Below are 144,179 nucleotides of genomic sequence, written 5' to 3'. Positions count from 1 at the left end.
GTCTGGACTTTGACCACTATTGAATACCTCAATTCTTTTATTTATTCATTTTTTTTTAGCTATTGTGCTTTAGATTTGCTGGTATTCTTTTAATCATTGACTTATTGCACAAGGACCAAGGCATCTCATCTTTGGATGTTATGCCTTCTTCTGTAGTAAGCAGGGAGCGAGGAACACTGTCACATGCCACAGAGTGCTGCAGCTATTAGCACTGTTATCTCACAGCAGAAAGGTTCTGGGTTGAACCTTTATGTGGCTTTTCCGATGGTGCTCCCTGTATCTGTGTGAGTTTATATGGGTGCTGTGATGTTTTTCTATAGTTCAAAGACATCAGTCCATATGTAGAAATTGATAAATGTGGCTTGTAGTGAAAAGAAAATATTATCTAGGCAAAGTAGAAAGGTTTGTTTACACCTTATGACCACTGAGACCCAGGTGACTAGGGGCAGATACATTTATTGCATCCAACTCCACTAGCACCCAGCAGGATTTGTCCCTGCAGGAGATAATTGTTTGAGCCTTCAGTTTGTTGGAAATCTTGTATAAAACTGTACAGCATGAATTCCACTGTGTTAAGTGGAGGCATGACTCTGAATAGATAATGCCCTGAAAAAATGTCCATGCCCAAGAAGTCAAGTCCAAATTAACACTGCATAAAATTCCCAGTAAAAGCGTGAGGCAAGCTTATAACCACAAGGCTAAAACAATCCTAACTAAGACAGGTATAGTTCAAAGTTTATTCATGAAATGTATAGTTCAAAAACCAAGCATGCAAATTTCATGTTTGTGCTGAAATTGGACAAATACTGATTTTCAACAGTGCTTTTCAGAGACACAGTCCATGCCAACACATCCTTACATATTGTGTAAAAACATAAGAGCATTAATAATGCAATTTAATAAATTATGAATAACTGATAATAGCAGTATTGCTTGCCCTACAATTGCTTTGCAGAGTCCTTAACAAGATATACAATTAATACTGCATTCACATTGTGGTTTGTTCTTTCTAATATACTTTATTTATTTATAACCTTCATAAACTAGTGTAAAGAAGAGCATGGTCCTGGCACTGAGCCTTCTGAAAAATGTAGTCCTTCATTAGCTGCTTTTTTGATATGAAAAGTCAAAAATGCTTTTAGGAAAAGGGGTCAGTACAGAAAGCTGATAAAATGTTATTTCAAAAACCATGTGTTCAGCCACATTTAATCCACTTGCCTCCAAAACAGTTCAGTTCACATGGGTTATAGGGTGGAAGGCAGGTCAATTTCATGTTTCTGAGGCTGTTCCAGAGGGGTCTTTTGGAGCACAGTGGAAGTGCCCGGGAAAGCTATTACCACCTACTGTTTGCCACCTACCTACATTTAAGAGTAAAATCTACATGAATGTCAGAACCTGGGGTAAAAATCTGTGTTGTAACAAGGTGATAAATATTACTTATATAGGGAGTGTTTTTAACATTATAGTTCTCTGTAATATCAATTCTTAACTAGAGCAGTGAGCTTGACAAAAGTTGCGATAATCAGATTCATGCAGTCTATCTTAAGTTCCACAGATATTTGGAGGACTAGCGAGTGATATTTTGGAAAAACACTCAACTCTGATAATGGTTTTGAGAGCCCACTGTGTATCATTAGTACTGATTTGCATCAAGAGTGCTCAAACACCAGAAGAAAAACACCCCATATTATTTATTTATTTATTTTTGTTCTGGTTTTCATCATGAACACATCCATTGAGCTAAAACATTAGCCCGTTCAGGCACTTGAGCAAAGAGAAGAATAAAGAATGGATGTCTGGACTCACTCACAAATTTCACGTGCTTTGCACAAGACAGGACAAACAGAGTGCAGCACTTCACCTTTGTCAGCATTTTCTTTTGTTGTGTGTTCAACCATTGTTTTATATGTACAAAAAACAGAGAGGCTGCCTATTGCTTTATTTTAACTGCATGCTGACAGGGCTTTTGCATGTGCATCCTCTTGGGACAGAGCTCTCCAGCTAGGTGGTGTTTTACAGACTTTGCAACTGAACAGCTCTAAACCCCAGGGGCTCTCAAGCAGACACAAATCTCTCTGACATCGTTTGTTTCCTTTTTACATACAGTATAGGATACACGCATTTGGAAACTTGACCGATATCTCATAATGCATCTTGGATTTTAAGCAGTAATTATTTTGAAAATCACAACATTATTCTGCCTGTCATACTGATTTAAATGTTCAGATTGTTGGTTTCCGTTACACAAATTAGACACTGCTTGAAAATGACATGCTGCATTTGCACAGCTTTTGGCTCCCTTGGGTTTACATTAGTTCAGTTTGTATGTCACACAGTCTTCCAATTCCTGCTGCAAATCCAGCACAAAATACTTGATCACAGTGCAGCCAGCACAGTAATATGGGAATTTGTGTCATGATTTCAGCAGGAAAGAGAGATAGATTAATGTGGAAAAAATCATGCTGGAAGCACGGGAGAGTACACCGCTGAGTGCTCTTTATGTACTCAGTGCCATGCTTAGTTCAGTGGCATTCTTAATGTCACCACTAGCTTCCTGAAAGAGTTTTAACACAGACGTGCACAGGACTACTGAAACAGCGTTTCGTGAAATATTGTGTTTGAAATATTTCAAGCCCACTTGTAGGTAAAATACACAGCAAATTCAAAAGTGTTAAATGTTTTGGTGTTAATAGTCTTCTTGCAAAAGTAGAGTTAATTTTACTCTAAGTAGAGTCACATTCTTTTAATGTAGCTCTGAGGTGTAAAATGATAGTAGTTAAAATCGAGTGTTAAAAATGAGTGTTTCTATGTCAAATCTGGAGGTGTTACAATGGAAACATTAACTCTTGACCTCTTAACTCTGAACTCCTACAGGGGCTATGACACCAATAGAGTAAATTCACAGACTCCGCCCCCAGCACGGCTCCAATCGAAGCTGAAGTGAAGCCGTTTCAGAACATTTTGCTCTACATATTTGAGTTGTTTGCCATGCTTGGTAAGTCATGTTTTCAAAGATTGTTTCAATTATTATTATTAGCTTTTACTTCTGTGGCTCTTTGGAGTTGAGACAAAGCTGTGTGAAAGGCATTAGCCATGTTGCTCGGTGATAGCATAACATTCTGTTTTAGCTAGCTGAAAGGTATTGTTTGCGGGCAAATACCACAGCCTTGAAAAAAAAGCTTGCATGTGAATTTTCAGTCAAACTTTTGGTCAAATACACCTAAAACAATGTCTAGAATGTGAAATGTTGGTATAATGGTGCTACTTGAAGCCTGAAAACGATCGCCCAAAAAAAACCAAAAACGAGCAAACAGCAGTAGCTGACGTCCTGACTGGATTCTACGTTAGCATAGATCCCTCCAGAGTTTTGTGCACACGGTTTAGGTAAAAATGAAAAAGGTTGAGGTTTTACATTTAGTTCAGTATTACCTGTTGCCTGTGTCCTTGTCTTTTGGGAAAATACTTAACACAAGTAATGGCTCAAAGAGGATTCCTTTTTTTTTTTTTTTACTGTGCTGCAATTGTTTACTGGATTATTTGTGCCATTAATTAGTGTCAACTAATTTTTATTCAATCTCCGCACAGGATATGCTTGTGAAGATGGAATATGGGGGAGAGCAGAAGTGCGTTGAAGTTCCACAAAGTGATGAATGAAGGACATGCATATTGTATTGAAGAAATAAGTGATGAGAATGCTGTTATTTGCATTTACCAGCTCACCTATGTCAGACCTTTTAATAAACACAATTCTAATGAAAGTGAGAACATGTACACTGTTACATCTTTCAGAAAATGTTTTGAAATTGTGGCGCACAGTTCAGAATAAATGTTTTTCAAAAACCATTGCATCTTTTTAGCAAATGTTTATTTCCAAAAGAAATTTCTAGAAGTTCAGAACAGTAAAATTCCCGCTTTTTGGAATGAATTAGAAGATAACTCTTATGTAGTTAAACTAAAATACTCTTTGAGAGTTAATATATAAACTCTTAACACCAAGTGTTAAATTATCAACTCCAGACAGATTTGGTGTTTAACACTGAATCAGAGTTAACGTACCAACTCTCCAAAAAGAGTTAAATTAACACTCTCTGGTGTGGACCCATATAGACACTTTAATAGTGTTGAAATCAAATCCGACAGTGTTAATTTGGACATGCTGGATTTGCTGTGTACCATTCTCTCATGTTTTCTTTCAATCTCCTTATCTTGGATCGCTTTCCATATGCATGGCGTCGTATCATGCTGTTTGGCTGCCACTGTATAAACATAGCCTATGATCTGCAACACAGCTGTAATGCTTTAGAGGAAAACATGTTTTGGAAAATAGTGAATGCAAAGGTTTTATTTTACACTGAACACCAAATAGAAAACAGGCTTCAGACTTCCGCTTCCCGATAAAAGTATCTTGCAGGATGTATTAAATCATTCTTTCGTTAAATGGTTCACCAAAACATTTTATGAGGAAAAGTGAATGACATGCAGGTTTACAAGACAAGACTTGGAAAAAAAATCCATGACATTTTAAGTAAAACTGACATATCAGACGGGGACCCCGAGAATAACAAGCGCCACTGTTCCTTTTTAAAATCTACAGGTCAACAACTTAGAGTTAGAGTTATACATTAGAGCGATCCTGAATCTCTTTTTATTTTAAATTATGTTCAGTATTCCTTTTCTTCAACTGCTACATAGCAGCCTTGTAGCAAATACTATGAATAGTGCAGACAAATGTTTTACAGTTAATGCAAAAATTAAGAAGCCTTCATGGCAGCTATTCATAGCTGACAAATAAGCGTTCAATGATGATAATAATAACAGTACATATAAAATTAGTTTTAATGAATATAAATTTAACATATCAATACACACTGCTTGTAACCAGAAAAATAAAATATTCAAAAATATTGATCATAAGTTTCATTTAAAAGCTGATTTGTGTAATGTTGTGTAATGTGTCTACTACAATATGTGTGTACATATGTTATACTCACCATAATAATTACACATAGATTTACAGCAATTTCATTACATTTGTTTAACATTAATTTAGTCCACTCCACAGTGGACAGCATTTTAAAAAAATACTTGAATAATAAATGAAATGAAATAGAAACAAATTTACCTTATTACCCTTACTAAATTTCCTTTCACATTGTACCTTTATTTTTGACAATGAATTTCTTGACAATGAATACTAGAGATGCATCGATTGCCCAGCCAGTGCCCTGACTGGTAACTGGCCACTCAGCCTCACATATGATCCAGCTCTTTTCATGCATGTAACCAAATACCCAGTATCATTGCTACTATCAGACCAAGCAGCTGGAAAATGAGCTGATCAGAGGTAACCTATTATTAGATTAGCTCGGGTCAGCTCATTTTAATTTGTTGAAATATAATGCTAAAACTAAAAGCTATGGTAGACTTTTAGCTTTTTTTTTCTTTGCTTGTTTAGTTCCAATCATAAACAATGACAATGTTCCCGCACCAATTGTAACCATTATTTGTTTTTCAACCATATGGTAAAAAATGGTAAATGGCCTGTATTTGTAAAGCGCTTTTCTAGTCCCTAAGGACCCCAAAGCGCTTTACACAACCAGTCATCCACCCATTCACACACACATTCACACACTGGTGATGGCAAGCTATAGTGTAGCCACAGCCACCCTGGGGCGCACTGGCAGAGGCGAGGCTGCCGGACACTGGCGCCACCGGGCCCTCTGACCACCACCAGTAGGCAATGGCTCATTATCTCCATTATAGTCTGGAGATAATGAGCATCTCCAGACTATGCACAAATAATTTAGAAGTGAGAACTAAATGATCCATTAGATAATCTGGCCTGAACACCTGATCTACACACATCTAAAAAGGGAATTGCAGATGAGAAAAACAACAATGAAGTTTTTACCTGGGAATTCAAGACTACAAACTCGTCACATTTAGCAGATAATAAAGTCACTGATTGGTAAGGTTAACTAGCCCAATAGCTAGAGGTTACTTTGAACTGAGAATTGTCAGTTGCTAATTAGTGTACTGGAATTGTCTACTGACACAAGTGCATTGAATTCTTTTTCATGTGTTAATTGCCCTTTTGGTTTTAATAATAACAGCTTTCTCACGTTCTACTGTGCTTTAAGTGGTTAACAGATTTAAAGCATCAAGACGTCTTTCATAGACGGACTAAAACCCAGAGTTATTTATTTGGCTCACTGCATTTCTTTTTCCAAATTTGCCCGGAAAACATCCGATAAGTGACCTGTGAATGCATCTTTGCTAATTCACTATGAGTAGAATGTGTGGTCAAAGATGGACATTACAAAGATGCACACACCACTGCTCTTTTATTCTGCTTGATCTTTCACAATTTCCACCCTGGTTGCTAATTATGCAAAGTGACCCATTTCATCAAGATGATTGTGTAGCACATATGAAGTGAACTCAGTTATGTTGAAGAGAGAAATTGAAAGCAGTAACTATGACAGCTATAAAAACACCACTAACCAATATGTTTCAGCAATGGATGTGTCATTTTTATTTTAATATTGATGTTAACATTCTCTTATACTGCTCTTCAGTACATTTAAATGATCATCCAACCACAGTCCCTCATTTGCATACTGTGTGAGAGGCGTTTGAGTGGCTTTTCTTTGTCAGATGCTAAAATGCTGTTGCCTTCAGATCGATTTCATCATTAAGTCGTCCTGTATTAAGTGGACGACCTTGATGAAGTATGATGTTTCGTATACTAGAAAAGCAAAATGAATTACTTCTTCAATTTAGGCCTTTCCAACATTTCTCCATTATAAGATGCACAATAACAACACAGCAAATAAGCGCAGACGCGCTGTCAGAGCTTTCATTTTCTTGTCATCTCGGAACCCCTGCAGGGAGCTTCAGGAGGAGATGCAGCAATTAATGACTTTTTTGGTCATTTAGACGAGGATGCAGCTGAATTTATGTTGCTCGGTGGGATGACAAGTGTGTCTCCGTGTGCCATAGTTACTTTAGCCCATTACTTGTGATATGAGAAAATAAAGTGTAATACCACAGTGACAGCAAAGCCCAGTATTATATGTCACAGTCAGTTTAAATTTGGCTGCAGGCTGGGCTTTGACAGAGCGTTGTGTAAGTCGACTGTAACACTTTTGATCCAGGTGGTTGCAGCACAAGCAACTCAGCACATTTACTCAATTCCCACTGTAATAATCTACATGTACTGGTGCTTAACTTATATGTTTGTGCTTTGTGTCATCGTTTTTAATATTATTTGAAAGGGATATACAGCCCTAAAAAAATGAATGTTAGAACGGTTGCAAACATATCCAGCTGGTAAAAAGACAAATGACAATTGCTTTATAGATGTTTCTTGTTGCTTGATGCTCTTCCTAGTGAAAAGCATCCACCACCAAATAAAACTTAGTAGAGCTAGTAGCTAGCGTGTCAGTGCTAATCCTGATGTCAATGCTAGCTAGCTAGCTACTAAGAGTCTTTTCAAGCACTGCACATAAAACCACACTCTGCATATGTTTGGGGCATTGTTCTGTGCTTATGTGTTAAATTTTACATGACATATAAACTTACTACAGGTGTAACAACACTATGATATCCCCCAAGGGAGACATTTTTTGGGCCCTTAGCATCACTTTCTCTCTCCTTCTCTCTTGCTCTCATAGACAAACACACACACACACACACACACACACACACACACACACACACACACACACACACACACACACACACACACACACACACACACACACACAGTGAGTGCAAAAAATAACAGCACATAGCAATAATCACATAACATAATTCCAGCTTTTGATCAGCACCATGGACAACAGCCACAGTCAGAGGTCTGGGAAATTGACACATTTATCTATGCTATAAATTCACACTATCTTCTTCAACTAGGCTACCACAAGCCCAAACCATATTTAGCTTTGCTAAAGTAACATAAAGACAACTATAAGGTCTATAAGTATGGCACAAAAGAGAGAAGCCGGTTAACCACAGGTCCTAACATACTGACTGGACAGGGTCAGTGTATAACAAGCACACTCATTTATAGAATTCATTATTCAACAGATGTTTCCAGTGGACCAGCTTCTATATATATCACACACCCATATTACACAACGAGTGCATATAAGTGGCAACAATGTTTCAATCCTAAAACCCTCAAGTTACCCACATGTCAGAACTTCATCACTGACCACACTGCTCAAATCTAAAGTCCTGGTTGTATCCTCATCCTGCTCTCCTCTTTGCTTCCTATTCTGTGCACCGCTTCTGACTTTGCTCACTAAACATAATTTAAAATGCTGACAACTACTCTATAAGACAGTCGCAGAAGAACAAATTGTTTCATAGGTGAGATTAACAAGACCCCGTGCATTTTGCACAGATGACACGGAGCAAGGTAATAAAGTTCAAATACAATATATTATCCAGCACGACGCTACACCATCAAAGGTTTTCAGGTAAGCAACATATTTTTAATCAATGGGGTGTAAAAACCACTAAGTAAATATTTGAAGCTAAAATTCAATTCATAAGGAAAATGAATATGGCCTAAAACATGATAGGCTTTGGTTCACTTAAACATATAGTGGTACTCTTACAATATGTCCGATACTATAACACTGTGAATATAGGCATCCAATGTAATGTAGAGGAGGGTCTCCTTTAATAATCACGTTGAATGGTCTCCACTTACCTCTGTGTCCCTGGCCCCGTTAGACATTACACCTTTGGAATTTACTATTATTAGTCACAAGTTGTAAACAGTAAAACAATTACAGTAAAATTTTAAAATGTCATCATATTCAATCAGTCCACAACTTACATTACACAACTAAGTATGCAGTTTGCATACTATGCCACAGGAAAGTTTATGAATGGAAGGATGTGAATTCTGATAGACACAATTAGTCAAGCAGCTAAAGGCCACGAGACACATTTATCTATGCTCACAACTTAAGAGTTTTTTCATGCATTAAACATTTTCAATTAACTTTGTTTTTTAAGAACACTTCTTATGTTAAGGCTACATTCACACATACATGGATATTTTTGAAATTGGAACACCCCACTTTTGTTTTGAAAAATGTCTTGGTCCACATGAAAATGGAAAAAAAACCCAAAAAACAAGGAGCATGCCAAGTTAAAAGGTACAGATATATAACCAATACAATATTGACCTTTAGCCTACGAAGATAAACCAAGGCATACACCTTTTACCTTGCAAGACAAACTCTTTATTTTCCTTATCCACATCTAAATATGGAAATAGTTTCAGAAAATCTTCATCCTTGGAGGACTTTTTCTAAAGCTCCGTTTTCAGTGACCTAAAAAACACAGTTTAAATGTGAACGAAAGACCAAGATGCACAGAAAAAGCTATGTATCCGTGCACATGTGGACAAGCCCTGAGTCACCATTATTACTAACTCTGAAGTGGCACCTTGTCAAGTGCATTTAAGCTGTGATACTGTATGTTCACATACTAAATGTTGAATAAATGTGCTCACTACCTACACATAGTGACTTGAATGTTTGAGTAGCTCAAATTGTTTTGCTAGTTTATTTAGAAAACGTTGGCAGGAGAGACAATGATTTAAGAAAAAAAAGTAAAGCATGACCATAAAATCAAAAATTAAGCTCATTACAGATAATTAGGTTTACAAAACCTGATGTACAGAATAATCAAATCAAATCAAATCAAATCAAATCACTTTTTATTGTCACATCACATGTGCAGGTACATTGGTACAGCACATGTGAGTGAAATTCTTGTGTGCGAGCTTCACAAGCAACAGAGTTGTGCAGAATATAAAATAAACCAGAATATCACTGAAGACTGGAGAGTTGATGTCTTTAAATTTAGAGCATTTAACTAAATCGTGATAATGAAGAATATCCCGCCCTGACTGCTGCTCCTCCAATGTCCTGCCAGTAATGGCCAGCAACGTGTATACGAAAGCATCGAGAACACCTGAAGGAGCCAGCAAAGAGACATGAGCTGAGGAAGTAAGATGACAGATGTCTTTTTGATCAAGTAGGTAATCTGACAGCAATAGATAATTCAAGTCTGATAATTCACTTTGTTTCATATGTATGTACTCTTGGTGATCAATAGCAGTATATCCATCAAGGTACTTGCTATTTGAGGAAAAAAGATGAGCTGAAGATGAGCGTGAAATAGTTCCAGTTTACACACTACAGATTAATCCTACCTACATGTAGAACTATTTAACATGGGTGCAGAAGAACTGTAGGTTGATCCAAAATAACCTTTAAATGTAATGTTGAGAAGTCGCCTGTTTTTCTGATGATTTTTTTTTATGTTATTGAAATTATATGAGTTTTAATATAAGTGTTGGCTGTCAAACAGGGTATCAGACAAGTAAAATACCATTAGCAATACCATTTTTACAATTTGCTCTCTTGTGTCTTTTTTTCTTCTTCAAACCTATTCCCGTATTTGGTACTCTGAGTTAAACATGTACAGCACTTGAAAGTGGAAGATAAAACACAGTGTTGTGTGAAGGGGTCTCCTCTGCACCAGTTAAACATAACAGATCTATTGCTCCGGATTGTAAATAAAAGAAATACTCAGATGGGAATTTGCTCAGATACTGCAATTAGAGCAGTGTGAACTTCAAATCAGAAAATAAATGGAAAAGTGAGAGGTTTAAAACTACACATTTCAAAACACTACACTCTGTACAGTAATTAGACCCCGGAGGACCAATTCTGAGGTTACACAAAGGCCTTGTTAATCTTTTTGTGCAAGGTAATCATAATAAAAATGATAAACTATTCTTACACATCACCTAATTAAAAATGTTGTACACTTTGTTTCATATGTATGTACTCTTGGTGATCAATAGCAGTATATCCATCAAGGTACAGTAGACCAGTACATCTTCTATATTACTGCTCATGCAGCACATATCCATCCATCCATCCATGTCAATCACCTACTCCACTCAAACCTCAGTTGTTAACAAGACCTCAAGATATTTGATCTAATCCCCATCTCCGTTCTCAGGGTGGCTACCTGGGCCTGGCCACAGTCTTTGTCCTATTCCTCCTCTTCCTTCATCTACATCCTCGCCTTTACACACAGCTGCAGACAACTCTGGTGAATGATGGAGGTCAAAAATTCACCACCCTTTGCCCCTTGGCTGCACCTAGAGAATCTGCCAATAAAAGTTGAAAACAGAATAGTGAGGGTTAGGCAAGTCACGTGTTCACCAGGAAAGAGTTATTTCTAAGTAAGCTCTCAGTATGACCTATGAACAGTGGACCTGATGCGCCATACTGCAACCCAGAAGGACAGAAGGATGTACACCCTTGAGATGATAAAGGTGGTCCAATGCTTCACAGCTAGGTGAAACACAAGACTGTTTTCTGGTCCTGCTGTTTTTAAAAAAGCAGACCAGAACCTCGGCCCCAGGGAACCTCGGCCCCAGTTTGCCAAGTCAGAAGCACTGGACGGCTGGTTGACATATCTCTGTCAATCCGGATGCTAGTTGACAGATGCACATCAACCAAAATAGCTTCACAGAGCCCTGAGGAACTCTGAGAGAATCTCATAAATTTCCTGGACCCAGTAACACAACACAAATTAGAATGAAGGGTAAATTTAACTGGGAAAGAATAAGATAAAATATATAAATTAAAGTTGAAAATAAAATAACTGTACAACAAAATACACAATATAGAACTAAATAAGAATGTATGAAGAAATATAAATAAATATATACGCAATAACAGCAGCTGTACAAGTATTAACTGGAAATGAAGAATGTAGTGACCAGTGTTGTGTAATCCACATTATGTCTTGTGCAGTGCAAATATGCTTAAAGTGATTTAAGTGATGAAGTGAAAACAATGTCCAGAATGTCCAGTGTGTGTGTAAGAACTATATGTGTGGGTCAGTACTGTGTGGTGGTGTGATTGAGAGACCGTATCGCCTGCAGGAAGAAGCTCCTCCTCAGTCTCTCTGTGTTGGTCTTCAGGGAGCGGAATCGCTTTCCTGACCTCAACAGAGAGAACAGTCTGTTGTTGGGATGGCTGAGGTCCTTCACGATCTTCCTGGCCTTGGTCCAGCACCGCCTGTTGTAGATTGAGTGCAGGTCAGGGAGCTCGGAGCGGATGGTGCGCTCAACTGACCGCACAACCCTCTGTAGAGTTCCTGAGCACCTTGGAGGGCAGTTGGAAGTCTCTCAAGCGTCTGAGGTGGTAGAGACGCTGTCGGGCCTTTTTCACCACGGTGTTGATGTGACAGGACCATGACAGGTCCTGCGTGATGTGAACTCCGAGGTATTTGAAGCTGTCCACTCTCTCCACTGGGCACTCGTTGATGACAGGGGTCTGGTAGTTCCTCTCCTGCTTAGTGCTGAAGTCCACTATCAGCTCCTTTGTCTTACTGACGTTTAGAAGGAGGTTGTTCCTCTGGCACCAGTTCTCCAGATTCCTAATCTCCTTCAGGTAGGCCGTCTCGTTGTTATCAGAGATCAGGCCCACCACGACGGTGTCGTCAGCAAACTTGATGATGGTGGTGGAGCTGGTAGTGGCCACACAGTCATATGTGTACAAAGAGTACAGCAGGGGGCTCAGAACACACCCCTGGGGGGCTCCAGTGCTGAGAGTGGTGGAGGCTGAGACATGTCCGCCCATCCTTACTGCCTGTGGTCTGCCAGTTAGGAAGTTGGAGATCCACTGACACATAGATGAGCTGAGTCCCAGATGCTCCAGCTTGGTGGTGAGTGTGGAGGGAATTTTGGTATTAAATGCAGAGCTGTAGTCTATGAAGAGCATTTTAACATAATTCCCCCTTCTAGTGTCCAAGTGAGTGAGTGATGTGTGGAGGAGATGAGAGATGGCATCGTCTGTAGAACGATTTGGACGGTAAGCGAACTGTAGTGGGTCCAGTGTGTCTGGTAGTGAAGAAATGATGAAGTCTCTGACCAGGCGTTCAAAACACTTCATCACTACTGAGGTGAGGGCTACAGGGCGATAGTCATTGAGAGAAGCAGGGTGGGGTTTCTTCGGGACAGGAACAATGATGGACTCTTTGAAGCATGTGGGGCTCACCGACTGAGATAAAGAGATGTTGAATATCTCAGTGAACACAGGAGCTAGCTGGTATGCGATGTCTCTGAGGATATGACCTGGGATGCCGTCTGGTCCTGCTGCTTTCCTGGTGTTCACTCTTTTGAAGGCTCTCCTTACTTCATGCTCGGAGATGACGAGGACGTTTCCGGTGCTGGCAGTATCTTCCTGTCTGCAGCCGTTAGCGCCGCTAGCACTAGCATTGTTGGAGTCCTTAGCTGCAGCCTCGAAGTGAGCATAGAAAGTATTCAGCTCATCTGCCAGAGTCACGGCCGCGTTTGTCATACCGGTTGTTGGTGCTTTATAGTCCGTTATTGTCCTTAGTCCCCGCCACAGGCTCCTAGAGTCACTCTGTTGGAGTTGTGACTCTAGTTTCCTCCCGTAGCGCTGCTTCGCCTCTTTCACCGCCCTCCGCACGTTATATGACGCGGCTTTGTACAGGTCCATGTCCCCCGTCGTGAGTCCCGTGTTGTAGGCAGCGGTGCGGGATCTCAGAGCGTCGCGGATGGTTTTATCCACCCAAGTTAAAATAAAAATAAACAAGTATGGGTATCCGAGTAAATGGAACTGTATGGGAGAATAACATTTTAAAGGCAGATTAAAAAGAGGTGTACCCATTTTAGTTATTTGACTGTGCTGCACCGTGCCCTAAGATAGCTGGGATAGGCTCCAGCAGGGGGCAATTTTAGCCCATTTTTGGGTTTGTTCCAGCTCGCCTCTCCCCTACTCTGGCTCTAGCGCCGTTGCTGCCAGAGCGCTGGTGGCTGAGACCCAGCGGAGCGGAGGTGTTAGTGCGTGGCTTAAAACAGGACATATTAACTGCATTTAACCTTCAGTTACTCTTTATATAGTTAGGTAGGAGTCAGACCATGTTTCTTTTTAGCTGATAAACATTACACCAGGTAACCTGCAGTATTGGAAACGTGTTTTCCAACGTTTGCTACCCTACAATCCGTCCTACTCTGTAGTAAAATCAGTGACATTTGACCGTCCAGTTGCTCCCATTGAAATTTATATAGCCTATTTAAAATCTAAAACTTAAAATTGTCCGTAGCCTAAAGTTGTTACCACTGTCCTGTTTGAAATGGAATGAGAGAAGCTGGTTATTTTGTCATATGTGCCGGAGCCAGGAGCCACATTCAGGCAAAAGTGTAAGAACAAATGATCCGTCAATAAAGGATAATGTTGGATCAGTGTTTCAATATTTATATCTTTTATTAGATGTACATGTGGTTTGGTTATTTACCTTTTGGTTGAAAATAGACTGAGAGAGGATTTCTTTTTATTAGTGATCTTAATAATATTTTTCTTCATATTAATGTAATTTTTTCATCTAATTGAATACAATCTATTTGTGTATGATTGTCAGTCCAAAGAGGGAGAGAAGAAAGAGGGGAACGTAAGGAGAAAGTGTAAGGTCAGGAAGAAACAGGTAAGAAAACAGGCAGGGAACAGTGACAGGCAAAACGAACTGTTAAACTGCTTGAGAGAGTTGACCACCAAAAAGTGATAGACAGATTTGCCAACTTCAAGGTGAGGCCACATAGGTTAAAATAAAAGAAATAAATCTGCAGAGCCATAGTAGTATCTGCAGTAAAGATAGTTTCATACATTGTACCACAGGCAAAGTTGCCTCCATTTTTATAATTTTATTATCAATATTTTGTACATTTCAATGACTCTCTTTTTAGAGTGTATGTTGTGTATTTTTTGTGTATTGAGTGTATTGTATTATACATACCCATTAAAAGTGAATCTCTGTCCAAAAAATGCACTCAGTTTACTTTTTACTCACTATGATCATCATTAATCATTTTCCCCCAGTAATTAAGGTTAGGATATGAATTTTTTTTTTTATTCCAATCCATTCTTCTTTTGCAGCATTTAAATAACCTTTATCTGATTTGATGGTTTTGTCAAAGACTTTTAAAAAAAGTGTTTTGCTTTTCTTTCACAAATGTGGGGATTAAATTGTGTTAAAATGTACAAAACAATGATGTCATGTTTTGTGACGAGGACCCAGGCACAGAGAGACTTGATGAATTTAAGAATCTTTTGATTTAAAATAGAAATTTGCTGACCTGCATAGAGATGGTGAAATTTTGATGACTGATAATGGAGATGAAGACTACAGACGATGAGGACAGGGAGGAACAGGGGTTTAAATGCACCAAGGAGACAGTCAGAGGGAACTTGGGACAACTGGAGACATTTAAGGATGCAGGGACTGACAGAGACAGGGAAGAAGTCTCATCGTGACGAGTAAAGTTTATCTTGCCTGGCTGGGCAACTCTCTGGGTGCTCAGCACCCCCAAAGATCTGATCGCCCCTGGGCTCCAGCACCCCCCGTGACTCTGAAAAGGATAAACGGAAGTGGATAGATGAATATTTAGAGAAAGTAGCAGCACACCAAGGACATGAGAAAAAAAACCCCTGAAATAAATGTTTTTAAACAGCTAAGATGTTTTTCCCACTAACTTATTAAGATGTCACTGATCAATTGATATTATCCATCAGTTTCCATGACAGCTAACAGAACATCTGCTTAAAAGAAACAACACATACAAGGTCACTCCAATTACAAATAGTTTGATCTGGCTAAGACAAATACAAATCATGTTAGATTATTATTATTATTATCAAAGTGATTTTTAGTTTTTGGTAGATGACCAGGCCCATCTGGTAAGAACTATATCTTTTGGTAAATGTTTAACAGACCCACGTTTTAACTATGCTGAAAATTATTCAAAGACAATAGCAGACAGTGTTGAAAACTTTATTTATACCTAACTCACCTCCCTCTGTCTCTTTCCGGCTCTTCCTTTATCACAGTCTAGTTTCTCTGTAACGCTGCTGGCTGTAATGTGAACTGTCAGTGAAAAATAGAAAATTGTTGAAGGCCATTACTTCCAAGTCATTAGTTAAAGGTGGGTGGGCTGTGCAGTCTTATGAAATAATATGCGCAGCTCTTCAAGTCATTCTCCTTGCCATGGAATGGGTCACTGCAGCACAATTGTGAGTGATGGCCTTACAAGACAACTGTACTCTAATCTGAATCAGTATGAATGGGAAAGAGAGAGGGCACTTGTAGTGGGTCCAAAATATTATAGTAAATTTTCATTTGTTGCATATAAAAAAAATGAGTTTAAGTGCCTGTTATTCCTATTTTACAATAAGTTAGACCTCAGTGTGTGCCACAAAAAAAAAGTATATGAATCTGTGCTGCTGTATTGCTAAAAAATTCCAATCTTTTTCCATTTGTTCTTACTTTACTGGAACGTGGATTGTTAGCAGTGAAACATTTAGAAATTACTGACCAAATTATGATTATTTTTATTATTTTTTAACCAGAGCAGAAGAGCTGATTGCATCAAAAAATCTTTAGCATGCAAATTTTGCAGGTTTTTTTATTTTAAATCAAAGACCTGCATGTCGAGTTATTGTAATCTTATTGTGCTCTTGTGTTTATTCTCGTGGTGACTTGGCTCATTGTCCACAAGATTGCATGCATTAGCATCAAGTTCACAGGTTTGATAACCACCAAATTAGTGTCACCTGAACTCTATTAACCCCATTCAGTGTGATAGCCTTGCTGGGTGACAGTTGGTATAGGAGTGCTGTTGATGGACCACAGTAAAACACTAAAATCTTAAATGTTTAATGTAAGCTGACCATGAAACTGTGAGGCTAAATAATATTCCTTCTGACTGTGTGCTCCTTTTCAGTTGTAGTTATTCATGCTGGAGGGCCAAGAGGTCCCATGATTGTATGAAATTATGAACCCTGAGGGTCAATTAAACTGTCATTTTGTTGATACTGTACTATAGCAGGAAACTGAACTGCAGTTTCATTTGTATAACACATCTTAAGGATACGCTCATTCATTTTATCCAAGTTTAATTTAATCCATTCAGAGTTTCATTTTATATATTTATGCTTTCTTTTTATGTGTTCATGTTTTACTTTATATTATACAACCTCTGCTTAAAGAAGTGTCTGCATGTTCAAGGATATAAAAAAGCTGTGGTTATCAAGGTACCATAAGCAAAAAAAACAAAAAAAACCAAAAAAAAAACACGCAGCTGTAATTGATTGATGTCTAATCCACTAATGAGTTGTTTAACGTGACCTGTCAAGCGTGCTTCTGCTGTTGGTGTCTTTCACAATATTTTTGGTAGAGTTCTCTGATAAATATTATCATCACCTGTGTGATACAGAGCATCCAGGAAGTTTGTGCTGCAGTTTTAGTGGGTGACGTGACATATATGTGTGTTTGTGCACTGTGCACATGCAGTTTATAGATACAACTTGTTGACCAAGCCAAGCTTGCTAGTGTCCTAAGCCCCCCCCCCCCCAAAACAAAAGAAAAATCTCACACCCATATGGGGACCAATCCCGTGGAGGGGAAAGCCAGGTGATCTAAAATCAGAGATGGAGATAAGGCTGGAGAAACAGATTACATTATGAGGTCCTTCTAAAATCATTCTAGTAGTTGATCACATGATCAGCTGCTAATAGCTCCCACTGTGGTTACATAATCTCAAAAAACAAGAAGTAGCTCAGCCATGCTTACACATATGCATGCCATTTATGCACTCTGGTACTTAAAAAAAAGCCCTCCGCTCCTGTTTTCAGTATTGGGTATAACACAGCGGAATACTGCAATTATTTATTTTTTGTGGCAGGTACCATAACCTGTTTTTTTGTGAAATTCAGGTTGTTTACTAATCTTTTATTATTAAAACGTTGCAGCATTTCCTTGTTCCTGTCAGAAATTGTGATGTTTCTGTTAAGACGGAGAGTTTTTCAGAGTTCATCCGATGCTAGTGCTCCAAAACTTTAATTGCTAGCTTTTTGTGTTATCAGTCCAAGGAAATATGAAAAAAAAGAGTGCAATAGTATGAGACTGGACAAAATGGGAGAGTTCTAAGGTGAAAACCACTACTGACCAAAAACAACACAAAGAGTCATTTCATATTTGCCAAGACTTATTGGGGGTCACAGAAAACATGATCCCCCTAATAAATTTGAAAATACAAACAAATGTTTTGAAAGGTCCTGTTACATCTGACATAAAACTAACATGAAAAGAACATCATACCAACAGTCAAACAGAGTGATTGTCAGTGGAAGCTTTGCTCCGTCAGGATCTGGATGATTTGCTGGAATTGATGGAACCTTGAATTCTACTGTCTATCAGAAAATCCTGAAGGAGAATATCCAACTAATTTGTACCCTGAAGCTCTAACCTTCTTGTGTTATTCAGCACAACAATACCAAAAATAAATACCAACAAGTCCTCCCTGAATGCTTTAAAAAGAACCATTCAGAGTGGAGTGGTAGAGTGGAAGTACAAAGAAGAGTGGGCCAAAATTCTTCCACAGCGATGTGAAAGACTCATGGCCAGTTATCACAAATGCTTGATTGCAGTTCTGGGTGCCAAAGGTGTCACAACCAGTTATTAGGTTTCAGAGCCAGGTAGGTTTTGTCAAGCATAAAAAAAAAAATTGATGATTTGAAAATTGTATTTGTGAAAAAAAATTCAAAGAAATCAAGAAGGGAGCATTTACCGTTTCACAATGGTGTGCGTGTACAGCAAGCTATACAAACTCTGGAGAAGCAGTTTCCATCCAAACTCCTGGGTGCAGATAACCAACATGCACATGCTCAATATAATGTTTTAATTTCTGGTAACACAAAACTATTTGAATGTTGTATCTCTCCAGATAACATTTAAAATGTTTTAGATAAAGTAAAACTGTATGTAATAGGTTATGTTTAAAAGTGTGTTTCCACTGTGGCACTAACTATAGTTTAATAGATAAACATTTACACATCTTCTCACAACCCCCACCTTAACAACACCATGTTACATAAAGAGAAACTTAATATGAGTGCTCATCTAATGTGAATATGATTACATAATACAGACTGCAGTCAGAAACCCTGAGACAGCCAAAATGCACAACTACAATCAAAGGCTACGTAGAAGTTGTATACCACATTGAGCAACAAGAGACTGAATTGTTTGGACAATCTGAAGGAATATTGCTGCCTTTTGTAGAGTTATACATTGTGTGTTCCATAAAGTTTACACAACTCAACAAATTAAGAGAAATCATAAATATTCAGTGTCATCTTGTCTGAACAAATGCTAAACAAAAACACTTTAAGTCACCACAGCAGGATGCAAATCCTCCCCTCCCCAAAGTATTCATTTAAAGATCATAAATTCAGCATTTAGTCAGACGAAAGCAGCCAGCCAGTGGCTCACGCTGTGCATTGTGGTAGGGGGGTGAAGACTGCACAGCGACAGCTTGTCGTTGTTTTTTTCCTGCCTAATTGTGGTTTACTAACTGATATGTAGAACAGACATCTCTTGCTCAGCCCTGCTCTTGTTTTTCGAGGAGATAAAGCAGAGCTGTAAATGCAGCTCTATAAATCAATTGATGGTGGCAAAAAGCTGCTCAGTGTCTCTTAATGGGAAAAAGAAATAAGTGATTTTGAGGTAACGTAATATTAAGAGCCGTATGAAGAAACATGTTCACTTAAAGCAACCATTCTGTTCTCTATACAGCCATTTATAGTTTGGACAGCAGGCTGTGTGATCTGAAGACATGGCACCCAACCTCATGTGCTGTCAATATATTTCACTTGGGATTTCTGTGAAGGTTTTTATTATTATTAACAGCTAACAAGAATGCTATAAAATGTGGAAGGCTATAGAGCTCCAAGGCTTCAGATCTTCCTGGGTCCCCCTCAGGCAAAACAGAATGAAAGTCTGCATAGGCAAGCCAGTGTATGATCGCGGCAGTTTAAGGAACTGTCATCTATGTGATGATTAATCAGACAGGTTTAGCAGGTCTTTGAATATGATCGAGAAGGAGCAAAACACGGCGGTAACAAATGCCAGCCTGCCTTTCCCCATCAGGCAGTGTGTTAAACTGTTTACAGTGAAAAATGCTAAAGGTTTATTTGAGGATGTTTATCTGAGTATGAATTCAACGCTTTAATGAGGTTTATACCGAACCGTCATGTGACAGAGGAACAGAGAAGGATGCAGGCTTGGGCCCTGGGGTTTTACTTCCTTTTGTCATCTCTGTTCCTCTGATCTCTGAAGTCTGTGCCTGCAGAGCTTCCACCTTGTGTTTCGTCTTTGTGGCATTTTCAGCAAGAGGACTGATGGGTGAAGGATTGAATGTAATAATTGGAGCTTTTAGCTTATTTGCAGTAAAAACCTTCATACATGGCCCAATTCAAGACTGATTAGAATAAGTTGTTTCTAAGGCTCACACTTGAAGAAACAATTTCGTGCCTATTGTGAGGAGGTGAGGGGGGTGGGAGTGTGGGTGTGTGCGTGTGTGTGGGGGGCGGGGGTATTCTTCAAACGCTGTTGCTGAATATGTCAGTATTTGAAAGTTAGCACAGCAGTATTCACTTGGAGAGGGAAATAATTGGCTGCACTGTGCAAAAGCGTACATGTCAGTCTTCCTTGGTGCAGCCGTGGATTTGAAAATGCCTGTGAACTGTGCCTATTTCAACACGGACTTTGTTTAGATGCAGGTGTACTCAATATACAATGAATCTCTTAATGAAAATCTACAACCAGAGAGCAACTTTTCCATCGTTTTTCCTCAGTGGAACTTTCCTTTTAATCGTTACTTGATTTTGTTTATGCGTGCAACTGCTAATACTTGCCCAGCGCTGAGACTTCCATTAGTGCCATTTACATTTCTATGATGATAATTTGCCATGATTTAATGCCCATATGAGGACATTAAAGGATAATGTCAAAAGAGATGCTGATATGGGGAATGACAGGTTGCAGTATTTTGATCCCAGATGGTAAATCACCCTTTGCTGACTTGTCTCACTCACTTCCTCTGATGTTTTTTCACGCTTCCTTGGTGCTTCTCACTGTAGGGGAGAAAAGAAGGGGAATAGCTGATAACATTTTTTATTAATTTTTTTTGCTTTATGCAAAAGCAGAACGAAAACTGTATGAGAGTGAATGTGGACATTCTGTGTGAGCCGCTGGCTCCTGTTTTCCTTTAGAAGAGACAAAAGACAAATGCTTTTGAAGCATACATTAGTTTTGAAAAATGAAACTTTTCTCATTCTTATTATATCAACCTGAAATATGAATTCAACCAGCCTTTTCCTTCTCAGTGGCAAACTGTCACCGGATACCATTTTTAATATCCACCTACACATTAATAATACAAATTACAATCACCGCGGGTATTGAAGCATAAATGAAGATATGGCCCCCATAGGTTTCACTGAAAGCAGAATTTATTATTTTTCAACATAGTTCCAATTGCTCCTCAATGGCACTTTCTCACCTAAAAGTGCACGGTGACTTTCCACAGCTTGTCATACTGTCATATAGGGAAAGTACTCACAGCAGCAGCAGCAGGACAGGAAGACACTAATAAGGTGACAAAATACAGAGCCAAGCATTTTCTAGTGTGAAAATGCTGCCACCATGATTTCTTGTGGAAAAGAAAATTAATATGCCGCACTATTCCAATCCTGAATCTTATCTGTCCCCTCAGAATTTTTCAATAGTTATTGCAAACTAAATTGTTGGATTTCTCCGGGCTTTTTAGCGACAACAACAACAAAAAAAAGTCAATGTGATATGCTCTCTATTTGCAGCTAATGCATAATGATTGGGAAAAAATGCAAGCGCAGTAATATTCATCTTGTTTTGACCAATGGCTTTTTCAGTGGTTTATTTCTGAGAAGCGAATGCTCAGCCGTACGGAAAACTGTGTGCTCATTGTGCTAATGAACCTGTTTTCAGTGGCACCCATAACTGTCACTTTGATTCACAGCTGTCTCTAGCTTGGCACAGAAAATAAACATTCTATACAAAGAAAGGCATAAGAGAGAACTTCTCTAAAGGGCTATATGAAACACCTGTGCAGCCCACTTCACCATCCATTAGATATAAACTACTCTCAGATGGCCTATTCTCAATTGGACAAGATCATTAGTTTTGCTTGAGCCCCTATCACTACATAGACTTAACCGTTACCTCACAAGGGACTCCCACCTGCAGTCGCGTACATTGCTTCTTGTTTCCTGTAGCCTCCTTCGCTTTTTACATTTCTTCCCCCTTTCATCAAACTTTCATCCTTTACCTCTCTTTTTAAAGCATTCTCTTCATTTCCACTATATATCCTGTCATCTCTTACCAAAAACCGACTAATTTGTCTTTCAGTTTCCTCATCCTCATCTTTGTTGTCCTATTTTTTTTCTATGTACAGCTTTCTGCTCTACTCAATCCCCTTTCTCCTCCCCTCATCCTGAATTCACTCTATTTGTTCCCCGCTCCATCATCTCTGCCTCACTGTTTCCTACCTCCCCCCTGTTCCCTTTTCAACCCATCCACTATTTTCTCCTGTCCTCTCCGCCTTGCTAAACAGAGTCCCACATTATCCCCCTCCTGCTTCTATCAGGGGTAGCTAGCCTGTCAGCCCCAAGCCTTAGTTAATCACTCAGGCAGTCGGGCAGCACGCTGCTAGCTCCCTGGACACTAATAGCAAGACAAGCAGAGAGCAAAAGAAGGGAGGGGGGTTGGGCAGACTCATTAGGAATACAGGTATTTAAGGAAATGGTCCATTTCGAATCAAAAGATAATTTGTCTTTTGCTCAAGCAAAGGCTTTTTTTTTGTCATACAGACTGGAGTTATATTAGGTTAGATACAAATGTGTTGTGCTGCTGGCTATGCTGAGTCTGGCTGTTGACATTATCAATTTTAGGCTTGATAAATACTTCCTGTGTTTAGATGGCATATTTTATTCCCAAAAGAGAGGCTGGGTTTGCTACCCGAAAGCGTTTTTTTTGTGCTGACTCCATGTTGCTGCCGGACCGACGGGGCAGGACTCGATAAAGTTGAAATATGACCTCCATTTGCACAATGACATTGCTTCAAATAGAAAAAGGTTGCTGTCAGGTCTCTGAGCTGATCAATGCCTTTCAACAAATCCCTCATCGCCCATTTTGTGTTTGCATGGCCAAATCAATATGAGTACAAATAAAAAATTCATACCCACCAGGCAAATTAAACTAAGAGGTGGATGATAATACTTTAAATGAAATAAGACGAGGTCTACACGATGATATCTCGTCTCACCTTTGATAGATATGTTCCTCAGTTTCAAAGTTTGAAGCCATAACAAAGGATGCATTAAATAAAATCTCGAAGTAAAACACAGCTAGAATCTTTCTATCAAATTTGCAAGGCCATTTATTGGTCATCTTGCATAAATCTTATTCATTTAAAACTGTAATGTGTGCATGAGCTTTATTTCCATTAACTTTTAGCCATAAATTGATGCAAAGTACTCTGTGTTGCACCATTTGCATTTTAAATCACTGTTTGCAACACATGTCAATTAAGACAAGCAAAACACAGTAAAAATGAAGAGCCCAGCATGTGATGCGGAGCAGTGGAGGAAAAGCAATGTGTCATTTGGTGGTCTTAGTTCTAAAATCATGAAAAGAATTTATTCTGTACCAAAAAAGTAACTGCTAAATTGAAAAATAACAACGCCAATCTATTCGGTAAGGCCAAAGAAAAAGCCCTTGCTGAGATTAAGAATGAGAAAAAATGAAATTGTCAAACTACAAAAGACAAGTAAAAGGAAAACTAGTTCATACAAATAAAAGCCAACCATTATTCTCAATCCCACCTATGGCAATGCCACTAACAATAACACACACACACACTCATACACACACACAAAGAAATATATATTAAAAGGTGTGCTATGAGGGAGGGAGAGGAGGAGTGGAGAGTGAAGGACAAAACTGCTGCTCTACTGCCACCCCAAATGCATAAAAAGTGAAGACGAAGGCTGTGAACTGTTCATTTCCCCAGCTTTTTTATATATATACACTTGCCATACACGCTACACCTGTTCAGCTGCTCATTAACACAAATATCTAAACATCCAAGGCAGCAACCTAATGTATTTAGAGATGTAGACATGGTCAAAAAGACCTGTGGAAGATAAGATAAGACAACCTTTATTAGTCCCATATGTGGAAAATTTGTGGGAAGTTCAAACTAAGCATCAGAATGGCCAGCAAAAAAAAATTTAGTGACTTTGAACCTGACGTGGTTGTTGGTGGCAGACGGTGAGGTCGGAGTATTTCAGAAACTGCTGATCTGTTGGCGTTTTCCCACACAACCATCTCTAGGGTCTATAGCAAATGGTCTGAAAAAGAGAAAATATCGAGTGAGCAGCAGTTTTGTGGGTGAAACTGCCGTGTTGATGTCAGAAGTCAGAGGAGAATGACGAGACAGCACTGAGCCCCATAGCAAGGCAACAGTAACTCAAATCACCAAGAGCATCCGTGAATGTGCAACACATCAAACTCTGAAGCAGCTAAGCTGCAGTAGTAGAAGAGCAGTACTGGGTGCACCTTCTGACAGCCAAGAACAGGAAACCGAGGCTATAATTTTCACAGACTCGCCAAAATTGGACAATAAAAGATTGAATAAAATATTGCCTGGTCTGATGAGTCTTAATTTCTGCTGTGACATTCAGATTGCAGTGTCAGAATTTGGTGTAAACAACATGAAAGTATGAATCCATTTCCTGCCATTTATTATCAATTCAGGCTGCTGCTGGTGGTGATGGTGCAGTAGTGTGGGGGATGTTTTCTTGGCATAATTAAGGTTTCTTATTACTGACTGACTATCACTTAAATGCCACAGCCTACCTGGATATTGCTGCTGATCATGTCCATCCTTCTTCTGACGACTAATTGCGGCAGGACGACCCATCATGTCACGAAACTCTAATCATGTCACATGTGTTTATTGAATATGATAGCGAGTTCACTGTACTCGCATGACATCCACAGTCACCACATCTCAATTGATGCAAACTACTCTACATTTCACTATTTGCATTTTAAATCGCTGTTTGCAACACAAGTTATTATACATACAGCAATTAAGAGAAGCAAAAACAGCAGGAGTGAAGAACACAACATGTGATGCAGTGGAGGAAAGAAAGTCTGAGATCATGAACAGAAAGTGTATATAAATATAATGTATGCAATGCATAATTAGTGTAGTGTATATAGTATGATGTACATAACATATATAATGTTAATGTGAACCAAGCCAGTTTTGACCTCCAATTTCCTCATGACCCAAGAAAGTCAGGGTTTGTTACAATATACGCATTGTAGTAGGCCACTGGTAAGTTACTCAAAGTAAGTTTTTATATCATGACTTAATATTAAACTTTTATTTTTTTTTAAAACTGCCATAAAAATGAAAAACACCATGCAGAGCCATACCACAATATTATGTGTGCAATGTGGAGATCAGCAAGCTCACCCAGAAAAGGACTCTTCATATGCTAGAGCCCTGAAAGCATTGATGCCTGAAGAACTTTTTAAACACAAGGGTCCAGTGCATACCTGTCAGCAGATAGAAAGCAGAGTGTTATATTGGGACATGATGTCCTGTTGTGGTCCCCACTCCACACATGCATTGGTGACCTAATGATGACATCTTTACAGTAACTGACTCAATAAAATCATTGGAGACAAAGAGAATGTTTTGGCAGTATTCTGGTGGGCGCTGTCAGGCTGTATAGTCCCGCTCTCAGCGTGTATAAATTCACACACTGAATAAAAACACTTCTCAAAAATTAAAACTATACTTGTTGCTTTGCTCAGGTGTTCTTGTTATTATGTCCAGCCTATTTACTCTTAAATAGATTAGTCCATTGCAAATTAACAAACAAAGACTTGCTTAAAAAAAAACAAACAAACAAAAAAAACCCCACTGGTACAGTGAGTGCAGAGGAAGTGGACCTGTCACTGTGCTGACATCCTTGCTATTAGAGGAACATTCTCAGGTGCAGTGGCTGGCAGTCTCAAGTGTTTACTGGGGAGCATCATTAGCCTGGCATCTCACAGCCTTAAAATGTCATATATCCACAGTAATGAACTGTGAGAGCACGCACTATTCCCAAACTTCCCCCTCTACAGCACCCACATTAATCCAAATGCTCAAACTCTGTAACTTGAGTCCCTCCACTCATTAACAGTGGCAGATATCAAGATAGGAATAATGAGGAAGTGCCCGCAAGTCAGGACATATATTAAAGAAATAGAAAGTGCAGGAGAGAGAGACAGACAGAGAGAGGGAGAGAAAGAGAAGGAGAGAAAATCCTGTCACAAATGGGAAAATACCCTGGAGAAATGGCCCAGGCTTGGATGACAAACAGCATGTATTCATATTGTTTGGTGATGGTGACAGCGTCTTCTTCCAATACCAGAAACATAATCATAAGAATGTATACAACCCATGTGTACGTCTAGCAAAATGCACAGTTTTAACAATGTTCATAACATTCAGCTGTGGATACAGCAGCATTTCTCGCCCTGGTATTATAGAGAAAAACACATTTATTAAAAACAAATCTAGAAAAAAAGCATTTCCCATTTCCCAGTATGGTGTGGTAGAATAATACTGCTTATGCTATATGTGAGAATTAAGGAGAACAGATACACACATACAATAGATAGAATTTCACCACTGCAGTACTTCTACATTTGAGCTCATTTTTATTTATTTGTATTTATTTTATAAGTGCAGTTCTATTAAGAATGTAACTGTAGTTGCCAAGGACACAAAGCCAGTGCAGCAATGTGTGCACATGAATATAATTTCTAACGTCAAGACGAGAAACTGCAAATAGGTTTTGGGTCTATACCAGAGAATGAAATGTAATGTACATTTTAGCTATTTTCTTTAAGAGCTAATTGTGCTATTATGTGTATAGTTTAAACCTAAGATTCAGTAATTACAGAAATTTTACAGAAATGCAGTTTTATGTTCCTGATCATGAACTGTTGCTATTTTTGACCATTCACGTTTAGTTTAATGGAAGTAATATGATAATTTATTTCTCTTATCTTCTATCTAATTAAGAATTTCCTGTTTTATTTCACATCACTTCTGTTTTTTTGTTTCTGTAGGGGTTTTTTGCCACTCCTGTGTTGAGCCAATTAACCTTCCAGCACTGTGCAAACCTTGCTTACATTGTCTTCACATATCCAGTTGAGCAATCCAGTTCAACTCCACTCCAGCACTCTTTTGTCAGTGACACCTGCATTAAAACAAGGATTACAGACTTTTATCCCGATTTCTGTCTGATTTCTATATGTTACGTGTTGTACAATTTCTAAATATGTATTCTGCATGTCATCATTGAAGAACGAGATTCTGAAATCAAATTTTTATTTTAGAAAATTCTGCAAATTAACAAAGAAGCTTAAACTTCTTCATGCGTAGACACCAAGTCATACAGCTATTTGTTGTAGTGTAATTTTAGCCATATTTTTCATCTATTGTATAAACATATTTTTTGTTGTCCAAGAACATCAGGACTAAGGTAAACAAAGCATGTTTTAAAATATTTATTTTTAGGATTTTAGCATAGTTCATCACCTTGTTTTACCAAAAAGTAAAAAAAAAAAACAAAAAAGAAAAACAATTTGTCCTTTTTCATGTTCTAGATATTCCCTTTTGATAATCCGGTCTTTAAGACTGACGTCATTAGCCAAATGCCAGGCCTAAACTGCGCTGCAGGTCCTTACATCAAACGAACACTGCAGCATCACTGAGAGTTAAAAACTATCTAAATTCTTTCATCTGTAATAAAATGATCAGCGTTGCTGCTTTACCAGGTGTAACTATTAAGTTTAACATCCAGGCATCCATGAAAAGAGAATTTATGAAATTTAACAGAGTTAGAAGTTAGCAGCAGTTAGCTCGCTAGTTCCCACGTGTTCTGACAACAAATTAACATGTACAGCTCTGCTATCACTTCTGACATAAATGAAGACAGAAAATTAAACAGTAGTGACGTTTGTAGGGTTACTGAAGTTTGGCTAGCTGTTATACAATGATGTGCTACATGATCACTAGCAACACAGCTATGTTAGCATGACATAAACAGTGAAGCTGAAGGACGAACGCTTTTTCCATTCGATAAAAGTTAGCGTGAGGGTTCCCAGTGGTTAGGGACAAATGCAATCGCATGGCAGGATGCTTTAAATGGACCAAACTTCAGTCAGGAGAACAACTGAGATAATCCATCCTCAATACAAGGTTAGTCATTAATATACTGCTGCATGGGCTGGGCTGTAGTTATGGTGTAAGGTTTTGAAAACTGAGCTTTAAAATGATTAGCAGTAATAAAAACCAAGAGAGGCCGGCAGTGATCACTGACTGTTTTTAGGGGCTTGTTGAGATTAAATAGAACAAGATACAAAGCATTAAAACGTGTTAAAAACACAACAGTCTTATTAACAGTAGCACCCCCAGGCTTCTACCTTTCTACCTTTAAAACCCGGAGAGCAGCCAAATGGCTGGTAGGCTTTTAGCTAAGCTTTAGCTTCAGCCAAGTGGAAGCTAAATTGGCTAGTCATTCATATGTATATTAGGTTGTTACCTGGGAATTCTGGAGGGAGGGGAGTGGGGGTTTGAGTGGATTGAGGAATTTCCCTGCGAATCTTGCCCAAAATAGTTTGGGCCCGGAGCGGGGTTCATTACGTCGTCACTTAAAGACCAGATACTGAAAAAATATGGTACTATGGTTGGTTGGTTGTTACCTGGAAGCATTTGTTTCTGTGTAGTGTACATGTAGTTTACAGGTGTGTAAACTACAGACCTCTGCTATATTCAATAGAGATTTTTTGGTAAACCCAAGAACTAAAGAAATATATATACGATATATATTTAATAACTGTGTTGTGTGAGTGTTGTGGCTCTTTTATTAACACTGACACCACTGGAATGTTTTAGATGGTTATATTTAATGGCTCCATACGCACTATGGACACATTCAAAAACTGTATAGCGAAGCAAAAGCAAAGTGTTACCATAGTCTAACATCTTTAACTGTAGCTTAGTTTCTTCTCTCTAATTCACATGTTTTGGATCTTATATTATAAGTCTTTCTAAATAAGGTCATTACTTATACTCTAGTAGTAAACTTCTAATGTGTTCACTCTAATACTAAAATAACTGTTTGCAAAATCATTTGTGGAATGCAGCTTTCAGTCAGTTAATATATGTAGGCTGTAGTTTATACACTTCAGAGCAAGAAAACTCCCAAAACAACTTGTGAATCCTTTTCATAGCATGAATTTCAAAGAACAGGGAATATTTCAATCTTACCCAAAACACACCTTTTTGGTAGCATGATATGGTACCAATTTGAATTTTTAGGAACTTTCATGTGAAATATGAAACTCATAAATATGACTGTATTTTCTTAATCACAATCAATGTTTAATAATTTCATCATCAGCACTTTATCATAATGTTACTTAAATTATTTTTGCCAAGTTCATATTATTATTTTATTTATTACCTTGTTACATGCACTAATATTTAATTAATATTAATCAAATGAACATTACTCTGGCAGACCACTAGGGGACTCAAGTCACACCCAGAGGGAAGGGAAGTGGGAGGAGTAATGTTTTATGGGTTCTAGGAGATGTTTTGGCCTTGTGAAACCAGTTGAGTGAAGCTGAGATTAAAGTTGGAGTAAAATGTGGTAAGCTCTCACGTCGTCCTTACATACCTCCACAATACTGACTTTTTGCATTTGTTATTAATTCTTTTTTTTAAATCTCTTTAACCAGTTTTTGATGATTGCTGTGTTATTTTTCCAAACTGTGATGTACAGTAAACAGCTTCCAGTTTCTCATTATTCAAAAGTGACATTTCCTACTTTCCCATCTTGTAATATAAAAGACATTGATGGAAAATTAATGATAATAAAAATACATTAGAATACAAAAAGTAGTAGAAAACAAAAATATGTTGCTTTATCTACAACATTTTTTTTCTCCAAGAGTCTAAATTTGTCTAAATGTAAAGAGTCCAAAAGAATCTAGGCAGCCAGTTCGACCACACATCAATGCCGATGTATTTAATGCCTTCATGAATAATTGTCTCTGAATTTCAAAGTGTCATCAGTTCCACGGGCTAGTTCTTATTACACATCCATCCATCACCGGAGGAGATTATATCAATATGAAAACTTATGAAACCAATTAATATGCAGGTATTGACTGAATATTGTTTTTAGTTTTGCAGCTTCACAGTATATTGCAGCTCACTACAGTTATCCAGATCACATTTCGTGCTGCTCATTGTTTGACAGACATGAACGTCAAATTGCAAATTGACTCAAACAATAATAATGTATACTTCATTGATCCCCGTGGGGAAATTCCTCTCTGCATTTAACCCATTCACTTAGTGAAGCAGTGGGCAGCCATTGGGCACCAGAGGAGCAGTGTGTAGGGACGGTACTTTGAACAGGGGCACTTCAGGGTAGACGTTCAGTGGATTCGAACCTCCGACCTTCCGATCATGGAGCCGCCACTCTACCTGCTGAGCTACCCCCAAATAGTCTTCTATGTGAAATAAATGTAACAATACTGAGTTAAACTTCACTTGTTTTATTGTTACCTATTACAGAACTTTCAATCCTTTTTTGACTAATAACTGTACTCTAAGTTTGCCCTGTCTAGGTGTATCCGAATCATGAGAAGAAAAAGTAGCCTTTTTGAACAATCAGTTGAAGACTCTGAATAGTTTTAAAAAAAAAAAAGATTCATTAATTTTATGCATTAAGCCATTAATTGCATGTATCTAAATGATGGGAATTTGAGAACAGATGGCAAAACTAACAACAGACTACTGATTACAAGTTAAGGAAAAAAGTACTAATTGGTACATATAATTATACTGTCCAATTTTGAGTGACTGGAGGGAATAAATACAATGTATCGAGCATTACCCTGCCATCCTTACTATTACTTGCTGAATTTCAGTACTAAATCACAGACTTGTGTGAAACTTTGATGGTGAAACACTGTTTTGTTTATAGGAAGTGAAGTGCAAGTTATCCATGATTCAGCAGGAAATGAATGAGCTCTATTCAGGTATTACCAATGCATGAGAGAGCCCATTGTTCAGTAGAGTAACGATAAATGTAATTATACCTGTGAAATCAGTAAGTGCAACTTAGTTTGAATAGGAACAGTGGGACAAAGCAATTTGCATTATTTGGTTCATTTTGTGGGAGGTGTGCGTGTGTTGGGGGTGAGGGGCTAGGTCTAGTAAGTCAGGCTGGGTTTAGATCAAATAGAGGTCTGATCGTTCAGCATTTAAGTTAGAGCAGTCTTTAAATATGTGGGTTTGAGAATTGAGCTGGTACGAATCCAGGTAACTGGCACAATCCTACCCTGGGGCAAGATATTCATCCAACTGTTTCAGTGGTGATGTACTTCCAGGTTCCTGGAAATCAAGCTGGGAGGCTTGCCATCTGCTGGAAGAGTCGATGGTTGAACCTTCTTCGCTGGATCTTCTCCCGTTAAAATAAAAGACCTGACCTGCATTTAAAGATATAGCCCCCATTCTGCTTTGTCTTCTATTTGATCTAATCTTTCTCTTTTGTTGTGCTGTATTATATTCAATTGTAACATTAAAATCAGTTACTGCTCAGTGTAAATACAAATGCGGTACTTTTTAACTTAGCTACTAATTCCTCAAATTCCTTTATTGCATATTACATACTTGGCATATTGACAAAATAGACATGAGACATTAAAAACGATTTTTAATGAAGCACTTAAGGACATGCAAGATCTTCATATCCATCTCTTTTTGTTAGTAAATGCAAATGTGCTTCTTTAGCTGTTTCATCAGATAAACACAATAATTTTAAAATGATTAATTTGACATTACTTGACTATATTATACAATTTTATTAAATACTGCTTCAGAAAAAAAGAATCCCATCTTTAAAATAGAAAAAGGCCATGCAGTGCAACACATCGTCGCATGGAGTCTATCAGATTGTCAATTGTGGCCTGTGGAATGTTGGTCCACTCCACTTCAATGGCTGTGCGAGGTTGTTGGATATTCGTGGGAACTGGTACACGCTGTCGTATACGCCGGTCAAGCACATCCCGAACATGCTCAATGGGTGACATGTCCGGTGAGTATGCTGGCCATGCAAGAACTGGGACATTCTCAGCTGCCATCTGCCCTGAACAATGTGAACCATGATTCATCCGTGAAGCGCACACCTCTCCAACGTGCCAGACGCCATCGAATGTGAGCATTTGCCCACACAAGTCTGTTACGGCAACGAGCTGGAGTCAGGTCAAGACCCCGATGAGGACGACGGGCATGCAGTTGAGCGTCCCTGAGACGGTTTCTGACAGTTTGTGCAGAAATTGTTTGGTTGTGCAAACCAATTGTTCCAGCAGCTGTCTGGGTGGCTGGTCTCAGACGATCTTGGAGGTGAACCTTCTGGATGTGGAGGTCCTGGGCTGGTGTGGTTACACGAGGTCTGCGGTTGTGAGCCCGGTTGGATGTGCTGCCATATTCTCTGAAACGCCTGTGGAGACGGCTTATGGTTGAGAAATGAACATTCAATGTACGGGCGACAGATCTGGTTGACATTCCTGCTGTCAGCATGCCAATTGCACGCTCCCTCATTGCTTGTGGCATCTGTGGCATTTTGCTGTGAGACAAAACTGCACATTCCAGGGTGGCCTTTTGTTGTGGGCAGTCTGAGGTACACCTGTGCACTACTCATGATGTCAGATCAGCATCCTGATGTGGCACACCTGTGAGGTGGGATGGATTATCTCAATATAGCAGATGTGCCCACTACCACACATTTGGACTGATTTGTGACCACTGTTTGGGAGGGATGGTTATATTGTGTATCTGGAATGAATTTTAGGTCTCTACGTCCATCCCATGGGGAATGGGAGCAGTAACAAAGGTGTTGCGTTTATATTTTTGTTGAGTGTACAATGTGTATGTTGATTTTTATGGGCATTAATCTGTGAAAGGGCATCTATTCATAGTCTGGACAGACCACACAGCCTTTGCCATCAATTAGTCAGGCAAATAGTTCAATAGCTCATTTTTGAGAAGATCCGGGTTCACAATTACTTGCCCAGAAATAAGAAAACCCAAAACCTGCTCTTTTTCCCAACAATTCTCTTCCACAGAGCACCAGACCCACACTCCCACCTACTTTCCTTACTTAGCAGACTTACATAGAAACTGAATGCCCTTCATCGTGCCCAGCTGGATGAGCCACTTTTTTAACCACTGTTCTCTGCTGTAATTATGTTTCAGCATTTTTAGGTTACATTCTATCCCATTTGATATAGTTTCAGACAAAGGCCCACAGTTCATCTCACAGGTATGGGAGGCTTTCACTTGGCCTTAGGGGCACAAGCAAGCTTGACATCTGATTTTCACCCTCAGCCCATTTGGGCAAACAGAATGTAACCATAAGGAGCTCTCCATCCCTGGACACGTAATGCACTGATTCATTTATCTGCCTTTGAGCCTTCTCTAGGCGATCAGCCTCCTCTTTTCCCTGAGGTGAAATAGCTGGTCCCTCCATGCAGCTACAGCACTGTAACATCTGGAGAACCACTAATGCTGTCCTCCTGAGAAAGACTGAGCAAAGTAAATGTTTGGCTGACTGTCACTGAATCCCAGCCAACCAGTTTACCTATTCTCTAAGGATGCTGCAGTAAAATCTAATCCTAAACAAATGTCCCCAAAATTATTGAGACTTTTGAGGTGGATAGTGCTGTTAACCCTATTTATGTTAATGTGAAGATCCTTAGAACTATGCAGATTCATGATACCGTCCACATGTCTCACTTCAAGCCAGTAACAAGCTTCTGCAAAAAATGTTTACATTTTTGACAGGATGACAGGATGTTTGCAGGGCACAAATATGCCATACACAGAGGCACATATTGTTAATGTAATACATCAGTAAACATAGGATAAGAATGTGGAGAACAGTATCTGCAAGACCACTGCTGTAGTTGACGACAATGGAAAATATAGGGTGTATTTCACCAACTTTCTGAGCCACTGTGGGAAGTGGGTAAATGTCAGAAGTGCATGAGGGCAAGCTTAAAAAAATGCCTTGTTTTATGCCCCCATGCTTATGCCAAGATCTTTGTCGTACACTATTGTCTGAGACAGAATTAATTTGTGGAGTGTTTTTCAAAACACCATAACTCCCATTTGTAACGAAAAAATGTGTCAGCGTGTGCAGCAGCGTGCCATGGTGATGTTTTCTTAATGATTTTTGGATAACAGTGGAGCAGAGAAATAGCTTTAATTAGACTTTAGACACAGCCAAAAGATAAATTCATTATTATCCTTTGTCTTTTCATGGGTTTTGTTGACAAATGTGAAAAAATATCCATGTTTTTTTAAAAGTGTGTGTGTATGTGTTTGTGAGGGAGATTTATCCCAGATTCATTAAAGTCAGTTTCTGATCATCATTATTGAATATGAACTAACTGCCAGTCTTAGAATATCTGTCCTTTGTGAAATCAGGATTAAAGATATTTAGAGGATAACAGATATTATTAAAATACAAAGTCAGTGGGATTTATGGAAGTTAAATCTGAAATGAACAAAATTTTAATTTGCTCGCCAAAGATAATGGTAATTATATTATTCATGCTTTAGTTAGCAAGACCTCTGGTCTGAAATGTGGCTGTCACAATTACATGTCATGCTAAAGGCCACAAGGCTTTCGTGTGTGTGTGTGTGGGGGGGGGGGGGGGGGGATGGGGGACTTTTGGATCTCTGTTCATGAAGTTGAACTGATTGTAAATGACATGAGCTACTTATGCAGACCATTTTTACACCCTATCTAGACTACAATCAGTTTATCTCCCAGCCGCTCCTCACACTGACAACTTGTTCTCTTATCTCTCCAATACTCAATCTCCTGTGTCTCATGTGGCTGGAGCAAAAAAGACTAACATTAATTTACACCCAGGACATCATTCATCAGTTAACTTACTTCGATCACCAAGCGGCATTATTGTAATGAGCAACAAAACAAAATTAACAATAAGAAAAAAATCTGTGAAAGTGATTTTTTTTTTTTTTAGAATTGCTGGCACGTGTCTTTGATGATGGAAAAGGTACATTTTGATTGTGACACATTGCTTTTTTTTCCTCATCAAAGTATTTACATTCACCATACAGTGATTAACCAGCTGATTAAACCACATGTCATAAAAACATAAATATGTTAGAAATCTGCCAAAAACTTGCTTGTTGGTCAAATAATAAACAGAATTAATATTTTTTTATATCCAAATTTGAACTGGCTCACCTTACTTCTCTGAGTAATCTAAAATTAATTATCTGTAACATTTAACCACTAAAACTAATTTTCTGTTCAGATATATAGATAAGGGTAACTTAAATTTTTAATTAAAAAAATATATGCTTTACTATTTTTCTGCTTTGGTCTTTGGTCTAATAAATTTGTACTGTATGTTGTCAGTGTAAGATCCTCATCATCCAGCTAATGACATTCTCAAGTGCTTGAAAAGAAGACAAAAAGCATGTCCTGTGGTCTTGCATTACATCCAAGTGGCTTCATCAATTCTAAACCAACTGATAGAGAGTCAAAGGTTTTTACCCCTAATGGTGGCTGTCCCTTATGTGTTAGCGGCAGGTTTGCTGTCATCTTAAGTTTGTGTTCCATTGTTGGTGGGAGTCAAAGTGGAAGGACTCGTGTCTGGGTTTTTGGTGAAATTTAGTGCTGAGGCTTCTGTCTAGCATCACACAAATCTGATCAAGGATGAAGCCGGTGCAGCTCTATCCGCAGCTTCATGCTGTAGTCATTTTCTGACAGTCTCCACTGCAACAGTTATTCAACTCTTAATCAGTTGAGCAGAGAAGAATGGTGCACTTTTCTTTACCAGCTGGTAATAAGATGATCCTTTGGTCAATACTAAGGGACGGATTAGCGTCCTTTTCCTGAATGGTGAGGTTGGAAGTAGGTATTTTTGCACCAGAGAAGAGCATTGATACTTTCATCCTACTTTGTTATACTTCAGACTGTGCCAATTTATTCATTCTTATTGCTGTCTCTGTGCCTGTGATGAGGTACACAATGGGTTGATGATACAAAGATATAGCATAGTTGGATCATTTGGCTAGAATATCCCTATTTGATAAGTTGATAAGTACACGTATTTATCCTGGTGGTCTGTAGTGATGTGTCTGTAATGTCCTTTTGCAGTGATCCAGATGGTATGGTTATTACGCTGAATAGAAAATCCTTGCTTGTGGCATGTTGAACTTGAAGTTTCTTTGCCTTATATATGATGTGCAAACTTTGCACTCTCCATGAAGACAGAAGCTTCTTGTAATGGAAGAAGGTTGTCTGTTCGAGCAGGGTTTGGTTGATCTAGTCCTGGAGTACATCTGTAGTAAAAGAGACCTGTCTTCTCCTTTTACTTTTAGAGCTGATTTTGTGCTCATCATAAGATCTGCACAGCTCTATGTCTCTTGACTGTGGACTCAAGGCACAAGCTCTTGGAAACCGGTGTGGACTGTCTGTACCTTAGTTTAAACAGAGCTGTTCCTATAGCCAGCTTTCCTGATACCTTTTCATACTTCTATGTGTTTCTCCCAAAGTACAACAGAATATGTCTGAGTAGGTTCTCAGTAATCCAGGGCGAGGTAGTCTTGAGAGCTTGAAAAATGGGCAAATTGACTTCATTTTGGTTCACAATTACATTTCATCTCTTTAAGCTGACATTATGGGATGCTCTGAGTGCACTACATACGGTACAGTAATGGTCCATTTAGAACATTCTAAATGGCAAATAAATAAATAAGATGACAAAGTGTTGAAGAATAAATAATTGAACAATTTTACTGTTGAAGTTTAAATTCATGTAACAATTTATATCTTACCTGTTCTCAATGTGACATTCAACCACATGATTTCATCATCAAACTCTGAGAATCTGAAGGAATGTGCAAGGCATAAAATCTCAGATAAGTAGCAGGGTGAAGCAGCAGGTATCACAACAGTGCACGGCTTCCTTTTGTGTTGTTGCCTAGCCACATCAGGGGCGGCAATATTAGAAGCCGAGAGCTAACGGTGGGTTTCCAAGTAACAGAGTCCTCATTAGAAAGCTAGAGGAGTGACTGTGTCTTAAGTCAGTTTCTGATCTCAGGGGCTGAGTGGTTCATGTTTTTGAGTGCTTCATTTTTTCTCCCTCCTTGCTGATTAGTTTTGTTTTCACACTCTTTTTGCGTTCACTTTCACACTATGATTAGTTAGGTTTAGGCACTTAGACTACTTGCTTAGGTTGTTGCAGAAAACAGAGCTGACTTCTCAAGGACTGAGCTCATTTAAGTTGGTCTGAGGCAAAGTGGAAAACTGTCCAGTGGTCTGAGAAATCAAAGAAGCAAGCGTACATTTCAACTTCAAAAGTGCACTGCTTGGTCTCCTCAGCTCCCAAACACTTCCAGCGAGTTATTATTATTATTATTTTTTTTTTTTTTTTTTTTTTTTTTTTTAAATGACATCAGAAACAGCAGTATGCGACATTACGTGATGGCAGAGCTTCAGTTCATCCTTTGTCATTTTTTTTTTTTTTTTTTTTTTTTTTTAATAAATAGGACAGGGGGAATGAATGAGAGAAAGAGGGGGAGAGAAAGAAAGAAAACCAAAGGGGAGAAGAGACGGTGAGAAGGGGGGGGAAGAGAGAGAAAAAAAAAAAAAAAAGAACTCCTGGGTCACCTGTATGGAGAAAAAAAAAAAACAAACAAAAAAAACAAACAGAGGAGACAGCAAACAACAAAGAGCAACATAATAATAGAGAAAACAAAGCACCATCACAATAAACTAGCTAGTCATAGATATCAATATTTACTAAATAATAAACGATATTGTCCAGCGAGTTATTAAAAGAATAAGCGATGAAAGAAGAAAACAAAACAAAAATAATTTCATATTGGTGTCATCAAATGAAAAATTAGCATGTTTCTGAAAATGATACAATTTCTACATTTTATCGCTGAATCATTTTGGTTTTGACTTTGGAAAAGGGTTCATTTACTCAACAAGAGCTAAAAAGTTTCACCCTAGGTATGCTTTGAGTTTTACAATGTATCAAAATGATTTCCAGCTCATTGTCATTTTTTTTCTCCTAATCTTTCTTCCAAGACAGTGGATGAACTGAAATTGTGTTTTTCTTTGAGCAGTTTTGAGTTTCTCAGAGTTAAGCAGTAGTAGGGCATCAGCTTTGATTGCTTCTCAGCCTGGAGTGGAGCTGCAGATCCATACTCGAGCCTGCAGTGGGCAGGTGCAGGAAAAGGCCCTGATAATTGGCTGGCTAGTGTGGCTAGGCCTCCGGTGGGGCTGGGCTGTGACTCCTGAGGAAGACACACAAAATGAGCTACTGCATCAAAAATTGAGGTTGGCAACCTCCATGCACGTCCGGGCGATTTTTCAAATGAACATTTCTCAGCCCCAGAGGAAACCATGGCGCTCCTGCTATCATAAGCAATTTGAATAAAAATGGACACAAAATACTTTTTTTCCTGACATGCATTAGTAGGTTGGGCAAGAGGGCAAGCTGTGATATTCAAAGAGTTGTGGATAAGAGAGCAGGAACAAAAAGAGACGTGTTTTATTTTCTAAAGAAATGAGGTTAGCATATTTTGGTGACTGTAGTATCTCTTTTAAGCCTCACGTTTCCTTTTCCTCTTCTTTAAAGAATGAAAAGAGATCAGAGAAATGGGCTTTGAGTCCTAATAAGAACTATAAGGGCTGCGAGGAGCATTTTGCTGGCATTGACAAGGAGCTTTGAAAGCCCAGAGCAGAAATAGCTCAGTTTTCACATCAGAGGTTCTAAACCTCTTATTAAAGTTTGATAAATGTTGCGCTAGACATGTGTGTTATCAGCTTTCTTTAATCCAAAGCAGCTATAATAACACAAAGGTCTGCATTGTTTTTCTACAGTTGCATATTTAAAAACAGAGTGAAATGGTAATTTAAGATATGAATATATTTCAGGTGGGAATTCATCACATTCTTCAGAGATTTGATTTAATACCTCAATAGGGCGTGAGTTTTAGCTGACACGGAGTCTATGGAGAAGCACACTTTCACCAACACAACAGTGACACTAAAAAAGCAGGCCAAACAACAAATACTGTGTCTTAGAAATGATGTTTCTGTAGAACTAAATAGCAAAAGCAAAAAGGGAGAAAAAAAATAATTGTGGTCCATTTACAGTAGGGCAACTCAGAAATATCGATGCATGAGTTATATAATCACTGTTATATGTTTGTATTCCACCAAAAAATATCTGAACTTTTAATACACTTGTATTTTGTATTGAATTGTACTGCTACTTTATTGTACTGTAGTAATGAAAGGATTATTATTCAAAATGTTGTGGCCAGCTTGTGACCTACGTTCATACATCCTGAACCTAAACCATAGATAAAAAGTCTAAATGTGAGCGCTAGCCTCTAGAACGAGAGCTTTCTGTGTCTGCAGTCTGAGTTACCCCTTGCCCACTTTGAATGTGATGCTTGTTGAGTAAACCAATATTTTGCCCACTGATGTGGCCTAACAAGTAATTCATATATTTAGACTCGGCAAGCTAGTATAGCAACCCCTCAGTGGAGTTAGCTGGATGCCACACATCCGCTTGACTTGATTGGCTTGTGTATTTCTTAAAATTTCATCTGAAATTACTGTATTACACATAGACTTCTTAGTAGACTTCTTTGCTCCATCAACTTTTATATGTCAGCTAGAAAATATTTTCCAAGCAAGCAACCCTGAGCAACCTAACAGACATTGGTGGGTGTAATGCATTCTAATGTATTGCATTGCTGTAATTACATTACATTTCTTTTCTTTCTGGAATGGAGTAATCTAAGACACAAGGGTACTTAATTCAGCAACCATACCAATTAAATTATGTATCCTTTAACCCTTGCATGGTGTTCGGGTCTGTGAGACCCGTTTTCAGTTTTTTTCAAAAGAAAAATTAAACAATTAATTCTTTTTTCAACCTGAAATTCATTGGCTTTGGCTTATTTTCTGTGAAGAACATAAATCCGGACTAATTTTCAATGACCTCATACTGTACCTCCCCCCACGCATTTACATTACATACAAGGTGTTCAGGTCCACTGGACCCAGGTCTAATAAAAGTGTTGAAAGTGTAGGTCCTGTGTTCCCACACTCTGTCCTTCTCCTTTCTCGTGCTGCTGATAGTGTTTTCTTCCCCTCCTGCTGGCGCACAAAGTTGCAACATTGTTGAAAATTCAACTATCAACACCGTCTGCTCTTACATTCCCACACATTTTACCCTCTTTCTTGAGGGATCCAAATTTTATTTTCTCATACCCTGTCCCACCTGCAAATTAGGGGCATAATACTATAAATAAGACTTTGCCAGTGTGGTTCTTTATCACAACTGATCAAGATGGCAAAAGATTATCTGCTGCGAGGGCCATGCAATTGATTTTGGAAGAGAGAGGAGCTTCGGATGATGATGTTGACAAAGAGGGTTCAGAATATTTCACATTTCTGAAAATTCAGAGTCTGACAGTGACTTTGAAGAAGGGGATGAGGTTGAGCACCATCTAGTAACAAAACGAAGACGAGTACCCCATCTGCAGCCAGCTCCAGGACCAGAACAAGCCCACCAGACAGCAAGTGAAGAAATATGGATGTCAATAACTGGTGAAATTGAATGGTCTTCTTGCCCAAGAAATGAGCCACCCTGCAGAGCTGTTACTGTGATAAGGCAGGGCCAACACGGCTGACAGTTACTCATGTGCAGGACATCAAGTCTTCATTTGAGCTTTTCATCCCAGATTCCATCCAGAAAATTATTCTAGATTGCAGTAATCTAGAAGGAAGGTGTGTTTTTGGAGAGAGGTGGAAGGAGAAGGACCAAATTCATCTAAGAACCCCAAAGGCCTACTTTGGGGTTCTTATCCTTGCAGGAGTTTTCAGGTCCAAAGGGGAATCGACAGAATCCTGTGGGATGCAGAAACCGGCAAGAACCTTTCCGTGCATCAGTGTCTCTGGAAAAATTCCACAAAATTTCCAGGATTATCTGTTTTGATAACCGAGACGACAGACCAGCTCGACGGCAGAGAGACAAGCTAGCTGGGCTAGTAACAGCTCGACGGCAGAGAGACAAGCTAGCTGGGCTAGTAACAGCTCGACGGCAGAGAGACAAGCTAGCTGCCATCAGGACAGTGTGGGATAAGTGTGTGCACCACCTCCCCCTGTTTTACAACCCTGGGCCTAATGTCACCATTGATGAGCAGCTGATCCCATTTAGTTGTGAAACATATTGCTTCACGTGTAAATGTGTTGTGTCTTTCCACTCACTCCACTTGATTATAACTGATTAATTTTTTTATAACATTTTATAAAAAAAAAAAAAAAAACGAGAAGCACATTAATTCATAAATGTGATCTAACAAAGGTAAAGGGAAAAAATTAACCATGTTTGCTGTTCATATGGCTTGTAATTGGGATGACGTAAACATCTGTTGAGTAATTTAACATAAAATTGTTTGATAGTGTTAATTTGGAAAGCCAAAACTCTAGCGGGTCCACCAGACCCATGAACACTGGCTGAGCAACAAAAATATGAACACCACACAAGGGTTAAAAAAATGTGCATGCTAGGTGGACAGAATAAAAAAAAAAACACCTAAGAAATCAAACATGAAAAAAAAGTGATGGTCAGTGGCAGGAGGTGATAAATAGTAAAATGATCTACACCTTTTGTAAAGTGGAGTTCTGAACGTTAATTTTTATTGGAAAAAAAGCACAAAAATGTGGTGGTACAGTAGAAACTGCACCTCATTCAGAAACACCTGATTTCTCCTACTAACTCATAGCATGTGCAAACAATCAACCCAAGGTTGATTTTCATATAAACATTTCTATCTACACCCATTTTTAAAAAAGAATTTTTTTGACTACAACATTTTCTCTGTGAAGTGTTCTTTGAGCTGGTTTTCAACTGTTCTGTCGGCCTTGTGTTGACACTTAATTCAATTCAATTTCATTTCATTTATACAGCGCCAAATCACAACAACAGCCGCCTCAAGGCGCTTTATATTTTAAGGTAGACCTGACAATAATACATACAGAGAAAAATCCAACAAACATATGACCCACTATGAACAAGCACATTGGCGACAGTGGGAAGGAAAAACTCCCTTTTAACAGGAAGAAACCTCCGGCAGAACCAGGCTCAGGAAGGGGCGGGGCCATCTGCCGCGACCGGTTGGGGTGAGAGAAGGAAGACAGGATAGAAGACATGCTGTGGAAGAGAACCAGAGACTTAAACACTAAAAGAAAGATATTGTGTGTTTCCTCAAAATGACTGAGATTTATGTCAGTGAGTGGGACTGTAGCCTAAAGTTTATATTGATAAATGATAAAAGACTGATTTCAACTGGATGATTTTTTTAAAATTGGAAGACAGTGGAAACAATGCAAATGAGAGGATCCTGGCAATAAACCAAACCGAAATAGTGACTTCACCTTTTAGCTAATTTGTTGCTGGATTTATTAAGACTTGTTAGCTCTAAAACCACTAGATTGCTGATATGAAAGCTTGTGAGACAAAACACAAACAGCATCAACAATATAAAGCAATGAGCCAAAAGGGCCAAACTTTTACATAGAAGAGGTGATTAACAATGCTCCGTGTGTCCATACAAGCAAACACTTGTACACATCACATTGATGCAGCTTCTGTGAGGCAGAACAAATACAACTACAGTTTCTCAAAGCTGAAAGTTGAATTTTTCTACCTCATTATCCAAAATATTCTATTCTCCTCCAGGCTACCCTCAAATCTGATGATTTGGGGGAAAAAGTTTGCCTCAGATCGAGTTTGCATGTCACGCCTGGACAGAACTTGGCAGAGCTGATTGAGGAACACATTTGCATTTGGCCGACCAAATCAGTATTTTTATAGACCTCTTTCACAATTACATATTCTCAGTGTTAATGTTACTTTCAGATGGAATTAGTTCTTTATGTGCTCTGATGCTTGTAGTCCATTAATTTAGTTTTATTGCCGCTAAATTAGATTCACTTACTCCCTCTGGCAAGGAAGTGGAATGTGCATAAAAATAACTTATACCCCTAAACATTTGTTCTCAAAATATTCAGCTCAAGTGCAGTGTAGGTAGGCCACCTGCATGTCAATAACCTTCAAAACTCCTTCGTGTTTTTGACGTTTATTATATGAACCGCATTGCCCGCGTTCTCTTTTTTCTTCTTTTTTTCCATTTGCATCTTTAAAGCAGTCACAAGCTGTCTCTTGCCAAGCTAGGACATCATGTCTCACCACCCACTCAACTTTCCGAGGGAATGTTTCCTCTAAGGATCTGGCATCCAGATAATGATAATATTGTCACCTTCACCCACTACAGTCGGTGCAGATGGTGCTCTTTCCTTTTCATCCTTTAACATTATGCTTTAGTGCCACTATTAAGGCATTATGAGTTTGCAGTAGTGTTTTCTTTCTGCTGGAGAAAGGTCTGTGACTCTCAGGGTCACTTTGGGAATTGTTACTGATTGCAGCTTGTGTGGTGAACTATGAAGTACATTTTCAAAGAGCAATGCAGATTATTCTGGAGCCAGAAGTATGCCGAGGAGAAACTACATGACAGCAAGCAACAAGCAAAGGAGAACAAGCTGCTGAGAATATTTTGAGTCTCAAAATCACAGAACACCTGCCTTTGGAGAAGAGAAATGCTGCTGTTTGAAAGTTGAAAGGGCATCATGTAAAGAATTTAATGTAAACCTTTGAGTTTGAATATGCAACAAACTTCATTTGATATGACAAAGAAGCTGTGGACCACAGTTTTGGGAAACAAAGGATGATTTGAATCTTGAAAGTATAATAATGAGTAATAATGTCAGTAATAATATGTAGATACTAGGCTACACTAACGCCAGATAACATCATCTTTGCATAGTCTAAAAGGATGAAAAAATTATAAATAAAATGCATTTTCTTTGTAAACCCCAAACTAAGTGCACTAAACGATGGTAGTGCACAGTATGTAATTCTGTTAATTAGACTATAAATATTAATGTTCAGGGTTTTTGCCAGAAGAGTTGTTAAGCCAGACGGCTACCCATCCACCTACTGTAACACAAACAGTGTTATGTATGTGCAACTCTTGCTACATTTGTAAAAATAAAAAGAAACTAGAGACTTCATTTTCTACTCCTGGTTTGAAAACAATGTAGTGTAGTGTATTCCAGCAAAAGCACAGTCAATCCCAATTAACCTCCTTCACATACAGCAATTAATAATCTAATTAGTGGATATGCAGTAAATGAACAGCTATCATTAGTTACCATCACTGTTATATCTATGTATGGAAAAATAAGGATAATTAGGAAGGTTCCATAACCTTATTGGCCATACAATAAAAACCTTGATCTTTACCGTCAATCCTTTTCAAACTATACCACTGAATCGGTGGCTGTTTTTCATGCCAAATCCCTGGCTACTACAGTCTGTGTGTCAAAGTATATACTGAGCCCCAAGTTGGTCCTGATGCATCTGACTGAGTGTGTGTCAAAAAGATGTTGTATGAAAGTCCCAATCCATTTACCACATACTTGGAGGTATTGTAAAGTTGCTATAAGTGGTCAGACATTTGTGTCTAAAAGGCATATCATTAATGGTCTAGCAACGTTAAATAAGTACAAGACAGACAAGACATTGAGCGTGTTTTTCACTAACAAGCATAAACTTAATTTTATATAAGAAAAATGAAAGTGAGTCTTACTGTATTTCGCTAAACTGTTACTCAAGAAAAAACCCCAAGTCTATTTACATGGCATTTTAAACATTCCCCACATGCAGTTGCTTTTCATGAAAAGAATGCTCAGTTCTTTTTTTTTTCCAACCTTCATTTAAGAAGGCTGGAAAGCTATTTTCTTTGAGGATCTTTACAATATAGCTTTCAGGGCTCTTAAGCTGTGAGTTTATTCAAATGGACAAATTCTGAAGAGCCTTGGAACACCATTGAGCTTCTATACTGGAACTTTTACAATTTTTTATAAAATATCACTGCAGCTCTGTTAGCCCCTCAGAGTTGAGCTGTGGTGGAGCATCAAGTTATTGCTCTCTGAGCCTAGAGGGGAGCACACCTTAATATTTCATACAGTCTGAACAGTTTTGTTCTGAAACAGTTGATTGTCTTATTTGATTATTCATTTCTTCTTTTTTTTAAGTTACAGTTTTTAAAATGATTATTCATTGTAATTGCAAGTTTTGTCATGTCAGTGCTTCCTTAAATATCTGTGGATATCCGTGATAATGGTGTTTGTTCGTGGTCCAAAACACATCACAGCAAAATCTTAATGATCATAATAAAAACATCTAAGTTTAATATAAGATACCAGAACACACTTGTTTACTGACCATCTGCCCTCAGCTCTCATGAACACTTGAAGTTCCTAAAAACTATTTTTTTCAACTGGTTTTACATTTCTCACACTTACACTGATGTGACTTTGTTTCTCTCATTTTTGATAGATTTGGAGATGTTCTGACACAGTCGTCTATCCGTCACAGTTAGGCTCTTTCAAACAAAATCCCTATACTTGCCAGTTTTTCCTGCTGCTAACACATCAACTTGAAGACAAAATCTTCTTAATACATCCCCTACTAGCAGGTGCCATGATGAAGAGATAATCAGTGTTATTCAGTTAACCTCTCAGTAGCCATTATGCCTAATCAGTGTAACTGCTTGAATTAGGTTAATTTACCAATAAAGAAGTTCAGCAAAAGTAATAATGAGTCTGGTGTGACTTATGGGTGTTCAAAGCCTGAGTTAAGGGTTTTATCCGCCTAGATTTGGATGCAGCCATAAATAAACAATAGGTTGGTTTCAGGAAGTAAGCATAACTAAATTTTAAACTGTTTACCAACAAATTAAACTTACATCAATGGTTTCTGTTATTCAAATCAAAAACTCAGTTTACAGCTTGTAAACTGTAAACCATATTTGTGAACAATTTATTTAAATGTATATCTCATTTTGGACTGATTCAATGGCCACTCATGCTACTTTAGAAAAGAAGTTAGATCTAATCATACATTCATGCAATGGTTGATTTTGAACACGTCAAACATTTTATCCGGGTCACATCTAGAGTACAGCCAGTTTAGAATCACCAGTTCATCTAAAATGCATATTTTTGAAATGCGGGAGCAAAACACATTACATTTATAATAAATGCTAAAGGCATTAAACTGTGGGCATGCAAAAGCTTTCCCTTTATTCTTTCTTAGAGATACAGTACAACATTTCCATTTCTTTTCTTTGTTTTTCTTGATAGAAGCATTATAATGATAGTCAGACGCATGAAAAAATTAGATTCATGCTTGGTTCCCTATTGTCTCTTGGAGCTGCTGTTTGTGGAAAACATCACTTTTATGTTAAATGAAATAGAAGTGGCTACATGGCGTAAGAGAACATTACACACAGGGGTTACTTTGATTACTGTAATGCATGGATAATTTCAAGCCAAATAACTATGCAGAAAAATAATGACGCTACGCTTACGCTATGTTCTATTAAATGTTGGAAAGCATAAATTCCCTGCTGCTATCGTATAATTACAGTATTAGTATGTTACAGGAGTTTAGCTCAGATATGAGAAAACAAATGAGTGAAGCATTTTCTGCTTGTGAGATTTCATCTAACTAGCAAATATGTATTCTTTCCATACAGTGTTACCTTGTGTCAGAGTGTTTTTGCAAGGTCCAATCATCTACTGATCTACTCTTTCTACCAGTGCAATCCATTATATAAGTAAAGCAATGCTAAGATTCATATATTGAGTAATTTATCACACATTATCGTTCGGTTGCATAGCTAAAAGTACTCCATTGTTAATTTTTTAAGCTGCCTTAAGCTTAAAAAGCTTTAAGTGGTGCAAAACATGTGGTTGAATAAAAGTATTTAGTTTTTATCCTTCTGCTGTTCTAGCAGAAAGAAGTAGCTGAGACTTCTAGCATAAAAGCATCACTGCCATCTAAACGTGGGGAAAACTCGTGCTTTCATCATGTGAAACACACACACGCATACTACAACGTGTTTGTGTGTTGGGGTCAGAGCTGCAAACTACACTAAGTACAAAGCACCTAAAGGATCTGGAGTTTGAGGCTTATATTTCAGGTTGGAGTAAGACATAAACCCTGCAAATTACAACAGACTACAAACCACGGGGAGAAACACCTGAGATATCAGGCTTTGATGCTGTGTCTTCCCCACTGCATCAAACATCAATGCATGAGAACAAATCTAAAGTCTAGAAGAGATCTTAAATCCAGAAACTTTCTTCTTATCACTACTGACTATTGCACATATTGCTGCATTTCTAAAATAAGTCAAACAATGGCTCATCCTCACAGGAAAAACAATGCTGGACACTGGTTGCTTTTTCACTTATTTTCAAACTAGTCAGTCAGTATCTGACCATTTTATTTGTTAAGCCACTTAACACTGACCTATCAATCATTTCAGCACAATAAAAGACACCTAACTCAAGGTCTTAACCAGTGTGATGTTTACACGTAACAGAAAACCCTCATATTGGCTAAATGAATATTCTGAATTCAGACTCAATACACTGAAGGAATTTTTTAAAAGGTTTAATGGGAAACAACAAGTTATTTACCGAGGACGGGAGCAGAGCTTGAGTTATGGTTAACTCAGTGATGGACTGCTGGAAGCCTCGTGGAAGGAAAGAGAGGGTAATATACAGGGAGTGCAGAATTATTAGGCAAATGAGTATTTTGTCCACATCATCCTCTTCATGCATGTTGTCTTACTCCAAGCTGTATAGGCTCGAAAGCCTACTACCAATTAAGCATATTAGGTGATGTGCATCTCTGTAATGAGAAGGGGTGTGGTCTAATGACATCAACACCCTATATCAGGTGTGCATAATTATTAGGCAATGTCCTTTCCTTTGGCAAAATGGGTCAAAAGAAGGACTTGACAGGCTCAGAAAAGTCAAAAATAGTGAGATATCTTGCAGAGGGATGCAGCAGTCTCAAAATTGCAAAGCTTCTGAAGCGTGATCATCGAACAATCAAGCGTTTCATTCAAAATAGTCAACAGGGTCGCAAGAAGCGTGTGGAAAAACCAAGGCGCAAAATAACTGCCCATGAACTGAGAAAAGTCAAGCGTGCAGCTGCCAAGATATGCCACTTGCCACCAGTTTGGCCATATTTCAGAGCTGCAACATCACTGGAGTGCCCAAAAGCACAAGGTGTGCAATACTCAGAGACATGGCCAAGGTAAGAAAGGCTGAAAGACGACCACCACTGAACAAGACACACAAGCTGAAATGTCAAGACTGGGCCAAGAAATATCTCAAGACTGGTTTTTCTAAGGTTTTATGGACTGATGAAATGAGAGTGAGTCTTGATGGGCCAGATGGATGGGCCCGTGGCTGGATTGGTAAAGGGCAGAGAGCTCCAGTCCGACTCAGACGCCAGCAAGGTGGAGGTGGAGTACTGGTTTGGGCTGGTATCATCAAAGATGAGCTTGTGGGGCCTTTTCGGGTTGAGGATGGAGTCAAGCTCAACTCCCAGTCCTACTGCCAGTTTCTGGAAGACACCTTCTTCAAGCAGTGGTACAGGAAGAAGTCTGCATCCTTCAAGAAAAACATGATTTTCATGCAGGACAATGCTCCATCACACGCGTCCAAGTACTCCACAGCGTGGCTGGCAAGAAAGGGTATAAAAGAAGAAAAACTAATGACATGGCCACCTTGTTCACCTGATCTGAACCCCATTGAGAACCTGTGGTCCATCATCAAATGTGAGATTTACAAGGAGGGAAAACAGTACACCTCTCTGAACAGTGTCTGGGAGGCTGTGGTTGCTGCTGCACGCAATGTTGATGGTGAACAGATCAAAACACTGACAGAATCCATGGATGGCAGGCTTTTGAGTGTCCTTGCAAAGAAAGGTGGCTATATTGGTCGCTGATTTGTTTTTGTTTTGTTTTTGAATGTCAGAAATGTATATTTGTCAATGTGGAGATGTTATATTGGTGTCACTGGTAAAAATAAATAATTGAAATGGGTATATATTTGATTTTTGTTAAGTTGCCTAATAATTATGCGCAGTAATAGTCACCTGCACACACAGATATCCCCCTAAAATAGCTAAAACTACAAACAAACTAAAAACTACTTCCAAAAACATTCAGCTTTGATATTAATGAGTTTTTTGGGTTCATTGGGAACATGGTTGTTGTTCAATAATAAAATTATTCCTCAAAAATACAACTTGCCTAATAATTCTGCACTCCCTGTAAGGATGACATTAATGAGAACAATCTTACTTGTGAATGGGACTGGTTGGATCCAGGAAGGGGTTTACTGAAGGCAGGTGGAGTCCAGAGGCTAAGAGTGCCTGTGGTGAGTGTGTAGGTGGGTGAGTGTTCCAGGTGAGTCCTTCTCTTTCAGGTACCAACAGAATTGAAGCTGAAGGCAGTGCAGAAGTCCTCAGAGCAGCAAACAGAGGAGTGGAGTAGGAATCCAAATGAGGGAAGAAAACACTAAAACAGATGGAGCAACAATATTAATTCTCAGGGAATTCAAATTTTTGGTGCAGAGAACCTGATTGCTGCTGCTGAGGTGAAGACGATCTGGTGGAGATCTGCTGTCCATCCAACCTTAAAATACTGCATGGTTGATTGCATAACATAAATGTAAAAGAATGACTCAAGACTTTTGCATAGGATTGTATGTCATTATAAATCTCACAATATTGAAGTTCAGGGATGCAGTAGGTGTAAAAATGTATTTCTTACTCCTCTGATATGGAACTATTCCTGCAATGAGTGTTTCTCATCATGCAGTCATGTTAAAAATGTTGTTGTAATTTTGTTATTATATATTTGTATATATATTCATACAATAGAAATATTCCTAACTGGTAAATTGCAAACAATTTGTGTGTTTTTATTGATTATTTTTTCAATTGATTGAATATTATTATTATTGCACGCCATCAAACTGTTTAACTCCTCTCTGGAGGGGAGAGGGAGGGGAAACAGGAGGACAAAGGAGGGGGGAACAACTAAGCTGTAGTGCCTCTTCACCTCACTGTACAATACCTTGTGCAATACTTTTTGTAAATAGTCAACAGTGCAATAGACTCAATACTTGAAATGTGCAATTCACTTGTATTTTTATTTTTTATTCCTATTTATTCTATTTATCCCCTTTGTATATTTTATTTATATTTGTCTCTGTATTTATATATGTGTGTGTGTGTGTGTGTATATATATATATATATATATATATATATATATATATATATATATATATATATAATATTTCATATTTGATTAATTCTATGCTAAATGTTTTTCAATCCTGCGCTCACGAAGTTGTGAGGGCTTGAAAATACTGGAAAAATAACCCAATTTAATAGACTCAAAATTAATCAGAATTGTTATTAAATAAAAGTATTTGTGGGTGATTGCAGATCATTGTGAGCAGCTCAGGTGGGAGGCGTGGACTGATTTATTTCATGCAATGAAACTGTGGTTTTTGAAATTGGCAGTCAGTTCAATGGCAATAGTTTCTTCAAGTGTTCTCGCGTTATCACTATAGCTGTGTGAATTTAGTTCATTTGCCAGTAAAGAAGTGCTGCAAAAGTAGGAAGGAGACTGGTGTTGATTGTGGGTGTACCGAGTAAGGGTTTTGTCATAGGACAGATTTGGATTTAGACAAATAGATAAATTATTTAAAAAACTTCATAAAGTTAATACTGAGCAATAACTAAACAACTTACCAACAAATGAAACTAGTAATATTATGATTCTACTATTCAAATCAAAAATGTTTTCTTGATAGCAGCACCAAGAGTAGCTGTCAGCATCTTTAATGATATCACTGTCCTGTTTAGGTGACCTTTAAAATGAGTGATCATACATAAAATGAAGTAGTCATAGTGTAACAATATCTAGCTTTGTTTTGGAATGATTCTTTTAAAAAATGAATTGGAAATGTCGCATTTAAGCCCCTTTTCCATTAGTACCTACTTGGATCAACTCACCATGGTTCGCCACGGTTTTCCATTAGGTCCTGATACTACCTGGTATCAGGTACTTCTTTTAGCACCTGCTTGGCTGGGATTCGGAGCAATCTGAGCAGGTAATAAAATGTGACATCGTCACACTGCATGCCACTGACTGGCTGTTCAGTCGCGTCTCTTGAGAGCATCAAAATCAAAAGTGACATTTTTGAAACGTGACAACAGAATAAATAATGTTAGTAATCCCTATCATAAATCTGATAAACTCATTATAAATTTAGAAAAGCATCTATGTACACAAGAACACCATGTACAGACCACACATAAAAATGTATTTTATTTAGTGTATTAACAAATCGTATTATACATTTTATAGACAGTGTTTTTGTAACTTTTGCTTCACAAACAACAGCATTATAAAAATAAGAGCACATGTAACATATATTGTGAACATGATACATTGTTTGTCAGCAAATCCGGAGTAATACAGCATTTATTTATTCACTTTGTTTATGGCAATGACTATTTTCTTACAAAAATGTGAAGTAGAGCTTAAAAAAATGAGTGATTTTATCATGATATGAAAAGCAAAAAGAACACAGTGCCCATAATTTTCCAGCCAAAGAAGGAGGACTGTGATATTAAAACAATTACTTATGGTGGGCTTTTTTTTAGAAAGCAAATGTAGCGAGGAACATGCTGGTGTTGAAATGAAATGAGTGAGGTGACTACATTGCTTGGGTAATATTTTATCAGCAAAAGCCTTTTCTTTACGTATGTGAGCAATTCAGATTTGTGCAATCTACAAACATCAGCACGCTGGCAAAATATCAGTGATGGCAAATATTGAAATTCATATTAATAACTATTAAAGTTATTGTTTTCATCAGGAGAGAAAAAAAAATCAAACAATGAGGCAAGTATGGTGAAATCCTCCTTATTTCTAAGACGTAATACAAATTTATACCAAAAGCTGACATAAGAATCTCAAATGCACTCTTGAGACCCATGACAACAAATAACATGTCCCCCAAATGTCCCTTGCACTGCTCCAGAATTGCTCTTAACTATCGTCAGAGTTGTGTGGTGACTGCTCTTCCATCTGTGCGCCTGGCCACCTGCCCACTTCTTAGCTACATAATTTGGTTGTTTCGTATTCCATCGAGTTTGGCTGCTTGGCACTGAAAGTCTGCAACGCTGCCTGGATCCTGGCAACATCTGTAGTGGACAGTTTGAGCCGGTGCCGCAGCAGACAGGAGAACAGGTCCAGTGGCTGAGCTCCTGGTGGGGAAAGCCTGTTGACCCGATCCCGGATCTCCAGCAGCTGCAGCAGGGCTGAGTCCTGCGATCCCTGAGTATATGGGTAGTCCAGCTGTAAAATCAAGTCCTGGATCGCTTCCGGGTCAAAGTGCATACTATAGCCGTACACCTGGATGCTGTTGATCTTCATGTAGCCTAGATTTCGTCCCGATTCCAGGTACTCCAAGGGTTCATAATATACAGTTCCATTCCCGTTACTTGAGGTGCCCCTGATCCGGCTCCGTAGATAAAAATGCACTGTCTCAAAAAATGTTTTCCACTTGTTGCCTAAAGTCAGAGTCCAATTATAACAGTCATAAGGAAGGTCTAATTTAGTCCTCTCCCAGTCTGGATAGTTCTTCTGCTCAATGGGCATGATCCAGCTCTCTGAGTGGCTCCCGCCAAACGGATTGATATAAACAGACAACATGGGGTCCAGAGTAATGTTCTTGGTAAGGCAGATCTGTAGAGACATCCCCAGGAGCATGTGGACATGGTTTGACTTGTATTTGTTACTTTTCAGTGTCAGCAGCATTCTCTTCCTCCACGATGGGTCAAACCAATTATTCAGCCTGACGTCATTGCTTACAAAGATGCCGTGAATGCTGATGCGGTTGTCACGTTTCTGGAGAAGATAGCGCAGCTCCATGTCCTGCAGGTCAGTCTCAAAGCCTATGTAGTGGTCAGTGGAGTCTGGCACTTCGTTGCGGCACACACCCTGGCTCAGCATGTAACCCTGGTTGCAGGTGGCGCAGCGGGAGCGATTCTCATAGGAGCATGACGCACAGGAGGTGCCCTCCCCCACTGTGCATGGAATCAAGCCCTGGCAGGGAGGATGCTCATAAGGGCAGGAGCAGCTCCGGGTTTCCTCCAGGTAAGAGCCGATGTGATTGTTTTCACTGCAGTACATGATGGAGAGGATGTAGTTCAGCCAGTAGCTAAAGGGCCTGCGACAGAGATGGAGCAGTGGGTAAGATTCATTGTTGATGTAGAGTACATAACACAAGAATCACATGGCTTCAAACATTAATCTCATTGTTTCTAAACCAAACAACAAAAAAAATCTATATTTTGATGACAAACTCAATGCTCCTCTGTATGGAGAAAACCTGTGAGCCACTTAGTTTGATAGTGATCATCACGTATGCTTTTCATCAATGTGAAGTCTCACAATCCCATTTACTGTCTTCGCTCACATCTCTTTTCCCTTTCGGGTCATTATGCTTACATCAGGTGCTTTCTCTTTTGTTGGGTGTTGAGTTTCTACTTTATTGTCAAATATAATATTTATAAAATGCTCCTGATTGTTCACATTAGGTAAGCTGAGTAATTATTAGATGGTCATATAACTTTGAGTAATTTCAAATTTCATTAAGAATAAACACTGTATTTTAATTTTTAAGAATTATAGTGCATACTTTCTTTCTTTGTGGAAGCTGTTACATTGTAAAATCTATAAACAAAAACAGAGATGACTCAGCATAGAAAAAGCGTTTTTCCTCACACATACTTAAAAAATATAAACAATAAAAAAACACTTGCATGTATTTCTTTTCAGATTTTTGCCTATAAATAAGAGATGCAGTGGATATAGATGGGAAGTTGAACAATAAATATGTGGGCATGAAATGAAAATATGGCTATGGATATAGCAGTTATGCGGCACTTCACAATTATGAAGCCATGAAATGTAAATGTCAAAGTCCCTCTGTCTTCTCCTGCTCTATATGATTCGTTAATGACACATGAAAATATGTTAAATGTAATTTAGAGCAACCAACTCTTGCACTGTAAGGAGTAAAACTGAGTCATTACTTTAACTAACAGATTGAAACTATGAGTTTCATATGCATGGTTAAGTGCTTTCTGAAGAAACACAGCTAAGTTAAATTTTGCCTGCTTCCTGACTAGACCCTGTAGGGGAGGGAAGGTGCATTATGGGGGAGATCAACAGTCATTGCTTGTTCTGTATCACATCATAATCTCAAGAGACCAATGCCTGCTACGCAAGTCCCACATTTAAGCGATTCATTCAAATCCTTCAATGTTTTCATGAAATCCCTGTAGAAAAGATTTCCTGTCCACTTATCCAGTCTAAAACGCATCCTACTATAGATGGATCACTTGTCGTTTCACTACAAATATGCAAGGTCAAAAAAGATGATGAGTTAGAAATACACCCATTTTATATTTAGTGCTAAGAAAACGAGCTAATTGGGTAATTGGAAAGTCTCCCTCTGTAAAATAAGCTAATGCTAATTACGTTACAATTTTTATGTTGTTTACTTTGGGCAGAGCTGAAAATACTAAAAAGATACACTCTTGTTAAAAGCATAAACAACCAAAGCAACCACAAATGGTAATCAAAACATAGCTTCGGCTTTGGCATCACACAAAATTTCCTATAAAACAATATTAGGTTTAATAAGAGGCTGATAAAGATCACATTAGGAAAATACATCATTTATTTAAGTTGGAAACGTGCAGAGTCTAGTCTAGCCCTATGTACATGTAGAACCATACATATAGTATATGATTAGCAAAATGCTCTATTTATTCCAAGCCACAAACTATATCGGTGAAGCAATATACCGAAATTGTTTCTGAATGAAAGAGCAGATGGAATGCATGACAGGAACATAATGTGGTAAATTAGTCTGTCGCTTGCTATGTTCCACATCTGTCAGATTTTTTAATCCACTTTTGTTCTTTAGCAGAGTGGCTGTTCTGTTGCTGTAGCCGTGTGCAGCTGGTAAATTAATTTAAGGGAAACAAAAGTGCATGTATAAGTAATTTACATCTAAAAAACATAATTTTGAAGGGAAAAGTACCATTTGTTCAAACAGTTGTTAGACTAAAGAAATTAAACTGCACTGTGCGTGTGCTGGTGAGTGTGTGTATCACTGGGAATTTGATCCCATGATAAACAGTAGCGTTAGCCCTGCATCAGACTGGCCAGGGTGTAGCCCGCCTCTCGCCCTGGGATAGCTGGGATAGGCTCTAGACCCCTGCGACAATGATAAGGATAAGCAGAAGAGGATGGACAGATAGATGAATAAATGTTAGATGTAATTCTTAAATCAGGCTTTTTTACCCTTTTCCACAAATTATTTTAGCTTCTCAATGTTTAATACATTGACTGGAAAAGCATTTGATATATTCCTATATCGACACAAATACTATGAAAGTATAGTATTTGTGTCATATATTTACTGCAACAAATAAATGCAGTAAATATATGCAAAACATTTTTGAAGAACATTTTGATATTTTGGATATGAAGCAATTGATTATAAAGAAGATGCTATAATACATGTAATATTCTACTGAGTCAATTTTTAAACCAGCTATCAAACTGGATACGATCGAGTTGTGTTTGAACTTACACAACATATTTAAATGGATTTCGTCTACACAGTCCTGCGTCTCTAGATTCTAGTTGGGCTGGAAAAATACACACAAATGGTGAAGCTAAGCAAAGTGATGATAAGGGTGAAACTGTGTACTAAACAGCTGGATAAACTAACATACTGCTGCTGCAGACTTCACAGTTACAGGAAAAAAATGGAAATAAATGATTGTGAGTTCACTTGTATTGTCAGTTCTGTGCAAAAAGCAATATATTCAAATGTGTTTTTTTCCACTTTAATTGAGAAAACAATTATTTAAAAAGAAACATGGCTTAGAACACCTTCCAGTGGTAAAAATAACTAAATATATAAACTTGTGATTGCGTTTTCTTTTCTTTTCCTTTCTTTTTGTTTTCCAGCTCTATAATTTGTTCCCTCCAGTGTACTGTACTTTTACTCACTAATGATGCATATCTTAGGAAAAAATAATTATCATGCAGAGCTAAAGTCTATAGAAGGCTTCTGGTGTTTCTTAGTTTCGAGACCATTTTTTTGTTCTTATTTTATAAGTGCTTTGAACCGGCAAGCCCCCTCTAGTATTCCAGCATCACAGTGAGCGCAGTCAGTGTGATGTGGAGAAAAACAGAAAGGAGCAAAAGACTTTTTCTTTTTCCTCAAATCAAATTTTAAATCTGGTGACATTTTGTCAAAAGATAGTCGATGTAATGCGTTAACAGTGTTAACGGCACCCAGCTTGTCTGAAACTCATCAGCGAGAGTCAGTTGTGCATATCTCACCTCCAGAGTGGAGACTGTGCACAGCAAGAGAGAGGAAGCTGTCTCGCCATCATAAGCACATTTTGTCAGCAGGACATGTAAACTGTCATGGAGACGCAGTGTGCAGTATGGGCAAAAGAGAAGCCGGGTGTTCACTCTGCAATCTGTTCATTGTCTGTCAGTTCATTTCACACAGATCAATGCCACAAACGAACTTTCTCCTTCTGCCACAGCGTACATTTTGACTAGTGAAGAAAACTTCTCCTCTGCACTAGATACACTTCATTTTTTCCATTACAAGCCACATTTATTTACTTTGGAAGCACAGAAAAAGCCGCCTATCAGTTGTTTTTGTGCAGCTCCATCACGGCTGCCCTGACACCTCTTGTATTCATGGAAAAAAATAAAAGGAAAAAAAATACTGTACATAGTTCCAAAGACTGCACTAGAAAGTTACAAAAGAAACTCCAAATGGATTTACAATGTAACAGCCTACATTTTTTTTTTTATGTTTGCGTTGTCTTCATCTCACAAAGACTGTGAAGCTTTGGAACATGAATAATGGCTACAGAGATGTACAAATATTCCATATGAAAAACAAATCCTCTGTGAGCTGGGCCATTATGTACAGGGCGGTATGATATGTAAGGTAAATGAGGATAAAATCTTTGTATATTCTTGCTATATATATATATATATATATATATATATATATATGTAACTATTCACTATTACATTGACAAAGGGCAGTACATTCTTCTGCTGTCTGAAGATTCATCTCAGCTCAAAACACTGCAAGTCGCCTATTTCATCATTGTAATTTAGCTGTTTGCAAGCTTTTATACACAGATGGGAACATTTACTAAACCTGTCACCATTTTCCATCAGGGATGAACATTTTGCATCTTTTTAATTTTTTTGCACAGCACAGATATTACTAAGAATATAGCTGTAAATGACCTCGGTCGCACCTAATTTGCATAAATTGCTACTAAGGAACATCTGATTCTGCAGCATTATGATGCTATATGAGGAAACGGTGCTTAGGACTGGAGCTGAAAGCCATTAAGAATCAAGTTAATATGATATGAGGGACCATCTGGAAACAGAAATGCAAAATCATGCGAAAAAATAACCATTTGTCGTTGTATTGAATCTTTTGTAGTATGACTAGTGCAGGACTGAGAGCTCAGCCACAATGATTTTGACCAATCTTTTAATCTGCCTTTATCGCTCTTATACATTTCCCCTTAAATATCAGAAATACACTTTTCCCTATAGCGATGGTCAATCTATAATGGTAATAACCTGAATACATTTCTATTCCCTTATAAGATCTTTGCAAATAAGTGTCAGTATAGCTCATTTGGTTGTATAGAAAACCCATATACTAAAGTGGTGCAGTACCTTGAGTTTGAGTCTGCAAATAAAAATTTGGATTCCCTAAATATACTACTTCAGGTGAACTAAACAATTTTTGTGTTCTATTTTTAGGAAATAAAACCTTTTCTTTACCTTGCTTAAAAATGTAAGCAAACACAACTGTGCTTGCAGCAACTCCGAATTTAACACTGCATATATGTACAGTGCTGTGAAAAGGTATTTGCCCTCTTCTTGATCTCTTAGTTTTTTGCATATTTGTTACACTTCAATGTAAAATAGTAATTGCCCCCTAAACCTAATAGCTGCTTGCGTCACCCTTTGTAGCAAGAACTATATCCAAGCTTTTGCAATAACTGGCAATGAGTCTTTCACATCACCACTTTGCTTTGTAGAATTGCTTTAATTCAGGCTCATTGGAGAGCTGAATTAAACAGCCTGTCTAAGGTGATGCTAAAGCAGCTCAATCTGATTTAAGCACAGACCTTAACAGGCCACTGCAAAATATTCATTTGGGGTTTTTTTAACCATCCAGGTGGAGTTGCTGGAGTCTTTCGGCTCATTGTCCATAACCCAAGTGTCCCTGAGCTTAAGGTCATGAACTGACAGACGGGCATTCTTTTTTTAGATTTTTCTAGTAGAATTCATGGTTGCATCCATTTCAGCCATCAAGCCATCCATTTCAAGTTGTCCAGCTGCTGAAACCGCAGCCCAGACCATCATACTACCACAACCATGTTTGACTGATGGTGTGATCTTTCTATGATGCTATGTTTGTTTTGCCAGATGTAACAGGACTCAAACCTTGCAAAGTTTCACTCTTGCCTTGTCACTCCATAGAATATTGTCCTAAAACTCTTGGGGATCATTGATATGGTTTTTGACAAATGTGAGATGAGCCTTTGTGTCCTTTAAGGTCAGCAGTGGTCTTTGGAAATCTCCCATGGTTGCACTCCTGGAGTAATTTTAGTAGCCACTCCTGGGAATGTTCACCAATTTTCAGTTTTCTCCATTTTCTCAATGGCTCTCCATTGTGGTTCACTGGAATCTCAAAACCTTAGAAATGGTTTTGTAACCCTATTCGTAGATGTCAATGACTTTGTTTTTCATCTGTTCTTGAGCTTCTTCAGACGCCAGTATAACGTATTTCTACAGGTTGATTTTTTAGGGATTTCTTGATTTAGTGTGTCTGGCAGTAATCAGGTCTGCATGTGGCTAATAAAATAGAACCCAGCTTTCCAAAAAATGTGATTAATTCAGGTGGGTTTGGAAAGCATTTTCTCCTTAATAAATGAAATCTCCATTTAAAAAAACTGCAAGTAAGAAATCAGGTATGAGCCAAATACATGACTTACAACACTGTATGTTCCCATAGATTTTATAGGTAAATATGTACAGTTTGAATGAACAGAGATATATTCCCTCATTATAGAGGAAATGAAGGTGGGGGCAATTGGAGATTCGAGCTCTATATTTATTTAAAAAAAAATCACATTGCAGAGGATGAATATTTGGTTTCTCACCTGAAATAGCTCCTAAAATAAACCTGGATACTTCAGCTGCACTGACATAATTACATTTCTTTTTCATAAGCTTTTGTTGCAGACTATAGCTAAACTTTGTGGAGAAAAACACAAAAATAGATGGAATGATCAACAGAAGATCCACGGCAGATTTTCTTTAGTATATGATTTCATTGCAGTCAAGTTAACCAACAGGAAAAATGGCCCAAACTTTGCATATTCCTTTGAAACACTGCAAACTTTAATTTCACAGGAGGATAACTTTGATTTCCTGAATGTAAAGGAGACCCGGACTGGGAGTGCAGCCAAGTCATCAGGTGTGACACTATAGCTCACTTCAGTGAGACCTCGGTTGAATATCAAAGTGCTAATGTATTGTGTGTATTATTAGCATAATGCCTAGTTCAGGGGATAACAAAGCACTGCGCACAGAGCGGGCTGAGGAAAATAAATGAGCACTGCCGTTTGCAACGTGCTTGAAAGGACTTGCAATGTGGCTGCAGGCTTTGGAATTTTTGCTTATTTTTTCACACTCATGCGCGCAAACACACGGCCTAACACATCTGTATCCACAGAAAGGTCAGCAGGAATACTTATATTTCTCACCTCTCTCTCAGCATAATAATTTTGGGCTGAGTTTGACACCTTTTGCTGAGGGTGAAGAGCTTGTTGATAATGCGTCGTGCTTTGCTCAGGAGCTGCTGGGTGCTGAGCTCCAGCTGTTTGTAGCGCTGGAGAATGGTCGGCTCCGTTTTCCAGAAATATTGAATAGCCGATGCGTTCATAGCATAGAATGTAGGAAGCCTTCGAACAAAGTTCTGGAACTCATCTGAAAGACAGAGGACAGGCAAGATAGTTTAGTCTGTGTTGGAAAGAAGTGGATTGTTCCTGTCTGACTTTGCCTAACTGACCTGAATGCTTTCTCACTATATTTGGCTAATTTAGTCAAGCCAAAATGAGAAAATCAGTTTGCAGAGTCCATGTAGACTGAAGAGCTGTGGGGCAAACTGGAAGTGATATTGTTTGAAGCATAGGCTAATAGAAAAAGGCAGAGCTAAATACGGTGATGGGGTAAGATTCATTAATGAATAGCATACAGATTTTCTGCAGCAAGTCTGTCAGGGGGAAATCAGGATGGGCCTGGAGCACAGAGGATAACATCTGTCAGCCCTTCAGAAATGCTGTTTGCCTCGTGTGCTAACAGATTACATTTCAATAACAATATCATCACAATCATGATTGGATGTATGGAAAATCGAAAACATGCTCACTTCTGATTAGAAAAAGACCGTGCTGTTTGTCTGGATAATAAAGCATCAATTTGGGAAACCAATTAAGCCCCAACGCCTTCCCTGCTGATTATGCAAAAAGCTTTACATGTTCCTGTGAAATTCATAAGCTGAGTGTTTTCTATGACCTGTATTTTGAAAACTAAAGAAAAATCACATGGTGCTGCCGCCACCACTATTTTTTTTCTTTCTTCTAATCACAGATTTAGCAGATTGTGTGATATATTAATTTGTCTTAACTAAAATTAGTTTAAAAGATAAGACTATTACTGGCGTCCAATGAGATGGCATAATCCAAGAACGAGTCTGTCTTTTAAAACATCCCATCCGTGTCTTCATCGTAATAACCATCACTGTGATTTACATTTTGAATAACAACAGGATTATGCGTCAAAGAAGAATAAGAATATATCTCAGCTTATATAAATATTTTAGCATTGCGCTTAACTTATTGAAACATTAAAACATCAGTCATGCAAACCTGCAATAAAAACAAGCTTAGTAGCAAAATGCAAATCTGACAAGACAAAGCAAGTTTAAGTGACACTGGCTGTTAAAGGATATTGTCAGATCATTGTCCAGTTATAGAAAAAAAGGAGAAAAAAAACCATAATCCATAAAAGTAGCATAAGAAAATAATTTTTCATTCAGGAGAATATTGTTTGTTACATGTTTCAGTATGTGTGAAATATATACAACAGTGCTGTCTCCGTTAGCGAGTTAACACGGATCGCCCCGTGCATGGGGCTGCACGGCACTAACGCTTTAACGAGCTAACCGCGCTAACACATTGACACATTGTGCAGCCCCACGCACAGGTCGATCCGCGTTAATTCTCTAACAGAGATTTGCTGCGTTATTGCGGTTATGGTGTTAACATCATTTTAACTAGATTAACGCTGACAGCACTAATATATAATATTAATGTAGACTGGCTATGCACACACTGTATAGAAGGATTACTATAAATATTATATTTCCCAATAAATTTAAATTTCCCAACTATTTTAACTAGTACGATTTATTATTCTGGAAGACAAAAGGGGTTTAAGTGGTTGACTATGAAAATTAAAAACCAGGGTAATATAAATGTGTTCAGTCTGAAAAAAATAACTGTGGGAGTGGCTCAATAGCCACGTGTTTAGCTATTACATTGATACAAATGCCTCTAGCATTGAGTGGCTGGTTCTTTACTGCATCTGATTCCCCCTCCTCACATTTCCTGCCTCCTTCCACTGTCTAATAAAATGCCCAAAAGTGATTTTAAAAAAAGGAGCAGTAAATTTCTGATCCTTCAGCCACATTATCAAGATTACACATCGTGCAGCTGGAATCTTTTTTGTCTCTAGCATCCAACTAAAGTCTAACCTTTCCAATAAAGAGTTAATATTACTCACTTTTATTAAGGCCTACAAGTACCTGTGTTATAGATATATTGTGAGGATACAATAAGTAATCAATACTCAGACTATCATTCTTGCTTTTATTTTCTCTTCGTTCCAATATTGCAATGGCATTTTATGGGAACCGAGAAAAGTGAACCTATTACTCCATTTTATAGAGTCCATGACCCTATACAGGTTGCCCATTACCCATAGAGCTGATTTTAACATTTTACTTATTAGTTTTTAAGTCCTTCATGCCCTGGCCCCATAATAAACAGTACTATAAGTATTGAGCCATTCCTCCTTTCTCTATTTCTTGCTAGAAATGTAGTGAAATGTGCAACCATACATGAAGATACAATATATCCGGTAAAAAAATATTATTTCTTTAAGTAGTCCTCAGAGATAGCTGTAGAGGATTCTTGAAGAACATTCCAAAGCTCTTCTCTGAATGTTGGCTTCCTCCTGCTCACATGATAACAACAGTTTGAACCAAAGACTTCAAACTTGGATTCAAGTTTGAAATCTTTTTCAAGATACTCTGCAAGACTTGGCCACTGATTCTCAGTCCATGTTCTTGTGTAATCTGGGATACCTCAGACCCCTTTTCCCCATTTCCCTTCCTTCAAAATGGCTTCTTGTGAAATCATCTAAGTTGCCCAACAAGAAAACTGAAGGGGAGGCTGGAATGGCACCAAAACCTCTGAACAGGTGGATGTAATTGTCAGGTATATTGCCCTGACAGTGTGAGCAGCTGTTAGACAGCACAAAACCCAACGTGAACATCCGTTGACCCATTTGGTGCACTCTATGCAGGATTGTATTAATTGTAGATTGGGGTTTCTAGTCATTTTAACAGAGAGTTTTCCTGCATATTTTAGTTTGCAGTATTCAGTAATTTGGGGGGTTTGAGATTGAGGAATTGTACCACACTTAATGGTGTTTGTAATTTGACTTGATAAGGCTTGAATTTCTTTTTTTATTATAGATTTAATTTGTTGATATTCTAAAAATCTATTCTCGTTAATCCCATGTTGTAAAACTAATCTGTCAAATAGAATAGTCTAGTCTTTCAAATAGATGTACCAAGTATTTAATTCCTTTGAAGTTTATCATATTGTTGTTTTGTAGGATATTAGGGTTGTTCCAGATGGGTGTACATTTACATGGGATTAGTGAAGACTCATTTTTAGAAATTCTTGACAGCCATCCTTCCATTGATGGAAACAATTTATGGTACCTAATGTACCTGATGATGTAGTTTTAAAATTTGTTCTCTATCTTGTATCTATCTGTTGGCACAACATTGGTTTATCCCTTGAGTTAAATTTTTAAATGATTAATCGGTCTGTGTCATGTGAGTTAATAATTTAAAAAAACAAAATGGTCAGGTACAAGGACTAGTCTTGAAAATGAGTGAAAAAGCAGCAAATATCCAAAGAAAAACTTTGAAAGACCTTCAGAAAGCTTGAAGAACTATGTCTCACTATGTCAAAATTAAAAGAAGTCTGGCTCCTTGGAAGCAAATGATAGGCCGTGAGCTCACAGTACTACACACTGTACTACTTGCACAGTAATAGCTCAGCCTCAAATCCTCAGGCAGAAACCTGTTAAAAATTTCTATGTCAGTCTTAAACACAAAATGCAATCGAGCATTTGCTCTAAGGACTCCTTGTTAGTGGAATGGTCTGGCTCGCTTTGTCAGTGTCTTCTTTTAAATCACAGATCAAGACTCACTTCTGTTGCAGTGCTTTTTGTATTTTTTTTTTTTATTTTTGACATTACTAGCATACTCCCATCTTATTTCTATTCATGTTCATTCCTTACAATGGATTCACATTGTATCTTGTTCTTATTTTGACATTGAACGTTGAGTTTTGAGCTGTTTCAGTGGATATGTAAATTGTTTTTGTATTTTCTTTCCAGTAAGTTTGCTGACCCTGTGTTTCTGGGAGGAGTAGCAGATTTGACTTCAAAAATGGGCAAAACAATAGGTACATTCACTTCTTCTTATTATTATTGATTATTTTATACTGTCATTTGGCTCATTAAGTAGGAAACATATAGAATATAGGTGTACTTTCAGGCTAAAAAACAATACTGATTAATTTAATATAGTTAACATCATGGCAAAATCATAATGTTGAATAACCATGAGAAGGTGGGAATGGCAAGTAACTTCTTAACTAAACTATTATTTTATCACCAAGACAACAATACCTCATCCCTGGAAACTTGCGCTCTAATGACCATTATTATCTTGTCAGCTGCTGAACCCAGGAAGCTAACGGCATTCTCCTTTTGTACAATTTTAAAAATAGAAAACACTGTCAGATTTTCAGGAACACAAGTACAGACACAGCGTGGGTCTTATCAAAAATAACACAAGGAGGCTGAAGGGTAACGACGCGTGTAAGGAGGCTTATTTGGCAGGGTTTTCTTAAATTACTTAATTATGAGGTTATAATTAATAACTTATGCGTCTTAGTAGTCCGGCAACTTTAAGCATGTATTTGACTTACTGCAACATATTGCAGTTTATTTAGACTAAAGCCTCTTGGATCTCTCTTGGATATGAAGTGCACTCTCTTATTTATGCTCCCCTGAGTCTAGTTTTTCACACTGTTTCAATGCTCTGTTATGACTATGGTTTGTCTTAGCCAAACACTGAGATAGGATACTGATCCAGGTATAAAAAATATGATGTCTTAATTATTAAACAGTTACCACTCAGTGGGTGGTGGGACTTAAAACAAATCATGTCCACCATCCTCTGATGGTAGGAAGCTCATTTAACAATAAGAGTTATGATTATTAATCTCTCTGCTGCTGGTGCGAGTTGTCCTCTATTAGATTGACTATACAAGTAGATCCTCAGGGGTTTCAAGGAAACTTATTTTTCATTATTTAATACAGCAGTGTAACTGCAGTTCTCTGGGCACCTTGCTGCTTAAGTCATTGCCAACTGCGCACTAATCAAGTTGCCCTTAGTACAGAAGCATGTAGCCGGTAATAACACACAGCCAGCTAGGTGCACTGAAAACAGCTTAAGGCAGAGCTGGAAATGAGTGAAACAGCAAGATGCCCTTAGAGCCTGTGGATGCAGCACAGTTTTAATAATGACAGGGAAACATGGATGCAGAGCTATGCTGCAAGATACAGTAAAATTCAAGACTGAGGAAGAAGAGTTTGACATAACGGTCAACGGGTACATTAGTGGAAAAAAATGCAAAAGCTAATGAGACATTGGTTAAAACAACTGCAACATCATTGCTAGTGCTATTACAAAGCTATTAAATTGTATTCTGCAAACAGATTAGAGCAACTGTATTGTGTTTCAAAAGGCATGACAGCTCCTACCGCAGTGAAGAGCTTACTTCTGACTGAATCACTGTTGACCCAGTAATATTGCTGTAATTGCTCCTCTTTCATGTACTGGACTTTGTAAATCATCCATGCATTTTTTTCCTAAAGACGGGTTCAAAGGTCACAAAAGTGTTATTAATATGAATGCTCGAAAAGTGGTTCGATTTTCACCAGAGAAATTTTATTAATTTCATTATTTTGCTGTTTCTACTACGTCAGCTATTTACTTAATACCTCTTGCTGTATTAGGCCACTAAGACAAGTGTTACTGATCAATAATCAGTGCTGCTTTACGGCAGGATTGGATTTATAAGATTTTTACATCAACACAATGAAGTAAGGTACCTTCATTTCATTCATTTGTTAAGAGCCTTAACGTAGCTGATATTTAATTGTTTTAGAATACCTCCTCAAAACATCCTTTGTTTTACAGAAATCACACATCTTTTAATATTAATGATCCTCATACTTTGTAAGTCACAGAAAATTGAACATATCATTAAATCATCGAGGCCATGAAGTCAAGCTCAACCGCAATCCAGGAAGATCAGCTGCTCTAATAGAAGTCCACATCAGCTGATGAATGGATAGCTTTTACTCTTTTACACATCCATCTCGCAAATCTTATACAGTGATTGCCATTTGTGTACCCATGTTCATCCATAGAAAGGCAGGGAGGTTCCACCCATGCTGCTAGATAGATATTACTGCAGACAATAGTTATCTGCAGATAATGCAAATAATCTTCTTACTGAATGTAAATCAAAGACAATTAATGTAAGCTGTTGCATGCAAGAATTCCAAATAATACTAAATAAAAGGTGTGTGCTGATATGTACAACTGACAATTTGTTATGATCAGGAAATGGTTTAATAGTTTATTTCCCTCAAAAACCTTGAAAACAGATAAAAACAATAAAATTAAAACATGTGCAGAACAGGGAAAAAATCTGTTGTGTCTAAGTAAGTTAAATGAACAGGGCTTCTTAGTTGTTTTCATAACCATGTGTGTTTGCAAGAAGCTGCAAACACATGGGTCCAAAAAGTATTACACTGTGTAATGTTGAATTGCTATTGCATAGATTGGATGTAATAGTCCCTTTTTCAAAGATCGTCAGTTTGATTTTTCCATCAGTGCCTCCAACAACAGGGTGCTATTTGCAGTCAGTGAGAGGGTCATTTAAAATGGCATAAATAAATAAATAAATACAAATAATACAACACTGACCTGACTCTTCAAATTCTTGGTTAGCCATGTTCCAGGAATCTCGGATTTGCAGAAAACTAGCTTCCATAGCCCTCAGATCCACCTCGGGGCAATTACACTGTGGATAGTCGACGGCACACTGGCACCAGCAGTCGTTGTTTCGGCACACAAACTGGCCCTCCTCATTACAGCCAATGTAGCTAAGAGCTGCTTGCACAAACCTGGCCCTCAGATACTCTGGCAGAATGGCCTGGAGGCCTAAGGCAAGGACAAAAACAGGGCACAAACATGGAAATGTCACATGGATGAATGAAGTGGGAGCTGTAAGCACTTTAGCTACTGCAAAAATTGTGTTTAGATAGCTTTTCTATGGTAGATCTGTAAATCACCGAAGACCAGCTCTCATTTTCTTTCTTTTTTTTGTCTCCCATGCTTGACATACACTTGGCGTCAGATGCAATATGCTGAGATTCACTTTAAGTTTTAGTTTTACTGTGTAGTTCTGCTACTTTTGTTCTGAATCATTACTGCCCAGGATTCACTTCAGAAGTCTGCAAGCAATGCATGGCTAAAAAAGAAAAAAAAAAAAAAGCAAAAGAGTGATTGAAGCTAAATTCATTCTGACACTCTCGTGTTGCAGTTATAGGCCTGCCAGAGAACAGACACTGTGACAATTCCATCAGAAATTGGGGGAGTTCAATTATGGATGGCCAACCTTGCAAATGAATCTTGTTTTCAGGGCTCTGAACCAAAACGGAGCTGACAGAGTCGAGGTTGTCATAGTTACTGCATCCAAGAGGACCCGTCCTTGTTTCGGTCACCTAAAGGGAGGAAACCAGAGGGGCATAACAGCAATTCATACTGTGAAAGTAACTCTCTAATGGCATTAAATATACAAACACATACAGAGAGTGAGCTATGACAAAGGAGGATGGAAGCGAACGCAGATCATGCAGAATAAGATTAACAGTCATTCCCTCTACATCTCCTCTTCTGAGAAACACTAAATATATTACAGATTATTTAGACTTCTCCATTGAGCAAATCATATTTAGGATAATGACTCTGTGAGCCAGTGAGCTGGAAATTGAGTTGTGATCGGGTCCGCAGCGTAAGGCGTAATGAGTAAGTTGGGGTGTCATCTGTCAAATTCATCTCTACATTATGTTTACCCAGTATAATACCCACTGACACCAATAACATGCTAAAATGCATTGTAAGCCCGTGTAAGCATGTCATCTTCAATTATACACCTGAGGGTTTGTGTAATTGCTTTGTTCAAACTTTTACAGGAGGCATGCAATATTGTTCCAAGACTACGTAGGTTGAAATATGATGAGAGGATTGGCAGCATACTCATCGCGGTAAACAGTGAAGCCATTTTTCAGACTCGATGATGACAGATTCATTTTTACATGTTAATGTTTTACTGCAAAATGACGGATACAAATACACATTAGATCAGATGCAGTCGGAGGAATGATTTGGTAATCCCATAAATCCTCACAACAGTTCTATTTCTGACGAAACTAAGCAGCACACCAGAGGCTCTGTGCGACTGCAGGAACACAGGAGCACTTTGAAGTGAATCAGCTTCCTCGCATGTTCGTGCTAACACGCTTGCCAGGTATAATGTTCAACCGTTTCATTTTTGCATGCTAACAGTTGCTAATTAGCGCTAAAAACAAAAGATCATTAGCTTTCCAGATATATGATTCATGGTGTAGTCACATAATAACATCCTGTGGTGTACCTCACCATAGAACAGACAGTATTTAACATAGACAAACACACAATAAATAAATATAAGCAACAGAGCATTTTTTTATACAATAAGATATGTAACAGGCAAACAATTTTAAAAAAATGTTGTAAAGTGCAGTTGTCTGCGGCATGTCCGCAGCTCTTTTAAGGCATGACTGGTGGTTTTTGTTTTTAAACTCCTTTACCTTCTTCCAGATGGCAGAGAGACAAACGGAGCCCCACAAGAGACATGGGAGAAAAAAAATTACAATGAACTTTTGCGACATCCCGAGTTTGTTTTGCGAGATCTCGCAAAACAAACTCGAGATCTCGCAAAACAAACTCCAGATCTCGCAAAACTAACTCGGGATCTCGCAAAACTTTTGCGAGGTCTCACAAAAGTTGAATTCCAACAATGGCGGCAGCTACTTAGTTGTAATATTACTCTTTCTGGGTCACAAAATAAACTTGTAAGATATTTTGAGGCGTGAATGTAGTGGTGTAAATGTCAAATATCTGCTCGGTTTACAAGACATCACATATTTGCAAAAGTGCTGCGACGTTTTTGGAGATCTGACACCCACCATCTCGAAGCTAACAGGAGGTCAAGACCTACTACAGGAGGAGGAACACCGCTCTCCCGGCACATCGTGCCTCGACCCCCTGGTCGGCTTCGAGCTGGCGGCCTCCGAAGAATGCGGCTAAAAGTTTTGCGAGATCCCAAGTTTGTTTTGCGAGATCTCGCAAAAGTCCGTCTTAATTTTTTTTCCTCCCATGTCCCTTCCGGGGCTCCGTAACAAACAGTTAATTTACTGGAAGGGTTAAGTCTGCAGCAATGCAGCTGGCCTTCTCCTGAACACGGTCAGCATACACCGAGTCTAGGTTTAAGAGAGAACTACCCACAATCCCATGTGCTGTTTTTCACTCCCTGGTCCAAGTCCTTCTTGTCCTATTTTGTGTAGCTGTCATTTGCTTAGTGTCATAATGGTGGTAAATTAATACATATCTGGGATCAAAATATATTTACTTTGTATGTGTATTTCATCATCAACATGAACATTAAAATGGCGTGACAAAATGATGAGGCAATTAGAACTAAGAGCAAGTGTGACTGACTGAATATAAACGCATAGTATAAAGCCATATTGGACTGGCTTCATTTTACACTGGCTCTTATGGTAGGCTCTTAGTCTAAATGATGTTCTATATGACTGTTTGTCATTATGTCCCAGAAGGTGATGGAATTATAGTTCTAAAGAAATCTCATTTGTGACAGGCACATCTGTGACATACATTTTAAAGATACAGTTAAGGAACTGACTAACTACCGTACAACCTGGGAAAAAGCACTGAATTTGTACAAAATCTGCACAATTTTGGAAAACTAACCAGGGTGAGAGCCATAATCTTTTCCAAAGATATTGCTGCTTGCTTGTTTGGCTGAACCATCTAGATTTTCCACTAATTTAGCATTTGTCTATATCTAAAATCATTAATTATTTTAGTCATTAGTGCTCAAAACCCAGTGGCATGTCACGGCAAATCCCTTGTTTTCGATGTTTTCTGTGGTGACAAACAGCTTTCGAGCTGTGTGGTGTTTCTAAATTTTCTGTCTTTGAGGCAAACAGATAACACAAAGAAGAAACAGAAACATGGAAACCGTAAACCACTGAAACGTTAATCAAACTAGTTATTCTTATTTAGGTTTCTTTTAAAATCAGTGACACACAAGACAATACTTGGTCATAGGTATATAATGTGAGATTAACACAGTGTAACAAGCTTATTTTTGGCAACTTTTAGTCCACCTGTGGAGGTGCAGAAAACATAACTATACTTCTGGCAGTGGGTGTGTTTGCTTCAATCATGAGCAATCAAGCACCCCATTTTTCAGTCGCTCGAAACAAGCGCAGTTGGCTGTGATGGTAGTCTGACAATTTGGTGACTGAGAGAAGAGAGTGGGGCAGGCTTCACAACGAAAAACTTTACCCAGAGGAAATTGATGTGGCTGTGTGGGAGGTGTAAAGTCTTGATGAAAGAATAAATTACAACTCGAGCAGGCTACTGACAGTTTGAGGAGATTACATTACTGCAGCTTGAGGGAAGTAACAGACTCGGTTTGCACAAGTTTCTCTTTCCCTGAGAGAACTCTTAGATAAGTCATGGAAACAGTTCAGTGACATGAAGCGAGACGCCAAACAAGTTGGCAGAAGTTGTTGATTTGGCACGGACAGCAGGTCATTTACCAGCTCGTTTATAGAGGAAACGGCAGCCTTACCCACATGCCATGCTTCATTATGCGATTATTATTTCTGTACATCTGACAATCTGTTATGTTATTTTCGCATATCTGACAATGTCCCACAGTTATAAAGATTACAAAAAGCTAGTGCAAGAAATTCAAGTGAAGTTAATATTAAAAAGCTACGGCAGACAAACATCACTGGAAACAAGATATGTTCATGAATTGTGAGCGTGGGAAGCGCCAGCTGGAGGAGTTTGTTTTACACACCTGCTCCAAGTCAGGTTAATTGACTCAACAGAAAAGGTCCAAGCAAGTGGGAGTAGGAAAGGAAAAAGCTATGAAAATTCACTAACATATAGACAAGTATGTGCAGGCTTTTCCTCGAAAATCGAGCGTCTATTGGAGAAGAGATGTGTGCATGACAAATGTGCTGCATGCAGTCACTATTGGTTTTCACACAATGTTAAACAGTGAGTCCTGTGTGTAAGTATTGTCCAGATTTTCTGAAATCTCCTGTTTGTTTGAATAAACAGTATGTGTTGTAATCATCACCGCATGCTTTTGTCCGAGCTGCAGACCCAACTCAAGTGATCTTACAGTTTCCTTGGTAAATTCACAAAAACAGCACCTGTTATTTGTACTCGAAGCTTTTCGCTTATCGCATCAAATCGGCGGTATAGGGGGGAAACAAAGAAAAAGCAAAGCTGATTCTATAACAGATGTGAAACTGATGAATGTGCGATGCTAATGCAGCATTTAGGAAAACTAGAACCAAGAAATAAATGACAACAAATCTAACAGAGTGTAGAAGATTAGATAATGTTTCTTGCGCTGCATCTGTTGCTTGCTTGTATGAACAAGTCGGGTGAACCTGTCTTTGCCCTGTTTCTTCATTAATCTCCTCCTGTGTGTCAGGAGGAAATGACTCTCTGGGACAAATGAAGCTTTTGAAGTCATTTAGGCAGATAACTGATCCACAGCTCCACTCGAGCTGAATGTGTTTATTTCTATTACCGGTTGGGTGATCTATTAAAACTCTGCTTATTCTCTACTTTACAACAAATTCTCCATTTCTTTGTCACTCTAAATTAAAATGTTGTAATTTAATGAATGCTTCACTGAATTTCATAAGAAAAAGAGAGCAAGACAAAAAGCAAACAATTTATACAGCGACTGCTTCAATTTTCTAGCACCATTAGGCCATTCCTTGCTGTTAATCATAAATTGATGCATTAAGGTGCGTTGAAGAGAAATTGGTTTTAAAATACAGTGACTGAGTGCAAGAATGTGTGGCAGAGTGATTACACTAATAGTATTCCTCTTTTTTTTTTTTTTTTTTAAATGACATCAGAAACAGCAGTATGCGACATTACGTGATGGCAGAGCTTCAGTTCATCCTTTGTCATTTATTTATTTATTTATTTATTTATTTTTTTAATAAATAGGACAGGGGGAATGAATGAGAGAAAGAGGGGGAGAGAAAGAAAGAAAAGGGGAGAAGAGACGGTGAGAAGGGGGGGGGGGAAGAGAGAGAAAAAAAAAAAAAAAAAAAAGAACTCCTGGGTCACCTGTATGGAGAAAAAAAAAACAAACAAAAAAAAAACAAACAAACAGAGGAGACAGCAAACAACAAAGAGCAACATAATAATAGAGAAAACAAAGCACCATCACAATAAACTAGCTAGTCATAGATATCAATATTTACTAAATAATAAACGATATTGTGCAGCACGCAAGATAGACAGCGCACAGTGTGCTTTGAGGCAGCAGCCAAGAAAGCTTTAGTCCGCGTCTGTGAATACCCATGTGTGCATACCTGTGTGGATCAGCATGCTTGCATTCCAAAGGTTTCTCCATGTAATGATCTGCTAGGGAGTGTGGGGGGGCCACAGCCCCGTCCTCCAGGGTGTGAAGTGGGTATGGAGGAGATCAAAACTCCAGACATCCAGAGGCCCCCAGAACACAAGAGACCATGGAAGACCAACAGAGGGGCAGCCGCGCCACTGTTCCAGTAAGAGCTGAGGAGAGTCCCAGATGAGGGCTCGCCCAGCAGCCGCGGAGCAGAAGCCAGGGGGAGTTGCAGTGACGCGCCCGTGAGCTCCGCCGGCCCCCAGCTGTGCCTGAGTGACCGAGCCCCAGGCCGAGAGGCCGGGGGCACCCCACCTCCAAAGGGGCCCGAGCGAGCCCCAGGCCCCAGGCCCCGACAAGCGGCCGCCAAGGAGTGAGCCGGTGTGTACCCGGACGCCCACCCCCAGACACAAAGAACCACCAACGCACCGACACCTGAGGGAGTCCGCCACCGGCAGGGGAAGTGGTGGTGGGTGGAGATAGGCCTCCAAACCTTGGAGGGCCTGAGGTGTCCCCAGAGAGGTGGCGTCTGATACCCAACCTGACATATAGACACAGACATACAGGCACACACAGACACAAACATCCATTCCCCACCCTCATGCTCTCATATGCACTCACTCCACACTCAACCAACGTGGAGACAGACATAAAGAGACGCTGTACACACAATCACACTCCCCAAGCGTACTCTACAAACCGGGTCTAGGTACCCTTGCCCCTGGAGGGGGGAATTGCACCCAGACCCAGGTGGTGTTACCCTTTTCCCTGCGGTGGGGAGAGGCAGACCACCCCGACTCCGCAGCAGCAGGGAGGCCCCACACCCCAGACCGCAGTCGGACGGCCAACTCCTCCTACTAGCCCCCCCGCTCCAGCAGGCCGCAGAGAATGGGGGTGGGAGAAGACTCCAAACCTCCCTCCACCCGCTCATTGTAGTGTTGATGCATATGTGTTCTAAGGTGCAATTAAAACCCAGGAGGGCATGGAGCTACCTGCCAAGGAGCAGCAGGTAAGCGCATAGTCCCTCCTGCTAGCCCTCAATGACTAAGTGTATTTAAAATTGAGAGGTGGGCAACGATAGTATTCCTCTTTGTGCACTGAACAGGGTGACCATCCAAAGCGAGTGTAGTCACTGCTGGCTTTCTCACCATCCATTTGAAGAAGGTTGTCTTGACATTTTGGCTTAAAACCTTTTCTGTCCTTTGGAAATAAAAGGTTATTTTTAAAAATGGGTTTTGACTCAATTAATCATTTGCACTGTAACGCACCACTCCACAGTTGGAATGTAAATCTTTTCAGAGGCTTTCTTCTTATGTGCTCAGTCCATTATAATGAAAATTGCAATACAAATTGGTGAAAACAGGGAGAAGCTGTTGCTATTCAGCGTAAAAAGCCAGAAAATGGCATAGGTCAGCATGCAGCGAAAGCAAACTTACATGACCTACAACCTTACATTTGACTCAAAAGAGTCAAGTACACAACTTAATAAATGTCTCAAGCCAGCTAAATTAAGCACAAAATCTGAACAAACTGAGAGGTGTTACAGTTCAGAGATTTTTACACAAGATGTGATCCAATGTGGAACTCTGCATAAATAGAACATCACTTCAGGCACATGTCAATGCTTTTTAAGGTTATAGTATGTCCTTTAAGGCAGTAAAATGACACATGGAAAGGTTAGGTTCTACGTCAGGGTTAGGGCATCATTCTTGGAGGTGAAATAACAACATTATAAAAATGTGCAGTAAAAAGCCACAAAACGGCTTGCAGTGTTATTCATAATACTAGGTTGTGTGGTGATAAAGACACGCTGAACTCTAAACAGATTCTTTCTCGAAAAGCCCATTTTTATGGAGTGAATGTTAAATCTGCTGAAGAAGATGTGTTAAAACTTGGGCGTGAGAAAAGTTGGGGAACGAGAGAACAACTTTTGATAGGGGTGTAAAAAAAACTATTCCAAGGAGCCTTGAAACATGCAAACTATATCCAAGTCCCTCCAAAACACCAGATTTGTGCTGACAAAACAGTCACCCATTTCTCCTGTCCTTTTGAGCTTATATAGTTTGTGAGCAATCTCAGCTCAATCATTGTTGACAAAAGCTTAATTTAGCGCATGTGTATATGCATGCAGGATCCACAGGCACCAAAGATAAGCTGACAACCTGAAGGGAAATCCATCTCTGTCGCTGTCACTCGTGAATTATTGCCAAAAACCATGACGCTGTCTTCTTTTAATAATTTCCCAAGAGTCCAATAAAAGTAACTCCATCTCCTTGCCAGATTAATGACGGCAACTGTGGTATCCAGCCAGGAGGAAAAGGAAGACTTTTGCCGCTGTGGGCAGAAAAGTTGTCTCTTTTGACATCTGCTTTTGACAACTACAAGGTCAATGAATAACACAGAGTGCAAAGAGACGTGCAGAGGAATAATGGCTGGGAGCTCTATATCTGCTGTATGCATGCACACATTGTATCAATACCCCATAAAATAAAAACCTTACTGAGCAAGTATTTTTCAATTTACAAAAAATATAGTCTATTGCTTATTAAAAAAAATCACAATTTTCATTCTCCAGGACAGGGAGACAGCAGTAAAGCATTGGAGAGAGATGGACTTCCATTCTTCTTTTTGTTATGGATGCCTTAATGCTATTAATTAAAATCCAAGCAGCCTATATAGTGACATACAAATTAATTTCTAACACAGACAGATGTCCAACTTAAAGTGGAAAATTGACCAAATGCAAATCTAAAGATGGCTTTTCTATGCATAGCAATGAGGCCATCTGCAAAAGGAACCCAGTGGAGCAGAGCATGTGTGCACAGTCAGCCTTCCCTATTAGAAAGCAACCCAAAAATGAAAAAAAAAAGTTTTTTGCTAAAGGAGTCAAGACTTTTTTTTTTTAAACTGTGATCAGTAAAAGCCACGGATCCGTTGGCGGGGGAATTATTAATGCACCATAATTGTATACAAGATAACTGTGCTGACTATGTTTGAATAACTAACAGCTGCATTTAATGGAACATTTAATTGCGCTTAAAGGCTTTTGTAGAATAAGCGCTTTGTGACGCTCATACATGCTGTGGACGTGACACTTTTCACTATACCCTCCAGGCTTACCTTTTGATTAACTTATTACAAGCCTAGTACTCATTTAGAATTCACTAAACCTAAAACCATATTTAAAAAAATATTGGTTCATAAGACAAGTATTTTTAATCACAATTTTTAAAAGATCAAGATCTAAACTTTGCTGAAACAGGCATCACCATAACACGATCATTGTAACAAAGTCCCATAGATTTCCGATAAAGATTTGATAACTGAAATGAAAGCCTTTTGTATTCTCTGGATGGCAACAATGAACAATACAAATATAATGAGCATGAAAATTAAAAAACAAACAAAAAAAACCCCACAAAAATGCCTTCTATAATAAAACCTGAAAAAATATATTGGCTAAAATAATCAACCTACTGTTAAAGCAAATATGGCACATGAAAATATTCCACTCTAGAATTAATAGATAAATCCTGTTAAAATGCACATAGTTCATGAACTATCAACCTTTTTTGAGCTGGTTGGTGAAAAACAATGGTCCAATTTTTGCTGAATACGAATCTACAAAAAGGGGTTTAAAAGCTAGGAATACCATGACGATAACCTCAGCATAATTTACCATGAACAATTAACTGACCTCAAGCTAAAACTCTGCCAGTGAACCTGACACTTCCCCATGCCAACGTCAAGATTGCTCTGCCTATTTCCTTTTGAGTTAACCTACAAGCAAATATAAGTGGGCTACTTAAAATACTTTAGCCAGCAGACAGTCTTGTTGCTACACACCACTCTGCAACCCTCTTCCAGTCTAAGTTTCCACCATTCATTTTTGTTTCTTTCTCCCCTTGACTTTACTGGCTTTAAAAAAAAAATATTTCATGTTCTTTGACATGGAAGAGCAGGGTTGTGTTCTCCAATCATAGGCTATACAAGTGGCTGGCAGGTGTGGGAACAGAAACATTCTGGCAAATATGAATTAGTAGAGATGAAATAACAATCCTACTTTGACTAAAGAGGTTCTAAAAGAAGTGTTACTAGTACAGTGCTATGTGGCTACTATAAGCTGCATCTATGCAGAGGTGCTCTTATTTCCACCCACAGTCCAGCTGGGTATATGTTGGGTTAATTTTGGCTTCTAATTTAGCTTTAGGTGTTGATTGAACATGAACGGTTGTCTGTCTTTCTGAGTTGGTCATGTAATAGACTCTAGTTTAACGCTGAAACCTAGCTGGATGAGCGACTGAGAAAAATTGAGTGCTCTGGAAGTCTACTAAAAGAATGAATACCTCTTTTTCCAAAGATAATCTCATATTTAGAGTCTCTAAAATTTCCAACAGGCATTTAACAAAACTGAGATCTGAAATGCTGTTTTTAACTCATTTTATTTTTATCATTCAGTGAGCTTTTTTACCCACACATTTGTTGTGGTACCTCACTTGTTTGTTTGCGTTTTTCCTTTAATTTGTCTCTATAGTCAAGCAAAGCAGGCATTCCCCAGTGACCCCTGAAGGCATCCTCCTCAGCTTCTTCTTACACTCTTGTCTGTAAAATATGTAGGTCTGCTGCTGCCACACACATTCGTTCAGGGGAAACACTGCTGCTTGTAAAGTTAACATTGCTCCCCTCTGAGATGGCACAGTGGCCCAACACACAAGTGTGCCATTTTGACTTTTGGAGCAGGTGAGAGCCAGAGCCAGGATTTGGCATCGTAACTGGACTAAGCACAGCACAGCTGCTTGTTTTCCTCAGTTTTCACAGTGGAAGAAGATAGATGGTGAATCTCACGTCTCCCACTGGAAAGGTTGTGTACACACAGAGTAAAGGACACCTCAATTTCTCCCTCTAGTTCAAATCTGTTTTATTTGGTAGAGCAGCAGTGAAGCTGTTTCACTGCAACCAGATAAACATGATAACAGAAAAGAAGAAAACAGAGCAAATTCAATAAGATTATTCAACAGGAAGCACATGAAATCAAACAAATCTGACCAACCTCAAAATCAGCTCTCTTTTTTGTTAACGTAAAAAAACATAAAAGTATAATCAATAAAGGCACTCAAAATGTTACCACAATAAAATGAATATAATCCTTATCACCTTTTGTGACGCTGACCCTGCAAGCATGACAAATGGAAGCTGTTTGATTAGTGTGATACTTTCAAAGTATTATCTAAAATGTGTGAACATCAGTATTATCTCTCTATTTCACACTCTCTGACAAGTAAAATGGAAACTTATTGACTGAGAATAATGACTATAAAAGCATGGGACTAAAATACTAATAATCAGAACACTGAAGGGCACCAATGCTTATTTCTATTATGCTCCATCACAGATATTAAACTGATGCAGTTTCCAATAATAAATATGCTCAAAATCAGTTATAGAAAACCAAATGCATAGAACAAATTTACATTTTGTTTTTTTGCAACACCTCGAGTGGAATTAAATTTTTAGCTCCAGGTATTTTTTTTGCAGCACTTTATTGATTTAAACACAAACTCAAAGTCTTATGTAGATATTTGATGCACTTACATTACTTACGCTTTTATTTTAATATTCTGGAAAAACACTTTTTAACCCACCCATATGTTCATACATACGGAGCCCCGCAAGGGACATGGGAGGAAAAAAAATTAAGACGACTTAATTTTTTTAAATATTTTAATATTTTTTTTATATTATATATATATATATATATATATATATATATATATATATATATATATATATATATATATATATATAGTTAAAAAAAACAGTTCATCCTAACTGGAATGCACTTGATTTTTCACAGACTTACTAAGAAATATTTTCTTTCTGACAACTGACTGACAAGAAATCATTAGAGATACAGTTTTGTTTGATTTAATTGTAGATGAACTGAAGCTAACAAATTAAATAAAATTTAATTTGTAATTACCTTGATAAAAGGTAATTACGCCACAAGTTGGCTGTTAAGATACCTGTCTTCTCTGAATCAGATTATGAAGTGTCTTGCCAGGCAAGTAAATGGATGATAGCCTGTGTGTTACTAGTGTGAAGCCTTGGCAGGGCAAAATATCACTTAGCCCTTTAACATGTTCCACTGATACAGATGGCTCTGAGGCACATTCATTATTTAAAAATGTGGCTTTAATATTATTATAATACAAGTTAGGAGCATTTTACTGATGAACATTCATCACTGCTGCAAATCTCTCATATGAATAATTCCACAAAACAGCATAAAATGTCACTTAGTGAGCTTGTGTTGTCAGATGTTTGAGCAACAATGGACTTTGAATGGCTGCACTTTCTGCTTGATGGAGAAAAAAAGTACAAGATGACATTAATGTTTCATGTTTAAAAAAAAATTCATCGCTCATCTCAAAATTGCCTCATTCTCTGCACCTTCAAGAATTGCTGTTCCCTTAATCACCACGGCGTAGTGGATGTGCAAATCCACATTTGCATCTGAGATACGTTTCCGCCTGTTTATTCAGTCTTTGAGGATTTCCGTGCATGTTTAAGACCACTTTGTTGCACTGGCTTACACTCTAATGTCAACCAAAGGGGGGGATAAGCTTATAAAGTATAAGCAAGAAAAAAGAGGAGGAGGAAGCAAATAGCATCAGAATGTGATTATTGTGTGGCTTTTGGAATGGGGGGAAAAAGGCACGGGGGGACAGAGGGGGACCTCTGGTAGCAGAAAGTGCAATTTAATACTCAATGTGCTTTTATGTTCACTAAGGGAAACTAAGCTATGCTTTTTTACTGCAAGTAGTGGAAGAGGGGCGAGGGAGCGAATTTGACTCTGTGTTGTTTTAGCTCCTCGGGCCTCACCTCTGTTAACCTACAGCACATGAAAAAGAGGAAGCTGGGAGAAGAGATCTCCCAGCTTCTTCTTGACATCTAAAGTCAGATTTCAGCTTTGCCATAATCAGCTTCTTTGTCTACAACATATCAAGGAAGGGAACTTGTGTTAAAATTTGGTGAAGAACATGGTTAAGAGCTAAAAAGAAGAGCATTTATCTTCCTTTCTGAATAATGGCCATGAAAAAAAAGATCTGTCCATAATGAATTATTCATCCATGCTCACGATGACAAAGTACTTTGTCTTTTTTCATTTGGTTTTCTTTATCATCGCATCAAAACAGCCTCAAACTTTGGAAGCCCTGTGCTCTGAAATTGTTGCTCAGCAGCAGTTATCTGCTAATCTTCAGATGCTCAAACTTTATTTGTGCGCTCCTTAACTTGGACAAACTGAGTGTAATGGCTGAACAGCTAAGGCAGGCACAGCAGATTGGGTCAAGCAATCCTTATCACTTCTCCTTCCTGTCAGTGATATTCCCCTCACAAGCTTAGTTTAATGAATCTTCAATGTGGACGAGCTGGTGCAGCAAATAAAAGGTAAGTAGGATGACTATTGCAACTTTTCCTGTGTACTTGGATCCTGGGCTAAAAGGCCCTCTAAATAAGGCTTTTCTGTCCTCGTCTCATCTCTTCCACTCACCCGCATATGACACCTTAACTCGTACCGCAAAATGTTTGACAAATGACGGCAGCTCTCAAAGGAAATTACTGAAATGGAAGGGCTGATTCATCACACTATGTAACAGCAGAGCCATTTTTTTCTTTTTTGCACTCCTATCTCATTTTTCCCGTCTTTGATTATTTTCCAGAGCTGCTTCGCTCAGTCCTACAGGCCTTCAGGCCAAGCGTTTCCACCATTTAAATATGTTATCTCTTAAAACCAGGGGACCAATGCTCTTCTTAAAGGCAGCTTTGTTTTGGCATTCGTCTTCATTTGGGTGAGGTAAAAATCCATGTTTGAAATTAAAGGCTGGTGATGCTGTGAATATTTTACATCAGTCACCTGAAAATGCCTCACAAACAAACGTACCCTAGAGGGCTTTTTCTCTATTCATCTCAGTCAGAGGGGTTTTTAGCAGCACTTTGGTTCAGTGGTGGCTGCCAAATCAGCTCAACGTCCTCTTGCCAATTCACTTTAGAGAATGTACAGTTTTATCTCTGATGGACTGCGTAGTGGGGCATCACTAAGGACAAGTCAATGAAGAATAGGCTGCATCTGAGGAAAAAAAGCAGGCAGTTTGGCTTTTTTTTTTTCTTTGTTACTGCAGCTACACAAGGAAACAGACCGGACAGTCAAGTTCTATTTTTTTTTTTTCCAAAGTGAACAAAGCCCTGACCATGTTTGCTCAAACCTGTTTAATATTAGTTTATAGATGCTGTTTATTTGTGATTTGGACGGTATTCAGTTTTCAATGTAGGAATTTAGATAATAATTTGATGTTTAATATGAAAAATTTCAGCAATTTCAACTGGGGCACAATACATCTTGCTCACGCTCAGCAGTGATCATTACGCTTCCGTTCACCTCATTGTTGTGCTAATTAGCAACTTTGTCTTCCAGAATTATCTCTTTCATACTCAGTGAAAAATCTATAGCTGATGTAGCTTCTGCTCTCTCTTTCTCTCTCACAGCAGCTGCACCCACACAGAGGCTGTGAACTGTTTGAGAGAACAAAGTAAGACAACTTCTGTTGCTTCTTTCTCTCTCAGTGATAACTTTCAATGTAAAGACACAGCACACCCATTAACATTTGTATATGATGATCTTTTCAGACATGTCACAGTTCTAAAATCACCCATCCACCAAGGGTTTTTATTCACACTAACTACATGCTTATCCACTTCACCTAACATTCCTTTTATAAGAGGGTTAATAATGGTTTGGTTTTTCCTACAAACACTGTTGCCTCATTTAGCAATGCATGTGGATGACTTCGTAACTTTGTGAAGTTACAGTTAAAAAAAAAAAAACTTGCACACATAATTACTACTTATTTTTTCGAACAGGCCCTGTTTACCCTGTCTAGTAATTTTGGATTGTTCATGCTTGGCTTCTTCAAAAAGGGCTGTCTTTATCATAATAGATTATTTCAGTAGGTAAAAAAGTGGGCTGCAATGATTCAGATTCCACCACAATCGGTTCATAAATTTTTTTTAAAAAAGGCAGTTTAATACAAAATACTGTGAAGTGACATCGTTTTTTATATGTTGCAGTCTGGCAGTCCTTTCCATTGAAGACATGGACATAGTTAAATTACCACATAATTACCACCTGCACATTCTGTAAATCTTTTTTCCTACTGATCCCTAACATGTGTCCATGCTGTAAATGCCAATAAAGTTGTGGTCAGAGGACGTTAGTATCTAAAAAGCTCTTATGAAGGCAAACGACCACAGATAGGGTAACACTTTCTAAGATTATGAAATTCATTATTAATTACCAAACAAATAAGCTAGTACTAACTCTGGAACCTTCAGTGTGTAGGGTTGGGGAACTCCAGGCCTCAAGTGCTGGTGTCCTGCAGGTTTTAGATCTCACCCTGGGACAACCAGTGTTGGGACTAACGCGTTATTAAGTAACGCGTTACAGTAACTACGTTATTATTGTGGTAACGAGCACGGTAACTAGTTATTATGCCAAAACCGGGAACGCGTTATTCGTTACTGGGATTTAGAGAGGCTCGTTATTCGTTACTTCGTGAGGTGGCTATCGCGGAGCTTCCACAGATTCAATAACATTAGCAAGTGGTGGAAGTCAGCAGGTGGATGAAGGAAAAGGGAGGCAAGAGGAGAGACCCGAAGCGGCCGCTGGTCCGAGAGTGTCAGATGAACTGATCTTCAGGTAAGAAGTTATAACCTGCAGTCCATCTGGGTCAGATATGAACCAAGTTTAGGTGGAGTTTATTTTTGTTATGCTGACTTTTTCGTACTGCGTGCTAGCTAGCATGACGGAGTTTCTATACAGCTGGGTGGGTGCTATGTTACTGATGTTGAACTTTATTTTGTTCATAAGGTTAATTATTAGAGTTGCCAACCGTCCCGTAAAAAACGGAATCGTCTCGTATTCAGAGAAAATATCACGCGTTTCGTATTGAGGTGAAAAGGAACACAGTTTGTCCCGGACTTCAGCTACAATGAAAAAGACACAAAGTTATTCTGTGTCTTTGCTGCACAGCTGCCTCTTCTTCTCTCATCCTCTCCCCCCTCCCTCTCCTGTTTCTACTTCAATCATGAAACTGATCAATGATCAGCTGATCGGCTTTTCTCTCTTGTTTATTTATCGCCCACTTTGCGCCAGAAAGAGGAAACCAGCAGATGTCACGGTAAACAACAGCAGCACGTTTACGCTTGATCAGCTGCTGTTAGAATTTATTTAATATTAATTTCTAGTATCAGCTGATGTTGGCTGGAGCCACAGCTGTAAACCTGCTGGTCATGATATGGTTTGGTTGTGTGGTGAGAGGGAAACATGAAGATGAAACCAGGAGATGTCCTTACTGAATCATCAGAGCTGTGATGGAGAAACAGGTTTACCTTTTAGGTGACATGAATGAGTTGAAGGGAAGTTATGAACTGTTTCTGAGAGACAAATAACACCAGGATCCTTTTCTAAGTAGCTGACAGCTGGTAACTGTGCAGGGGCGGATCTAGCAAAGTGTTGCCAAGGGTCCATGTAGGGCATTAAAAGGGAAAGGGGGGCACAAGGAAATACTTTCTTATTCTCATTTAAAATGTCTCACTTTTAAAAAAAATAATTATCTGAGTCTTGCAACAAACAATTGATAGATTGATACATATATACCATCAGAACAGTGCACATCACTGTCACAACAGCGTTTATTTTCATTCAAAGGCTTTATGATTTTTCCTATAATGGTGGGCCGGTCTCTAGTCAAAATGCCCGGGACGATTTTTTCTGTCCCAGTCCAGCCCTGTATGCAGCTCATCTGCAGTCTGGTGTTACCTACATCTTCCTATTCAGAAGGCAGAATTTCCGAGTTCTGAGTACAATCGAAAGCACCACGACTGCAGTTTTTGTGTTGGATGTAAAAAGCAGGCTAGGATAGAATCAGGTGTGGGATTTCTCTCGTGGAAATGTGCACATTATTTTTTCCTTTCTATTGGTAGGTGGCACAGTGCACTTGTGGCAAGTAAGCAAGCTAGAAGACTGGCAATCTTGTTGGGTATCCAGTTACGGAAGCAACACATTAACAAGAGAATTCTGAGTAAAACCAAAGTTACTTTCCCTAGTAACTAGTTACTCTGAAACTAACGAGTAACTTGAAGTAACTGAGTTACTTTTGATAGAAGTATCTAGTAATGTAACTAAGTTACTAATTTAAAGTAACTTACCCAACACTGGGGACAACACACCTGAATCAAATGATTAGTTCATTACCAGGCCTCTGGAGAACTTCAAGACATATGGAAGAAGTTATTTAGCCATTTAAATCAGCTGTGTTGATTCAAAGACACATCCAAAACCTGCAAGACACCAGCTCTCACTTCGGTCTTAGACAGTAGTTACAAAGACACCAATTCGGACACATCACAACCCAATATTGTGCCAAAATGTGTAATGGACACACATGCAGAAGCTGCATTACCATAAAATATTTAAAGGCAAGTGAACAAGAAAACCTATAGGATACATTTCAGTCATTTCACATTCAGCCCTTAATCGTCAGAAATGATGTATGTAAACGTGTTAATAATGTCTGTTTAAATGCTTTTCTGCTGTTACTGCAGCTTCTGCATGTGTCTTTTCACACTTTGGAGGAGTGAAGTGTGACATAGATACAGTGAACAGGCGTGCCTTTTACATGTTTTGTCGTGATACTGGGTTGCACATCAGGCTTGTATGTATTCTTAAATTAAACAGAATTTTTATAACAACTACATTTCCACATGTTTTTGTAAAACTGGTACTTTTTCAGTAGGTTTGTAATGCGCTCTTATATTTTATGACACCACAATCAGATCCATTTACTGATGAATATCATTTTGTAAAGTTACCTTGCAATAGTTTTTACTATTTATTTTGATTCACATATTTTACTGTGTACTAATTCTCAATTTGGCGTCGTTCCTTATATGTCCTCTGTTATCTAATGTGATCTCATTTTAAATAATATCAAGTAATTTTAGATTGCCTCCTCATTTTCAGCTCAACACATCTTCAAAACATTCAATACATGCTCTCACATAAAGCTCATTTCTTAGTCAGTGGCACTGCAGGAAAACATCAAAGATCTATAAGCGGCAAACATTGATTTGTTAGTCAGGTCAGGTATCTCTGTTTTTTAGCAGATCCAATCTCAAAACTATCACTGCAGAAGCAGGTGTAATCACATGACAAACAGAATGAAGAAGCTGACCGTGTCTCAGACTGGTGTTTTTACACATTGTTATTGTTACCCACATTCTTAGATGCTAATCTGTGGTTTACCAAAGGTAGGCGTAAACACATTAAAGCCACGTGAAGTAACAGATTCCTCTGAAAACAGAGAATTTTAAGTGAAGGACAAACCCAGCCTATTCAATTCATTCTGCTTGATAACAACTGACAGAGTGATGTATGAACACACCCTGGAGGTATTAAGCTGTAAAAGATGTAGGTTGATAAGCCTACATAAGCCTATCTAGATATGCTCAGAATGCCGCCTCATATGTAAGCTTGTGAATACACACATTAAAGTGAGAAGGGAAGTAAACAGTATTGCTCGCTTCATGTCTTCTCTTGGTTGCTCATTGAATGTGCATGTTTACTCAAATGTCACATCAAAGCCAACACAACAATGCAATACTTGCAAGGAAACTGATATTTTTTTTCTAATTTCTCAGCTAAATAATATTAAGAAGATTATTCAGTTTGTCAGCTTTCAAACATTATAGTTTCTTTTAATAAAATAAATATTGTGTTTGATGTTTCAGAGTTATTTTTTTCTACAAACAACTTTTTAAATACCAGAGACTATATATAAAAGATGTAATCACATAACACAACATTCAGTGCTACAGATGCCACATTGGCTTTGTGGAGCCCAATATAACATGTTTGGATGAGAAGGTGGAGTACTGAGTTCTCAGCTAGCACCACCTAGCTTAGTAAACAAGTTGCCTATAAATGCGTATGGGTGTATTACAGACTTAATTGCTAATTAGTGATAATAAGTAACATATGAAAATAGTAGAAGTTTGAAGACCAAAACTTGAGTATTAAAAATGCCTATATCCAGAAGCTACAGCTACATGCGTCAGTAATTAGCTACCATTATAAGTATGAGGCAAACTATCATTTTTTATACCAATTTTTCAATTCAATTTTATTTATATAGCGCCAAATCACAACAACAGTTGCCTCAAGGCGCTTTATATTGTAAGGTAGACCCTACAATAATACATACAGAGAAAAACCCACCAATCATATGACCCACTATGAGCAAGCAATTTGGCAACAGTGAGAAGGAAAAACTCCCTTTTAACAGGAAGAAACTTCCAGCAGAACCAGGCTCAGGGAGGGGCGGGGCCATCTGCTGTGACCAGTTGGGGTGAGAGAAGGAAGACGGGATCTCAAATTAGGGTTATAAACTTTAACAGACTGTAAACATTTTTTTCCTCTTGTAAAGCCATTTTAATATGGACGTCCACGGGGATTGACTCACTTTTGAAAGTAGCCTCAAGTGATTATTTAAGGAATTACAGTATTTGAATCTTTATAGTGGCTTCATTTTCAGCCCCAGGTCGTTGGGTTTTTAATTACATTTTTACAAGCCATTCAAGATTTAACATGTATTATCATTGGTGTGACACAGGGTTGTAGGAATAGTCTCCTACGTTACTAAATAAAAAATAAAATCATTTATAAGAATTAAAGATTATTCTTTAATTATTTAACGACGGTAAGCCAATATAATTTGTGCTTGGCTTACAATCACAAAAAATGAATACTTCAAGGAAAAAAAGGCAAATGGAAAAAAAAAGTATCTAAAATATTCTGGTACAATTGTGCCTTCTATAGAGAAGAAGAAAAATAAATATATTAAATACACTCAACCTGACATAATAGAGCACGTCTATTATGGCTTATATATAATAATTATACTTATAAGCCCTGAGGAAGCTTATGTTAGTATACAAAATAATAATTATAAAATGAATTCCATAAAATAAAATGAAAGCTTGGCAACCACTGTTATAATACACATTTTGCCCAACAGTTTTGTAAGTAAAACTATTAAGCAATAAAGAGGTTGCCTCACTAATGGCTGCCGGTGGATTTTTGGCAAGAACATTAGGTAAGGTCTTAAGTGCATTTAGTCCTAATGGTTCATTAATTAAAAATGGTAAGAAAAATAGCTGTCATTTAACACGAAGGTTCCCTGTCCTTACATAGTTCTAATTCCCTCAACTAAGGGCTTAAAAATATTTTAATATTTCTATTTTGCATTTGAAGCAGTGCACAGTTGCTCATCAAGGTCCTTTCACAGACTGTAAACTGCATAAAGTAAGTGGTAGTAAGTGGTTAGGACTTGGCAAGTACTGACTACTGGATGGGCTTTTCTTGATTTAGTCCAATAGCTACTCTCTAAAAGGAGAGCAAGAATAATTATGCTTGCAACATCATGAGTACACACACAGCCAAATCAGTGACGCTATCTTTTAATAAGAAAGTAACGTTTGGAAATAAAAACCTTTTTTGTAATAATGTGTATTATTAAAGAAAACATATACAGCATTTGATGGGGTAGTTGGACTCCCTTTATAGTTCACCTGAATGAATAAATGTAAAAAGGTAACAATCCCACGATGACCTCTTATCAATTTGCGTACTATTCAACCAGTGGAAAGCATATCAATGGGCTCTTAATATGCAGGTACAAATATAGTTGTTGAACGTGTGCATACTAAATAAATTTGGAGAATAAAATAAAACAATAAAAAAAGCAAAAGCAATCACTGATTGTTGACACAAGCTCCACTTGTTAAAATTAGCCAAATCTGCTGATTGTATGGTTACCACTGAAATACACCATACTGGCTGTGATTGAATTAATTCTTTAGTGAGGGGGCTAATCAAGACCACTTTGCTATGTTTTGAAAAATACAATAATTATGTTTATCCAGTGAAGCAGCATCCAAGCAAATTGGAACAATGACTCAATGAATGGCTGCGTTCATAGATAGAATGCTATAACAATGGGAGCCATTTAAACGATTGGCAAATAATGTGATTCCGTTATTATGTGTGACTCAAGCCCAAAGAGAAGCTGACTTTACCTTGATGGCGGTGGAGGCGATCTGGATGTGGTGCAGCTTGTGCAGGGTGCTCTCCCTGTCAATGAAGTAGGAGGCGGCCAGCTGGTGCAGAGCTTCCAGCGTCACAGCTGTGCCATTCGATTCACTCGCTTCTGATGTTCGACTCAACTTTCGCTTGTCCACAAATATCATTAATGACTCTTCCCCTGCAAAAACGCAGACGCAGTGACACATACAGATTGATTATTTATGACTCCTCCATGCGAACATCATCATACTCTTTACATTAAACTCATAAAGATGGAAACCTGCTAAGAGAACAAACAGCCCTTGTTACTACACCCTAATTTAGTGATGACTCTATTGCTGTGTTGCACAAATTGAGATTTGTAGAAGTCTTATTAGTTATTATTTTTTCAGATAAAAGCTACATAAGTTTTCCACAATTGATCCTGCTAAAAAAAATTCCCCACCATTGCGCTGATCTAAAAGTGGTGGGAATGTGCCAGGAAACAAACAAACAGGGAAATTAAGAAGACTTCGATGCAATAAAAACTGGACATAGGCACTGAAGGACGTGCAGTTCAAAAATCAGCATTGCAAATTTTTTTGTACAGAGGTTGCAAAACACAATACTTTTTGTTAGCCAGCATAACTTTATATATTACAATATTTTTACAGAGCACTACTAGCACAGGCTAAAGGTAATGCTGCGTGTTATCTTTGGCGTGCAGCTGTATTTTCTTTCCTTTTGTTTGCAACCAATAATGTGCAAGATTGTCTCTCCGATCTATTTGAATACTGTTGGTATTCAGAGTTTATGCACAAGAGACAAAAGATGAAAAGAGCCAAACAGAGCAGCTGGGAGGTGATTGAACACCAGATAGCTGGGGGCTTTGCTGCACATTACAGCACTCAGGCTAACTTAGATCTATTGTTATGGAAACAGATGATCTACTGACATTTTCAAAGACAGATTTTACATGTTGAGTCAGAAAATCTGCGTTTAAAAAAACATACAAATGATTCCACATTCTTGGCCAAAATTAACTTAAATATTTAGAGTAGTTGAACGTGTGCAAAACAAAAAGCTTTTGAGCATTAAACATGTTTAACTGACAGACTCCCTGCTGCTAGAGGTTTACTCTTATTCTGAAGATTACCCTTGATGGCAATTTACTTATTTGACAGACTAAAGTCAAAAGCAACAAGAATAGGCAGACAGAGACACTGTGCCTGCATATGTACTTGGTTCTTTTCAATAGAATAGTAGTTGGAACACAAGTTACAGCAATAAAACTGTGAAACTAAATAAAAAAATTAAAGTCCCTTTAGCATTTTTTATTTGGGTTTTGAAGTAGAGAAGAGAATTTTAAAGATGAAAGGGAAGTGAAAACGCTCCAAAGTCTCAACAGACAAGCAAAACATGAGGCTTTTTTCCCACTCTGTCAAATTCACTCTGGGTCTCAAGCTGAAATACTTGTAAAGATCCTGAAAAAGTTTCTTTAACTCTCTGTGGTCCAAGTCATCACCAGTGGTGACTGGGCTAAGATTAGTGTTAGGGTAGGGACAGAGTTATGGTTGACACCTGTGATGACTTTGACATCAGAGGGTTAAAATTTCTTGTTGTGTAAAAAAGGCTGTGTTCATCTGGCTTCCTAAAACATCACCTTGTTATTCACGTTTTAAGACAAGTCAGTAAAAGCAAAGATAACCACAAGCTGTGTTCTTTATTTACCTCCCAGTGTAGCAGAGAGCAGGAAGTGGGTCCCGTATTTCCTGATAATGTTGTCTGTGATGGCGCTAAGACTGGGCCTCCTGCCCAGCTGCCTAATGGTCTGGAGGAACTCGGGGTCCAGAGGCAAGGAAAAGCCATTGTTCTCTTGTCTCTCCAGGGCCAAGCTGTTCACCTTCCATCGGCCAAACTCCCTGCAATTTCACACAAACACATGCTCACTGTAAGCAAAGGAAAACAACAACATGAATGTTGCATTCAAGCTCGCTTGAAAACAGTCCAGCTGAAGCCAAATGTTATATGGACTCCTCCATAATAAGGTCTTGATTCCTTTGCCTTCAATATGTGAGAAGAATCTCTGTTTTGGCTGTTTTGGGACATTTCCTCTAGACACACAATGCAAAGACTAAATCTACCACATTGATCTGAACAGTAGTTGCAAAGAAATGAAAATAGGGTCCCTTGCCGTTTTAAAGCAGGCAGGACACAGCTTACTCCTCACAATGAGGCCCATATTCAGAACTGTTCCTTGCTGGGCATAAAATGTGATGTATGCATAACCTCTAAGTGAATCATGTGTGCCACTCTTTAAAAGATGAATGATCTCATGCTGTTCCTACCTCCGGCTCACCATGGTGTAAAAAATATTGTGTTTTTCCACCAATTTTAAATAATAGAGCAATCTTTTCACATCTCCAGTCACTGTTTGAGGAGCTGTCGCTGGACAGTCTGTAATCATGCGTGGAGTCTTGCTGCTTTTAGGACCTCTTTTGGAGAGAACAGGCTTCATCTGTAGCCGATTGATATTCAGCCTCGCCTTGGAGTATGCCAGCTGCCTTTATCTACCAAGTGCAGACTGAGTGCTGCGGCTTGATGCATAGATTAGTGCTATTCAAATACAGCTGGTAATAAATAAGGTTCTTCCCGCAAAACTAGCAGGGGAGAAATCTAAGACCTTTCAGTCATATTGGGTAGTTGACTTGGCTTTTGGGAAATTTGCTCGAGGCGTTAGGGTAAAATATAACCTGTTATATCAAAGAATGGCTGCAACACAAGCATAACATGTCTCCTCAAAGATGTATTACAAAACCAAATGAACTTTAACCTTCTGAGATCTGATTTCTCCATTTGCAACAACCCCAACCTAAACCCTTGCTTTAATCGTAGGCAATCAGAATATGAATATATTGTTTTATTGAATATATCTCCAAAGTGTTAGCAATCAGGGAACAAAAACATTAAATGTTCTCACTGGAAGACATCAAAAACTATCTAAATGTTTCCAGATAGGTCTTTTTTACCTTTTTCCAAAACATATGTTTAGGGATAAGTTTATTACTTACGAGGAGTTGATTAAAGTAAATCAAGTTCTGGGAAATAATTTTAAAACAATGAACCTTTATTGCTTGTCCTTCTAAACTGTTACAATTGTTATTACTCATAATGTCCAAAGTTTAAAAATGTAAGTCAGCATAGGCTTTGCGAGGCAAAAGTCCACACCATCGGTTACACACCATCGGTTACACACCATCGGTTACACACCATCGGTTACACACCATCGGTTCAAAAAACTGAGCATTTTGTTTTTGTTTTCATTTTAAATTTGAACTTTTAAATTCACTGCAGAGCCTGATCAACTTTTACACCTATAAATATGTATGTATAGAAATATATTACATGAAACCCAGACAGATCATCTAAGATTTAAATCGTCAACAAATATTACCAGAAATTTTGATTTTGATTTGATTTGATTTTTTATTGATTAGCATTCAAATATCTCAGTGAAAACAGAACAAAGATCTACCACAAAGCAAGAAAGCATGAGACAAGGCTAATCAAAAGGTATTGGCTGAAGCATTTGCTTATTATGCCAACCCTTTTCACAAAATATATTTTTGTATGCAGCTCCTGTACACAGGGCTCGAAGCAAATAATAAAACAAAGCAAAAACCAAACAAACAAACAAACAAACAAACAAACAAGAAAAAAACCCAAAAAACTTTCCACCTTAGATAAGTAACTACATCAAAGCAAAAGAATCAAGAGGGTTTTTTTTTTTTGGGGGGGGGGGGGGGGGGTTGCTCTTTTCATTCTTGATTTATATATTTTTCTAATACTCTATTTTTAAACATATTTTTAAATACCAGAATGATGAGAAAAAGCTAACTATTTATTTTCATTTGTTGCTGTTACTCAGCAGAGAATACTGAAAAACATCTCTACAGTATTTAATTGTGTCCAACATTATCCCTTTTTATAAATTGATTGTGTAATGGTTCACTGTGCAAGATGCTCTAACACAGCAGCACCTCATGTCAGTTCTTTCGCATTATATATTATTTTAAATTACAATTTCCACAAAACCTTAACCACTGAAAAGGTGCCCACCAGTTTCCATGCTTACCTTCAATTAAGTGGGGACCATAATTGCATACTATATTGCATTTTAAGTCTTTATCAATATGACAATATCTGAAAACCTAAATGCTGTAGGTCACCAGACTAATATACCACTGTCATTAAACAAACACTCATAAACTCCAGAAGATTTTTAATTAGTAAATGAACAAATAAGTATATGAATAAACAAACAAACAAATAAATGCAGTCTACCAGTGGTGACCTAACTTATAAAGCTTCATATTGTTTTACTACTATTCTGAGATGCAGAAGCCTTCTTTATTGCCCACAATATTAAAGCCAATGTTGAGATGTAGGTCATGTACTGCAGTCTTTTTTTGTTACAAACTCTACTTCATATGTTTCCCTAACTGTCATTTTCACAAATGTGTCCATTCCCTGGTTTGTGTGTTGATTAGATCCAATATTCACAAAACTGTACATGCACTTAATAACAAAATAATGTACTTCGATGTACCTGTTCACTGATCTGCACACTGTTGATTTTCACACCTTTTTAATTTTGATTTATTTTATACTTGTATCTGGTCGGAAATTGCACAGCGTTAAGCATTTCACTGCATGTTGTACTCTGTATGATTGTGTATGTGGCAAATAAAAGTTGAATTTGAGATTTGAATATTCCTGAAAACTGAAAACAATATTCCTGTATCTTTATCATTTTCTTCTTTCAGGCACATAAAACATAAACATATGGTCAGTGTAGTTATTTTTTTACTCAGCTCTGCTGGGATTAGCTGATTGTCGTCTTTGTAGCTTGCCAGTACGTGTGTTGCCAACAGGAAAGTTGTAGCGTGCCCTCTGATTGGGAAACTATGCACCACTCACATGGTTGAAGGTTGAAGGGTGTTTCTCCCATCTCTTCCTTATCTGCCTTTATAAATGTGGATACTGACAGAATGACAAATAGCTAATAATAAATGATAATACTGACCTGCTGATAAATCTGTCGGGCTCTAGTGTCTGTTCTTTGTAGGTCTCTGTTGAAGGTTAAATAGCATTCTGTTGTTATACACTGCTTTGCTAGGTATTTCTTTCAGGAAGATGTAATCTGTGTTGTAACTGAAGCTTTAGTATCTTTCAGAGGATTTCACAAGAGATAAAAGATAACAGGATAATACTGACAACTTCCACATGCCTGAGCTACCATCTTATGTGATATATATAAGAAGTAATCTATCAATCATTCAAAAAACTATTTTTGCTGTAGATTTCTTCACAGCTTGAAATGTCCTTACAAAGAACCCAGTGAAAACTGGGATTTATCACCTCCCTCTCGAGTACTCGAGTACATACTCCCTACATTCCACAGACACATGCCAGCTTCAAAATGCAAAGATAAATGCACGTGCATTCACACACCCTGCAGCTTCAAACATCTGAACAAAGCTGCCCTTGCTGCAACAACTTTGCTATCGCCCAGAACATCGCATAGTCCCCATGGGTGCGGGCTTGCTGCCAATCAATTTTCCACCAATAACAATGACCCCCTGAGAAAAATACAAAACAGAAAACAGCTCATTAAGTCCTGTTTCATGTTGGTGTTTCTCTATAACGAACGGCCATTAGTGTTTCTTTCCATCCGCTGGGGCCATCTGAAGGAGGGAGCAATGGAGAGAGAAAGAAGGAGAGCGGTGCCGTGATCGGCACACTGCCTCGCTATCCTGCTCGCTGATGGACATTTTCGAACGGTGTCACAGCTAAGCTGCAGAATAACAGTGTCTGCACACACATGCACACGTTTGTTGACGAAGACTGCAAATCAATCTCACCGTTTTGCACGTAGACGCACAAAGAGATCTTGCATTTCATGGAAGAGTGCAAGTTTATTTCACCCCTTACTCTTCTCAGTGAGACTGGAGTTGAGTAACTGGAATACCCTATCACACACACACAAACACACACACACACACACACACACACACACATAATAGGTAGGCTTATTTTACCCACAGCTCTGTGCAGCAGGGGCTTCCTGCGCTTCTACCTGTCACACCCCCCTCTGAGCAAGCTGGAGTGCTGTGTGAACCAATAGGTGGAGAGCGACACAGGTCATGATCAGAGCCATCACCAGATGTCTCAGATACATCACTCAGTATGGACTGCCTGAGAGCGTCTTATTGTCCAATAGAACAAACCACAGAATGAATCGAGCGTGCTGATACAGTTGAAATATGGCAACAAGCAAAGCAATGCACACTTCAGTCGGTTCACTATGTCACTGAGCACACCAAGGGAGTGTCTGCTTCTTCTGATCTTCCCCCAATGTGGGAATTACTGCAAGGAAATTAAATATTTTAAAATATTCATTAAAAAATATGCAGTTTAAAAACATGAAAGTGTACTTTGTTGTGAATCAGTTTAAAGCAGCAGTAGGATTGGAGGATTTTCCTTTTTTCGATCTCTTTGTTGTTTTTATTCAATCTGAAAATTACTGGCCCTCAAGATATCTGTCCTTTTCAGGTGCCAAAAATGCTACATCTATATATGAAATGTATATGTATATATAATCACACCATCTGCTTCAGATTTTAAGCTGCGGTATCAGGAGACAGTCTATGTTTAGAAATATTTTTTAAAAATAGTAAAATGTTAATTATATTCTTAGATTTTTAAGGTTTTTCTGCTTCTTTTAAGTGAATTAAAATGCATCTAAGTCATTTTTGGCTTCAGGTTTCATTCTGTATTTGTCGTGTAAATCTCAAGCAAGGTGGTGCAATGTTAGCACAATCACCTCACAGCACGAAAGTTCTGGGTTTAAACCTGCTGATGTTCTACTTGTGCCTAGGTGCAGATGTGAGATAAGCAAAGCTCTAAGTAGCCAGTAGTAGAGTAGTAGATGAGAGAAGAACCATATTACTGCCAGGCCGTTTCTAAGTGTATGACTGAAGAAGATGTAGAAACAACAACATACACACAAGTTTTTCTTTTTATATTAAGGTACAAATTTGTTCCCAGAGATTCTGGTCTTTGTAAAAACCAGTACAGCCTGTTTAGAATAAAACTGTAGTAAAAGGCACGTCCCTAAAGACAGGTAGAAAAGACTACATCATTTAAAAATGTATTACGTTAAGGATTCAGACCTCGAGTCAAAATCCTCATACACATTTTATTTAAAAAAATGCATAAGAAATATATCATGGTGATGATACATCAGTAATCATACAAAACCAAGTCGGAATAATGCACATCAGCTGATGTTGATCAATTAGGCTGAACGTGTCTTTGGCTCATTTACAAACTGCAACACAGTCACACTTGATCAGCATTGTGTGAATGCATCATGTAATTGATTAATAACACAAACCTCTGCCCTTGATCTGTATACAGTACTGAGACTAATGACACTTGAATCTGAACCACTGCCATTTACGCACATGTGCACATTTTGCAAAAACAGATTTATTATACAGGGGTTTATTTTTTCCTTTGGCTGTTTGTTTTTATAATATAATTTATTTAAAATTATTCTGTGTCTGTAAGTTAGGTTGGCATGAATAATCCTCACAGCTTCTACGGGTCTACGGCTCTTTTGGTGTCTCTTTCAAGTTAATTCTAGTGAGCTATAGTGCATTTTCATTTCCACCCACCAGAAGAACAATTAAATGTCACAAAGAAAGAAAAATAAGCTTGACTTGTCTTTGCAGGTGTTCTGCTTGTATTCGTACACTCTTTCCGGCAGCGAGGCAATTACTGTTAAAGACAGTTTTCCTCCATCTCTCATTTCTTTGCTGTTTTACTCAGATACTCTGTAATGACTTTACAGCAGTTAGGTCCACATCATTGCGCTACGAAACTCTGGATTCAAACTGTGATTCATGAAGAAAAAAAATAAGAAAAGAAATTCCAATATTTAAACACTGGAGAAAACTTTGACCTACATGATAATTAATGCACATTTGCCAGTGGAATAAAGGGGATGACATTAATTAAATACTTTTCTTTCCCGATTGCTTCAGAAAAGTCTAATTTCACCTTTGACATCAGGCAGTACTGTACCTTTCTTTAATGATATACTTGTCTTTCCTTTCACATATGATTTTCCTCTCATACAGCTTATGTTTACTGTTTATATGATGGTGTATTCCAAATGCCAATTAGATCCTGTTCACACTGGTAAATGAGAGCCTGTCTTGCACAATTTTGTCATTGGTTAAGTTTGTTACTTTTTTCACTCTTGCTAAAATAATCAAATTGCTGCAAGAAATGAAACTGAAATTCTTGACTGAGCTTGAGCAAATGGCCCTCACATGGCAGGTGTGTTGCAAGAGGAAGCAATAACTGATTCATTATGTAGAGCCTGTGTTCACTATTGGCATTTTATGGATGAACATGAAAATTTCGTAGATATCTTCACTTTATTTGTTATATCTGTGCAGCAGTACATTCCATTAATAAGGTAAAGCTCTGTGCAAAAGTCTTGAGCCACACCTCATTTCTTGATCTTTTGCTTCCAAAGAACCAGATTTGTATTGTTTTAAAAGTATTCTTGTGCAACAGTATTGACCTACGAATGAATCAAACATGAATAACACACCTAAATTAAGAGGTGTGTTTAATACACAACTTAGGAAAGAATCAGTTTTAAATTACTATCCTTGAGAGCTTTATTACCGGCAGCCAGTGGCAAAAACACATAATTTGTGCCCATTTCTTTAGTTGAATCTATAAAATTCCAAAAATAATGCAGTATGACAGCCATAAATATATCTATATTTGCACCAAAAGTGATTCCAAAAGAGCTATTAGCCGAAAACGCGGCATATCTCAGCATGGGGCATAGGGTGTCCTTAAAATATCAGAGGAAACTACACAACTGGAGGACAAAACAAGAAGTGACAGGTCTAAAAACTATCTACCGCGGATGAACTGTATCTGAGAGTCAAGGCCTTATGAAACATAAAAAAATCCAGTAAAGACCTCACACAGGACATGATAGATGCATCGTGGTTCATCTATTGTTCACTGTTCAGAAATTGTACCCATATCCCAAATGGTCTCAGTGGGAGAATGGTTGTTCCTGTGTTCCTTCCTTCAGGGAAACAAAGAGAAAGGGCTGAGGGAGGCCAAACTCCTCCACGACGATTGCCTGGAGAACTACTCCTGAAGGTTACTTAAAGAAATTAAAGAAAGCCTGCCTAACAGCATTCAGGATATGTTGAAGAATAAAGGGGGTCATACTAAATATTGACTTTCGAACTCGTTAGAAATGTGCAAACTCTGTTTTTACCTTATGTGCTGTATTTCTATGTACAGGATCTTTGCTGCTTTCAATAAATTGCTGCAATGAATCCCAGCAAAACCACAAATAAATAAGGAGAGGCTTAAGACTTTTGCACAGTTCTGTATTTGTGACCTGGAACATAGCCATGACAACATTAATCTGTAATTTCTTTTAAAAAAGACATAAAAAGGACCTTTAATTCATAGTGATTAAAGCCACTACAGGAATGTATTCAATTAAAAGAAAACAGGGCAAGACACAAATAGTACTGCTAATAAATTTTGATGAATAGTAAATTGAAAACACATTTTCATCTCACTATTTAAAACATTACTTAAAGAAGAAGTAAAAACTTGCTAGCAGCACTTCATCATTATTATTTTATCATGATTTACAAACACATGCATCTCATCAATAAAGGCTAAGTAAGAACATATTGTTGTGTTTTGTAGCTGGGTTACCCCAGATACCAAAATAACCCACTGTGCAAAACAGTTGCTTGATGTAGACTCAAAGTTATTTCAAGGACCTCCCTAAAGAGAATAGAGCAAAATGAGAGAAATGTCCTTCATGCTCCGTTCAGTAAGATAAACCAAATGTACATGCATTTAGAAAACCTTGCGAGCAAACCGCGGACACTCCGCCGCTTTCGATGTCACATTTTCTTTTCCTTTACTGCGGTTTGCTTCTCCCTCCTCATTTAATCTGATGTGACGTTGATCCTTCTCAATATGCATGCATCATTAGCAACAGGGAAATGGTTTTTAGAAATTAAGAATTACAAACAAAGAGGCTTTTCTTTTGAGTGACATCAAAAGAAATTCTACTCGTGCCAGTTGCGTAATGAGCATATCCCAGAAAGACACCTTCATAGCGGCTCCCATCAACTTTGTTAATTGAGCTACTTATGATGCTGTCTTTAAAAAATGAGTTGGAGAGTGAAATGAGAGTGGGAGTGGGATGGGAGAGGAGAAAACAGACTCTCACCCTCCCCGTTTCTTTTCGTCATTGACGCACCAGATAAACAAACTAGGGAAGAAAGGAAGATCAAGACGGGGAAAGTGAGTGTAATGATGTAGTTAATAGCTGCTGGTTGTGAACGCTTTGCAGAATTGCCACCAACAGTTTGTCCAACAACATCAAACAAACATTAGACCATTAATTTGTGAGAATCCTATTAAACCCGCTGAGAGGTCCTATAAACAAGGCAACATACTGCTTCCTGTTCATTCGGATTTTTCATGCCTTTGATATAACTAAGTGATACTCGAGTACACGTTCCCAACACTCGACTACCACCTAAGAGTGTGACCTGTGTCGGTGGGAATCTAAAACTCCTGTAGAGCAAATATATGAATTGTGAATGCAAAATTATGCAGTGTAAGCTATAATAATACTGCATGTATAATACTTTAATACTGTTTTGTCTAATTATGGAATAATGATGAAACATTTTATACACAAACACTAAATACTAAAAACAATTAGAATAAAATTATGACAAACTTAAAAAGATGAATGACATTAAAAAAACAAGGAAATTATTTCCCTGTTGTTTTTCTTCCCACCTTCGGATTGTCAGGCAGTAATAAAAGAAATGAGCTGTCGTGCTGATGTGTATCATTACTGTGTTATTAAAATTATTGCTAGTGACACTGCACCAGCTGCTGGACGCTAGTAGGGATATTTTCCAATATTGTGCACCCTTGAAATCGAGAGTTCTCATTACATACTTTTAAAGGCATTTAGCTGTATAATGTATTCAGTTAGGTAGACTTGTTCAAGTTGGATACCCTTTAGTCAAAACATGGCTTTAAATATAATGTTAACCAAAGTGAGTTCAGATTTTTGCACCAGTTTTACTCTTCTCTTTCTTTTCTCTTTTTTCCAGGACCATCAACAAAGGACCAAGTGAGGGCACATCTTTCCCTCCATCAGTTAGGCTTTAAAAATCCTATCATTCCACTGAGTTAACTAATGATGTGGCGTGACATGAAAACATTCTCTTGGTTATACCAAAAAACCACACTTTCTAATGAGGAGGACAAATGATTCACCAGAGGAAAGAGCAGAAGGAGAAAATAAACCCCTCACAAAAATCATGTAAGTCGACTGCAATGAGTTGACAGTTTTTTCTGATTTTAGACAATTTCTACAATAGTTTTCAAAAAAAAAAACTTGCAGAATCCATGCAAAGCTGTGCATATAGCATCTCAGCTCGTTACCAAGACACTTTCTGTTGTTATTTCCTTTAATTTGACGCTTGTCTGTACTTTTGTTTTGTGGCTTCTCAGAGACAGCTGTCACTTCTAGCACACAAACAGGCCTAAAAGCAGAGCTGTAACCCATACTGGCAATCCTCATTTTCGCAGCCTTCATCAGAAAACAACCAATTGCTGTCTTTTTTTTTTCTCGGTTTTCTTCTAAAAGAATGTGTTATGGCCTTAGTGCCGAATGTTGTGCTTTGTTTCGCTCGTTCTGTCTCCTGTGTCTCAGGTACCGCCTTTCCCCCGTGGAGCAGGTAATTGCGCACGGCTGTCTCCATTCGGCCGTCGGGGACAGAGTACAAAGGCTGGGAGAAAAGGTGCAGCGTGGTGCCTGTGGACTCATTCTGTGGAATCGTGTTGCGCTTACACCTTAGGAGAGTCTTTAGCTTACTTTTTTGTTCAGCTTTTATCCCAGTTCATTGCTTGTTTTGGTGGAAGCTACTTTTCTTTTCCCTTTTAAAAATTAGTAACTTGTGATGAATGGTTAATTTCATCACTCACGTTTCAACTTCCCTGATTATTTATGCCCAGAAAACTTTTAAACTTTTAAAATTTGTCAGAAAACCTGACAGCAGAATGAAACAAATATTTGTATAGCTTTAAAAGAGCGGCCTACCTTTTTGTTTGAAAATCAAAGCATTTATTAACGGCAGTAATAAAACATTGTGTTAGAACAGTTTGGGCAGAGCATGAAAAAATTACCTTCGGCTCATTTTAAAGTTTCACAGCAAACAGTAATAACCGGTGTTGGTCAAGTTACTTGAAAAAAGTAATCAGTAACTAATTACTGATTACTTCCCCAAAAAAGTAATCCCGTTACTTTACTGATTACTTATTTTCAAAAGTAATTAATTACTTAGTTACTTTTTAAAAACACGATTTACAACCTGAATAGGTGATAAAGAAATAGATCTTTAAACCCAATTGTACTTTTTCTGCATAATCCATCATACAAAATGTAATCAAATGGAAAAGTCTCTTTTTAAAACTTGTTTTATTAGTTTTAATCTTTTAACTTTATGCATCAAGCAAAAATTTAATTATATGCAACATTCTCTGACTGGAAGGAACTTGTTTAATATTTAAACCTATTTTCTGCACATTCCAGCACATAAAATATTTTTTTTGTGTGTGTTTACACTCAGTCTTTCAAATAGATGCAAGTAAAACACAGCAGAAAATAAATAAAGTCAAAGACTAGCGGTCCTTTTGCTCTATTTTCACCTGTAAAGCAGGAGTAGGGCAGGCGGAGGTTTACCCTGGTGCAGGTGTGCTGAAGCGGTCAGTGGAAGAATCCGCGGGTTTCTCTGTGAATTTCCCATTACGTCGTAGCGCACTCGGTGCTTGCTTGGAAGTTTAGGGGGTTTACCGTTAATTACCATTTTTGCAATAGTAATCCCTTACTCCCTTACTCGTTACTTGAAAAAAGTAATCAGATTACAGTAACGCGTTACTGCCCATCTCTGGTAATAACCAACAGTGAATCCCACTCAGGGCGGCTGCATCGTAATGGATTGCACCCACTCAAGCAATTGCTTATCGTTCCTCCACAGCACGTTTCAGAAGAATCCCATAGGATGCTCAAAACTATGCACTGAGTCTATTTTTGTAGGAAGTCATTTGAAGCTGCACAGAGCTTGTGAGGAGGTCAGGAAGTCAAGCACGGGAATGGCATAAAGCATCCGATCAAATTCTAAAATAGCAGATGCTGAGCAGAGAAAAAGCTCCACTTCTTAAAAGCTGTTAGTTTGATTTGAAGCCACGTAGGACAGAAAAGACACAGTAACGCAAATGTGTACCTTGTGTACTTCTGGAGTCACTAATACATTGATGCCATGTCAGTTTGCATTTACAGTCCACAAATGTGCATATGTGTGCATGCATGCGCGTGAAGGTGTGTCTGTGTGTTCTTGTTGCTCTGATTCCTTGAGAAGTCCCTAAAAGAACCAGAGAATAATATTTGAAAAAATGGTCACGTCCTTGACGTAAATGTATCTGACTAAACTTATTACTTGCTTTTATTACCAAAGAAAAACCATTTTTACAGCTCTACACAATTTTAAATGAACAATTTGGATAAAATAGGCACTGTCAGTTTCATTTTTCATGTTCCCTTTTTAGCAAGGCTTTAACACTTAAAGTTTTCTTGGAAGAAAGAGGAAGCATTCATTTTAACTTTTAATTTTTTAAAGACCAGTTTTGAGAAACTGTGAAATACTGCATATTGTAAGAAGCAAAAGCTTTCCCAAATAGGCAGCTGCCATTAATGATTTGTGGCTTCCATGAATACAACTACACCTCTGATAATAGAAAGCAAGGGCAGCTCGAGAGAGCAAGATCATGACTGGCAGCAGGGTTTGCTGATATGGAAGCTGCTTATCCCTTTTGTGCTGCAGTTTGTCATAACATTGTTGACAAGGGACTACATGTCTCTCTCTCTCTCTCTCCCTCTCGCTCTCTCTCTCACACACAAAGACGCACACACACAAAATGCGGACTCACACAGGAATGTCTGGACTCACACTGTCTACATAATGAGGTATGCACATACTGTTAATAGGCCAATACACTGTGTATACACACTTAACCTCACAAATTCATACACAAATAAATCAAAGAGCTCGTTGAAGAGCGACCAGCTACAGTAAATCCTGCTCTTTGTGACAGTTTTGTCCACAGCATGCACGCAGCAGCTTTTACAAAGTATGACATACTGTAGCTCTGCACAATACATCTTCAGAACACAAGATTCAAACCCAAAACAAGTTGCACATTCTGTTTTCTGGTCCCTTCTTTACTGTGCAAGTAAAAACCTTTTTTAACAGCTAATTCTGTTACAGCACGAACATCAGCCCGCTTGACAGGCAAGCTGGAAGCAATCGAAGCTGGGGACTACAAACAATTAACAGTAACAGCCTGATTAAAAACATCATCAATTTTAAATATATTATCAAAGTCTTTCCATGTGGCACTGTCAACCCAACAGTTATTTCTGGGTTTCCATGACAATCGTGTAGATCAGACAAGATTCAAAGCCAGTCAAGCCATCAAAGTCAGTATTTATAACAGGCAGCAAAGACATTTTTTCCCTTCTTGTAACTGCTCATAACCATAATTTTCTTACAGTTTTAAAGGTTTATTAGTCACATTCTTACAGTGACAGGTCCATATTTAGAACTTAAGAGAGGACACGTAAAATTCTGCAAAATCACAAATTAAATGTCATTTTTTATTCTAAATAGCATCCGACTGAGTTTTAATGTCACTGACTGCAATCATTACATCTGAATCTTACAATACAGTGCCCTGAAAAAGTTTGATTTTTGGCGTATTTATCACATTTACATCATCAAAAAAATAAATAAAAATACGCAAAGACAACCGAATAAATACAAAATGCAATAATTTATTAAGGTGAAAAAGCTATCCAATCCAAAAAGTAACTGCCCCCCAAACCTAATAACTGGTTATGGCACCCTTGGTAGCAAGAAGTGCAATCAAGCGTTTTTGAGACCTGAGAATGAGCCTTTCACATCAGTGTGGAGGAATTTTGGCCCACTGCTTTGCAGAGTCATATACAGTCATATTGGAGGGGTTTTGACCATGAACGGCCTGTTAAAGGTCATGCAAAATAATCTTAATCTGATAAGTCTTTGTCTAAGTCATTGTCCTGCTGCATAACCCTGACATACTGACACAAACTGATGACCAAAAATTCTCTTTTTTTGGTAGGGAGCAGAATTAATGAATCTATTACAATACTGCCACCATTTTTGACTGTTGGTATGATGTATTTTTTATGTAACACTGTATTAGTTTTAAGCCAGATATAATGGTCCTTAAACCTTCCAAAAAACTTGTCAATTGTATTATGTCAGTCCACGGAATATTTTCCCAAAATTCATCAAATGTGAGACAAGCCTTTGTGTTCTTTTGATCAGCAGTGGTTTTCACCTTCAAGCTCTGCATATATGCCCACTCTCTTTCTAAATCATGAACACTGACCTTACCCAACCATGATGTCTTGCTTTTTAAAATTTTTTAATCTTTTTCACTTTGTCACACAGGTTCAATCTAAGTGATTTGTTAATTCAAGGTGTCTGGCAGTATTCATCTGAAGAACATGAACACCCATGCTCTTTCCAAAAATGTGGTTAATTCGTGATGTAACAAGGGGGAAAATTGCTTTTTCACATAGATCTGGTAGGTTTGGAAAGCTCTTATAACTTAAATGAAATTGTCTTTTCAAACTGCAGTGTGAGTTTGGTTCTTACTTGGGTCATTTTTGTCTAAAATTTGTGTGACGATTTGAAACCTAAGTGTGACAAATATGCTAACAAATTAACAAATCACGAAGGGGAAAATACTTTTTCACACCACTGTACGTCACCCAGGTGACCCTTGGGTAATTTTGCCATGATGACTGTCTGTCAGATTCCCCTTTTTCTAATTTAAAAAATATCCAAGATGGCTGAGGAGACTGAAAACAGTAAATAGCTACAGATACTTGTGTATTCACCTGAATGACAGAAAGGACTGGAGGACTGACATTGATGCTGTGTAGGAGAAGGAGATGAGGAGTGTTTGTAAAGCTCAGATACTGCACTGTGTAAAGTAAGATCTTAGAAATCTTCGACAAAACAGTGTTAATGAGTAGCAGCAGCAATGCCAGATATGTCAGCTAGATCAGCAAACTAGCTGGAACCATTCTGGGCCAAAATCTGGAGGCGCGTGAGTCAGTGAGGGACATGAGGTCACTTAACAAAACTGCTCTCCATCACGGACAATCCATCACACTTCCTTCCTTCCACTCTACAGGGCCAGCAGGGATCATTCTCCCTTAGACTTAAACCAAATTAATCAATTACCATAAAGAATGGTTCAGGAAATCATTCCTATAATTCTCTATGAAACTGTACAATAGGTCTCCTTTTTTATGGCAGGTGAACAAACCTGTCAGGAGAAGATTAGAACTTTTTCTTCACATTTTTTGATTAATTAATTTATTATTTATGTATTGCTCTATCTCCACAGTACAGTGGTCCCTCGCTATAACGCGGCTCACCCTTCAAGGCTTCACTGTTTTGCAGATTTTTTGTGCAATTTTGCATGCTTTTTTTTTTTCTTACAGCGCATTGTGTTCTGCGTCCTGATTGGCTGTAGACCACTGTCAATCAATCTGCCATGTCTCCTGTCAGATTTACGTAAATCTTCGATCGATAGCAATGTGACTCTGAAGTGCTGTACTCTATGTAAGTTTTCTCCCCGACAAACACAACAATGTCAACGAAAAGTTTTACGCCGTCAAAGGCAACCGTGGGTTCCTTTGGTTTTATTCTGTAATACTGGACGTATTTTTCTACGCAGGTTTGAACTTTGAGAGTGTTTAAACAAGAGAGAAAAGTGTGAAAATGTTCATGCCTCTCTGAGAAAAGTGTATAAAGTGTGTAGTGAGGTGTTTTACAGCCTTAAAACATCTATAATAATTGTAAAAAATAACATTGGCTACTTTACGGATTTCACCTATTGCGGGTTATTTTTAGAATATAACTCCCGCGATAAACGAGGAACCACTGTATATGAGATTTTGCTGCCTTCACGGCCATATAACACTTTTACTATTGCTAATATTACAATTCTATCTATTGAGTTATCTGTGCAACTTAGCATAAGGATGGTGTGTGCATCCTGACAGCAACTTCAGCAACTGTTTTCTTCTACACCGGTCAGCTGATATACATGAATTCCAAGTGTATGCAGTGGACTTCCCTGATCTTGGCAGATCAATGAACTGAAGTGAAATGAATTGACTGTGTTGGTGCTTTTAAGTACTTTAATCACAAAATGAAAATCATTTACCCTGCTTACTAAATCTGTAGTTCATAGTTTGTATCTAAGCACACGAGGAGAGAGACATGGCTTTAGTTTAAAATTCTAACTTTGAATATTAAAAAAAATATTTTAAAAAAGTTTAGGTTTAATTAACTAAAACTAATCTTTAAAATTAAATTTAGGAGTGAAAAAAGTCTAAAACTAGGCTTAAGCCACATCTGGAAACGTTGTGCATGTGCTGAGGTATGACATTAGTTGGACATTTAGGAAAACTGACTTTTCTGCTTTCAATCTAATAGTTTGTTTTTCCTAATACGAAAGTCTAGCTCACTGTTAGGAGGCCCAATAGTGCCTACGGTATGTTCAAGCAGGTTTATAAATCGTAAATTAGTGTTCAAAGCAATTCATAAGTTTTGGCCTCAAATACTAATACAGAGACATTTTCATAAAACCTGTTTCCATAGACTTCTAACCAATAAATCTCTGTTCTGTCCTTTATAACTCCCCAATCCCACACTTGTCAGAAGCCATAAGCTCTAGTTGAAGGAAGTACTTGTCACTATCATTGCCACTGGTGATTAAGAAGGGGGTGCTCCACCTCTTTCCTGAGGATGTATTCGAAACTGAAGGATAATGAACATACTTCAATTCACCGGAATGAATAGAGGAAAAATGGAAGGAAATTTGAAGAACATGAACACCCGTTATCTCCCTGGATATGTCCTGTAATGGTTTTAAAATAAAGAAAGAAAAAGAAAATGCAATGAAGTCAAATAAAATATACAAAAAAAGAAACTACTCCATACAATAATATATTGATTATAAACAAACAAGACCCTTGCAGTTAGGAGCCTCTGCGCGTAAATGCATTCTGCGCTCACCAGCACAAGGTCAGATTTGATTAGGCTGTGTATGTCAGGCAAGCGGAGAGGCAGAAGAGAAGCACAGGAATGTGTTCTGAATTTAAAGAAATGGCAACATAAATGAAGCACCAACTGTATTCATTCAGTTTTTGTTTTTTTTATATCTAGAAGACATAACAGGCAAAAGCTTGGATTTTTTTAATGTCCTGAAATTGCTCGAAATTATCTGTCGCTGTGATTTCATGACATCGAATGTCTTTGTTAGCAAAGTGCAATGATAGAGTATTGGTTTGGGTGTATGAAACACATTACATCAAACCTGAGTGCTTCTAATTTTGGTCGGTCCTGCAATCCTAAAGGACAAAAATAGGTTATAGAAAAATGACGCATTTGAACACTTTCTCACTTCGCACCAGTTTTTAACATGATACTGCAACTACTAATCATTTCTTTCTGATCTGCATGATGGCCCTGATCCCCCTAAAAAGGGAACTGGGCTCATGCTGTAAAGAAACCAAGGCTGAACTCCCACCTTTGACCTACACATCAGGGTTATCATTTTTCATGGCTAATAGGGATACGTGGAAAATACACTTTTTCTGTTTAGAATAATATTTAACAGTCCACTCTTTTGTTGGGGAGAAAAATACATATTACCACATAAACTTACTCAATGTCCTCCAATCTGTAAACAAAGACAGTGGTTATATTGCCCCAAGCATCAGTAACTAAGTACAGCACATTATTTATACCTGTCAAAGCATCAAGTTCAACTTTTGACATTTATTTTTTTTACACAGTAACGTTCAATTCTAATTTGCAAACAATAAGTTTTAAATTTATACATCTAACTGAAAAACTGAATAAAAAGTTCTATAATTATCAAAATTGAAAACGTAGTTTAAAGCAGGTTAATTCATTGTGGATGCTCTATGAAATGTAAAAGCGAGTAAACATGCTTAAATGTAGAAATGAATCAACAGCATCAGTAAACAAGCTGACTACATTCCACAGACGATGGGTTTTATATGGTTATTGAAATGAAGTGTTGGCTTCTGATGGCTGACAAGCTGACACAACTGAGCCAAGAGTGCAAACTTCCACCAAGGCAGCTCACTCTCTGGGCTAGTGGGAGTATCCCCCCACAGAGAGACAAAAGGACCCCCTGATGATCCTCTAATCGCCTGAGCCAAGGTGTGAAACTGGGTGTGGGTCCCAATCAGCCAGAGTTTTGGGTGAGTTCATTGTGAAACCTGGCCCCACCTTATCATGCGAATTCCTGAGGTCAGATGGCCCAGGATGTGAGTGGGCGTTAAGGCGTCTGGGAAGGGATCTCAAAACTGGATTATAGATGGCAGAGAGTTGGTGTCGTAAACCACCGCCTCTGTTCAAAGATGGTCGCTCACAGTGGACATAGATGGCTTCTTTCACTCCTCTTTCAAACCATCTGTCCTCTCTGTCCAAAATGTGAACATTGGCATCCTCGAAAGAGTGTCCTTTATCCTTAAGATGCAGATGGACTGCTGAGTTTTGTCCTGTGGAGGTGGCTCTTCTGTGTTGTGCCATGCGCTTGTGAAGTGGCTGTTTGGTCTCTCCAATGTAGAGGTCTGAGCATTCCTCGCTGCACTGTACAGCATACACCACATTGTTAAGTCTGTGTTTTGGCGTTTTGTCTTTTGGGTGAACCAGTTTTTGTCTGAGCGTGTTGCTGGGTCTGAAGTGCACCGGGATGTCGTGCTTGGAGAAAACCCTCCTGAGTTTTTCTGATACACCGGCTACATAGGGGATGACAATGTTGTTGCGTCTGTCCTTCTTATCCTCCCTCGCTGGTGTCTGATCTTCTTTTCTGTGCATCTTTGCTGACTTTAAGAACGCCCATTTAGGATAGCCGCACGTTTTGAGTGCTTCCTTTACATGTGTGTGTGTTCCTTCTTTTTTCCTTCAGGGTTAGAGGGAACATGTTCTGCCCGGTGGTGTAGGGTCCTAATTACTCCAAGTTTGTGTTCCAGAGGGTGATGGGAGTCAAAGAGGAGGTACTGGTCCGTGTGTGTGGGCTTCCAGTAAACTTCGATGTTGAGGTTGCCGTTCTCTTCAATGTGCACAGCGCAGTCCAGGAAAGGCAAACAGTTGTCCTCTGTGTCTTCCCTGGTGAACTTGATGTTTTTATCCACAGCGCTAATGTGCGCAGTGAAGGATTCCACTTCTTGTGTTTCGATATTGACCCAGGTGTCGTCTACATATCTGTACCAGTGGCTGGGTACTCTTCCTTTGAAAGAGCCAAGAGCCTCCCTTTCCACTTCCTCCATGTGAAGGTTGGCTACAATAGGTGACATGGGGGAGCCCATGGCACAGCCATGTTTTTGTCTGTAGAAGCCTTCGTTGTATTTGAAATATGTAGTGGTGAGGCAGAGGTCTAACAGTGTGCAGATCTGATCGGGTGTGAAGTTGGCCCTGTCCTCCAAGGACAAGATATGCTCAGAGGTTCTTACTCTGGCAGATTCTAAATCTTGATGCCGTTTCGTTTCATAGCAGATTCCACCATGCAGAGTATGAAGCCCACAAAAGGGGAAGCATTTTAATGCCTTATCACTGATCAGGGGAAAATGACCAGACTCAAATAACCACTCAATACAACTACGGTATATAGAAGAGAATCTGTGAACATACAACACACCCAACCTTTAAATAGGATAACAGCAGCAGAAGACTCTGGGTGCCACCCTTCTCAGCTAAGAACAAGAAACTGAGGCTACAATTCACACAAGCTCACCAAAACTGGACAACAGCAGAATGAAAAGACATTGTTTGGTCTGAAGAATCTCGATTTCTACTGCAAAACTGGAATGGGTGTGCATAGAGATATTAGTTTCTGGAAAAGTTATTGCGCTTTCTATGATTATAGGATATTTGGTTCTATGGATGAGTCATTAAACATTATTAAGATTTCTAACTGATTGCAGAACATACAGACTGATAGATCAATCAAAAGAGCAAATATGATTAAAAGACAAAGTGCTTGGATATGGACTGCCGTATGAGTCAGTAACAGAAAAGAAAGCAGTAATAGATTCATAACAGTCCTTTTGTCCTCTGTAAGAGCTTTTTTATTTCCTCCAGTCTTTTTGGAGATGTCCCCAATAAGCACCTACATTCCAGGCAAAGGGAAATTGTTTATGCTTCCTTTTAATTCTTAAGGTCGAACTTCTTCAAGATGATGGCTTAGAAATGGGTTTTGTTAAAGTGGGCATTATGGAGAGTCCCTTAAAATGCAGTTCTGACATTATGCATCCCGGTTCTTCATAGATTTTTAGTCCTGATATACGACCTGTGGAATGTAAGTTGCCCTAATGCACATTTTGATACTTTTATATTAACGTGTGATGCAATTTAAAGCTACATGTGTCACTGTTCTGACAACTGATCTGTGTTTTACCTTTCAAAAGGAATCCAGGGTCACATCTGACATCTTGTCTTTATAAAAGAGAAGGTCTTAAGTTTGAAGACCTGGGTGACAGCTGATCAAAGGGTGCTCTGGAGCTGGCTGTCTCACTTTTGGTTGTAATTTGCATGTTCACTGTTTCTGATGTGCAACAGTGAACATAAATCATATAGCAGCTGGTCTATATTTTCTTCATAGAATTCCAGAGTCTGTGCAGTGTTGTGTGTGTGTGAGGGGGTAAAAATTTTTGAAGCATTGGCATCTAACCCTCAAAAATTAAAAAACAAAAAACAAAAACGGTTTGATAAATGGACAGCAGATACCTTGCAATAAATCATTATAGAAATGTTACAGCGTGTCTGAAAAACTGTCTTGTTTATTTATTGAGTTGATTAAGTCCTAAAACTACTTGTTGAATTATTTTGCATTTAAATGTACTTTGAACATTGCACACAACCATCTAGACTTTTAATGTATCTCCATTTTGAAGTGTATTGAGGTGACTGTGCATGTTCTTGATGTGACATTTACAGTATTTGTGACTGTCATGCTAGCTGTTGTGAACATTTCTCTTACAAAGTTTAACAGTATAACTTAAACAAACACATAACAGCACCAGAACAGATGCATATGTCTGATTTTGCCTGAAATGGTAAAAAGAAAACCCAAAAACCAAACATCTGAGACCGTTAGCAAGATAGCTAGCTACAAAGCCACTTTCTATCCTTTTTCTACTGGCAGAAAAAATTGTGATGGTCTCTTTTCCATTGCAGAGTCAAGATGGTTACCACTGAGGGTTCGAGGGGTACAGAATTTAATATTTAAGTTTCTCACTGCCATCTGGTTCCTTGCAGCAGACTTCATCCGGCTGTATTTGACAGTGTGAAAACACTTACATACTAAAAATAGAAAGGGTAATTATCAAAGTATATGGAGACACAGCATTTACTACGGTACACTCTTCCACATCTTTGTTATAAAGTTAAATTGGTTACTTCCTGAATGCAAGCATAAAAAACTGTTAATTTGACTAATTAAATAGTAATTCTTGCCATCTAACGTGCCCTCACATTGTATGGAAACAAGATTTTCTTAAAAAAAAGGCAACTTGACAATTTAGTCTTTATCAGAGGCTTTAGGAGAGTTTTTGTTTGTTTGTTTGTTTGTTTGTTTGTTTGTTTGTTTTCAATTAGATAATCTTCTCAGGAGCACTGATAGTATTTAATGGCATTGTTTACTATGTATCATGATGCATTGCACTGTGATATTACATTGCTTTGCTCTTTCTTCCTTTTGTTCTTCTGTTTTGTTCTCTTCTGTTCATTGCTTTTCCATTGCAGTTGTAAACCCATTTATTCCGTCCCATTTCATAATCTCTTTTAAATGTGCTTTCCCATCTAAAACATTCAGAACACAATAGCAAAGTCATAAACACGACAATAGGCTAAGTCAAATGACAGGTATTGTGAACATCATGCCTTGGCAGCCTATCCTCTCCACAAACATGTCTGCATATAATTGAAACACTAATCACTCCATAATTACAAGAGACGACTCCTTATATCAAATGAAGTCAGTGTAATAGCTACTAGGCTGACAGGAGAAAAGAGAGGAGAAAACACAGGAGATGAGGCGTGATATAAAAGTTATGGCCCATGAAGAAGAAGAAGGGAGGAGGTGACATTTTGACTAATATGCTACTGTCTGTGGATATGGCTCGACTGCACTCAAGAAATCATGGCGCAAGAGCTTCTCACATGTGCAGAGATGATTTCTCAACACCGAGAGCTGCTCAATAATTAATCTGAAGCATACTTTTGTTAATTTTACAGCCTCCCCTCCAGCAATGATGCACATGTATTCAGCAACTGCACAGAAATATCTTAAAATCTCATCTCGCACTATCAGTGTGAACAAGGAGCAGTGAAAAGAAATGCTGTTTATTGCTTCACTTGCTTTTCAAATAAACCAAGATGTACAAGCCGGACAAGGAAAGTTGGAATCATCCAACTACCATCAGTAATAAAATAAAAGCCACAAAGCTGTTGCGAGATTTGCGACGCACGCCGGGAGAAGAGAAAGAGCGAGTGAATAAACGGGCATTTTAAAACCCCCATTATGCCTGACATAACAGGTGTATTTTTTTCTCCAATCACATTGCAAGTAATATCGTTAAGTGCCTCTATGCCTGTTTTTCACTGCTTTTGAATTCACTGAATCCATTATATTATTGCGTTTGATCAGACCTTGAAAAGAGAGAACTTCTTTCTTTCACTCAGAGGATTTGCAGTCTGAAAATCACATTTGTTACAATGTTTCACATTTACACTGCTGCGACATAAAGCTGTAAATCTCCAAGCTTTTTAATCTGCTTTTTAATGCACTCCTGGCAGGCGATGGGGAAAAAAGGAAAAGAAAAACCTTACAACTTTTACTCGGAATAATACTCAACTAAATTGTTCATTTTTGGAGGAAAAAAAAAGGATATAATTGGAAAAGACTACAAGCTGTTCTGGTGCAATGACCTGCCGGCAGGGGGGGATAAAGCTGTGTTTCCTCTCTTCTCTCTCTCTTACTCTCGCTCTCTCCTTTTGTACTCCATCTCCTACAGCCCTCTCCCTCATTCCCTGACTCCCTCTCCCCTGCCCCCTGACGGGAAAGGCCAACTGAGCTCTGGAGAATATTTATGAGCAAGGGAGAGCAATTGGTTTGAGATCATTCGACAAGGGAGGAAGAAAAGGAGTAAGGGAGGTAGGGAGAGGGGGCAGGAAAAAAAAAAAGAACTTGACAGAGACATGGAGATAAAGGAAGAGACGCGGTTTACATTTTAATGTTTAAATTTAACCTCCCTCATACCCGGTGAATACTGAGACTGAGTTCATATTGCTATGTCTCATCTGTCTTTAGGTGTGCATGCCAGTATTGTACATATACTTTATACTTAGGAGGTGTGGAATCCACACAAGCACTAAGGAAAGCTCTCCAAATTGAGGCCAGCTTCAGTTTGGGACTGACACACAGTGTTGGTGCTTCAAGAGGCAATAAAGGGACTTTTACTGACCCATAATAGTGTCTGCAAGGAGCGGGACGCTGTTGTCGGTCAATACGAAAGATTATTTTTGCCTAGATTTTTCTTTTTTTAAATAAAAAAGATTTAAAATTCACGAGTCTTTTATGAGCCACGCAACCCAAACAAACAGCACATCCCACTGCAGTTTGAAGGCACTTCTGATCTCTTCATTCCTCAGCATCCTCAGCTGCTCAGTGAAGGATGACAGTGCCAGGAGTGCAAGATATTTAAAGCTTCGAAAGAGTTGTGCTTTTTTCTTTTTCAGCTCAGGAAACTAAATGACAATGCAGGAACTCTATTCAACATGGTGATATTTCACCTTTTTCACTTGAGTTTCTATTGGATTTCTGCTCTAATTAGGTATCGTACTGTTCTAGAGCAAAACTGAAAAGGCCATTGTAGCCTGAGGGGAAAAGACGGTTATAGACCTGTCAAGTTTGCATTATCAGATATTCAATTGATGGTCAAAAAAAAGTCATACTGTCTGTAAGAAAATGTTGTTTAGAAGTTGGCCAAAAATCTGAGCGCATGTTTTAGCTGTGTGCAAATGTTAGATTTGCAGCACTTGGGTGGGGTGCAGAAAGGGCAGGAGGGCACAAGAGCAAGCAAGGGGAAAAGCAGATATGAAGACGTCCTGAGAAATGGAAAGACGATGCCAACAGAGAGGCAGTGAAGGAGGAAATGATGGATGTTGGGGAGCCAGCAGCGCTACATTCTCTGTCTTTGCCTGGCATTGTCGCCCCTGTCAGCTGCTAAATGCCAGTGTCAGTCAAACCTCTGTTCAGCTGGCAACAGCTCCTCTGCCACACGGCTGAGGACAGCCCGGCATTACTCTCATCTATGACTATCAAAGCACTTACCTGGCACACACCGGCGCAAATACAGACACTCAAGTAAGCACACCTAGTTGCACTCTCACATATCGTGGAGCATCTTCAGCCATTGTTGTTGGAACATCAGTTTTTCACAAAAGATGTGTAGTCAAGAATGCGCTTTAAAAAAAAATTGTTTACGTTTACGTACATCAAAAACAAGGATTTTTTTTATTCCAACCTCCAGAGGACATTCACACCCTGAAGTCAAAACAGGAATGCTCACACAGTCTACTTTGGATGGTGATTTATAGACTGCATAAGATGATACAGCCATCAAACAAACATACACCAGACTTTGCCCTTTCAGTCTGTGCTAAGTCACGCTGACTGAACCCACAGCCTAACAGAATTTCATCAGTCTCGGTTTCAGTGCACACTCTGAATGTTGGAGGTACGTTTCTATTCCGAAGACAGCAAAGCTTAGGGAAATATGACAGCTCGTACACTCACTTGTGTAAAAGACTTTTTAAAAAATCTGCTAAATGTGTTAACTCTGGTGACAGTGGCAAAATCGCCTTCCTTTCCTTTGTAACGCAAGCTGTGGAAATGGAGAAAAAAAACCCAATGGGTGTTGTACACCATTTTATGCCATATATCCAAACCAAGAGACCGCTGAGTAATATTTTTAGTTTTCATCTCTGAAATTCTCAGTGTTTTCTACTCCTGTCGGGAAATAAAATAAAAACAACTAAAGAAAAATTACATCACAGCAAGCTTTCAAACAATACCCCGCTGCTTCGAAAGCACACACCCACTACACTTCACACCGCACACTTTTTGAATCCATCCTGTCACACATCAGCGAGCTCAGCCAGATATCTCTTATGTCCCACTGCTTTGCCCAAACCCCCCTGCAGTATCTTCACTTCGAGTTCCCACTGATATGCAGCATTTTGAGAGTTTGTATCATACTCAAACCATATGTCGTTGCTACCATCAAAAAAGGCAAACAGTCGCACCCAAAGATGCTTGCATGTGTGCAAACTGCACGCAGTGCTTTTATTTGTATGCAAAGTAATCTTTTCAATACATCATCCCCCAGTTCACCACCCACTAAATCTGCATCTTTTATAGACTAAAGAAAAGTATACCCTAATCTCTTGTTTTGTATACCCTTAGGCTTAGTATACTCTTTTCTAAAGAAGAAGGAGAAAGGGGGAAACTCCAAGCAAGACCACATGAATCAGAATAATTACATTTAGCCTATTTGACTTGACAAAAACAGCCTTGATTTCAGGTATGTAAGCTCTGCAGCAGTCAGCTGGCACAACCACTGCCGTCTCTCACCTGTATATCTTGTACTTGGTGGTGAATCCCTGCTGGTAGCGCTCTGTGAAATCAACAAACTCCTGCGAGTTGTGAAAAGGACCTTTGTCTGAAAGGAGCCAGCCCAGGGGCCCAGTGGAGCCGCTGAAGCCTGACCCGGCAGGGTCCGCAGCACTGGCCCCTGCTACCAACCAGCTCTGGAGCAGGCTTAGTGATAACCACTTCCATAGAAACATGAGGGCCGTCAGTCTAATGGAGATGCACGGGCCACTCATGCTGTTTCCCCCGGCCCCGGTGACTCCTCATTCTCCCTGCACTGCTGACGAGTCCCGCTGGAAGGAGGAGAAAGAGGCAGACGGAGAGCAATTGAGACAACGTGGACACAGAGGGCACTAATTAGTAATTTTGGTTTGGGATGAGGGGAACAAAGGTGAACTGAGAGGGCTCATTTGTCAAGTAGCGCCAGACCAGAACAAATATTTTAGAGGTTGCATTGTGGAAAGTAAAGCTAATGAAAAAGGTGAGTTTAGAATTTATTTTGGACGACGTAACCTACAAAAAAAAATCTAAATATTTCATTTCTCTACCTTAGGTCGGTTATTATTAAAAGGTTTAATGTTGTTGTTTTATTTGTTTGTTTGTTTTTTACCTGATTCTGCAAGTACTGGAGTCCGTGACTGGTTGGAATTAGTCTCCGCAAAATCCCCTGATAGGACCGTGAAGTTGGGCTCAGCTGGGCGTGCAGACTGGGCGGCATTTGAAAAAAATAAATAAGATTTTTGTTGTTTTTGTTGTTGTAGAAAAAATTTCGCTCACAAATTCAAACTCGCGAACAATCTGGGGAACAAAACATCCAACCTCCTCAGAGCGCGCTCCTCTCTCTCTCACAGCGGTATCTCCAGCGGTGTGCGCTCCGCACTGTAGGTCCACTCCAGCGACCGCAACGCGTTTAAGATGACGGGGTCAAAAAACTCACAGACAGACTGGTCACTTCAACACACCGCTGTGACTTGGATTCGGTGAATGCGCGGGTGGGAGAAGCGTGGCGAGCCTCCGTCCTCTTAACTCATTTCTGCTCTCTGCTAGAGGGGCGCGCTCGGGGCGCATGCAGGGCGCAGGGACAGCTGATGATGATGCTGACAGTGCCTGGACTCCCAGCGAACGGAATGTGTGAATGGCATTAGGGGTGCTCTCGCTCTCCTCTCTCTCTCTCTCTCCCTCCCTCCTGTACCATAGCGTCGCAATGTAATTTATTCCAGCATCTAGCACACACCCGGTTGGTTGGGACGTAACTGGAGGAAGTGAAAGTAGGAGGTGTTCAGGAGGGGTAGGGGGTGGAGGGGGAGGCTGGATGAGGGGATGGTCAGAGAAGGCTAGTGTGCTTGAGACAGATGCCTCATTTCAGAAAAAGCGATAGAAGTCACCTGCAGTTCGGATCAATACAAATTAGAGTGGAGGCGAAAAGAACAAAACAGGAGGAAATCCGGATAAAATGCCAGCTTTAAAAAGTCGAGTGGCCTCACGTTTATGGTCTGATTCTGGCTGATGTATGGCAGGAGCAGTTTTTCAGTCAAAACTGGGAAAATAATAACAACAGCTACGTTTCAGAAAAGTTGGGTTATGAAAGTAAAATTAGCTCAGTTTGAACTAAGATTTCATGAGTATTTTAGAGTAAAACAGAGCCAATACACTAAATGTAAAATGCTCAAATAGGTATAATCATCACACTCCGGAAGCGAATGGAGGGGATGGATGGTATTATTTTAGTAGCAAATGACTCCCGAAAATATTTGAATTATTTGAATAATGTCTTTAATGATGGTGTCGGTGATCATCATCATGACGAAGAGGAAGGGGGAGATGAGGAGGAGAAGCGGGGAGGGTGTATTCACCCCCCAACGCCACCCCTCAGTTATTCTCGTTATCTTCTCTGCCCTCTTCCTCACTCTCCCCCCTTTTTTCCTGCAGAGTAATCATCACTTTCACCATCAGCAAACTTAATTAGATCTGCTCTATCCCCGCTCTATCCAAGCGCTTGTGCGTCGGACACTGAGCGCGGATCAGAGAGCGGGCGAAAGGAGGGAGGGATATGTGCTGCCTTTCAGATTTTCTGTAGACGTTCAAAGGGAGGTTTTATGCAGGGATTGGATTAGAGAAATGAACACCATTGAGTCGCGAGATTCGCTGGCTCCTAAACTCAAAGGGAAACTGAAATCCCGTGGCACAGAGACTCGCAGAATCTGGAGTGGAAGAATGAGTTGATTTGTCACAGTTTCATCATCATGTCTCGGGATTGGGTGCCTTTTCTTCTGACCCTGCCTTGCAGCCACGAAGACTTGTGAAGGACAACTACCTAATAGGAACAGACAGTCTTTTTGGTGTTTCTGGAAAGAGGGATTTTTCTGCTTGCCTGTTATAAGCAGCATTGTAGCTAACCATTTAAAGTTTGTGTGGAAGCACAGATTCAACTTTTCCTTTTATGCAAGTTTTGAATAAAAGATGATATTTTTTTTTAGTGGAGAGTGTCATTGCTTATTACCTCCGTGGGTTCAAACAGCATTTTAGGTTGTTTTTAGAACACGTGTTTCAATGCTCCAAAACTCACAGGCAGAGTGGAGTGTAAGTCCCCAAAGCTTATATTTACAATTTCAAATAAATCATTCATCAATCTGAGTACAGTTCTCTACAAGAGCAGGTGTGGCTATGAGTACTGCGGCGTGTACAATAAGTTAGTTTGCAACACATGTTTGTTGCTTTTTAGAAGACATGTGAAAGAAACAGAATTGATTGCCAATTGATGCAGTGTAAAGACGTCCATGTGGACCAGATCTAAACCAGGCACACAAAGGAGGGGGGGATCAAAGACAATGTCACAGTAAAGTGCTCATTAAAGCTAAAGGAAGATACATCAAATGTGTAGGTCACAGAGGCAGAGCACTGACCTGTAACAAGAAGTGATCGTTATGCTTTTCAAGGCTACAGTAACCAAAGACGGTAAAAGCAGAACCGTAGCAAGTGCACACAGCCAGACACCCTTGAGTGTTAGTTTTGAAATGTGGAAATTATGATAAAATTACTTGAAAATCTTCAGTTTGTCCTGCAAGAAGTGTTCTATTCAAAGCAAACACACTGCAGCTAGAGATGGGATGAAAAAGAAACATCATAAACATCGATTTTAATTGAAATGCATCACAAAGAAATCCACAAGGTGGAGAGTAACCATCTGCTCAAACATAATACTTAAACATTCATTATGATATTTAAAAAAAAAAAATCCAAAACAATCAATTCTCTGCTAAGTATTTTGATCTCTTGCAGCTCATTAATTTGGTTTAACATCCCACAACCTTACTGAGATATTTCCCTGGTGGAGACCAGACCCAAAACAGTTCCACGGTGGTTCCTGAAACAATTCCGCATTGTGACGCTTATTTTGTGTTGCCGTAAGTGTAATGAACCAACAAGTAATTTGCCCCAACACAACATGTAAATTTTTGAATCTTCACTTTGTTTTCACTGTTTTAATTAACATGAAATAGAGCTTTTAAATCGCATCGTGAATGGCAGGGTCATGTTTCAGTTGTTAACAAATACTCTTAATCAGTAGGACTAATATTACTACTAATACTAATAATCCCTGCCTTGGAGGTGATTGATCGATTGACATGTTTGGGGGAGTTTTCAAAATTTTAAGCAAGACATCAGCAAAACATTCTGTAATAATACTCTAAACTATGTTATATTACCCAAAGTATTCACTTATCTGCCTTCACACACATATGAACTTGAGCAACATCCCATTCTTAATCAATCAGGTTTAATATGATGTTGCCCCACCCTTTGCAGCTGCAAGAGCCTCAACACCTAAAGACTTCCATAAGGTGTGTTTATGGGACTTTTTAACCATTCTTCCAGAAGTGCATTTATGAGGTCAGACACTTATGTTGCACGAGCAGCTCTGGCTCGCAGTTTCTGCTGTAATCCATTCCCAAGATGTTCTATTGGGTTGAGTGCAGGATTTTGTGCTAGGCACAAAAAAACTAAGAAAATCTGTCTGGATTGGAACTCGGAATTGTGGTTCCCCACTTTGATAAGGAGGACCAGAGAGTTTGTTAATTTTATTTTAGGGTGCGTGGGAATTTGTTCAACCAGGCAGAACCAAAGTATCTGATTCAGTAGCCATACAGCACCTCAACAAGTCCAAGGTCAGAGTCCTTAGTTGGTAAAGGATAGAGTGACTACTTAGAGTCAGGAATGAGTTACTGCCCCAAGTAAATGAATCCCTGGGGTCTTATCCACGAGTGAAGGAAGAGTTGAGCGGGAGACTATCAGATAGATTGGTGCAGCGTCAGCAGTGATACAGACTCTCGTGGTCTCTTGTGACGAAGAAAGAGCTGAGCATGAAAGCAAAGCTGTCGATTTACTGGTTGATCTTTGTTGCATGAGTTCTGGGTAGTGACAGAATGAACAAGATTGCAGATAAAAGTGGCAAAAATGAGTTTTCTCCCAAGGGTGGATCGCAAATGAGGAGACTGGCCATTTGTCTCAGAGTGACAATGCTTCTCCTTCACATTGAAACAATCTAGTTGAGGTGGTTTGGACAGCTGACAATGATGCCTCCTTGGTGAAATGTTCTGGGCATGTCCCAACAGGAGGAGGCCCTGGGGCCGAACCAGGACATGTTGGAGAGACACCTCAGTTTCCTGCATGAGGTGGACAGAGAGAGTGGGTTTGGGTGACCTACTGATCTTGCAACCTGAACCTAGATAAGCAGCACAAAATGGATGGATGGATATTCATTTTAATTGAGTACTAATGTCAAACGTTCGACTATGCTGTTATGCCCGAATAACAATTTCACTTGTAAACAATTTTTAAATAATATTTTGGGTGAATGTAGCCCATTGAAGCATGGTCTAAGTTAGTAAACGAGAATAGATACTAAGCAGGAAAATCACAGTGCAATCAGAAAAGAGACATCTGCTTTTACATTCTCAAACTCTTGTAGTTGAGATTCCTACATCCATCTGAATTGACTTTTTTTATGTTGGAAATAACATGCAACTCAAAATAGAAAAAGGAGAAATGTGAAGCCCTAATATATTTATTCCTTGCGAACAATGTGCTACTGAGCCTTCATCGTGTCCAGCAAATCATTACACACAGCAAAATAATAACAACCTGCAAATAGTCTTGTGTCGTCAAACAGCCGGTACACAGACCTGGAGATGAGGTCTCATCTCTGCATGACTCAGTGTAACCCCAACGAGTTGTGGAAAGAACTGAGGCAGTTGTGGTGGAAAGAACTGAGGCAGTCGCATTTACTCAGCACTGAGACAGATAGTCATTAGGGGAGGTAAACATTCACTTAAGCCTGAACGTGCTCATTGATGCCACTCAAGGGTCTTTGTGAGGAGTGATCAGGGAACAGAGTGAAACTGAGGTTTTAATCAGCCTGAGAACCTAACAGCTTTTGTCAGTGCTTTGTCTGAGCACTGTTGGCTTTAGCTTCATTTCAATTTTGGGCAATATAGGGTAGGAAAAGTAATACAGGCACGTCCTTACACCTGACATGTCTAGAACATCTTCAATGCCTCTATGTCTCTATTAGGTCTAGTTTGTAACTTGGTGCTGTATACAAAACATAACTTAGTTGGATCACAGACACACAAATGTGGTCATTAAAGATTCAAACAGTCTGACAAAGCTTTAATCAGAGTCTGGATTACTTATTGGTCATTTGGACCTCGATTTCACAATTAATCAAGAAAATCTCCCTCCTGCCTGCTCTACTGGCTTTATCATGATCATCATGGTTTTGTTACTCTGGAGTTTTCAAGCTTGACTGCAGTATTCAGGATTTTCCTCTTTTTTTTGTGCTTGAGTGCAATATACACACTGTTTCTAATTAAGCGCCTGGTTCACAGTGAGGTCTTGTGGTGTCTGCTCACTGTGTGAAAAACATTGTGCTATTGTGTACAAAAAGGAGAGCAGTAGAAGACAGTGGAAGTAGATAGTAGCTATGGCTTTGGTGCATTTTTGAAGTCTTTTCTAGACTCATCTAAAAAACTTTCTTTAATAAGTCTTCATCAAACCCAATCATCCAGTATTCTTATCCATTTTATATTTTAGCATTTAGACTTATTATTCTCTTTGTATGTTTTTTTTTTTTTAATTATTTTTTAAAGACTTCTGGTTTTCACATATTTTTATAATAGTGTTTGGCCAAGTTGTTTCTTTCAGGCTACAGCATGTGCATACTACTCTGATGTAGTTCATTAAGGAAAAGCTTCTGTCAATTAAATTGTTAAGAATAAGCTACTTCCTGCTGTGTGAAAATACATAAAAATATCACCAGATGCCATCCTCACCTGCCATCAGCTCAGAGAAAAAGCATTTAACAGTTTGATAAGATAATGCAAACCCACTGTGCAGAATACAACTGTACAACAGGTATGAACGTGTCTGCAGTCACATTACACATTAAATATATATGCATCGTTGTGTGATTCATTTCCAACACGAAGACAGATTTTATGTTGTTAGAACTGTTTTGCTTTGCTATATAATGAATACTGTGCATATGTCTGTACTGTATATCAACCACCTGACACCATCTTCAACATATGGGTGCTATAAGGGTGTTAAAGGGTGCAAAATATTTCGACATATGAAACCATTTATAGGGCGATTGCTCAGAGATAAAGCATATCTAATATTATTGTAGATTGTAAAAAGCATTTAAGAATGCATTAATAGTATATTTATAGTTTATATTCAAATAAATTATTTATATATTTTTTATTTATATAATATATTAATAAATGGAAATTTGTGTATTAATTTATACAGTATTTAATGAATGTGATAAAATGTTTACGCTGACCTTGCAAGTAGATTTATTATGTAAGTATCATGTGTTCTTTTTTTAATTATTATTTTCTAATTTGCTACCTTAAAATTGCCTCATGCTAATGCACTTTTTTTTTGTAGCAAGAGAGAGGCAGACAGAAAGAAACAGGCAGAGAAATAATAAACTGTGTCAGTCTAGCCAACGAAGGAGAAGCTCTTACCTCTCCTTACAGTCTCCCCAGATGCTCAGCATCTCCCTGTTGTTGCTTCTCTCATTGAACGATTCTGACATTCACATATTCAGTCATGAGTGCAGTGACAGTGTTTATGTGTGCTTGTGTTGGAGTGTGTATAAGATATGATAAGGAGCCTGTGCAAAATCATTCCCTACTGTCAAGGCTGGTAGACTTTTCACCTCATCAGGGAGTTGAGTTCATTTGCAGGAGCAAAATTGTTATTTGCAAATGTGGCCACTTCACTTGAAAAACCATTAACTCGAGAGATTGAAATATATACTGTGTTGAATAGCAAAGAGTAAACATTGTTGTATTTTTATTGAGTGGCAAAACACAGGCCTAACAAGCAGATGGTGAACTCCAGTATATGCAGCCCTCAAGATGTTGTGCTTCCAGCAATTATACCATATTTCGGCTTTCTTGTCAGTGAAACTTGGTATAATGGAGACACATGTATGTACACAGTCAGCCAAATTGTTGAAATGATGTTGTGCAGCCAGCTAACAATTCACAAAGCAAAGGGGACTTAGGTGCGTGTCCACCATGAGCATGCCATAACAAATACAGTACACATGCAGAAAAATGCCGACATCATCCTACAGAAGGTCAAGTTCATGTATATATAAAACCTCAAAACAGTGAGCTAAAGATCTATTAACTAATGCTGCTTTACAGAAATGTAAAAGACAAAAAATATTCCCAAATCATTCCTATCACAGACTGCAAGAATATATAGCAGCAAGTGATTGATTAATTAAAAGTCTGTCTTGTGCTTTTTGTTGGTTGTTAATAAATAACTCTTTTTTTTTTTTTTTTTAGCTTAAAATAGAGTCGTGGCTTTAAAATGTCTTCTTATGCTGAATCTCATCATGGCAGTCTTTCTACTTAATGACCATGAAGAATTTAGACTGTAATTGTATTTAGTCATGGTGTAATTATTGCCATGGGAATTGTCATTAATATTATTACATAGACAGGAGCTGGCGGTGGGAGTGGAAGGTGCTTTTATTAATACAAATACAAAAAGATGATGTAATCGAAATATATCAGTTACTTCACATTCACCTGGGTAAATGCTGATACATTTATATCTTTTTACATGTGCATAAAAACACATAATGAGTATACATATTTATGAATATACATATACGTAGGATATATATATATATATATATATATATATATATATATATATATATATATATATATATATATATATATATATATATATATGTGTGTGTACTGGGACATTAGCTCTCCTTACCAACTATTTCCATTCTGTTCTGTTCAGCTGGGTTTAACGTGTTTAAGGATCGCATAAAAAATGGTAAGAATGCTTATCTGACCAAACAGATTTCTTGGCTTGCACTACCTATTGTATAAACCTTGTTAGCATTATGTTTTCCTCTTTCTGTTTTTACATCTTTAGAGTTATTTCTCCTTGGTGCTGGTCTGAATTTGCAGGCTGGCCAAGGACAATTCATTCCCTCCAGGGAAAGAAAAGCAAACAATTCAGCAGTGATAGAGAGACTTTTTTTAGTGGAATAAAACCCAGCGTTAGTAGGACATTGTCTCAGTTTATAGAGAACATAGGTCAGGGATAGAAAGTGCCCAGCCTCCGCTTGTGGTAACTGGCTGCTGATAAATGACCTCAGCTAACAGTCCTCTGGCTGCAGCGTCCAGCTGAAATACCAAGAGCTCAGCTATAATCATGCAGTTCACACACGTAAAAGAAGTCAGTTTCTTACACTTTGTTTGTAATTGTCATCACAATATGCAAATCCCCCAAATAATAAGGACTATGCCTCTGTTTTGACTGAACTTCCTATTACAAATGAGACTGAATGAAACAAATGTACAATACAGTGACAAAGATTTATGCTTTTGCACACATCCCAGAATGACCTTGCATTAGTCACCGGCTTACAAATTGCAGCAACAGTAATCAGCCATTTCTAAGTCAGCTATCAAATAAAGCAAGAACACTATGAATCTACAAATATACCTCAAAAGCAGGTAAACTGTTTCTGCTAACAGAAAATATTTGGACTCTTTTGTCTTGGTGTTTGGTCAAGAGGTGGCAGTTTAAGTGAATGTTTACCTCTCCTAATGACATGGATACTAAAAGTGAAAGCCTCAGCACAACATTTATTCTATTATTAGACTCAATTGGCTTCTCTTGTTCTAACATATGGTAACAGTATTCCCCATTAATCCCCTATTGTCATCATTCTTATCATTATTTCCTAATAGCACTTACATTTTAAATTTACAGTAATGGATTACACAGAAATGGGAATACATTTTATTACAGTAGATGTATTTCTGAAAGTGCTGTAACTAAGTTATAGTTATAGATATAATTCCTCCACTGTTATTATCTTCAATGCCATGTCCCAACACAGTGCATAGAAGCTACCTGAACTTTAATCCCACAGATGTCTCTGATCTTCTTAATACTTTTGCACCTTCTTATGACTCTGAATACTGTAGCTCCAATTAGAAGTACTTGACTCCCTGGTATAATTCTCAAATGTGCACCTTAAATCAGATGACTTGTAAGCTGGAAAGGAAATGACACCTCACAAATTTTTATCACCATTTAGAAATAACTAAAAAGTAACTAGCTGAATTAAAAAAAAAAAGCCCTCTGTAAAGCTACAACATCTTACTATTAATTGAAGAACAACCCTAGTGTTCTCTCCTGCACTGTAGCCAGGCTGACTAAAGTTCAGAGATCTGTTGAGCCAAGTATTCCTTTAACCTTAATTAGTAATGACTTCATTCATTTCTTTACAAATAGCATTTTTAACCATTAGAGAAGAAATATGCATAATCATCTCAATGGCATTACATTATCTACCGCTACTTTCAATACCACTGATATTTATTTAGACTCTTTTTGTCGAATTGATCTTTCTGAGTTAACTTCCTTTATTTCCTACAAACCATCAGTGTGTCTTTTAGAACCCACTCCTATAAGACTGCTCAAAGACGTCCTAGTAATTAATGCTTCATTCTTAAATATGACTAACCAATAATAATTGAGTCTATAACACAGGCCTTCAAACTGACGGTAGGTTAACTATCCTGTCTCAGAGTGATTCTGAAAAACCAGTTAATGCATTTATTACTTAGGCTGGACTAGTGTAAGTCATTATTATCAGGATGGGCTAAAAACTCCCTGAAAAGTTTTGTCTTCCCACTGTCGCTTCCTCATATATAGGGGGTTATCTGATTTTTGGAGTTTCTCTGTTCTATCTGTATTTTGGTCTTTTCCTTACAATATACAGCGCGGTGAAGCAATTGTTCTTGTGATTTTCATGCTACATAAAAAGAAAAATTAGTGGAATTGAATTAGTTTTATTACTATTGTTATTTAGTGCCACAAGCATGTCAGATTTTTTCAGTGATTTAAAGAAAATGCTGATTTCTGTGGAACAGAAAACTCCAAAAAGATTTGTTCTTTCCAAAGGATGCTGATGATCCTCACAGGTTTTCCTCAAACCCCATCATCAAGGCCACAGTTTACTTTGTTCTGGATTTAGGTTTAAGACCACGTCTAATAAAACAATGTTATTCAATCCGGATCTACTGTAAACGTTAAGTCTTAATTAGCAAATTATAGAATTCTTGGCTCAAACTGATGACAGTTGCAGGCTGGTGTTCAGATAGTGGACCACAACATACTTTTCTAGATATTACTCATTGGGGGATGGGGAGGGTGGTCTCAATATGTTACCTGGTTTCACGAAATAGTGCATGGATAAGGCACCTGTTTTATTTTATTATGTTCTACATCATGATACTTTGTTTACTTTGGAAATGTGGACTGGACTAACAACTAGCTGTGTAAAGTTAAAATTGATAATTGTTTATAATACTTTTTTCAGAGAGCATACAAGTAGGCAGGTGGGGTGGCAGTGATGTAAGTCACTAGGCTGTGAACATGGATACATGGTTTGTATCCTATGTCACCCGTTATTTATTTTTACTTTTACTAGTCGTTTGGTTAGGTTTAGACCCCTAAAGCGTGTGACATCGTTTTGGGAGAAGTGGTGGTTTTGATTAAGATGCAAAGAGTTGGTAGCTTAGGACCAACACTGAATGGCACCTTGTGTGCTTGCTGAAGGTCAGTGAGTCTTGTGCATCTGGGATGTTGGGTGGAGAACTGGCCAGGTGTTAGGGTTGGGGTCAGGGTTAGGTTGTGGGTGGTTGGCTTGGGATTAGGACACACTGGGCCATGTAGATAGTCCATGTTAGCTGCAAGCACAACTGTCTCACAGGAAGAAGGTCCTGGGTTCGAATCTGACAGGGGCCTCTTACCCCCGAGTTTGCATGTTCTCACCGTGTTTGTGTGGGCAATTAGTGGGGTTAGCTAATTCTAAATTGCCCATAGGTGTGGATGTGAGTGCAAATGGTTGTCTGTCTGTCTGTGTTAGACAGATAGATGATCATTTTAGAGCATCTATAAACAAAACAATTATTAAATCATTTCCAATTATAATTACAGCTATAATTATAGCTCCTATTTTTATTCCAATGAGCATTTAATGCTGTTTGAATGAAATGGGGCTCACTGATCAGTAATAACACCTTTCATTATGTATTTTTTTAATAATGACTAAATGAGCCAGTTTAGAGTGTTAAGCACTGCATTGGTAACGTGTGCCGCCTCAGTTTGGAATACTGGAAGGACTCCCATACTCCTACGTTCAAAATGTGGAAACAACGAATGATTGGGAACATTGCTTGCAAAGAGATGTTGGGAAGGTTACATCACATAACTGACTCTTCGGTGGAACAATGGGACAGTTTTTCCACCTACATGTTGACCTGACTTGGATATTCGAGCTTAATGCAACAGACATTAAAACCTCACTGTTTTATGTTCTGGTTGTTTTTTTGTTTGTTTTCTTCTTTTCTTTTTTTGTTCCTTGGGTTGTTGTATTTTTGTATTTGTTGTTATAAAATGTAAAATATAATAAATACTTGAATTTTAAAAAATGACTAAATAACACTGTGATTTCCCAATGTAGTATATTCTGTAAAATATTGCTGTTTTAACAGAATATATAACTCGTGAGCAATACTTAGGTTTTATAACAGAAAAAAAATGCACTTCATTTGCAACATGACAGCTGCACACTAGAGCAATGACACTATACTTTCATCTGAACTGTCCCATAATGATGGATTTGTCAAAATCACTGGGCAAATTAAAGTGAAGGAATTTTATTGATTTATTATTATTATTATTATTATGATTTATTTTCTGTGGTTCATAGAATCAAATTTCTGATGTGTGTTGTGTTAGCTGTAATACCAGCACAGGCTGACTTACTTTTGCCTTAGGGTTTCATTATTTTGTAATAATGAGAATTTTGTGTTTATGACCCTGAAATTGTGGAAATATATGCCTAGAAAGGAGGGATGAAGACAGCATCAGCACTTTTTTGTGTTCAGCAGGGCCATGAGAGCACAGCGAGTGCAGAAAATCTACGATATAATTAGGTAAATATTGGACTTTTGAATAGTTGGATTGTGCAGCACAAGATGTTTGCAGTAATTTTATGGTCATTGTTTGCCCACAATAGATCTCAAATAACCTTGTTAAGGGTCACCGCTATTTTGTGGGAGAAAAGGCACCAGCAAACTTGTTAGGTTATAATGATATGCAGACTTCTTCTGTGTTGAAAAGAGGATTTTTATTTGTGGATAAACTGATAACTTCACAGCTTTTAACCTTCTCTTCTCTTCTCGTTTCTTCGCTCACTAGTAAGATAAATTAAATAACAACATGAAATAATAATTTAAAAATTCCAGAGACTATTAACTTAATAAATTGTGGGTATAGCTCAGCCATTTGCTGCAGGCTGTATTTGAGGTAATATGGTAGCTGAGGTAGAGAATCCATTAGCATCTCTACAGAATGGAAACTTGGGCTTAAAAGCTGAGTGCTGCACAAAAATCTCATCACAAATCTTGCATTCTGCTCCAGCTTGTCTCATGCAGTGCTAATCGTTTGCAGTTCTGTATATTTCACTGTTCTCATGTTGTGTGTATCTCTTTAGAAAGACAAATTCTTCACCGAGCGATATTTATGAATTGGTTTGGATTCCCCCTCTTGTGTGGCACAACATAATATCGTTTTATCAGAGACCATATGTCCCCGCAATACTGAAATTACACGGCAGTGAGATTTTAAGCAGCAGACAACAGACTGCAGTGAAATTTAATGGAATGACTGCAGATGGATGAAGACTTGGAGCAAATGCTGCAGTGAGAAGAACTGAACTAGTTAAATATGGTATATTCGGCGTGCATGTGGCAGTTTGTGTGACAGACTGTGAGTGTGTGTGTGCGTGTGTGTTTGGCTGTGAGGCATGGCCAGATGCTGTTTTGGGACATGATCTCAGGAGAATAAAAGGCTTGGCTCTCTAAGACCTCATCAGCTGCCATCAACACTGGGACAGTGCAGAGAAAACCAAATTACATGTGATCACAAACACTTACCGAATAAATGGAATGTTGTGATCTGAGGGTGTTTCTGGAAAATGACTGACATGCAGGGGGGACTGCAGGGACCTGAGCTGTCACAACTCAGGGCTGCGAGACATGAAAAAAAGAGAGAGAGAAAGTCTCAAGAACTATGAGAAGTCAGAAAACGGGTTTGGTTATTTGGAAAAACACACACTTTGATTTAGAGGATTATGAATGCACCTCAAGCCATTTTTATGAAATGGAATCTAATTTAAGGTTAATTCAAAGTATTCATCATTTTAAATGGTATCGTGTTGACGTGCAAAGGGTATTTTAAGAAGAAAAGCAATGCTTTTCTTAAAATGGAATGCTTTTTTCTCACTGGTGTTTGTTTACCTTATGATATTCACTGACTCAAGGTCAGAATTTCTACACCTTTTTTTGAATTTTATTCTGCATCATTACCCAGAGAGCAAGGCAATGGCCATATCCTTGCACTGGGTGATTATTCATGTTTTAAAAAGCATAACAAATGTGCACTTTAAATATTTTGGGATTAACCACATTCACCTTCCCAGCGTTAGGCTTTATTGCAGTAAGAAATTTTATTTATGAATACTAAAAGTGCCCAAATCTCTTATTAATGTAATTAATATTTTCTTTACTTTTCCTTTATACGAATATCTAAAAGTTTTTGTTTGACCCACATTAATCAATAATCAACAAGGCCAATTCATGCATGCACAGCATTTGAGATTCAACTGTTGTTCCTCAAGTAGGAAACGTGTTTAATCACTAAAATGACAAAGTGAAAGCAGAAAAAAAACACTATATCTACTGCTACTAGATGCCCATAAACTAACATTTTCTGTTTTTGAATATTCCTCTGAAGTGTACCAAGCAGATGTTTTGACACCCTTCAAACTCCTTCCTCTGCCTGCATATTCTCACTTGGGTCCTCTCCTGGTTTTATTTTTAACTGTCTTGAATAAATTAATTACTTCAGAAGGAGCAACAAATGAAGCTCTTCTGTGAAAATAATGGCATCTCACACACACTGTACTATGTTACCCAGGAGTAGCACACGCACACGCACACACACACACACACACCTGCTCACAAATCTCTGTCCCAGAGGGATCTACTGTTTCTAATTGCGGTCATGTAAGTGTGTGTAGCTATGTTGTTTAGCCTGAAAATAATCTTTGCAAATCATGCAACAATGTCAAGAGTACTGCTTTCACACTTAAGATCCAGAGGCATCTACTACTTCAACATTTGAACTTAGTTTAAGGCCTAGCCCATCTGACACAGTTCAGTCAGTTCAGTCTACAACCTTGGTAACTCCTCCTCTTCCTTATATCAAAATGCTGTATGCTTTCTGTTTATGCAAATCATTTCTGAAAAAATAATAAAATGCTTTGTATCATTTATATGCTGATGACATTGTCTTTTGTTCTCGACATTGATTATATGGCCACTACATTTTCTGTATTTTTTTTTTTTTACTTAGTTGCTTTTCATTCCATGGTCAGATAAATCAACAGTAAAACTATTCCCCAGAAGGCTACAGAGAGAGATTGTTTGGAGCGACAGGCTCTTTTCTAGCAGCAGTCCACCAACTGGAATTTTCAGATTTGAACAAGTTGTACATAACCACACAAAAGGCAGTATAAGTCACAAAGAACAAATGTACATCAAAAACAAACGATATATTTTGCATTTTGTGGCCTTTAATTTATGAATCAAAAAACTTTTTTTGTGCTGTTTCATGTATCCTGACATCTTCCTACAGTTTGCTGCAATCTTCCAGGGTGTTTTTACCTAAGTGGCTGAATGTCTTCCTAGCTCAAGAACTGTAAAATATTATTACTTCCATAGTGAATAAATAACTACAGAAGTCATTATAATTCATTATTTTCCACTTATTCTCTTATCTTAAAATGAGGGGTCCTAGAGGAATTTTTTTTAGAACCAGTTCCTTTGCAAAAGTTATGATCAACTGCTATGAAAACACCTCACTACAAATAAAACTGTACTACTGACAAATTGTACATAGACTGTCAAAAGTAGAAACTGAAGAGATAACATATAATGGCTTTATTTTGCCATTTGAACACAAACAATAATCTGGGAAATCCTTATGCTGAGTTCAGTCAGAGATAAATAAATGTGCACATGTACCATTTAAATGTTTTTTTTCTTTTTAAAAAAAAAACAGTTAAACAAAAGGAAAAGACTCATTTACTAATAAATAACAAAAATAAACCTAATAATAAAATGTACGTGTGCTCACAATAAGTCTGCTCTCCATCATCAACACTTTCTTTGCCAACATGCTAAAAGAGTGTGATGAATTTCTTTCATCAAGCATGTTTTCCTGGGTGGTTAGTAATAGGAATCTGCTCTGTTAAGACGATAAACCACAGAACTATGTTTACTGAGCTAATGCTAAAGACAGTAACTGATCTTAGAGAAGTGAACGTAGAGCCACTGGCATCTTGTCTCATGGGAGACTCAGGTTTCACTACAATGCCGATGTGCTAACAACCAGAAAAAAGTGGATGGCCTTTCAGCTTGACAAGCTCAATCTACTGTTACAGCTATATGCCCATGAAATCAAGATGAACTGCAAATTTTAGTGGAGTCAAAACCAAGCAGAGTTAAACCGGCTTCCAGAGACTGTGACCACAAGATGCAATTTGCAAAAAAGATGCAAACAGGCATGACGGTTTATGACACGATGAAGTTTGAGATGAAAGTAGATTACTTTCATTTTCTTACATTTTAACTGATGTCTTTTCTTGTCTAATTTTAAGCTTTCACTAGATAAGCACCACTTTCCTTGGTCCTCCTGATGGAACACTGCTGGTTAGGTAATTTCTTAAGGTTTCCATCCAAAATTGATCTTTGCACTTCATTGTTTAGAGTTTCATCAGTGCAAAAGCATCTATACTATTGTGTGCAAACGAAACGGAGAAAAAAGACATTCGCTTAATCTTACCATAGCCTTAATCTAAACTGCTTGAAACCATTCCCCTGACTTTCAACACAGAAACTGCATGGATCTATCATCATATCCACACAGGCTTTACTGCACTGATAAGATGTAAAGCGAGACATCTGTAAAAGCTGTTTTCTTTGTCTCTTTGTATTTCTTTAAACCCTTGCTGTTTTATTCTTAAAGGTGCTCTCCGGTCTATCACTTCCCCCCATATCAGTACAGTACTTATTGGTCCTATTTCAAAAGCACAATACTAACAATTGCTATTGATTTCTAAATAGATATCTGGTGCTTGGCATCTGTGCGACAATCCACATCTCCCAATAATTTGTGGCGATCTGTTATTTATGCTTTTCCAGCTACCAATCTGTTATATTTATTGTAGCAGAAAATGTTTGTAAATGCTTTACCTCTGAGGTTACTCTGAAATTACACATCAGCCATTTTCTCGGTCTCATTTCTACCCAACAATGAAATACAATACATACCAAGCTGCTCCAGCATTTATCTGTTCCCTGATCAGTTCAGCAGGTGAATGATTTGTTGAGATGAGAAATCATTTATATGTATGGGTAAGGATAGCTTGTGTTAGTGTAAAGACAAACATTTGTCTTTGCAGTTCATTCATGTCTTTGTATTCGCTTCATTGACTATACTGTATAGCTGTTCATACATATGCACAAAGCTTTAACGTCTGAAAAGGATTGACTCTCATGTAGTCCAGAAAACGTAATAAGCTGGTTATCAGAGATGGTACGTTGAAACAAACCTATTTCAGAAGCTTGTTTATGATGTTACCGAGTAATGTATTTTGCCTTTTGAGATTTTTAAAAACTCATTTGTATACTCAAGATTGGTGTACTCGCTTACGGCATTTTGTGTAGTTTATGTCATACTGTATACCTGTACTGTTGATGTGACGTTATTTAAAAGGGTTAACAATTTTTCAGCAGCCTTGGCCTAATTTCTCTTGTGAAATATAGTTTAACCTCAAGTAGACTTTGAGAAATGAAAATAAAATGTACAATAGGATTTTATATCATTTTGAGCCATTGTATCAGAAGTTCTCATGAAGTCAGAATAGGATGAAGTATGAACTGAGCACATTGGACCCATTTTTTTTAAAGCATACACAGTGCAAGGCATTGCTGTTTGAAGCCACAGCTAATGCTTTAAAGCAAGATAAGATATGCCTCTGTCAGCACCATCTTCTACAGTGCAAAAACACTTTTAAGCAGATTTGATTGTGTTTCATTATTAAGGAGTGCATTGCGAATTCATCCTCTATCACTCAAAGGCACTTTGTCACCCTTGACATAAAAATCTAAGACACAGTCCATTCACTGAAGGATTGTTCAGTAAATTAACCAAATCCCCCACTGCAGAAGTGTCAGGTAATGATTTCCCTAATTACACTTTAATTCAATTTTGTACTATATTGACACCCTTCAGTGCATCTCTGATTCTCAGCCTGTCTCCCAGCATTGCTCACTACTCCCTAAAGAGGCAGGAAGCAGCTCCGTACTGATGTCTTCCATTCACTCTTGCTTTGTGACTGCTGCAGTCAGCTTTGGTTTTGAATGAGAACTCCCTTAAAGGAATTGATTTTTGAAGCATTGTAAGATTGTATGCAGCAACTGTGTCCCAGCTCAATTTGTCTCTTTAGTACTCCACCCAAAACACTAAAAACATTTATTACCACAACTTCCACCTTTGTTCCAAGCCTGGAGCTTATGCGGTTGTCGCAGCTTGTAAATGCTGATTCTTTTTCTCTTTTTTGTCATTACTTGTTATTATTGAACATGTTGGCAATTGCTGAAGTTACATGCACACGCATTTTCAAAGTCTGCTTGAAATTTTCATACTAGTTTTTTTACATATAATATGATTTAACATTGTCTGGCTGTTACACGAATGTAATCATGACAGTGCAAAAGTTATCCTGTCCTCTTCATTAGGAATTTTCATCAAAAAATCCTCCAAAATGTTTTGAAAGGTTAGAAATTTACATCTTTATGGATATATGCCAACATGGCAGGTATGCACTAAAAGAAAGTAAGGCACTGAACATGTACAACCACCAGTGATGGGAATAATGGCGTTACAAGTAACGGTGTTACTTTTTTCAGTAACGAGTAATCTAACTAATTACTATTTCTATTGTTACAACGCCGTTACAGTTAATAACAAGAAAATACTATTTTTCAACAAACAGACGGTTGAAGCTGTGTTCAGCTTACCGCATCTTATATCAGTTGCACGCAAATAGCTGTAAGTAATCTGGGCGCTACAGCTTTAAGCAGCTGCACTTTTTGGCACAACACCTGTAGCTCGGGGGCAATTGCGTGAGTGCTGATATTTGACTGAGGAAGAATAAAGTAGCCATGGTAAGCCAATCATATGACCACTTCAAGGTGACAAAGCAACAAGGTGATATATACCAGTTTTTAAATTGTGTTGATAGGCAGTGTTGGTCAAGTTACTTGAAAAAAGTAATCAGCCCCATTCTCTGCGACCTGCTGGAGCGGGGGGGCTAGGAGGAGGAGTTGGCCGTCCGACTGCGGTCTGGAGTGTGGGGCCTCCCTGCTGCTGCGGAGCCGGGGCGGTCTGCCTCCCCCCACCGCAGGGAAAAGGGTAACACCACCTGGGTCTGGGTGCAGTGCCCCCCTCCAGGGGCAAGGGTACCTAGACCCGGTTTGTAGAGTACGCTTGGGGAGTGTGATCGTGTGTACAGCGTCTCTTTATGTCTGTCTCCACGTTGGTTGAGTGTGGAGTAAGTGCATATGGGGGTGGGAATGGATGTTTGTATATGTGTGTGCCTGTATTTCTGTGTCTATATGTCAGGTTGGGTGTCAGGCGCCACCTCTCTGGGGACATCTTAGGCCCTCCAAGGTTTGGAGGCCTATCTCCCCCTACCACCACTTCCCCTGCCAGTGGCGGACTCCCTCAGACATCGGTGCGTTGGTGGTTCTTTGTGTCCGGGGATGGGCGTCCAGGTACACACTGGCTCACTCCTTGGCGGCCGCTTATCGGGGCCTGGAGCCTGGGGCTCGCTCGGGCCACTTCGGAGGTGGGGTGCCCCCGGCCTCTCGGCCTGGGGCTCGGTCACTCAGGCACGGCTGGCTGCCGGCGGAGCTCACGGGCGCGTCACTGCAACTCCCCCTGGCTTCTGCTCCACGGCTGCTGAGTGAGCCCTCATCTGGGACTCTCCTCAGCTCTTACTGGGACAGTGGCGCGGCTGCCCCTCTGTTGGTCTTCCTTGGTCTCTTGTGTTCTGGGGCCCTCTGGATGTCTGGAGTTTTGATCTCCTCCATACCTGCTTCATGCCCTGGAGGACGGGGCTGTGGCCCCCCCACACCCTCTAGCAGATCATTACATGAAGGAACCTTTAAAAAAAAAACAAAAAAACAAGCGCGTCCATGCTCACAGGTGTACACACGGGTGATCACACCCACAAACTACACCCTTTTTGGCTCCTACCTCAAAGCACACTGTGTTCTGTTGATCTTATGTGCTGCACAATAATGTTTAATATTTAGTATTTACTGTCATATTCCCATATATCATTGTGATGTTGTTTATTCTATTACTCTTGTTCTCTTCTGCTTGTTTTCTTTTTTCTTTCTCAGCAGGTGATCCAGGTGATCGATATATGCATTTTTTTTTCTTCTTTTTTTTTTCTGCTCATTCTGTTGGTTTTTGTCTTTTGCCCTTCTCCCCCGTCCCTCTTCTCAGCTGTTTCTCTTTCCCTCTTTCTTTCTCCCCTTCTTCCCCCAGTCAAGTCTGTCCCGTATTCAGCAAGTGAAAATAAAATAAACAATAAAAGGTGAATCAAATGGACCATTATGGCAAGGCTGGGATGGTCAATTTGGTAAAGTAAATCCGTTGGGCATCTTTGTTTGCCTTTAGACAACAATTCTGATGGCAAAAGAGCCAAACGGGACAGGCAAAAAAAAAAAGAAAAAAAAGAAAAAGTAATCAGTAACTAATTACCGATTACTTCCCCAAAAAAGTAATCCCGTTACTTTACTGGTTACTTATTTTCAAAAGTAATTAATTACTTAGTTACTTAGTTACTTTTTAAAAACACGATTTACAACCTGAATAGGTGATAAAGCAATAGATCTTTCAGCCCAGTTCTACTTTTTCTGCATAATCCATCATACAAAATGTAATCAAATAGAAAAGTATCTTTTTAAAACTTGTTTTATTAGTTTTAATCTTTTAACTTTATGCATCAAGCAAAAATGTAATTATATGCAACATTCTCTGACTTGAATAAATTAGTTTAACATTTAAACCTATTTTCTGCACATTCCAGCACATAAAATATATATTTTTTGTGTTTACACTCACTCTTTCAAATAGATGCAAGTAAAACACAGCAGAAAATAAATAAAGTCAAAGACTAGCAGTCCTTTGGCTCTATTTTCACCTGTAAAGCAGGAGCGGGGTAGGCGGAGGTTTACCCTGGTGCAGGTGTGCCGCAGCGGTCAGTTGAAGAATCCGCGAGTTTCTCTGTGAATTTCCCATTACGTCGTAGCGCACTCGGTGCTTGCTTGGAAGTTTAGGGGGGTTTTTTCGCTGTAAAAAGAAGTTTTCTTCCCACGCACAACGGACACTAATGTTTTTGTCACTTTTTATGGAATCAAACTTAAAATAAGGTCAGTACTTCCACGCTTTAAACGCTGCACGCTCATACTCTCTCCCGCACTCGATATATGATCCACTGTTGATCTGCACACAGCTGTTGTCACGAACGTCGCACTTGCTTACGTCACTGTCATGAGACATTCTCGCAAAAAAATCACGGTTTTAGTAACGCAGTAATGCAGCGTTCCTACCGTTTTTGCAATAGTAATCCCTTACTTTACTCGTTACTTGAAAAAAGTAATCGGATTACAGTAACGCGTTACTTGTAACTCTGTTGATAGGCCACGTAAAACCAGAGTCATAATAAACAATATATACGCTGCGTTTTTTCCTCAATAGTTTCATCACGTTTACTGTCTAAGGACAGCGCTAGCAAGCACTCTCTGCTTATGAGCAAAAAATAAAAAAAACTAAACAAAAAACAGCCAGTTCATGTTGGTGTAAAAATGCATTTGGTTGTTTAGAAAGGGGGGGGGGGAGTTTTAGGAGTGACGGCGAGAGAGAGAGAGAGAGAGAGAGAGAGAGCAGAAAAAGGGAGAGAGCGAGTTTTGAGATGTGAGAGATTTGTGACGTTTAGCGTGTTTGGAGTGTGTAGTTACTGTGTTGTCTTGTGTAGTTAGTGTGTAGTGTTGTGTATAGTTTTGTGTTGTGTGTCAGAACAATGAGGCGACTGCTGTCTCCAGGTAAAAAAACAGGAGGAGTGATACACCTGCTGCTGTCAGACCTGCAGGTTTCAGGCTGTGATGTTCTCCTTTATAGTGGACAGAAATTTTTGGAGTGGCACAAATAATTTGTGTGGCATCTTATTGAATGCAGAACAGCTGATTGTTATGTTTGAAATGGTTATTAAGATGGCGCCGGTGTGCATGGCTGACCGTCCTCGACCCCATCTGCGCCTCGGCGTAGTACTCCTTGTTGTTTTATCTTTGGTTTTATGTTCTCTAGGTGATTGTATGCTAATAACTTATGATAGAGACACGCTCCTGAATCTTCGGTTCTCCTGTTCTCAACGACTGGACAGCCTTGGGACCGCGGGTGCTGCTATCCCCCTGATTCCTGTCTCCCCCACCAATGTGACCCACTTACCCCTTCCCATGCTCCGCAGGAAACGTTTCAGGAAACGGGGTAGAAGGAGTGGTGTCCGTGTCCGCTTCAAGGCTTATATCAGAGCCATGGCTACGGATTACCCTTCTACAAGCCGTGAGCTATCTCGTTTCATCCACTATCTCAGTAGCCGCTTTGCGGCTAGATTGCTAACCCACCGTTGGATATGCTCCGTCGGCCTTCAAACCTACTCTGCCTGCCCAGTGGCTTACCACTCTGCTCGATCTTGGATAACACCGCCTGGCCGTGGTGTTCAACATAACAACCTTAGCACCTTGCGACGGGCTACTACTAAGGACTTGGCTCCTCGGACTCGGATGGCCTTATTTAATGTTAGGTCTCTTTCAAATAAGGCCTTCCTCCTAAATGACTTTTTTCTCACCACGGGACTGGATGTTCTATTCCTGACGGAGACATGGACTTCTCCGGGTGAGTTCATCCCCTTCTCTGAGCTTCTCCCTCCTGACTGTGCCTTCTTTAGCTCACCTAGGCTAAATGGTAGAGGTGGTGGCTTAGCCTCGGTTTTTAAAAATAAACATGAAGCACGGCTGCTACCCTCCCCAACCTATTCCAGCTTTGAAGCTCAGCTATTGGAATTGACTGGCTCTCGGACTACTCTGTGTGTTGTGGCTTATCGTCCGCCTAAATATCATAAGATGTTTATCTCTGAATTTGCTGACTTTTTGGGATCCATTCTTTTTAAATATGGTTCTGTTATTATTTCTGGTGATTTTAACATTCATGTCTGCTGTATGGATGACCAATTGGCTAAAGATTTTCTTGCACTGACTGACTCTTTTAACCTTATTCAGTGGGTGAATGAGCCTACCCATGTTAAAGGCCACACCCTTGATTTGGTTTTTTCATTTAATGTGGATATTTGCATTAAGGAAATTAGAAATACTGGACTTTCTGATCATTCCCCGGTTATCTTCGATGTTGACCTGGGCAACACTGGACAATACTTAGAGGCTCCTCTTTACCCTACGCGTACTATTAATGCTGATACTGTGGTCAACTTTTCTACGTCTTTTGTGAACTCCCCATTTATTATGCTGGATTGTTTTACTCCACACACGCTTGAGAATTTTACTAATACTCTTTTAACTACCTGTTCCTCGATTCTTAGCATTGTTGCACCTATCAAAATGAAACGCCCCAGAACTTACTCACAATGTTGGTTAAATGATTCTGTTCGTGCTTTACGACGTATTTGTCGGCGGGATGAGAGGAAGTGGAGGAATGATAGACTCCAGTCATCATATGACATTTTACGTATTAGCCGCTCGAAGTTCCAAACTGCTGCCAGAATGGCTAAAGCAGCTTTTCTCTCTAAAATTATTACCACTAATGGTGATAACCCTCGAATTCTATTTAAAATTTTTAACTCTGTGGTGAACCCCTGCCCCTCTATGCCACTGCCGTGCTCCCCGGGTCTTTGTGAAAAATTTTCAAACTACTTTTTAGATAAAGTTTTATCTCTTAAATCTACTCTTCCTTTGGTGACTGATAGTATGTCTATTCCTGATTGTTCTGCTACCCTTTATCAATTTGAACCCGTTTCACTCTCTACCCTGAAGCGTCTAATTTATAAACTGAACAATACTAATTCTGTACATGATGCTCTTCCATCCCGTATAGTCAAGGATTGTTTTAATGCAATTGGACCTTGTTTATTGTCCATATTGAACTTTTCCTTGCTTTCTGGCTATGTACCTGCAGCTCTCAAACATGCTATAATTCAACCTGTTCTAAAAAAAAGGAACCTTGATCATAGTGATTTTGCCAACTATAGACCGATTTCTAAGCTTCCCTTCCTGGCTAAAATTCTTGAGAAGGTGGTTCTGCTTCAATTGCAGACCTTCCTGGATGAGAATAATATAAATGATAAATTTCAATCGGCCTTCAAACAACATCACAGCACTGAATCAGCGCTGCTTCGTGTTTTCAATGATCTTTTACTAATGGCTGACAATGGACGCCCCTCTGTCCTAGTGCTATTGGATCTTTCATCGGCATTTGACATGGTTGACCACAACATCCTATTGGCGAGACTAGAGCACACTGTAGGCATTAAGGGCACATCCTTGGATTGGTTTAAATCTTACCTCTCCAATCGGCTCTCTTCAGTACATTTGGCCACATCCTCTTCTTCGACTGTACCTGTTTGCTGTGGTGTCCCCCAGGGATCTGTGTTAGGCCCTACCCTTTTCTCATTGTACATGCTTCCCTTAAGTGCTATCTTTGAGAAATACCACATTGCTTTTCACTATTATGCGGATGATATCCAGATCTATTTTGAGTTAAACGATGATCTTGCTCTGTCTTTGAATAGCTTTCGAGAATGCATGTGTGAGGTCAAGAAATGGCTTTTGGCAAATACTCTTATCCTCAATGATAAGAAAACTGAAATTATGATTTTTGGTAGTAATGCCCTTCGTGCCAAACTTCGGGATGCCCTTGGTTTTCTCACTAGTTCTTTCTCTGACACTGTTAGGAATCTGGGTGTCTTATTTGACAGCTCATTTAAACTTGATAAACAAGTGTCTGCTGTTGTCAGATCCAGTTTTTACCAGCTTTGCCTTATTTCTAAGACCAGGCACTATATCCCGTATAAAGACCTAGAAAAGCTCATCCACGCCTTTGTAACGTCAAGGCTTGATTACTGCAATTCACTTTATTGTGGTCTCCACTCTTCCCTTTTACATAGATTACAGACAGTTCAGAATGCTGCAGCACGCATTCTAACTAAAACCAAGAAGTTTGCCCACATTACTCCTGTCCTTGCTGATCTGCACTGGTTGCCTGTCAAATATCGTATTCAATTTAAAATTTTGTTGTTTACTTTTAAAATTACCAATAACACTGCACCAAGCTATCTTAAGGAACTTTTAAACCCATATGCTCCTGCTAGGGCTTTAAGGTCATCCTCACAGTTACTGTTGGTTCAGCCCAGATCTCGACTGAAATCTAGAGGTGATCGATCGTTTGCTCTAGTTGCACCGGAGCTGTGGAACAATCTCCCGATTGGCATCCGGGCGTCTGATTCTATTCATTCTTTTAAATCACGGCTAAAAACATATCTTTTTAAACTTGCCTTTTCTACCAGTTAAATGCTGGCTTGCTTGCAGTGACCTATTGACCTATTGTATTGTATTGTATTAAATTCTCTGCTATCTTTCCATTATTGGTGTCTTTTATCATGGTGGTACTCTCTTACCTTGCTATAACCTATGTGCTGCAGTTTACTCTTATTGGTGGCTTTTATCTGTGAACATAATCCGTTACTTTTATGTATTTGATGTTAATGTGTGAACTTTTTTTATTGTTCTATGTAAAGCACTTTGGTATGCCCAAGGCTTTTAAATGTGCTCTATAATTAAAGATTGTTGTTGTTGTTGTATTAAAAAAAGGTAAAGGTAAAACTTGTGCGTATGACTTTTAAGTTGACAATTTGTATTTGCATTTAAAGTTATGAAATATGATTCATTAAACATGTTTGTGGTTGTTACAGTAAAAAATATAACTTTTTCCACTCGGATTTTATATTTTTTGTCTGATTTTAGATCAATTGTGTTAATACAGTATATCAAAATGAAAACATAACTGTAAATTTAGACACGTGAGGTTGTGCTGAAAAGAATGATACCAAACAAGGCAAAGTAAATAGTTTTTAAAGGTGAAATGTGGAGGGAAAATCAAAAGTAGTGAAAAATGGCCAATTATAACCTAGACCCCAGAGGGTTAAACATTTTTTTTAAAGTAACACAATAGTTACTTTTCAAGTAATTAATTAGTTTTAGAATCTTGTAACTCAGCTACTAACTCAGTTACTTTTTTTGAAGAAGTAACTAGTAATTAATTGCTTTTTCAAACTAACTTGCCCAACACTGACAACCACATGTACTATAATCAAGTGAAAATGTTTAAAAGGTAGAACTTTTACTAATTTGTTTAATTTTGACTTGTTTAAAATGCAGGTGTTTATATGGAGCACCTGAATTTTGCTCCACCTCCTTCTTCCTGTGGTTTGTTGCTGTGCGGTCATGTGACTCAGCTGCATTGAAAAAACGATTGGGCTACAGAGAGTGAGAAATTGGTGAGTAGAAGTTTTATGGCTGTAAATGAAAAACAACTCTGCAAACAGCAATGTTAGTAGGGTGGAAGTTCTCTAGTGTGGCAACACCACCAATTTATAAAGGCATGAAAAACAAAACTTTTTTTCCCCTCAGAAACAACAGCAAAAGAAATAAGGTAAGGAGGAGGGAAATCCCTCAGACAGACTCAGACCCCTACACAGAGGTCAGAGGTCACTGAGCCCTTTCAGAGAGGAAAGCAATATCCAGGTAGCTTATTAAGTGATGAAAATGATATTTCAGTCATGACTTCCATTGGATCTTCCGCATTATTAATTTTAATTTTCAGTAAGATGTACTACTATTTTGTTTCTTCTCATCACAAGTTGTCATATAAGCTGACCTGTAAACTATATGCTGACATTCCAACAATATATTGAAACACGTTAAATGAATTATTTTATTGGAATTGACAAAAAATACCTCAAACATAATGCATGAAACTGTCTTAGTATAATAAATCCTTTGCCCTGACTGTCAAGTCATTCTTATTTATGCAGCAGTTTAAAACAATGGAAGTTGATCCAAAGTGGTTTTAAGGCAAACACATTTACGTTACAGGTAAAAGCTGTGTTTGGTTGTACTAACAAAACAAAACCCACTGTGGAGAGCAAACGTCACATACATCTACTTAAAATGTATCCAGATTAAGCATATTGATGATTCATAAAGTTCATAAATCATGACACACTCTCTGCCCTACATAAGTTGCAATTAGAAGTCAGAAGTATTGTCATCTGTACTTTGAAAGCAGTGGTGTGTAAACCAACTAAATACAGGCACTGATACAGTTACTCTGTTGCTATTCTTTGGAACAAGCTGCCTGCTGACCTGAGGTCAATTACAACAGTGTCTACATTCAAAACAAACTGCTAGGTGTATGTGTGTGTGTGTATATACGCGTGTGCCTGTGTTTGTTAAATTGTGTTTGATCAATTTGTGAAGTTAAGTTTTTTTGTTTTTGTCAATGGCCTTAAGGCATTGTAGACCTACATAGTTTTCCTTTGTTTTTGTTGTATTTATATCTTTTATGGTAAACAACTTGAGTTTATGTGTAATGAAATGTGTATTGATATTGACAGCGTGTGTCCTATGTTAGCAGGCAATATAAAATATCTTTAAAGAAATGGGTGTGTTGGTTTTGGTATGTTGCCTTAGGTACTGTTGAAGCATGTTGAAATATGATCCAAGAAGTCCAGTTTAAGTAAGCATAGCAGACATGTGATTAAAGGCTTATCAATTGTGTTTACACCACACACACGTCTTTGTTTACTAAATGTCCCATGGATTATTTACTTAATCTCATCAAATTAAAGTATTTATCAACACTGTTAGGCTTTTGGCAAATGCTTATCAGTATGCACTTAGGATAAATTAAATAAATCAGTTTCAGCTGAGCTGATCTATATAGTTATAGTTCAGTCTCTTTAACAATAGAAATGTTTTAACGTTTGTAACAAATTTAACAAGTTAAATCCTTCATTAGAACTACACTATGTTGCTGAAAGTATTCACTCATCTGAATCATTTAATTGAGGTGTTCCAATCACTTAGGCACACATGCAGACAGCTTCTACAAACATTTGTGAAAGAAGGGGACTCTTCTCACTACTAAGTATTGTATAGTCAGCTGTTAGTGGAATTATAACAGAGTCAAAGTGATTGGGAATGACAGCAACTCTGCCACAAAGTTGAGTAAAATCACAGAGTAGTCAGCGAATGATGAGGTGCAGAGTGCACAAAGGCTAACATTCTACAAAGTCAATTGGTACAGACCTCCTAACTTCATATGGCCTTTAGAACAGAGCGTAGAGATCTCCATGGTATGGGTTTCCATGACCAAGCAGCTTCATCCAAGTCTTACATCACCAAGCACAATATAAAGTGTTGGATGCAGTGGTGTAAAGCACTGGACTCAGCAGTGGTGGCATGTGGAAAGAGCAGTGGAAAAATATTCTCTGGAGTGATGAATCACTCTGTTTGAGTTTGGTGATTGCCAGGAGAACAGTATTTGTCTGATGAAATTGGGCAAAGTGTAAATACTTTGGACAATTTTATGCTCCCAACTTTGTGGGAACAATTTAGAGATGGCCCCTTTGTGTTCCAGCATGACTGCGCACCAGTGCCTTACATATATATATATATATATATATATATATATATATATATATATATATATATATATATAACGTCTTCTGTAAGACGCTTTTCTGTCCCCCACTCGTTACCTGTATGAATGGCACCTGTTTGAACTCATCATCTGTATAAAAGACACCTGTCCACAGCCTCAAACAGTCAGACTCCAAACTCCGCCATGGCCAAGACCAAAGAGCTTTCGAAGGACACCAGGAAAAGTATTGTAGACCTGCACCAGACTGGGAAGAGTGAATCTACAATAGGCAAGCAGCTTGGTGTGAAAAAATCAACTGTGGGAGCAATCATCAGAAAATGGAAGACATACAAGACCACTGATAATCTCCCTCGATCTGGGGCTCCACGCAAGATCTCATCCCGTGGGGTCAAAATGATCATGAGAACAGTGAGCAAAGATCCCAGAACCACACGGGGGGACCTGGTGAATGACCTGCAGAGAGCTGGGACCAAAGTAACAAAGGTCACCATCAGTAACACACTACAACGGCAGGGAATCAAATCCCGCAGTGCCAGACGTGTTCCGCTGCTGAAGCCAGTGCATGTCCAGGCCCGTCTGAAGTTTGCCAGAGAGCACATGGATGATACAGCAGAGGATTGGGAGAATGTCATGTGGTCAGATGAAACCAAAGTAGAACTTTTTGGTATAAACTCAACTCGTCGTGTTTGGAGGAGGAAGAATACTGAGTTGCATCCCAAGAACACCATACCTACTGTGAAGCATGGGGGTGGAAACATCATGCTATGGGGCTGTTTTTCTGCCAAGGGGACAGGATGACTGATCCGTGTTAAGGACAGAATGAATGGGGCCATG

The 144,179-nt window shown here is 38.6% G+C and overlaps 1 protein-coding gene across 2 annotated transcripts; it reads right to left on the bottom strand.

Moving 5' to 3' along the window:
* Window positions 1-51,495: 51,495 nt before the first annotated feature.
* LOC147309724 (BMP/retinoic acid-inducible neural-specific protein 3-like) lies at window positions 51,496-115,967 on the bottom strand. 2 transcript variants are annotated; one of them, XM_086269307.1, is made up of 9 exons: window positions 115,605-115,967; window positions 115,396-115,492; window positions 114,768-115,078; window positions 89,490-89,680; window positions 87,773-87,957; window positions 67,460-67,565; window positions 66,766-67,002; window positions 60,104-60,326; window positions 51,496-53,415 (listed from the first exon to the last, which is right to left on the bottom strand). In XM_086269307.1, exons 3-9 carry the CDS (start codon window positions 115,019-115,021, stop codon window positions 52,299-52,301), a joined length of 2,313 nt encoding a protein of 770 aa, XP_086125433.1. In that variant the 5' UTR covers window positions 115,022-115,078; window positions 115,396-115,492; window positions 115,605-115,967; the 3' UTR covers window positions 51,496-52,298. The 2 variants fall into 2 exon arrangements, with proteins under 2 accessions (XP_086125433.1, XP_086125432.1); XM_086269306.1 differs by having other exon boundaries at window positions 115,396-115,967.
* Window positions 115,968-144,179: the final 28,212 nt, after the last annotated feature.

This window comes from Aulonocara sp. 'chitande type north' Nkhata Bay, linkage group LG17 (assembly GCF_057382095.1).
Source record: "Aulonocara sp. 'chitande type north' Nkhata Bay isolate Kocher_YH1m ecotype deep benthic linkage group LG17, A_spYH_male_GT1.1, whole genome shotgun sequence".
In the NCBI taxonomy this organism is placed as follows: Eukaryota; Metazoa; Chordata; class Actinopteri; order Cichliformes; family Cichlidae; genus Aulonocara; species Aulonocara sp. 'chitande type north' Nkhata Bay.
This window is presented reverse-complemented; position numbering and strand designations above follow the sequence as displayed.

Bases quoted from the DNA above. Each gene is read 5' to 3' on its own strand.
- LOC147309724 (XM_086269306.1), bottom strand. From the start codon at position 115,021: ATGAGTGGCCCGTGCATCTCCATTAGACTGACGGCCCTCATGTTTCTA. The intron at 87,958-89,489 runs GTAAATAAAGAA...GCGTTTTTGCAG, and splicing joins GCTCTCTGCTACACTGGGAG to GGGAAGAGTCATTAATGATA. The intron at 60,327-66,765 runs GTCAGTGTTGTA...TCTGTCTTTCAG, and splicing joins CCAAGAATTTGAAGAGTCAG to ATGAGTTCCAGAACTTTGTT.